At 35.9% G+C, this 144,179-nt stretch overlaps 4 protein-coding genes and 2 long non-coding RNA genes across 10 annotated transcripts in view; 4 read left to right on the forward strand and 2 right to left on the reverse strand.

Annotated features, from left to right (window-relative positions):
* The first annotated feature begins 14,782 nt into the window (after positions 1–14,782).
* On the forward strand, positions 14,783–72,189 carry LOC127854537 (clathrin heavy chain-like). Of its 2 annotated transcripts, none has more exons than XM_052389604.1 (9): positions 14,783–15,014; positions 22,753–22,869; positions 25,837–25,957; positions 26,477–26,632; positions 34,155–34,273; positions 43,318–43,482; positions 64,022–64,138; positions 64,512–64,685; positions 66,001–72,189. In XM_052389604.1, the coding sequence occupies exons 1-9, from the start codon at positions 14,970–14,972 to the stop codon at positions 66,136–66,138; spliced, it is 1,152 nt and encodes a 383-aa protein (XP_052245564.1). In that variant the 5' UTR covers positions 14,783–14,969; the 3' UTR covers positions 66,139–72,189. The 2 variants fall into 2 exon arrangements, with proteins under 2 accessions (XP_052245564.1, XP_052245570.1); XM_052389610.1 differs by having other exon boundaries at positions 14,784–15,014; positions 25,837–25,939.
* On the forward strand, positions 55,095–58,807 carry LOC127854759 (uncharacterized). The gene is made up of 5 exons (XR_008037095.1): positions 55,095–55,201; positions 55,553–55,617; positions 56,997–57,058; positions 57,393–57,434; positions 57,853–58,807. It is a non-coding gene; the product is annotated as an uncharacterized LOC127854759 (long non-coding RNA).
* Position 72,190: 1 nt separating the features above from the next.
* On the forward strand, positions 72,191–74,955 carry LOC127854774 (uncharacterized). 3 transcript variants are annotated; one of them, XR_008037099.1, is made up of 2 exons: positions 72,191–72,338; positions 72,785–74,955. It is a non-coding gene; the product is annotated as an uncharacterized LOC127854774 (long non-coding RNA). The 3 variants fall into 3 exon arrangements; XR_008037097.1 differs by having other exon boundaries at positions 72,338–72,484; XR_008037098.1 differs by lacking the exon at positions 72,191–72,338 and adding an exon at positions 72,352–72,639.
* Positions 74,956–79,400: 4,445 nt separating this feature from the next.
* On the forward strand, positions 79,401–101,959 carry LOC127854858 (lactase/phlorizin hydrolase-like). Its single transcript, XM_052389934.1, is given in 27 exon segments — positions 79,401–79,640; positions 79,821–79,870; positions 80,258–80,416; positions 80,711–80,785; positions 81,595–81,715; positions 82,704–82,916; positions 83,371–83,479; positions 84,318–84,493; positions 85,373–85,530; positions 88,034–88,199; positions 88,412–88,542; positions 89,452–89,572; positions 91,178–91,230; positions 91,232–91,315; positions 93,145–93,316; positions 93,514–93,756; positions 94,018–94,147; positions 94,914–95,098; positions 96,155–96,321; positions 96,923–97,078; positions 98,593–98,764; positions 99,042–99,118; positions 99,765–99,909; positions 100,166–100,372; positions 100,490–100,601; positions 100,727–100,866; positions 101,236–101,959. Coding segments are annotated over 27 exon segments (3,915 nt in total). The 5' UTR covers positions 79,401–79,483; the 3' UTR covers positions 101,472–101,959.
* A 195-nt stretch (positions 101,960–102,154) lies between these two features.
* Positions 102,155–106,926, reverse strand: LOC127857008 (uncharacterized). Its single transcript, XM_052393306.1, has 4 exons — positions 106,893–106,926; positions 104,085–104,561; positions 103,625–103,785; positions 102,155–103,441 (listed from the first exon to the last, which is right to left on the reverse strand). Exons 1-4 carry the CDS (start codon positions 106,924–106,926, stop codon positions 102,239–102,241), a joined length of 1,875 nt encoding a protein of 624 aa, XP_052249266.1. The 3' UTR covers positions 102,155–102,238.
* A 16,552-nt stretch (positions 106,927–123,478) lies between these two features.
* LOC127854839 (lactase/phlorizin hydrolase-like) overlaps positions 123,479–144,179 on the reverse strand; it is a 52,837-nt gene continuing 32,136 nt past the window's right edge. The window contains exons 35-54 of one of the 2 annotated variants that reach the window (XM_052389903.1): positions 144,109–144,179; positions 142,908–143,070; positions 142,377–142,519; positions 141,563–141,693; positions 140,338–140,598; positions 139,977–140,052; positions 139,640–139,747; positions 138,868–138,973; positions 138,498–138,634; positions 137,884–138,010; positions 137,193–137,377; positions 136,523–136,843; positions 135,572–135,699; positions 135,228–135,303; positions 134,894–135,075; positions 134,515–134,689; positions 130,081–130,323; positions 129,727–129,856; positions 125,636–125,820; positions 123,479–124,239 (exon numbers count right to left, since the gene is read on the reverse strand). The exon at positions 144,109–144,179 is cut by the window's right edge and continues 114 nt beyond it. In XM_052389903.1, the coding sequence (XP_052245863.1) occupies positions 123,869–124,239; positions 125,636–125,820; positions 129,727–129,856; positions 130,081–130,323; positions 134,515–134,689; positions 134,894–135,075; positions 135,228–135,303; positions 135,572–135,699; positions 136,523–136,843; positions 137,193–137,377; positions 137,884–138,010; positions 138,498–138,634; positions 138,868–138,973; positions 139,640–139,747; positions 139,977–140,052; positions 140,338–140,598; positions 141,563–141,693; positions 142,377–142,519; positions 142,908–143,070; positions 144,109–144,179 (3,319 nt within the window). In that variant the 3' untranslated portion in view covers positions 123,479–123,868. Of the gene's footprint in view, positions 124,240–125,635; positions 125,821–129,726; positions 129,857–130,080; positions 130,324–134,059; positions 134,206–134,514; positions 134,690–134,893; positions 135,076–135,227; positions 135,304–135,571; positions 135,700–136,522; positions 136,844–137,192; positions 137,378–137,883; positions 138,011–138,497; positions 138,635–138,867; positions 138,974–139,639; positions 139,748–139,976; positions 140,053–140,337; positions 140,599–141,562; positions 141,694–142,376; positions 142,520–142,907; positions 143,071–144,108 lie in introns of those variants that run through there. The other variant, XM_052389912.1, reaches the window with a different exon arrangement.

Consider the following 144,179-nt stretch of genomic DNA (forward strand, 5'->3'; position numbering starts at 1 on the left):
TGTTTTCAACCACAATTTCATTTAGTTAGTTAAATAGCAAGGCCGATTTCTATCACTACTTTTGAGACGTTTTCAATTACATTTTAATTGCATGATTTTGGCTAATATGATTTTACCAAAAATTCGATTATCGCCGTGTCTCCACGTCTAATATGCGTGGGAACAAAATGGGCTTGTTTATAAATTTGTGTTTATATTGAAGTTTTTACATGATGTTTAAAACATGTGAACTAAAGACTAATTACGAAATACATAAATAGTAAAATATTACTGCTCCCATTGGGATTCCTATCCAGGTCAACCTGAACAGAAGGCTGACGACACAACCACTAATGATGATGATGATGATGATGATGATGATGATGATGATGATGATGATGATGATGATGATGATGAAGATGATGATGATGATGATGATGATGATGATGATGATGATGATGATGTCGATGATGAACAACCAATTATTTAAAGGAAGCCCTTGTGGATAATTTCTTAGCAGCAGAACGACACATTTGCTAATTGGTAAAAGACAAACGACTTGAAGTAAGCCTTGCTGAAAAATATCTTAGCATAAAAATATATATATTTATATAAGCGACGATAATATGAGTTCGCTAATTTCGTGTCAATGTAAATGAAATTAAACAGAAGTTCTTTTTGATAACCAAATATGTAGATAAACACCAATTTATTACCAATTTAAACAGTACAATTTGAATAAATTATGGTTATTGCTTTTCGATAAGCGGACGTTTTTAAGAGGGAAAATGTATTTATGTTTGCGTTTGGTTGAGCTCAGATGTTCGCTAGCCGAGTAGGCGTCTTGTATATCATTAAATAACATGATTGGATCTTATGGCATATTGCAAATGAAATACATTTTGTTTGCAGTTTATAGCCATAATATAATATGTTAGTTGATATGTATTTTTGGTAGTTTAGGTTATTTTTGTTTCACTTTAGTGATAGGTCTAGTCTGTTGTCTGTTGACAAGAAACACTGTGGGTTAAAAAGATAGAACATGTTACTTTTGTTATGCCATTCTATAATGGACAAATGAAATTACTCATTATTATGCTCTCAATTTTCTAAATCATTTCACATGTATTGGGTTTGTGTTTATAATACTTAGAGCAAATGCCATACCCCTGTCAAATGCTGTTTCAAAACTTTTTCCACTCGGTCAAATCTTAGGAAAGAACATATAACAACTCCATAAGCCACAATAATATTTTGGAAATGGGTCACTTGTGGTTAAAATCTATATCGCAAGGTTAAGTCTTGGGCAGTTGTTGTACTTTAAACTCAGGTGTGCGCCTTAGGGTCATCATGACCTTCGTGTTTGACAGCTTTGGATTGTATGTGTCCGAGATATACTTATATTGCTAGATTTTACTGTACAATTACATGTTGTAGTGTATTGTAAATAGTAAATTTTATTGCTTGGCAAATAAATGAGATTTTCCATGTGCACATTCTGGTCTGTTTTGGATGAGAAAGACCAGACAAGGAAGCGGACGGACGGAACTTCAAGTGCATCTTGCTAGAGTTTGACCAGGATATGTTATCTGAGAACATTTTAACCCTAGCGCACCATTAATCCCTGGTGTCCATGCGTTCTCCGATTGATTTGCGATATTAAACAAGGTACACAGCGCGGAAATTATTTTTTTCATGAGTTTGCGATTTTTATGCTACAGTATTTTGATGCGCCTGAAAGCGACATATAGACGAGTTAACGCGTGACGTCACACGCACCTGCAAAGTTTAGTCTCCGCCCACTGGTTGGCAAAAGAGGTGGAATTTATATAAGCGCATATAGAGAAGATTGACGAAATCTTCGTTTTTAATGATAATCATGCACAATATCAAATATAATTTTACTAAATATGTCTGAATAAAACATTAGCATGCAAGGAAATGCATCTTTGGAACGATTACATTGTTGTTATTATTATTTGTTTTTACTGACAACGAACTCGGGAGTGGAACACAATCTAAGAGTTCGGTATGTGGTTAAACAAAAATCTCTCTATTCTTGGCACTTCCTCGCGACCATTTTTAGTTAAAAAATGCTCAGAAATTGAAATTCTTTCAGAATAAATTAAATTTAATGAACGAAAACAAATAAGGATAAAAACAAACGACGAATAGGTCAATTGTATGTACGCGACTTATAGGGTAACTGATTTGAACCTTATATGTCTGGAAAAACTTACCTTCTTACACATTCAATAAATTATATTGTTTAATGTAATTGTTTTATTTAATTGTTCACACTAATTTAGGCACTCTTTGTAGCAGCATTTATATCCCGGTGTTTAATTGCACCTTTGTTATCACTAACCGATTATCTCGTTATGATCGGATACTGTCCAGACAATTACAAAGAAAACATGGTGTCATAAACCCAGGGACCTATACTTGGGCCCCTGCATAAACCACATGTTGCAGACGAGTGTCTGGTCAGTAAACATAAGTCACGATACCTCAATGTCATCTCTTGGCATATTGAGAAATCATTTAAGCCACATTTTAAAGCTTAAAATACTGATAAGTTAATGTTAAAATGAAATATTTTAAAATTTTAACAAAAATGAAGTAATTTGTCGGAAATGTATTAACGGGAACGAGTGTATAAATTTATTAGCCAGTTAAACTTAATAATACATTGTTTAATAACTATACATTTTAAATATTGGGCAATTTTACTGCTATGCAATTAAGGTATTAAACGGGTACCGGCAAAAGTTAACTCCGCTATTACGTGTAAAGATTGTACATTACTGCAGATTCCGAAACACGATCATGAACATAAGCATTCACAAAAGGGGCCGTTAGATAAATTAAATATATGCATTTATCATAAAATGCTATATTTTCATCACTCCTTATTACTAATAGAGATTTCAATAGACATGCAAAAACAGTTCAATTTGCGTAATTAATATGCAGGGTTTTTCCGTTTGCATGCTAAATTGAATTTATATTCATTCAATGTAAACAAAACGTAAATTCATTCAATGTAAAAGAAAATTACCACAATATTTAAAAACAGTACTGTATGCCGCTTTTTAGGGCTTTGTTTTTATAATTGATTAAATGCACCTCTGACTCTATCGATCGCTGATGAAATAAAATACTATCCACACCACTATTAATTATAATACAATTAATATATGTTTTATTAGTGTTGAAATATAATTTATTCAAGTCTTATTATCAGAAAGAATACGGATAATGTATTATTTTGTTTTGCGGAATTGTCAGTATTAAATCTTCCGATCACGTTTACTATATGCTAATAACTACTTCGTATTTTTATGAAGAGGAAATTTTATTTGTGAATATACATTTATTTGGTACTAAATATGCTATACTTGCACTTTTTTAAAAAGGGTTTTAATGTTTATTTCGTTTTTATTATCAATTTATTGACTAAACAAAAGCCCTTTATACATGTTTTACGTTACTGTAACCAGTGTTTTTGCCAACCAGTCAGTGCGCATGCGCGGAAAATCCCGAATGTAAACAATAACAATTAACTCGTCTATAAGCCGGATTGCGATATTGCTTATTTTTGTTTTGAATTTAAAAATCCATATAAAAGGCACACATAGTGTACGACCTTTGGGGCTAGCTTTTGAAGGCACGAGCTCCTGTAACTCTCTTCGCTCCACTGTCCGAGGTAAAACTTTCGGAGTCAGAGTGATCCAGAGAGACTTGCCTTGCATGAATAAACCCAGTCATGAATTTGACATGGTGGACGATCCCTCTTTAACGGTAACTGAGGAAACCCAGTTTCTTATTCGGACAAAGCATCGTGTGAATTCACGAAATAGAATGTACATTCTCTACCAATAAAGCATATATCTGATAAATATTTGTTGTGTTCAATAGGAAAATAACGTTACACAACCATAATTTTTGTTTTTTCGGCCTAGCTGTCAAGACCAGATTATGTTCTATAGTAATATCAAATCAAATGAGAAAATGTCAAACGTTCTAACCAAAATTGATAAATATTGAATTCTGTGTCAAGGGATCGGAATGCGGCATTCTCTATTCAACGATGTAAACCGAGTGTTAAGCATTTAACAATTGTATACCATACGTTAAAGGGACTGTCAACCACGACGACGTAGAAAAGAAAAGTTGTAAAATACCTTATTTGTTTACAATTATTAGTTTTTATTGATTAAAATATCACCACTGGTATATTACATTACTTGAAAAAAGTTGTTAAGTTTTCATATTTTCAGTATGTTTGGTGATAAATTTTACTGGGTATGTCTACCAGGTAACTACCAGTTAACTATAAATTGTGCATGCGTTGAGAATTGTATATATCTTATATAGAAAATGATCAATCTACTAGCGTTATTTGTAGTGTGTATATCGTTATGTCACCTTTTTTCGCGATGTACTTTCGATTTCACATCGCGTAATTTTAATACCAAATATACTGAACATATGAACTTTTTTCAAATAATGTCATCTACCAGTCGTGATATTTTTATAAATATAAACTAATAATTGTAAAAAATACAGTATTTTAGAACTTTTCTTTTATCGTCATTCGTGGTTGACAGTCCCTTTAAGGTTAAACGCATACTATACTTTAACACTCAACCCTCTAGATAAAAAGTGTGTGTGTGGGGGGGGTCACATTAGCAATTTACTCATTTATCAGCACCAGAGCGTTAACACTTAAATTTCGTAAAAGGCAATAAAAATTGTTGTTATGGCATCCCAAGTCCTTATTGAACCTCATCCGATTGTTGTCAGGAAACATTAATGTTCAATGTACATTTTGTTACGCCTCTATTAACAATTCGCTCGCAGCAGAGAGGTATCGGCTAAGTCAATGCGGGGAATCACGTGGTCAGAATTGAGAAAAAATGGCCGCCGATGCCTCGCTTAGATGGAAAAATTGAGTGTTCAAACAGGTACATCTTCCTTATTACTTACTTGTTTTTATTCGGATGACGCTTATCATAGGGTCAGCCGGACGCGCTTTCATCGAGTATCAACCGTTTCCCTCTGGTTGGTCTGAGCGTGGAGATTACTCATGCAATATTTTGCGATTTCCTGAACCGCCAATAGCTGTTGTACACGGACTAACAATAATATAACTGTTTTCACACTAATTAGCACTGTTTGAGTACCAGTTGTTCATGCGGACGCATTATAACTGGCAAAAAATGGATACATCGATTTCTAATGACGTTGTTTCCAAGGTAAAGTTGAGTTTCGATTGGTTCTGACGATTGCTGTTGAGCACGCACATGGCTGTTATACACGGACAACTTCTAGAACAACTGTTGTTGAGCACGCACATGTCAAGGAATACCGTTTTCTCCACCGAATAAGTCTAAAACAACGTCGCATTGGCATGCTCTGCTCCATGTAGCGATAAATATCTAATGTATCCAACAAAACACATATTTTAGTTGAAAATTGCAATGTTTCTTTTAGTGGAAATATTATAATTTTTTTCATAAACTGCAAAACAAAACGAAACACAAAAAAACAATTTTCATGTACGCTAAGCATATAATCAAAACATAATTATGAAATAGATTTTACCTGATTCTCTTAGTACTAACACTTTTCCAATAAAATAGTTCAGTATTAAAACTATCAACATATTTTTAACTGTTTTCACAGAGTCAGAAGCTCAGGAATAGTACAATACTGCTTGCATATGCACCAGAAACAGTATTGAAAGGGCCTTCGGGGTTCGGAAGAGAACCTTTCATGTCCTTCATGGTGAGGTATGTAAGGAAATTGTTTATATTATTAATGATAAAAATTATTAAAGATTATAAAAAAATGTATTTAATCAACACAGATGGTTAAAAAAAAAAGTTATAAATAACTTAACATTATTTTTGCATGCCATAGACACACTTCAGTTCTTAAATTCAACTTAATTATAGACGGAAAAATATGCTGAATATTCTAAATATGAATAAATGCAACTCATTTTGGCATCTTGAACAAGTCAATGTAACAGCATTATACACAAATGTCTCGTATGACTGTGAAGTACTGATACATTACTGAATGCCAGCGAAAACAATTTAAACATTTTTAGATATGTTTTTGTGTATTTGTTAAAGCCCATAAGAAATACATAAGTTATTAGTTAATTGTTACACTCGGGACAAAAAGAAGTTTTTACCATTTACTCTGCATTAAACATTGGGGACAAATTTGACAACATTTTTAACAATGACTTTTGATGTAACATTATTTTTCAATGTTATTCCTCAAACTTCTTTTTATAACAGATTAGAATGAAGCCTGCCAATGTCACCCGCACCATCATTACCTGTGCTGTTCTTCGGTTGATGTGGGGGGAACCAGCAGTTGATCCGTAACCTTTAGAAGAGGTTGACAAGGGAGATATGTTTCAGGCTGTATCGGATGGGAGAAGAGTTAGAGATACCATTGTCGCAAAAAAATTAGGAAATTAACAGATTAAATATAAATGTTTTAATGATATGTGTGCTTGTATATCTCTGAGTCATACACTGATAGTTTGGTTCCTTGTTTGTTTATGTGGGTTTTCCAGCATTGGAACAACCATTCAACAAGTGAACAAAATATATCATTTAAATGCCTATATAATATTTTTGAAACAATGTTTAGGTAATAACCTCATTTGTGCTCACTCATTTTTTTATTTGTGTTATGAGAATATCAGTCAGTACTATCATTATTTCGTAGAACTTTTCTTGTTTGTCTGCCAATCTGTTCTGTTTGGCATAGTACAACATCTGCATCTCGCTCAGTGACCTGTGTATTTTTAAATATTTTTGTTTTTATTGGTTAACTCTATTTACTACTTACAAAAATGATGAGCATTGTTCTGAATGATTTTGATTATTGATAGCCATCAGCTAAGTTATTACGGTTATTGTTAAACAATGATATTATTCTATTGGTTCAGTATGTCCGTTTCATTGTTAGTAAATAATTTCAATTTAAAGAATATTACGTTGTCATTTTATAGTTTAAAGTTGAATTGTAAGCTTATATAAATGAAACTAGTTCCACGAATCGTTACATACATACACATATACATACTTAGTCTGAGACTCTTTCTTGTTATAGTGTTGCAACTTGGGTGTTCATCTGTATCAGCTGATGCACATCTTGCCTGCCTCTCTGATGAACATACATTATAGAACACTGTTATAGATCTATTATGTTAAGATCATATTATTTGTTTCATTGAGTCAATTTTGTTAAAGCAAGAGATATTTTGAGGTTTTTATTTGTTTTATACATGCTGTATAGTAGAGATATAATATTGGATACTGATTCTTACACTGTTAAAATCGTCAATAATCGAAGTTTAGTCTAAACATAAATATAACAACTTTGGCCACCGCCAGAGGGGTGGATATGCACACGGAATGAGCCCATTGTGTTCATTCAGTATGTAATCACACCTCTGGCGGGGGCTAAAGTGTTATATGGCCAAATCTTGACAAATGTATGAACAGTCAAACCAATACAATTTTCTGATTGTTACCACAATAACAGCTCGATCAGATAATGGCTTCAGACTGTATGGTAGACTTATTTAAGAACGGTAATTTCAAACATTACTTTTTAACCATTTTTTTCGTAGATAAAATAATTGTAACCCACTCTTGATTTTCCAAACGATGGCAGCTTCCAAGTCCATATTAAACCATCTTGCTATTTTGACTATAAATGTCGTGTCCAAAACATATTTGATACGTATAATACGTAATTCTATATATGATATGGCTTATTTTCAGTACTTATTCTTAATTTAATAGCTTTTTTAACAAAGTACTGAATAAAAACTTACCTGCGGGCACGCTGGCCTAAACTTTATATTGCCACTGTAATGAAGTTATAGGATCAAAGCTTATTGATGATTGTTGTTGAAAACTAGTTACCTTGTTAATTGAAATGTGTCTGAGTTGGTGTCTGTAGCTATAGGGTTGTATGCCCGCTTCGAGGTTATATGTACAGTCTGTCCTCTATCCGGCTCATGTAAAACGAGTACTGAAAAGAGACCAATTCAACACTATCATTTCAATAAAAATATTCTTGATAATACTAACCTGGGACAAAAAAACGCTTCTTATCTACACCATCAAATGTGTTAAGGTAGTGCACCTCTAATGATTTCCCGCGATTTCTTCGAAGGTTGAAGAGCCTACTATTAGGTGCCGTAGCCTAGTGGTTAAGGCGATAGACTAGAAATCTTTTGGGATATTCCCGCGCAGGTTCGAATCCTGCCGACGACGTATACTTTTTTGCGACGCGTTTTATTTATTTTCTAACGTAATTTGATTTAATATGGCATATAAGCTATATTTATTGTTAAATATGTTGCAATTTTTATGCACATTTTTCAATTATTAAAATTAAAACAACGTTATGGCGAAATTGGGTGATTTACTGTTGAAAATACGAACCATGCATGTTGCATTTTTATTTTTATTTCAAAAAGTAAACGGTAAATCTGTCTAGTTCTTGGTATTTTTGCTGTATATACTGTTTCTATAAAAACTAAGTTTAAAATATGACTTAAATGATACTATTTTGAATTTTATGACACTTTGTTTTTAACCGACCCAATTTTTACTTGGCTGAAATCACTTACATTTCATGGTGCTCTTCCATAGATAAAAATTTGTAAAAAATAAATGTCTGTAAAAGAATACTTATTTCATCTTGTTTAAACTTCAAACACCTTTACAGCATCTGTACACACCAACTGCATGCCCATATTTGGAAATTTGAATGAATTATGGAACTTTTATATACCCCAGGGGTGAAAATAAACTGGACAAAAGCCGAGCGTGGGGGTGGTTTTGAAAAAATCGGTATATTTTTTTAAAAAGCATGGAAAGCCTACCTACAAATTTGCATGTAGTTCAGTGAAATGATGCTGATTAAGAAAATAATTAATTAGATTATATTTGGATATGTGCCCATTAGAGGTGCACTACCTTAAGTATATTCACTCGAAAAACTATACTTTTTACAATTTTACAAAAATACTTGATGAATTGATCTCTGAAAGCTTAAAACACAGTACACAATATGTAGGAAATAAAATGCATTTACCAAGTTGTTTAAATACATGCCCAATCCCAAATCATATTCATCCTTTATGTTCTGGTCACAAACTGTATAGTAATCGGGTAAAATGTTATCGTGTCTATATATGTACTTGTCCCTGTAGCATGAAAAAATGCTTTGAAAACAATTGAACATGCACTTAAATGACAATATCATTATCTTCAAGCAACAAACAGGAATCCAAAACAAATATTAATAAAAACTGTCTGGAGAAAAAGCAACATTTTCAAATACTCGCAATCCATTACAAAAGGCTAGCAATAAAATTCCTATTGAAAATAAAATTTTGATGATCCATATAGCCAATGTCGTATACGAATTAACATGTTCAGTGCCTTTACATAAGATATGTATCGCTACATGCACTAGAACATGCCGATGCGACGTTGTTTTAGACTTCGGCGGAGAAAACGGTATTCCTTGACATGTGCGTGCTCAACAACAGTTGTTCTATAAGTTGTCCGTGTATAACAGCCATGTGCGTGTTAAACAGCAATCGTCAAAACCAATCGAAACTCAACTTTACCTTGAAAATAACGTCATTAGCAATCGATGTATCCATTTTTGCCAGTTACAATGCGTCCGCATGAACAACTGGTACTTAAACAGTGCTAATTAGTGTGAAAACAGTTATATTATTGTTAGTCCGTGTACAACAGCAATTGACGGTTCAGGAAATCGCTAAATATTGCATGAGTAATCTCCACACTCAGACCAACTAGAGGGAAACGGTTGATACTCGATGACACCGCGTCCGGCTGATCCTATGATAAGCGTCATCTGATTAAAAACAAGTAAATAATAAGGAAGATGTACCTGTTTAAACACTCAAATTTTCCATCTAATTAGAGCGAGGCATCGGCGGCCATTTTTCTCAATTCTGACCACGTGATTCCCCGCATTGTAGATGAGAAAGCTGTTGATGATACTTCAAGATAAAAGTGACACTTTTATTGATGACACTTAAAGGTCGAATGATAATACCATTTTAAATTGCTCATAAAACCGTGATGGGATGTTTAACGCTTGGCGTCATATAAATTAGACATAAATATCCTCTTTAAAACAGATCGCTGATAATGTATTGCGCTATAAAACGTAAGTTCTAGACTACCTTTAAACGAATATTTGCCGTGATGAGGCACTATTTAAAATAGCTACACAAAGCTGGAAAGGAAAGCAACACATTATGCCACTACAAATTGAGAATTAATCGTTTAAAATAACAATAAACCATTGTTTATGCGATTGTGCAATATGCTTCTTTTTTGCGATTATTCTCTTCGCCGAAAAGCTATTTTTCATTTTTTTAAGCCTTGAATGTCTACGATTTTCTTGGACTTTTCTTGACAATTATGTTGAACATTTTGGATCCTGATCAGACTGCTCTTTTGGAGCCAAAATGGTCGCAATCGCCCTTAGGTCCAATTTCCTGTTACGTGGCTCTTTTTCTCATGATTGATACAAATTATCATGATATAAATGAAGTCTGTTGTATATAAAAGAGTTTTTTTTAGTGTGCATATTCCACCCATAGATGAAAGTTTCAAAGTTGGTTGTTATTTAAAGCTATTAAGCAATGTAAAAGGTTTTCAAGTCTTTTTTATTTAAGTCAAATGCATGCTATATTTGTTATAAACATACATATGATATACACTCAACAAAAGTTCAACGATCACTATAATACACTACACACCTGGCGTGTTAGTCTATATTGGAGCAATATAGTATAATACATGCGAAAGGTGCTTTTACCTATAAATATATACAAGAAATATCTTTAAAAAAGATATACGGCGTTGATAGTTCAATGAATGAGATCAAGGATAGCGAATGTCTTTTTTCTGTGCAGTTCTTAGCTGCATCACACGCAGTACGGGACTTTTTGTGCAAGTTTTAAGGAAACAATTATACATGTTGTATATGAATGTAATTTTGTACAACCTCCTGGAACAAAAATTTTATTAGGGAAGCAAATTGCTTTTGAAAAAAATAAACTTCATCACAATAAAAATGGAACAATTTTACATTTACTCCTTAAAGAATATTGCCTTTATCCTTTTTTATAAGGATATTTCTCGTTTTGTTGTGTTTATTCCTATCTCCTTCCTCTTTTCTCCTTTTAAATTATTCTTATAACTGCCAAAAACAAGTGCGTACTTTACGCGCACAGAAAGTCAGTGCGTTTTTCTCTGAAGTAACATGTCTTTTGAACTTTTTTTCTTAATTATTTTTCCTCTCCTCTTTTTCATATACTTCTTTTTCTGGTACAGCGCTCCTTCTAAATAGAAGATTTTGTCCCGACGCCTATTAGTTAAGGGGTGGAAACTGTACAAAAGGTGTTTAGTCGTGTGTTAGTTTAAAATTCTTTGCATTGTAAGTGTTTACAGGTAGATACGGGGGACAATAACGGCCACATGAGTAAGGGTTTTGAATACTTATACTGTGGCTGACTCATGTATGTGGGGAGGAAGTGAATTCTATTGATCTTGGATAGAATGAGAATTTATAAGAGTCTTTTGAAGTTTGTATGTGTCTAAAACAATGGTTACTGCTGAGTCTGGATCGGCGGTCGACAGGATCAAGAAGCTTATCTGGAGGAGTGATGGAAACTATGTGTTGGATAGTTTTTTATAACATCATAAAACGAAATTGTGTTCTGTGTGTTTCAAGAATGGGCCATTTAAGGGTGCCTATCACATTAGTTAATGAGCTGGTGTTGTGGTATCTGTTTGTTACGAATCTAGATGCGCGTCTTTGTACTTTTCCCATTTGATTTCATACCCGTAGCCAAGGGGGTGCGTTGAGTGCGTTCGCACCCAATGTTTTTTGACGAGTAAAACAAATATTTGAACTATAAGATGCACCAAACTATTTTCGATGCAAAAACGATTATTTATCTTTTCCCGGAATTCAGTGACTCTTCGTATTTGCGCGTTACAATAATGCTGAATTCAATATGCTACCGACAGGAAAGAGAGAACATTTTAGATTATTATTAACGGAATGTTATGACGGAAATCAAAAGACACCCGTCGACTATTGCCCAAGACTTATGAGTCACTGGTTAATAATTTTGCATTATACCACGATTTATGACAATTAACGATTGTACACAGCATTTTCGACAAACTACGTTGTCTTTTTGTTACATCCCCGTACAATCATTTTCGGATCACAATTAAGGGTTTTCAGACAAAAAATATCAGCTATGCTGAAGACAGGATATTTTTTGTTGTTGTATGGCAAGAAAACAAATCATTTTCACAAAGCAATGTAGCTTTTTTGTAGTTTACCAACACCTTTTGGCATCTGTTCTGTTCCACATACAGAACTGTCCACTATGTTTTAATTATGTCAAACTTTACACTAGGAAATATGCCATACTCTGAAACAGTTGATAACGTATATGATCAGGTGGACGTTAACGTTAAATGTTCATTAACTGTGACGGATCTTGAACATACGGGCAAATAAGTCCATATTTTTTCTTCAACGTCCTGTTATACATTTATAAGGGCTTTGAGACAATAGGACCAGTAGTTTGTGGTTAAATCGTATTTCTGAAGCCTTAATTGTTGTATTCTGAAATTCGTTTAGAAAATGATAGCTAATTTGTTAAAAATAAGTTAAAAAAATACAAGTTACCAGTTTTAACATTTTTATTTCTGTTTAGTATTGATGCAGATTAGAGATGATACAGTTTTGTTAATCAATGTTTGTTGTGCAAAATACTATTAGCACGTTAAGAGCAATGCTAGGCCTTGGGTACTATCCATAGTACCAGACAAACAGTTGTTTTTAAAAAAGTCAAATTTTTCCTTTTAATTTGCTTGATTTAGGAATGGTAAAATTTTGGAATGGTAAAATACACCAATGTTATCAAGATTCCAATAAATAATGATATTATATACCGTTCTTATTGTTGATTTTATATTCTATCAATGTGTTGTTGCATATGTAAACAAAGTGTGTGCACGCATACTAGGTTTGGGTATAAAATAATGTATTTCCGTGATTTATCAAAAAGGTGGTTATTAAAAAACGGCAGTGGGGAATACATGTATGTTATATCATATTCATGTCGATCAGTCACTGAGTATAGTCAATGAATGTGAATTTTCAAACTTTTCTAGAGAGAGGACCTCCAAGCCCCCCATCCCCGATTGCAGGAAGGGGCCAACCTCTCCCCCACCTACCGCTTCGAAACTTCGTTGCTCAATAACAATCGTTGATAGGAAAATTCGCACCCTCACCTTTTCAAAACTCTGGCAACGGGCCTAGATTTATTTGAGCTTTTGCATGTGGGTCCCAGACACTGGATAATATTCTAGTTTAGGCCTAACTATTGCTTTGTAAACATGATCATTAACTTTTGATTAGCTAATGTTTTGGATTTGGCGAAGAAATTCTAGTTTATGGTTTGCATTATTAGTGATAGAGTTAATATTTTTATCCCATTTGAGGTTACTTTGGCGTGTGAGGCCTAGATATTTGGTATGATTTACTTTTTCAAGGATGTGATCATGTAATTCATATGAGAAGATTATGGGATTTTCTTTTTTTAGTTATACCCAGGGTGTTCCATTTTGAGGGTGGAATTTCATCAACCTTAATAATTTTAACTTATCTACTCTCATTTGTTCAATCCCTACACATATTTTATTGCATCGTCTCCAAAATTAATGTTTCTGGTGACGATATGAACCATAAAAACATGGATGTTTAATCACATAGCGATATTAATGTTGTTAGTATAACCTGAATAACTTATGCGTGCAATAATAGTGAATGTAAATAATACTCAAGTATATACGTACTGACGAAATACCGGTATGTCATATTTGTTAATATGTACAATCATGATCTTATTGAGATGCATATATGTTACAAATAAATAAAATAAAATAAACATCATCGAACAAAATATAACATAGTTCGGAGAATACGCATGTCGAACGTTTGATGACTTAGTACACACTTCGGTTTAGTCTGCGTAACATTTTACAATTTATAATTAAGGTCAAAATATACTAAATAGTTTCCCTATATAATTCAATGTAAAAGCGACAACTTTAAGCGAAAATAAATGCAACATTTTGCACATAGAGGCCCCCATAACCATAGCTTTTCTTAAAGGCCATTCTAAGCGGAATCGATGTATGCAATAAAAAAAGATATGTCTTGTTCAATGCAAAAAAGAACTTGACACTAATCAAAATCGACTGTTTTTGCAACTTTTTTACGGCCGTTTCTTAGTGGAATGTAACCTTTTTCAGTGCAAGGTTTTACTATAGTCAAGTTTATCATAATTCAAGGATTCAGGAGTGAACACCAATTCATGCCCTACCATTAACTCCGAAAGATAAAACCCGAACAATAGTTTTAAGTGTAAAACATGCCTTCCTGTCAACTTTGATATTTTTTTAGAGAGAAATATGAACACAAACGTTTCATTTCCCGTTTTATTTATTTTTAACACGTGCATAGTACAATAGTAGCACAGTATTGTAGTATATTTGTGTATAAGAATAATGTACATGACGTTAAAAAAAACATGTGGCCCGTATTGTCCGATAATCTGGGTCGTATGGTCCGCCGACCCGGGCCGTATTGTCCGCCTACCTGGACCGTATATCTGGGCCGTATATTCATGGTCCGTATTTCCATATACCCCCATGAAACGATAAAACGATTGTTTAGTATACTGTAACCTATAAGTCTGCATCTATAACTATCCGTTTCCGGTTTGCAAAACTATTTTTTTTTAGTGATCAGCATCTTCAAGTGTTCAAGGTTGCCAAAATCATGTAAGGATACATGGAAAAGCAATGGCCGAACCAGGGCCACCTGTTACAATCAACGAACTTATAAACGTAAGTTGCAACGGAAATATTATATATTGCACATTATTATTAATAACTCTCATGAATGGACTGAATTATGCACAGGTACTTGAAACAATTTTTTGGTCCTTATATATCCTCTATTCCTATAACTTCGTGCAGCCCTATAAGATCGTGTACACTTTTATGACGTAAACTTCTAAGCAACATTCGAACGTACGTGCCCGTAAACTGTTCAGTTTTTAACGCGAGAATTTCCACAGCCGATAAGTTATTAATCATGATGAAAAAACAATAAATATGATATAATGTTCGTTTTTCTGACCTCGTTCCAAAGAAATAGCCTAAAAAGATGTTTAAAATCTGCACATTTCCTTCACCAGACGGCTATGTTTGTCAATGTTTTGATCGTAAAATGTTGTAAGAGTAGTTTCCCTTGGAGGCCCGTCTTGAATTTGTGTTGTGCACTCTGAACTTTGCATTACAATACGGTTAAAGTATGCTGTTTGCTGAAAACTTTACCCCCAAATGATGACACGAGACCATACGTTAAGATCGTGACCGGCCTATTGCGATAAAGATTCTCGCTGCGTCAATTTGAGATTTTGTCACAAAACAACTGCCATTAGAAGGGGTGACAGCCTTTTATGCCCCCATTGTGAATAGAATTTTATTAAGCTATTTTCCGTTAGTAAATACACTTTATCTAGACCTCTGAATACAGTTATCACAGTTCATATTTGGTTTTTATGAAGACCAGTTTTGTTTCATCCATTATTTTCAATACAGTCTATTCACGAAATTCATCTAAAAAAACACATATTTAATACAAATAAACACATATTCACAAAAACATATGTCGGTTATTATAAACACATCCCAGGGCCTCGCTGTGACGTCAACAAAATCGGTGCACGATCTTATAGGGTAATTCTGTGTGACGCAGACTACGATATACATGAATGTTTAAAGCACAGGTGGTTAGCGTGTGGCTATGATATTAATTAGTGAAAACATCATTTTGAATGATAAATAATCATATTATAACGAAAAATTAACTTTTCTGAAAAAAAAAATTTCACTATCAAATATATATATAACAAGGTATGCAACTCAAAATCACCCCAAAACGGGGTGCATCGCTTTGAACAGCCATATCTTCATCAATTGTGCAGCGATTTTCACGATCTCGGTCTTATTCAACGCAGAAATGAATTTCCTTTCTGGAAATGTATATGTCTTGCAATATTTTTACAAATGCTGGGTCAACTTTTAAGAAATAACACGATACACAACACGCATGACCCAGTTGACAGTGATCATGTATTCTTTATGAATGAAATCTCCAGTTGTAAAGACACACCTCCGCATTGGACCAATGAAATCACTCGTATGTTTAAAATGTCAGTTAGTTGAAATGTATGTAAACAAAGGTTTCAAACGGCGCTGGACAGTTAGTCTTGATGCAGAATGTAACGACAAGAACGGTAATAATGTTTTTTCATACGTTTTATTGAATTATGGTATCGAACTACATGAACTTTGTAGGGAAGTTGCCCTTTACTCCGTGAAGATTTCAGTCTTAAAGACAGCATGATCACTGTCAACTGGGTCATGCGTGTTGTGTATTGTGTTATTTCTTAAAAGTTGACCCAGCATTTGTAAAAATATTGCAAGACATATACATTTCCAGAAAGGAAATTCATTTCTGCGTTGAATAAGACCGAGATCGTGAAAATCGCTGCAAAATTTATGAAGATATGGCTGTTCAAAGCGATGCACCCCGTTTTGGGCTGATTTTGAGTTGCATACCTTGTTATATATATATTTGATAGTGAAATATTATTTTTTTCAGAAAAGTTAATTTTTCGTTATAATATGATTATTTATCATTCAAAATGATGTTTTCACTAATTAATATCATAGCCACACGCTAACCACCTGTGGTTTAAAGGTACGTAACTCCATTATTATTGTCTGTCAACCAACATATTTCACTCGTTATTTGTTAAACAAAAGATAAATCATAAAGTATATATCAAGTTTAGTTATTGTCTAATGATTTTTCATGAAATATATGACTTTGAAGTGTAAGGTGCACGAAATTATAGGTTTAGAGGCTATATCCCGGTGTGACCCAAATTCGACGATATCACGGTTACATAAAGCAATATTTAGCAAATAATGAAAGAACTTATATAGCACAAAATAATAATTTTTAACTCGGCTGTAATACTTTGAAATGATTCCAAGACAATAATCATCCATTTAAATTTAAATCGATAAAAATAGAACATCGTCGAATTTAGGTGTCGTCGAATTTGGGTTACGGTAGGATATAATAAGAGTAAAGGTACCCAACGATTATTTCACAGGTGTATTGAATAACACAATGCAACAGCATAAAAGATCAAACAATGCACACATATGTCGTTGTGGTTGCCAGCAGGAAGCGTCCATCTATGATAAAACAAGTAAATAAAAAACATTTGTGGAGTTTATAGCAAAGTTCTTGTTTAATTGTGAACAATCGACCGAAAATCGCCTTCATTCATTACTGACAGCTGGACGTCAGGAATTACACACTTGGATTTTGGGGTACTATTTGTGAAACTTTTGGCTGTTTTGGACATACTTGGACGATTTTCATCAAATAAAAGGTGTTTTATCATAGATGGACGCTTCCTGCTGGCAACCACAACGACATATGTGTGCATTGTTTGATCTTTTATGCTGTTGCACTGTTTTATTCAATACACCTGTGAAATCATCGTTGGGTACCTTTACTCTTATTATATATATATATAAGGACCAAAAAATTGTTTTAAGTACCTGTGGAATTATGGCACAGGCAGCAGTATCATAAAGTATCCCCCGCCCGGGACCCTACCCCCCCCCCCCACCCAAGCTTACCCCAGGGGTTCCAGATTGTTAAATGTACACCTATTGCGTATGGTTTGACCACAATGACATATGTGTGCATTGTTTGATCGTTTATGCTGTTGCATTGTGTTATTCAATACACCTGTGAAATCATCGTTGGATACCTTTACTATTATTATATAAAATGTCAAATATATGACGTCTGTCCGTCCGAAAACTTTAACATTGACCATAACTTTTTCAATATTGAAGATAGCAACTTGATATTTGGCATGCATGTGTATCTCATGAAGCTGCACATTTTGAGTGGTGGAAGTTCAAGGGCAAGGTCATCCTTCAAGGTCAAAGTTTCGTTTATTCTCGCTGGATGTTAATGAGGAAATTTGCACGTGGTATTTTATTATGCCTTCCTTCAAAGAAGAGGATACCTGGTATATTGTTTTGCTCATGTCGGTCCGTATGTCTGTCCACCAGATGGTTTCCGAATGATAAGTCAAGAACGCTCAGGCCTAGGATCATGAAACTTCATAGGTACATTGATCATGACTCGCAGATGACCCCTATTGATATTGAGGTCGCTAGGTCAAAGGTCAAGGTCACGGTAACCTGAAATAGTAAAAAAAATTCCCAATGATAACTCAAGAACGCTTACGCCTAGGATCATGAAACTTCATAGGTACATTGATCATGACTCACAGATGACCCCTATTGATTTTCAGGTCACTAGGTCAAAGGTCAAGGTCACGATTACCCGAAATAGTAAAATGGTTTCTGGATGATAACTCAAGAACACTTATGCCTAGGATCATGAAACTTCATAGATACATTGATCATGACTTGCAGATGACCCCTATTGATTTTCAGGTCACTAGGTCAAAGGTCAAGGTCACGGTGACCCAAAGCAGTAAAATGATTTCAGGATGATAACTCAAGAACGCTTATGCCTAGGATCATAAAACTTCATAGATACATTGATCATGACTCGCAGATAACCCATATTGATTTTCAGGTCACTAGGTCAAAGGTCAAGGTCACGATGACTCAAAATAGTAAAATGGTTTCCGGATGATAACTCAAGAACGCTTAGGCCTAGGATCATGAAACTTCATAGGTACATTGATCATGACTCGAAGATGACCCCTATTTATTTTCAGGTCACTAGGTCAAAGGCCAAGGTCACTGTGACCCAAAATAGTAAAATGATTTCCAGATGATAACTAAAGAACGCTTATGCCTAGGATCATTAAACTTCATAGGTACATTGATCATGACTCGAAGATGACCCCTATCGATTTTCAGGTCACTAGGTCAAAGGTCACAGTGACCTGAAATAGTTAAATGGTTTCTGGATGATAAATCAAGAACGCTAATGCCTAGGATCATGAAACTTCATAGGTACATTGATCATGACTCGCAGATGAAATAATGATGAAACTTGACCAGGATGTTTGTCTGGACAATATCTAGGTCAAGTTTGACATTTGGTTAAGATTAAATGAACTGACTGCTCTCAGGTGAGCGAACTAGGGCCATCTTGGCCCTCTTGTTCTATAACACTTTCATCATCAATATTTGCTAGAATTATTTTGTCTTATTGAATTTGTGGTTGTACATGTATTGGATTATCGGATTAAAAAGGAATAATATAGGAACATGGTATGTATCCAGTTGATTTTAATGCACAGAATTAACACGATAAAAACACAACATTTGAATTTATGAGGATGTTACTTCTTATAAAACTCGGTCTGTTTATACTATATGTCTTTTTGATCAATAAACAGACGGATCTTTTGTCAATAACAAGGGTTTGTGTCAATTGTGTTATATTTGTAAACTGTATGCTTATTTTATCATGACCACAGATTTTAAATAAACCATCAAGCAGGGACTATTGTAATACAGGTTATTCAATAATAAAACAAAGAATAATTTTATGTTTACTAGTTGTATATTCATCTTTTTTATGCCCCCGAAGGAGGGCATATAGTGATCGGACTGTCCGTCTGTCTGTCCGTCTTTCCATCATACTTTGCGTTTAGGTTTCTAAAAATGCTCATAACTTCTATGTCAGTGCTCACACTGGCCATCAGAAAATAATAGCCATCTTTTTTTTCTTTTTTTAAATAAAAGCCAAAACATACAGGGACTTTTCTGCAAAATGGTACTGAAGGCAAAAAGAAAAAAACAACAATGAATCTCATCTTTGTTCTATCAAATGTACATATATTGGATTTAAGTTATAATATATACTTTAAATCAAGCATACTGTAATATCAGTGTCATTTTCTTATAAAATATTATCATGGCTTTACAATCAAGAATACAATAAAGGTTGTGGGTGTGACTTAACAAACCAGACATCAGCTACAGTTACAAACATATATACTTTAAAACAAAAAGATTACCGTAGGTTTCCACGTATAGCGCGCTCCCATGTATAGCCCGCTGGCTGTTTTTTAAATGCAAAAATGGAGAAAAACATATTTAAAGATTATAAAACCACCAAATCGGACCGAAAATGGCCGCCATTTTACTACTGCACAATCCAATAATCTGGGGCATTGGAAAGCTTAATTAAGCATTCAAAATAGGAAGCGACATTATGATTAGGAGCATGGGTTGCATAGCACTATACTTTTCTGGCAATTTTGTAATTTTCTAGCAAAAGATTAACAGTCCACATGCATTTCGTGAAAAATGTGAGAAAATAAGAATTAGTGTACATCGTGTGATTTTTCCTCAGGGAAAGCATGGGCATTACCGGTAAATTTGAATGTCGCATGGGAGACAGGGATACAATTGTTGAGGTACACCACTGTTGAACGTTCAATATTTATACACACAAAATGCAATTGCATATCTTGAAGTTCTCAAGTGTCAATTAGTGTCTCAAATGTCAATTAGCGTCTTAACAAGTCGTGGCACATATTACTCAATAACATCTGCCAATAACGAACTGCAAAATGACCCCCTTTCACACCTACTGTTACCCGCAAAAAAGACCTCGTTTGCACCTACCCTTGCCTGCTCTCCGAAATGTCGACAACATTCCCCATCGGAATTCATCAATAAAGAAGTGTAAAAACACAAACAAAGAAATGTCCGCAGGTTTATTCAAACAATTTATTTTTGACCAAAACTTCTTCTAACACATTCATATCTACCAGTTGCGACTTCTTGTTGTTTCGACAATGGCCCCTCAGTCTGTACGATTATAGGGTGGTAGTTTTCTGGAAAAAAACATGGGGGCCATTTTGATTATTTACGATTACACAACAAATTTTTTACCAATTTAGCAGCCATGATAGCGTTGTATCAATGTATAGCACGCACCAGCTTTTTAATTTGAATTTTGGAGGTAAAACACTGCGCGCTTTACGTGGAAACCTACGGTAATACTTTTATATAAGTACTATTAATGAAATAAGAAAACTGCCCTTCAAATTGTTCATTTTTTTATGTCCCCCACTATACATGTAGTAGTGGGGGACATATTGTTTTTGCCCTGTCTGTTGGTCTGTCTGTCTGTTTGCGCCAACTTTAACATTTTGCAATAACTTTCGCTATATTGAAGATAGCAACTTCATATTTGGCATGCATGTGTATCTCATGAAGCTGCACATTTTGAGTGGTGAAAGGTCAAGGTCATCCTTCAAGGTCAGAGGTCAAATATATGTGGCCAAAATCGCTCATTTTATGAATACTTTTGCAATATTGAAGATAGCAACTTGATATTTGGCATGCATGTGTATCTCATGGAGCTGCACATTTTGAGTGGTGAAAGGTCAAGGTCATCCTTCAAGGACAGAGGTCAATTATATGTGGCCAAAATCGCTCATTTTATGAATACTTTTGCAATATTGAAGATAGCAACTTGATATTTGGCATGCATGTGCATCTCATGGAGCTGCTCATTTTGAGTGGTGAAAGGTCAAGGTCATCCTTCAAGGTCAGAGGTCAAATATGTGTGGCCCAAATCGCTTATTTTATAAATACTTTTGCAATATTGAAGATAGCAACTTGATATTTGGCATGCATGTGTATCTCATGGAGCTGCACATTTTGAGTGGTGAAAGGTCAAGGTCATCCTTCACAAGGTCGAGGACATCCTACAATGTCAAACATCATATAGGGGGACATTGTGTATCACAAACACATCTTGTTAAGTCTGTCTAGGTGCAAGTTCTAGTTAGTACAATACGAAATATTGTCAACCAGACCATCCGTAACACCGCATTCTCAATTTTCAATAGTGACGCTTAAATAATAATTTGCGATAAAATAATGACAATACACAGGGTCGAGTGTGTACACAGGTAATCTCGTTATCAATTTTTCCTGCTTGATGGCCCGATTTACAGGCTTTTTGCATTAGCCGCAAAAATTGTAGAGGCAAATTTATTTTTGATGTAGGCGGATAAAATAATCGCCATTTTTTCTAGACAATTTTAAGAAATAATTGCCAGTTGGATTTAATATTCGCCATTGGCGATAATGTCTGGCAGCAGCGTGAGCACTGTATGTCCCTTGAGATGTAACCTTCATATTTGGTATGCATGTGTATATGGACAGGGCCTTTCCATACGCACACAAATTTTGACCCCTGTGATCTTGAACCTAGTGTCCGCGTTTAGGTTTCGAAATTTGCGGTTAGGTTTCGAAAAATGCTCATAACTTCTATCAAGCGTTTATAGGGGGCATATGATGACAGCTCTTGTTTCAAATATGTATCCACCTTGAAGTGTAGATGTTAATGACACTTGGGTAGACACCACTGATTGAGGTTTTTCCCTGAATGTAGTTGACAAAGTGGTGGTCTGGCATTAGTCATATTTGTGTCAAAACTATAGTTCAATTAATCAGTTGAGTGTTTCACTTTCAGTTGACCAATGTGGGAATACCAGCTGATCAGGTGACGTGGTGTAGGGTGACCTTGACCTCTGACCGATGGATTGCAGTGAGGCATGGCAAGAAAAAAGAGGAGGCTGACAAGTCTACTGTATGTTAACATGTGTGGTGTATATTTGACTGTTTGATAAATAATCACAAAATCATAGATTTTCTGTGTTTTTCAATTGTCTTGTTTCTTAAAGATTGCATTAGTGAAACATAAAAACAGTGTTGTCTGGAAAATAAGGTAAATTTGTTGTTATAAATTTGCATTTGTCTGACAGATAATATCATTTTTATTGTAGGATATGTAGTAAGAAATAATAAAGCACCACTAATCCTGTGTAGAATATTGATGTAGCACCCTCAATCCTATGTAGAATCTTGATGTAGCACCCTCAATCCTATGTAGAATCTTGATGTAGCACCCTTAATTATATACGGTAAGGGAGATCCATCAAGATTCTACATATAATAAAGGGAGCTACATCAAGTTTCTACATAGGATTAAGGGTGCTAAATCAAGACTCTACAAGGGATTAAGGGAGCTACATCAAGATGCTACATAGGATTAAGGGAGCTACATCAAGATTCTAGTTTTATTAATGCAAAAATGGAGAAAAAAATATTTAAAGACAATAAAACCACCAAATCGGACCGAAAATGGCCGCCATTTTACTATTGCGCAATCCAATAATCTGGGGCATTGGAAAGCTTAATATAGCATTCAAAATAGGAAGTGTCATTATGATTAGGAGCATGGGTTGCATAGCACTATACTTTCTGACAATTTTGTAATTTTCTAGCAAAAGATTAACAGTCCATGTGCATTTTGTGTAAAACATGAGAAAATAAGATTTCATGTACATTGTGTCATTCTTCCTCAGGGAAAGCATTGGCTTTAAATTTGAATGCTGAATAAAAACTTTGTGGCGCATGGGAGACAGGGCTACAGTTGTTGAGATATGTCAGTATTGACGTAAAACTGTTAATCTATGTTGGACAAGTTGGGTTATTGTTTGTCGCACTACACAGGCGTGAATGTGATGAACAATGAAGGCGCCAAAAACCTGGACCAAACTGGAAACGTCCCTGTTAACAGCTATGGTTACCTGCAAAAAAGACCAAATACCTTTACCAGTCCAACGAAAGCTTCCTAATCGGACCGAAAATGGCCGTACAAATGCACAAAAACAGACAAATAAATGTTCGCATACTTTATTCAAACATTTTATTTTTTGTAAATAACTAATGCTACCCTGTTCATATCTGCCGTTACCGACTTTTTGTTGTTTTGACAATGGCCCCTTCAGTCTGTAAGATTATAGGGTGTAGTTTTCTGGAATGAAAAATGGCGGCAATTATGAATATTTACAATTACGAAAAAAAAAAATTGCAATTTAGCAGCAAGGATAGCGTTGTATCAATGTATAACGCGCACAAACTTTTTAATTTGAAATTTTGAGGTAAAAAACTGCGTGCTATACAAAAGAAAATACGGTAATCCTTTGCAGAATCTTGACGTAGCACCCTTAATTATATGAACAATCTTTATGTAGCACCCTTAATCATATTTAGAATCTTGATGTAGCTCCCTAAATCCTATGTAGACTCTTGATTTAGCACCCTTAATCATGTGTAGAAACTTGGTGTAGCTCCCTTAATTATACATGTATGTAGAATCTTGATGTAGCTCCCTTAATCCTTTGCAGAATCTTTATGTAGCTCCCTTAATCATATGTATAATGTTGATGTAGCTCCCTTAATCCGATGTAGAATCTTGATGAAGCGTCCTTAATCCTATGTAGAATCTTGATGTAGCTCCCTTAATCCTATGTAGAATATTGATGAAACTTCCTTAATCCTATGTAGAATCTTGATGTAGCTCCCTTAATCCTATGTATAATCTTGATGTAGATCCCTTAATCCTATGTAGAATCTTTATTTAGCTCCCTTAATCCTATGTAGAATCTTGATGGAGCTCCCTTACTCCTATGTAGAATCTATTTAGCTCCCTTAAACCTATGTAAAATTTTTATTTAGCTCCCTTAATCCTATGTAGAATCTTGATGAAGCTCCCTTAATCCTATGTAGAATGTTTCTTTAGCTCCCTTGATCCTATGTAGAATCTTGATGTAGCTCCCTTAATCCTATGTAGAATCTTGATTTAGCACCCTTAATCCTATGTAGAATCTTGATGTAGATCCCTTAATCCTATGTAGAATCTTGATGTAGCCCCCTTAATCCTATGTAGAATCTTGATTTAGCACCCTTAATCCTATGTAGAATGTTTCTTTAGCTCCCTTGATCCTATGTAGAATGTTTCTTTAGCTCCCTTGATCCTATGTAGAATCTTGATGTAGATCCCTTAATCCTATGTAGAATCTTGATGTAGCTCCCTTAATCCTATGTAGAATCTTGATTTCGCACCCTTAATCCTATGTAGAATCTTGATGTAGCCCCCTTAATCCTATGTAGAATCTTGATTTAGCACCCTTAATCCTATGTAGAATCTTGATGTAGATCCCTTAATCCTATGTAGAATCTTGATGTAGCCCCCTTAATCCTATGTAGAATCTTTATGTAGCTCCCTAAATCCTAAGTAGAATTTTTATTTAGCTCCCTTAATCCTATGTAGAATCTTGATGTAGCTCCCTTAATCTATATATATTATTGAAGTTGCTCCCTTATTTCTTTACCACTTATAAACGTATGTTGACACATTTGTAGCCTCTTAGAAAGTTAAATTAAGAGCTTTCTAAATAGATTCAAGTTTTAAAGGCTTCATTTCCAACCTTTAGATACTGATGAGCATCAAACAGCATTAAACCTGAACAGACTGCGAGTTACTCCCAGGCTGTTCTGGTTTTATGCCATTTTTACTTTTCCTCTGAGTGGGAAAGGGTATATCCTGTTTAGAATCTTAATCCTAGCATCTTGATGAAATAAGCTATACCGTTTTGATTCATATGTTGCTTCTAAATGTTAAATTTTGTAAAGAATTTTTTTTGTACAATATTTAACAATTCAATGAACAGTTTATCAAAGCAGAGATGCTATATTCCAATATCTTCAGGTGACAGTATTCAGTCTGAAAGATGGCTCAATATCCTATGCAGGCCAAACAAGTGCCGATTCCGTCATTATGAATCCACAGGAGCCCATTATTGCCTTGAAATGTGGGTGTACATGCATGTGTAAGGCATTCGTTAATTAACACTTTAATGAAGTATGAAAAACATATAATACTTACTGTTTTTGGACCATGTAAATAAGTCAAGTGCCTAGTTCCTACCAGTATTTAGTATAGAAGTTTACTTTGTTAAATATCGTGTTTTTTTCCAATATTTTTTAAAGAAATTATTTATAAAATTTATCAAGTGATAATTATCAATCAATATTCATTTAATTAACAGCACTCAAGTTTTTTTCTTGCATTATGCTAAAATGGGTCTTCTGCACTATGCGCCCAGTGTAGATCTAGAGAAGGCTGTGCATATGCGCAGTTTGGTTAAGAGCTACCTTTGTCTGCTTAAAAGTCACCCAAGGCTTTGTGGTCTTATAAGCCAAATGTATGCACAGCCTAATTTGGATCTTTGCTGGTCACATTTGGCACAAGACACATTTTAACATGACGCCAGAATAATAATAATGATAACAGAATAAAGCAAATGCTGAATGTTTAATTCTAAATAAAGTGGTATGTTTCTTTGCAGCTGAGCAACGGTTTGAAATTTTCAACGTGGAGTCAAAGCTTCTGCTCACGAAAACCAAAATTGATGAGCCTGTGACTTACTGGACGTGGCTCAGTTCAGAGATCATCGCTATCATCACAGACACCACAGTCTATCACTGGCATCTTTTTAAAACAAGTAGGAAAGGTTCCTTTAATATACTGTAGGAAGGTTGTTATGACTGTGGGAAGGGAATCCCTAAAATAAAACAGAAGTAAATCTTATTGGACAAATTGCTTGTTACCACGAGCCAAATTGGTATGATTCTGTATAATCAAAATCAGTGTAGTAAATTTTTTTGAAGTTAACTACATATTTGTAGCAGTAGTCTCCTTTGCCACTTTGTTTTCATAAGGCCGACCAAATGGGAACTTGGGTGGGGAAAGGGGGGATGTAGGCACTGATGCCATGGAGGTAGTTGTATATTTATTATATCCCCACAAACGAAGTTTAGGGGGGTATATAGGAGTGAACTTGTCGGTCAGTCGGTTTGTCTGTCTGTCAGTCCGTATTAAGTGTCCGCTCTCTAATTATACCCCCACAAACGAAGTTTAGGGGGGTATATAGGAGTGAGCTTGTCTGTCGGTCTGTCTGTCGGTCTGTATTAAGTGTCCGCTCTCTAATTCAAGTAGTTTTTATCCGATCTTCACCAAGCTTGGTCAGAAGTTGTATCTACATGATGTCTAGGCCAAGTTTGAACATGGGCCTTGTCGGGTCAAAAGCTAGGTCACGGGGTCACTTAGTGCGTTTTAAACATTCAGCATGTTGTCCGCTCTCTTATTCAAGTAGTTTTCATCCGATCTTCACCAAACTTGGTCAAAAGTTGTATCAAGATGATCTTAAGGCAAATTTCGAACATGGGCCTTGCCGGGTCAAAAACTAGGTCACGGGGTCACTTAGTGCGTTTTTAAACATTCAGCATTTTGTCCGCTCTCTAATTCAAGTAGTTTTCATCCCATCTTCACCAAACTTGGTCAGAAGTTGTATCTAGATGATCTTATGGCAGAGTTCGAACATGGGCCTTGCCGAGTCAAGAACTAGGTCACCGGGTCACTTAGTACGTTTTACACATTGAGCATGGTGTCAGCTCTCTATTTCAAGAAGTTTAAATCCGATCTTCACCACACTTGGTCAGAAGTTGTAACTAGATGATGTGTAGGTCAAGTTCGAACATGGGCCATGCCGGGTCAAAAACTAGGTCACGGGGTCACTTAGTGTGTTTTAAACCTCACCATGTTGTCCGCTCTCTAATTTAAGTAGTTTTTATCCAATCTTCACCAAAATTGGTCAGAAGTTGTATCTTGATAATGTCTAGGGCAAGTTTGAATATGGGTCATCCCGGGTCAAAAACAAGGTCACCGGGTGGGTGTTTTAAACATCACAATGATGTCCGCCCTCTAATTCAAGTAGTTTTCATCCAATCTTCACCAAACTTGGTCAGAAGTTGTATCTAGATGATGTCTAGTTCAAGTTTGAATATGGGTAATGCCGGGTCAAAAACTAGGTCATGGGGTCACTTAGGGCGTTTTAAACATCACAATGTTGTCCGCTCTCTAATTCAAGTAGTTTTCATCCAATCTTCACCAAACTTGGTCAGAAGTTGTATCTAGATGATGTCTAGTTCAAGATTGAATATGGGTCATGCCGGGTCAAAAACTAGGTCATGGGGTATCTTAGTGCATTTTAAACCTCACCATGTTGTCTGCTCTCTAATTCAAGTAGTTTTCATCCAATCCTCCCCAAACTTGTTTACAAGTTTTATCTAAATGATCTCTAGGACAAGTTTGAACATGGGCCATTCCGGGCCTAAAACTAGATCACGGGGTAATTTAGTGCGTTTTTTAACATTCAGCATGGTGTCAGCTTTCTAATTCAAGTAGTTTATATCCGATCTTCACCAAACTTGGTCAGAAGTTTTATGGAGATGATCTTAAGGCCAAGTTAGAACATGGGCCTTTCTGGGTCAAACACTAGGTGAAGGGGTCACTTAGTGTGTTTTAAAAATTGAGCATGGTGTCCGCTGTTTTTTGTGAAGACGACATGCAAAATATTATGTGTCAATGCGGCATGTGGGGTATTCGTCACGTCTGTGACAAAGCTCTAGTTTATCTATATTGTATGTATATAGACTATATTTGGCTAATGTTATGAATAAAATACAATAAGGTAGCACAATGTTTGTGGATGTTTTCTTGGACTTGTTGGTAAGTTGAATTAAATCTTTAGTCTTGAAATACATATGGAAGTATTTTCATACATGTGTATGCTTCATTTTTAGCTCGGCTGTTTTCGGAGAAAACCCGAGGTATTGTCATCTTGCTAAAACCTTAACATTGGCTCTAAAATCAAAGTGCTTCCACCTACAACTTTGAAACTTCATGTGTAGATGCACCTTGATTAGTACTACATGCCACACCCTTTTTTGGGTCACTAGGTCAAAGGTCAAGGTCACTGTGACCTCTAAAAGAAACAAAAAAAATCTGACAAGCTTTCATTTATTAGCTCATCTATTTTTTGAAAAAAAATTATGAGCTATTGTCATCACCTTGGCGTCGGCGTTGGCGTCCGGTTAAGTTTTGCGTTTAGGTCCACTTTTCTCAGAAAGTATCAATGCTATTGCATTCAAACTTGGTACACTTACTTACTATCATGAGGGGAGTGGGCAGGCAAAGTTAGATAACTCTGGCGTGCATTTTGACAGAATTATGTGCCCTTTTTATACTTAGAAAATTGAAATTTTTGGTTAAGTTTTGTGTTTAGGTCCATTTTATTCCTTTAGTATCAAAGCTATTGCTTTCATACTTGCAACACTTACTAGCTATCATAAGGGGACTGTGCAGGCAAAGTTATGTAACTCTGACTGGCACTTTGACAGAATTATGTGCCCTTTTTATACTTAGAAAATTGAAAATTTGGTAAAGTTTTGTGTTTAGGTCCACTTTATTCCTAAAGTATCAAAGCTATTGCTTTCATACTTGCAACACTTATTAACTATCATAAGGGGACTGTGCAGGCAAAGTTATGTAACTCTGACTGGCATTTGGACGGAATTATGGGCGCTTTCTATTTAGAAAATTGAAAATTTGGTTAAGATTTGTGTTTTGGTCCACTTTACCCCTAAATTATCATAGATATTGCTTTCATACTTGGAACACTCGCAAACTATCATAAGGGTACAGTAAAAGGACAAGTTGCATAACTCCTGTTGTCATTTTTACGGAATTATGGCCCTTTTTTGACTTAGTAACTTTGAATATATGGTTAAATTTTGTGTTTCGACCCACTTTACTTCTAAAGTATCAAGGCTATTGCTTTCAAACTTCAAATACTTTCATGCTATCATGAGGTTACTGTACCTGGCAAGTTAATTTTTACCTTGACCTTTGAATGACCTTGACTCTCAAGGTTAAAGTATTAAATTTTGCTAAAATTGCCATAACTTCCCACACCCTCACACTATACCCCCCCACCCCACCCCCCCACCCCCAATTTTTTTTTTTTTGAAACTGTTAAAAAACACAAATATTTATTTTTATTATTTTATTTTTGAAATACCTTCCAACCATCGCACCCAAGAATCCCCTCCCCCCCCCCACCCCCCCCCACCCCCCAAAAAAAGTTTCTTTTTTTTTTGCATTTTTTTTTCGCATTTTTGGAAGATAATGTAATAAATGTCCACACCCCCACACTTTACACCCCTCTTCACTCCACCCCTCCCTCCTTTGTGATTGAAATTGAGAGTCTCTTCACCTTTAAAAAGAAAATAGATGAGCGGTCTGCACCCGCAAGGCGGTGCTCTTGTTCAAAACTGCACGGCAGCTGAGCATTGGCACCCGTTATGCGGTGCTCTTGTTACTTGAAGACACATTTTTATGTCCTCCATTACTATAGTGGGGGACATACTGTTTTTGCCCTGTCTGTTGGTTTGTTTGTTGTTTTGTTTGTTTGCCCCAACTTTAACATTTGCCATATCTTTTGCAATATTGAAGATAGCAACTTGATATTTGGCATGCATGTGTATCTCATGGAGCTACACATTTTGAGTGGTGAAAGGTCAAGGTCATCCTTCAAGGTCAAAGGTCAAATATATGGGTCAAAATCGCACATTTAATGTCACTTTTGCAATATTGAAGCTAGCAACTTGATATTTGACATGCATGTGTATCTCATGGAGCTGCACAGTTTGAGTGGTGAAAGGTCAAGGTCATCCTTCAAGGTCAAAGGTCATATATATGGGGACATAGTGTTTCACAAACACATCGCTTGTTAAATAATGTTGTTGAATGACTTCAACATTCCAAAATTTAATGCTCAATATTTAGCCCATTTTTATCCCCACGCATCGAATTAAAGCGGGGGGGGGGGATTATGTGGTTATCTCCCCGTCCATCTGTCCAGGCCACTATCTCCTCCTACACTATTATCACTGGAGTCTTGATACTTACACAAATGGTAGCTATGAGAATATGTGCGACAGTGCACAATTTGGAATTTTGATCTGACCCCTGGGTCAAAAGTTACGCATTGGGGATACGCTTCGGCTGCGGCCGCGCCATTTCTAGTTCATGATTGGTCTAAAAGATATGTAAATATATAAAAGTGATAAAATAATTAAGACTTACACATTTTTAGCTAGGCTGTTTTTGGAGAAAACACGAGGTATTGTCATAGCCAGCTCGTCGTGTCCGCTGTCCGTGTCAAGGTTTGTTAAGGTTTTGAACATTGGCTCTTAAATCAAAGTGCTTTAACCTACAACTATGAAACTTCATATGTAGATGTACCTTGATGAGTTCTACACGCCACACCCATTTTGGGGTCACTAGGTCAAAGGTCAAGGTCACTGTGACCTCTTTAAAAAAAAATAACTCTGTCAAGCTTTCATTTATTCAAAACTGCACCCACAGCCGAGCGTTGCACCCGTTATGCGTGCTCTTGTTAGCTCATCTATTTCTTGAAAAAAAATTATGAGCTATTGTCATCACCTTGGCGTCGGCGTCCGGTTAAGTTTTGCGTTTAGGTCCACTTTTCTCAGAAGGTATCAATGCTATTGCATTCAAACTTGGTACACTTACTCACTATCATGAGGGGACTGGGCAGGCAAAGTTAGATAACTCTGGCGTGCATTTGACAGAATTATGTGCCCTTTTTATACTTAGAAAATTGAAAATTTTGGTTAAGTTTTTTGTTTAGGTCCATTTTATTCCTTAAGTATCAAAGCTATTGCTTTCATACTTGCAACACTTACTAACTATCAAATGGGGACTGTGCAGGCAAAGTAATGTAACTCTGACTGGCATTTTTACAGAATTATGTGCCCTTTTTATACTTAGAAAATTGAAAATTTGGTTAAGTTTTGTGTTTAGGTCCACTTTATTCCTACAGTATCAAAGCTATTGCTTTCATACTTGCAACACTTATTAACTATCATAAGGGGACTATGCAGGCAAAGTTATGTAACTCTGAATGGCATTTGGACGGAATTATGGGCCCTTTATACTTAGAAAATTGAAAATTTGGTTAAGTTTTGTGTTTTGGTCCACTTTACCCCTAAAGTATCATAGATATTGCTTTCATACTTGGAACACTCGCAAACTATCATAAGGGTACAGTAAGAGGACAAGTTGCATAACTCCTGTTGTCATTTTTACGGAATTATGGCCCTTTTTTGACTTAGTAGCTTTGAATATATGGTTAAATTTTGTGTTTCGATCCACTTTACTTCTAAAGTATCAAGGCTATTGCTTTCAAACTTCAAATACTTTCATGCTATCATGAGGTTACTGTACATGGCAAGTTGAATTTTACGTTGACCTTTGAATGACCTTGACTCTCAAGGTCAAATTATTAAATTTTGCTAAAATTGCCATAACTTCTTTATTTATGATTAGATTTGATTGATACTTTGACAAAACTACTCTTACCTGACATACCACAATAGACTCCACCCAAACCATCCCCCGTGCCCTCCCCCCCCTCCCCCCCCCCCCCCCAATCTCCCCCCTAAATTTTTTTTATTTTATTTTTTTATTTTTAAGATGATCTCACGAATGACCCCCCACCCCACCCCCCAATTTTTTTTTGGAAACAGTTAAAAAACACAAATATTTATTTTTATTATTTTATGTTTGAAATACCGTCCAACCATTGCACGTAAGAATCCCTCTCCCCCCCCCCCCCTTAATTTTTTTTTTTTAAGATCATCTCACAAATGACCACCACACCCTCACACTATACACCCCCCCCCCCCCCCCCATCCAACCCCCCCAATTATTTTTTTTTTGAAACGGTTAAAACACAAATATTTATTTTTATTATTATGCCCCCCTTCGAAGAAGAGGGGGTATATTGCTTTGCTCGTGTCGGTCTGTCGGTCGGTCCGTCCACCAGGTGGTTGTCAGACGATAACTCAAGATCGCTTGGGCCTGGGATCATGAAACTTCATAGGTACATTGATCATGACTCGCAGATGACCCCTATTGATTTTGAGGTCACTAGGTCAAAGGTCAAGGTCACAGGTGAAGGTCATAGTTACTGGAAATAGGCATTTTAAGGATTTAGCATGGTTCAAACAAGGGAAACAACTACGGTTTATGCATGTCTGCACCTGCAAGGCGGTGCTCTTGTTTTGAAATAGTGCAACAAATAATTTATAATAATTTTTATATTATAAGTTATACGCAAAGTATTTAGAATAAAGATTTTCTATTGGGAATTTACTTTTTAACCAGGTTTTCCGAAGGAAAAAAATGGTTATTAGATTGGCGAATGTCTGCGAGCAGGCAGGTGGGGGGGCGAGCAGAACAAGCTTGTCTGGGCCATAACTTTTTCGTTCATTGTGAGATTTTAAAATCATATGGTACATTTGTTCACCATCATAAGACGTTGTGTCGCGCGAAAGAATTACGTCGATATCTCAAAGGTCAAGGTCACACTTTGAGTTCAAAGGTTAAAAATTGCCATAAATGAGCTTGTCCGGGCCATAACTATATCATTCATTGTGACATTTTAAAATCATTTGGCACATTTGTTCACCATCATTGGACAGTGTGTCACATGAAAGAATTACGTCAATATCTCCAAAGTCAAGGTCGCCATGACTAAAAATATATTTATTTTGAAACAAAGGGGGTTCATTATAAACAATCAGTTCAGTTTGAGTTGTCTCCCTTTATCAGACTTTTTTTTCAAATTTAAAACCTGGTTTTGTGACAATTTTTTCCATTGTTTTGATATACATTTAAGTGGTAAATCAAATGATGCAAGTTGTCATTACATGCAATTTATATTGTAACTAGTTTAAAAATTACGTAATTGAACTTTTTAAAAGGGTTATAAAGCATCACCTTGACAAGTGTTATATATGTGGACTACGTGTATTTAATATCAAAGTCTGACAGATCAGAAATTGTACCGTCTGATAACACTAATGATTCTGTAAGTTGTTTACTAACATGGCATGCTTTATTGTTCAAGTTAAAGGAAAGTTTTCAATCACTTTAGCAAAATTTAATAATGTGACAAGTCAGTAAAAGAAGGTGTTTTCAATGGTAAGGCTGAAAATATCATATTACAAATGAGTCAAATATTACTAATGGTTGTATTACATGGAAAACATATGGAATGAAGATAAAATATATTTTAATGTTTCTTTTTTTTAAAGAAGACAGTCAACCAGAAAAGATTTTCAGTCGCCACAGTCGCCTGGCCTTCAGTGAAATTATCAGCTATAAAGCAGACGCCAGCTTGAGATGGTTTGCAATCACTGGACTCACACCGGAGGTAATTGAAATGTTTTAAAATCAGAATTGTAATAATGTCCATAATACCTTATAAGTATTTTTATGCCCCCTTACGAATAAAAGGGGGTTTATAGTTTTCGCACTGTCAGTCTGTAACACTTTTTGTGTCTGCTTTCAAATTCAAATAGTTTTCATCCGATCTTTACCAAACTTGGTCAGAAGTTGTATTTAGACAATATTTAGGTCAAGTTCGAATATGGGTCATTCTGGGTCAAAAACTAGGTCAGGGGGTCACTCAGTGCATTTCAAGGATTTAGCATGTTGTCAGCTCTCTAATTGAAGTAGTTTTCATCTGATCTTTACCAAACTTGGTCAGAAGTTGTATCAAGACAATATCTAGGTTAAGTTCGAATATGGGTCATGCCGGGTCAAAAACTAGGTCACGGGGTCACTTAGTGCATTTCAAGGATTTAGCATGTTGTCCGCTCTCCAATTGAAGTAGTTTTCATCTTATCTTTACCAAACTTGGTCAGAAGTTGTATCAAGAAAATATGTAGGTCAAGTTCGAATATGGGTCATGCCAGGTCAAAAACTAGGTCACAGGGTCACTTAGTGCATTTCAAGGATTTAGCATGGTGTCCACTCTCTAATTGAAGTAGTTTTCATCTGATCTTTACCAAACTTGGTCAGAAGTTGCATCAAGACAATATCTAGGTCAAGTTCGAATATGGGTCATGCCGGGTCAAAAACTAGGTCACAGGGTCAATTAGTGCATTTCAAGGATTAAGCATGATGTTCGCTCTCTAGTTTACGTGGCTTTCTGATTTATTTTGATTTTCTAAGACATTTTTATGCCCCCAAAGGAGGGCATATAGTGATCGAATCATCTGTCTGTGTGTCCGTCCGTCTGTCCGTCACACTTTGCATTTAGATTTCGAAAAATGCTCATAACTGTTATGTCGCTTCAGAAAGCAATTTTATATTTGGCATGCATGTGTATATGGACAAGGCCTTTCCATACGCACACAAATTTTGACCCTTGTGACCTTGACCTTGAACTTAGGGTCCGCAGTTAGGTTTCAAAATCTGCGTTTTAGGTTTCGAAAAAAGCTCATAACTTCTACCAAGCGTTTATAGGGGGCATAAGTCATCCTATGGTGACAGCTCTTGTTAGAGCTAACAGTGGTAATTTAACATATTTATGAGCTGGCTGAAAGGAATGGAAAACAATAGGGGCATTAGGCATTGCTCTGTACCATACATTGGAACGTCCATCCCAAAGGTTGTATATTGAAATCTTATTTAACTATTGGGTAGATAGCACTCTATCTTTCACCGTTGAATGACCATAATGTTTAGATGATGGTACAGATAGGAATTTAGGCTGAGATTTTTTGTGAAGAATTGTGGCCACTGTGTGCGATTTTCCACATTGTAGCCTCAAGAAGCTTGTTTTTAACACCTTTTACTAAAGGTTGGGTCTCTCTAACATTTATACAAGTGAATAAAATGTATGTGTACCCGGTTGATGAATTTTAAAGGAATGTTTTCTGCGAAAATGTTCAGCAGATTTTTGTTTCATTCTCTGTTATTCTACTAAAATCATGCAATTCTGTTTTAATTTCCTCTTGAAATACCAAGTAAATCAAGCTCAAATGTTTATGATTTAATTTTCTTGTGTGTGTAGGTAATGATACAGAAAGGAATTTTAAGCTGAAGCAAGTTTTAGTATAAATATGGCTTTTTGTCTGTTTTACTCAATTAAGAATATTATATAGTCCAACAATTGTGTTTTAAAATCCTTTTTAAATGCTAGTTTAATCGTGCTCAAAGGTTCACAGTTGAATGATCTTCAAAGGGCCTTTTCACAGATTTTGGCATGTTTTGAAGTTTGTCATTAAATGCTTTATATTGATAAATTTAAACATTGGATCTAAAAAGCTCCAGTAAACAATCAAGAATAAAAATTAAAAAAGAGAAAAAAAGGTAACCCTCAGCAGGGATTGAACCACTGACCCCTGGAGTCCTGGAGTAAAAAGTCTACTACTTAGACCACTCGGCCATCCTTCCTGATACAAGGTCATTTGTATTTTATACTATATATAAGCTATTCTCGTAATTCCACAAATATAACAACAATAACAGAACTTTCCAAATTATTAATTTGTTTCGCGTTGCAATGCTTTATAATTTTCAGGTTTTTAAATCGTCAAAATATGTATCTAATGGATATTTAATAGCATGGTAAATGTTCAGTATAACTGTTTCCCCACAAATATCATAACTAAAATGAAAATGTGTGAATCTGAAACAACTTTTTAGCTCACCTGATTGCTCAGGTGAGCTTTTGTGACCGGTCTTTGTCCATCGTATGTCCGTCCGTCCGTCCGTTAACATTTGCTTGTAAACACTCTAGAGGGCACATTTCTTGTCCCATCTTCATGAAACTTGGTCTGAAGCTTTGTCCCAATATAATCTCAGCCATGTTCGAAACTGGGTTGTGCTGGGTCAAAAACTAGGTCACTAGGTCAAAAAAAAGAAAAACCTTGTTAACACTGTACAAGTCACATTTCATGCCTAATCTTCATGTAACTTAGTCAAAATGTTTGTCTTAATGATATCTTGGTTGAGTTCAACAGTGGTTCAGATCCATTGAAAAACATGGCCGCCAGTGGGCGGGGCAGTTTTCCTTATTTGGCTATAGAGAAACCTTGTAAACACTCTAGAAGTCACAATTTTTGCCCAATCATCATGAAAGTTGGTCAAAACATTGTTTCAATTGTTGTCTCGGAAGAGTTTGAAAATGGTCGAGATCGGTGAAAAAACATGGCCGCCAGTGGGCGGGGCATTTTTCTCTATATGTATATAGTGAAAACATGTGAACAGAGTAGAAGTCACCTTTTTGGCCCAATTTTCATGAAATTTAGTCAGAACAAGTGTTTTCTGGATATGACGGTTGAGTTTGAAAATGGTTCAGATCGGTAAAAAACATGGCCGCCAGGGGGGGGTCATTTTCCTTATATTTATATAGTAAAAAAACCTTGTGAACACTCTAGAAGTCACATTTTTTGCCTAATCATCATAAAAAAAATTCTAAACATCGATTTAATAGATATCTCGGACGAGTTCGAAAATGGTCTTGATGGTTGGAAAAACATGGCCGCCAGGGGGTGGGGCAGTTTTTTTTATATGTATACATGTATAGTGAAAACATGGAAACAGTAAAGTTAACAAAAATCTGATAAGCCAAAATGTTAAAGAAAGATAACCTGTACATACTTTAGATTTAACTTTCTAATAGTTAACTCCCTTGTTTAACCTGCTTCCCTAATCTATTTTTAGTTTACCTCTGGAATTTGTTAGACCCCTTGGTTTGAAAACACTTAAAGGGTAAATACTTCAAAATGCATATTTTTCTATTATAATGACATATAGGGCTAAGTTGTCATTTCTTTTGTAAATATGTACATATTGTATCGTCACATTTGTTATCAGTTTGTAGCAAATTAATTTATAATGGGAACTATTACTGATAACCCATCTTTGAGAAAACTCCTAAAGAGTTCCCCAGAGTTAAGATAACTGATAAGAAAGATGAAATGTGCTCTTCAGTGTTATAATTTTCTGAGATCATGATATTATCAATTTGCAAATAATCTGATGAGAATGAAACAAATTACATGTTAAAGGATAATCTACTTGCACAAAATGTTGAATTATTCACTATATATTCTTAAGAAAGTAATCAGGTCATAATTCTTTTTATTTTTTAAATTACAATTTAGCTACAAATGAATTAATAATCAATAACACAATACATATTTGCAGTTTTAGATTATGATAATTGTATTTATGAATAAGCATAAAATTTGAATCTGACTGAAAATAACAGTATTAATTAATTGATAACGAGACTTTTAAAGGAGCCGGGACTTTTCCAGTTTATATTTATATTTTACTGAAAACATAGATATGAGTTTATTTTACTGAAAACATAGATATGAATAGACATAGATATGAATAATCTCCTTACTCAATATTGGATTGTAATGAGTTTAAAGTACAGTAGACTCTCTGTAAACCGGACGGTCTCGGGACCGGCCTGATCGTCCGGTTTTCAGAGAGTTCCGGTTTACCAAGAGTTTTCATATTGCCGAAATATACATGGTATGCATTGTGTACAGAATCACATAAAAATAAAACAAACCATAAACATTTACATGTACCATGTGATAACTGTACGCAGGTACTGATGATGTTAATTGCATTCTTAAAAAAATGTGTTTTAGTCGATTTAAAAAAAATTCCATACCGACTTGTTTTGATTAATCCCAAAAAGAGCGTGGTGCTTATACATGTACGTACGTGGCATTTGTCATATAGGCGAGTGACGACACAAATAAGATTGTTGTAGATACACGATTTATTATTCAATACATACATGTACCACATTTCATTAAACATACACACAAGCAAAAAACAGCGTCATAATTATTTTTCAAGATATTCATAATCTCAAAACCTACTAATTCTTGAAGTTTACGATTTCACGAAAAAGTCCAAGATCACTCTCTGCTTGAAAGCACATTTCTCCTTTACGATCTGATTTTCTGAAATGTTAAGAAGGGTGTCTGCCGTTGCCCGTGATGAGCTTTATCTTATCCTCTAACGTAAGCTGTACGCGTCTGGGTCTAGCTGGAGGCTGCGACATTTTATATTCTTTCGAAATTAGTAAACGGCAATGAATGAATTTGCATACAGATTGATGGATATTTAACAGTCATAATTCTAACAGTTTATCTGACAAACAAACAAACAACCATTTCAGCGTTAAAAACATGGCTATAAGATCTTTTAAAATACCCGAGAAGATCACAAGAAAGTGATCGTCGCAACAGCATGCATTAATTTTTTTATCATAGGCGATAATAAATAATTACTAAAACGATCGAGTCAATCACTTTTTTGGTGTTACCGCACATCTATTATAGACATTTACAGTTTGTTTTACATTACTTAATCGGACTCTCATAGCGCAGTAACGAGTTGACACCTTTATGATATGTTTAATCCGATTATCGATAATTGCGCGAGCAAAATGTGTGACACCGCACTCGCTGTGCTGACTAGGTATTGTTATTTTCACGCCTCGGGCATCTTGAGAATTTAGACCGTCCGGTATACTCAATGTATTTTACGTTGAAACTGACCAAATTTACGGAGATACCCGTCCGGTTTCCGGTTTGCAGAGAGTTCGGTTTATTCAACATTTTTTAACAAAGAAATAGAAGGAGAAAATACGGGACTGGCCCGACCGTTCGGAATTGGGAAAGTTCCGGTATTAAGAGAGTCCGGTATTGGCAAAGTCTACTGTATATAATGTTACTATTCCCTTCTGTTATATGATACAATATGTACAGAAAAGGTATAAAAATGGTAAATATAACCGGTCTAATATTCATAGCAATGACGGTTTGAGAAAATACACCTTTTATATAAGAGTAAAAGTTTAAACAGGCTTCTTTTTATATTAATTAAGGTATTTGCTGTATTTGTTCATTTATAACGATGCTTAGATTCTTTAGACTTGGCTTGTACCTGTTCTTAATTTTCTGTCATTGTTCTTCATTTTTCTAGTTCTTAGAATAAAAGTTAGTTATTTTCGTTAAAGCTGCTTTGGTTTTCACTTATAGATTAATTCTTTGAGTGTATTCAGGCGTATCCAACTGGACACCTTTAGTTAATTGAATTACAACTAGTCAGTGGTGTTATCCTTACCGGATATAAGCGTTCTTTAGTTAGATTCGATAAATCTTTCCGTATTACATAAGTGCTCACAAAGTTACATAACTTGTAACCGTCCCAAGACCGGTTCACTTGCGTAAGCGAACAAGACCGCACTACCACAGCTGTTTATAGTGAAACATTGTGAATACTTTTAGTGACATTTTTAGTTCAATCTGAATGACACTTGCTGATCTTCACAAATGGTGACAATCTTTATGAGCATAATATTTTTTGCTCATGGTGAACTTTTGTGATCACTTTTTGTCAATTGTCTGTCTTCCATTTTGCATCATGAATATTTGCCTTGTTAACACTGTAGAGGCCACATTTATTGTTGGATCTTCATGAAACTTTGTCAGAAGATTCGTCCCAATATTATCTTGGACGAGTTCAAAAATGGTTCCAGTCTGTTGAAAAACATGGCTGCCAGGGGGCCATTTGTTGTTCATTCTTCATGAAACTTGGTTAGAACATTTGTTCTATTGATATCTTGGGCTGCAAAGAACAGGTCATTTCTTTTTATCTCAGGTGAGCGACTTTGGGCCTTTCAGGCCCTCTTGTTTGACAGATTGTGAACTTCTTTTTACATTCATTAAGGTATTTGCTGTATTTTGTTCATTTTTGTAACGATACTTAGATTCTTCAGACTTGGCTTGTACCTGTTCTTAATTCTCTGTCATTGTTCTTCATTTTCCAAGTTCTTGGAATAAAAGTTAATTATTTTCGTTAAAGCTGCTTTGGTTTTCACTTATAGATGAATTCTTTGAGTGTATACAGGCGTATCTGACTGTACTTCTTGAGTTAATTGAATTACAACCAGTCAGTTGTGTCATCCTGACCGGAAATAAGCATAGAATAAATATTTCGCATTACATAAGTGCTCACAAAGTTACATAACTCGTAACCGTCCCATGACCGGTTCACTTGCCAGGGCTTTATACAGGCCATTTAACGATCCCTCACCGGGGCGCTTGAATTTCGAAATCAGAGTCCCCAGGGCGCTTGAAATTTTCCGATCAATGTATTTTTCAGTAAAAGAAAGTGGAGATTGTCAAAAAAAAATCAAGGTTTCTCTATCAGTGTATCAATATTCCCTGTTTTAAAAGAGCAATCGGTACCTACTTTAACAAGTTATCGCCATAAACACCATATGGGGTAATGGATATTCCACTGATAAGAGAACAGCATGACGCGCATATTGATTATTCTAGCCACATTACAGTCATTTAAATGCTGACAAGGATGTATCAGGTAACTTTCCAGTCGTCAATCTGTGATGTTCATAGTCCAATCGGTTACGCGAATGCTTATGAGGGCGGGGTTAACTATCGACCATTATTTTTTATTGACGTCTGGCACGAAGTAAGAGTTTATCGCAGCTTGATTACAGATTAGCAAGAAGTTGTACCATTTACGCAATATCGGTATTCGAATGTTCGCAAATTCATTCAATCGAATATTCGAATATTCGCATAAAACGGCTGGATTGATTTTACCTTGTTATGTGTTAATTTCCATTGGTTTGTAAGTTATATCCGTTTGCTAAATACGAGGCTGTTTATTAACGTTGCTATCGAAAAATTGTATCGCTGTCGACTAATACTATGACCGGTACTGTGATCGGGCACAAATAGAATGTAAAACATCGTGTCATAGAATTTTAATTTTTAATGATTCCACAGATTTGTAGCAGACCGCGCATATGTAAAACTAAGTTTACACACATTACACGTTGCGGTCTTCTTATCCACAGACCGTGTAAAGTATTCCATACTGCACAAGGGGCTGGTGGCATTTTCAGATTTGAATTATGATTCCTTGATGATTGTTTAGTTTATATCATCTGTTACTTTTGAGTAATTCACATTATTTAAATGTCTGTTCAAACTGTGATAACAAAAACTAAATTATTATTCGCAAGTAATTTGAAGCCCTTAATTGGTACCTAATTGACAAACAACAGTTCGGGCCCTTTCTTATAGTAAGTATATTGCATTGCGCGATTTGAGTAATTCACACATTTAAATGGCTGTACATACTGTGATCACAATACTTAATTAATATTCGCCAGTCAATTGAAACCGTTAATTGGCACCCCATTGGCAAACAACAGTCGGGGCCTTTCTTAGAGCGTGTATATTGCATTGCGCAATCAACACTGATACGGGCCGCGTTATCAGTTTGACACGAAGAACGTCACGTCAAACATGTTACTCCCAGGTGGCTTCGGTTGCTTTTTAGTAAGCGGTTCGCAGGTCATTAAATATTGGTGAAATTACGTTTGAATAAAAATGCGAATTTGCGAATATCATTTTTATTATTCGAATGCTGACCATTCAATCGAATATTCGAATATTCGAATAATTTTGCCATCCCTAGTTGAAACGGATGTATTGGGGAATCGTTCGAGTCGTGATTTTACTATCTGTGCGGGAAAGTTTTAAACAATTAAACAATATAAAAATTATATATATATTTAAATGACTGGGGGATTTTCTTGAAGAGTCATAGCGCACCAAATGACGTCTTTTGACACTCTTTTTCTTAGAGTTATAACGCACCACAGAACGTGAATTGACACGTTAAATTAAAAAAAAAAAACACCCCTATCAGCCCTGGGGCGCCTGACAAAAATCCTGTGGACAGCACTGCTTGCGTAAGTGAACGAGACCCCACTACCACACCTGGATACGACAGTTTAGTTCGAAAATGGTTTGGATCGGTGAAAAAACATGGCCGCCAGGGGGGGGGGGGGCTTTTTCCTTATATTTATATAGTAAAAAAGCTTGTGAACACTCTAGAAGTCACATTTTTCGCCTAATCATCATGAAATATGTCAAAACGTTAGTTATGTGGATGTCTCGGACGAGTTTGAAAATGGTCGTGATCAGTGAAAAAACATGGCTGCCAGGGGGTGGGGCAGTTTTCTTTATATGTATATAGTGAAAGCATGTGAATAGTCTAGAAGACACATTTTTTGCCCAATCTTCATGAAATTTGGACATATCTTGGAAGAGTTAAAAAATGTTTCAGGTCTGTTAAAAAAACATGGCCGCCAGGGGGCCATTTGTTGTTCATTCTTCATGAAACTTTGTTTGAACATTTGTTCCATTGATATCTTAGGCTGCAAAGAACAGGTCATTTCTTATCTCAGGTGAGCGACTTTGGGCCTTTCAGGCCCACTTGTTATTTTTATCCCCAGCCAAAGGCATGAAATGCATGAAAAAAGTACAAGCCTTGGTAATGATTCAGACTGATACATTATTTACATTTATTTCTCTTCCTGAATCTTTTCAGGAGGACAAAATATCTGGTCTCACCCAGCTGTACAACGCAGATGAGGACATCACTCAGTGCATAACCTGTCATGCGGTCTGCTTTGACACCTACAAGTTTGCCGGTAACAACCAGCCCTCCACAGTTTTCTGTGTTGGGTCCAGGGATATACATAATCATGGGAAGGTTTGTTCTCATTGCTAAGCGTTTACAGCGTTTTTCCTCTATCTAAAGTTGGTACCCTAAAATAGCACCATTTAATGCAACCATTTATCCCAATAGAAATATATATATATTCACAATTCACATAAAAAATTCCCAATTCACAGAATAAACGAAAAATCCGCCATGTCGATTTTTTTGTTTTGCCTCAACAATCAAGTGAGGCTCAGATCTGTGATTGTAAAACAACAATGGAAATAACCGCAGCAAGCTTTGCTGAAATGTCTTCATTGGTTACTATTGTCAGCATAATTCTTTGTGTTTGAGAAAGTGAACCTGAAAAATATGTCAATCTTTGAAAATCACGAATCATGATTGTGAGCCACACTTTAAAGTATTATTGAAAAACAATTACACTGATTCCATAATATTTACAGTGTCAAAATCAAAGTTAAGATGAATATTAGGAAATCTGTAATAGGTCAAAAAGTCAGTCCTTGTCAGACTCAATGCTTATGAAAAAAAATTGGAAAAGTTCTAAAAAATAGCTTTGAAATTTTTACTTTATACAATCACTTTTGAGCTCATCTATTTTTTGAAAAAAAATTATGAGCTATTGTCATCACCTTGGCGTCTGCGTCGGCGTTGGCGTCGGCGTCCGGTTAAGTTTTGCGTTGAGGTCCACTTTTCTCAGAAAGTATCAATGCTATTGCATTCAAACTTGGTACACTTACTTACTATCATGAGGGGACTGGGCAGGCAAAGTAAGATAACTCTGGCATGCATTTTGACAGAATTATGTGCCCTTTTTATACTTAGAAAATGGAAAATTTTGGTTAAGTTTTGCGTTTAGGTCCACTTTTCTCAGAAAATATCAATGCTATTGCATTCAAACTTGGTACACTTACTAACTATCATGAGGGGACTGGGCAAGCAAAGTTAGATAACTCTGGCGTGCATTTTGACAGAATTATTTGCCCTTTTTATACTTAGAAAATAGAAAATTTTGTTTAAGTTTTGTGTTTAGGTCCATTTTATTCCTTAAGTATCAAAGCTATTGCTTTCATACTTGCAACACTTACTAACTATCATAAGGGGACTGTGCAGGCAAAGTAATGTAACTCTGACTGGCATTTTGACAGAATTATGTGCCCTTTTTATACTTAGAAAATTAAAAATTTGGTTAAGTTTTGTGTTTAGGTCCACTTTATTCCTACAGTATCAAAGCTATTGCTTTCATACTTGCAACACTTATTAACTATCATAAGGGACTGTGCAGGCAAAGTTATGTAACTCTGACTGGCATTTGGACGGAATTATGGGCCCTTTATACTTAGAAAATTGAAAATTTGGTCAAGTTTTGTGTTTTGGTTCACTTAACCCCTAAAGTATCATAGATATTGCTTTCATACTTTGAACACTCGCAAACTATCATAAGGGTACAGTAAAAGGACAAGTTGCATAACTCTGGTTGTCATTTTTACGGAATTATGGCCCTTTTTTGACTTAGTAACTTTGAATATATGGTTAAATTTTGTGTTTCGATCCACTTTACTTCTTAAGTATTTTTTTTCGCATTTTTGGAAGATAATGTAATAAATGTCCACACCCGCACACTATACACCCCTCTTCACTCCACCCCTCCCTCCTTTGTGATTGAAAATGAGAGTCCCTTCACCTTTAAAAAGAAAATAGATGAGCGGTCTGCACCCGCAAGGCGGTGCTCTTGTAAAAATTTCCATTAACTGTCGCCAATCAGAATAAACCCTTTTGCAAGCCAAGTAGATAATTATTACCACAATAGTTTTTTAGCACGAAGTTGCTTAGTGTGATAAGTGATGTGTAATAAATAAACTGTAGATTATAAAACGTATCAATACTTGTTTGTGAACTTATTATCTGGCCGTAACTGAACGTCGCCGTGATTGCAAATTTTGACAAAATTTCTGTTACCTCCAAATGCTGACAAATATCAGACGTGGTAAAAAACGAACTAGAGAACAATAAAACATAGTAATAAAAGGGAAAACTGTATTAACATGTATAATTGTATATTACAAATACTCTTTTAAAATGTTCGGTTAGCCAAAAATAATTTTTCTAAGACGGTGATTTTCTTAAAGTAAAGTTATTAAATTTCTGTTACTCAGTAAACATCCTTTTAGACACTTGATAAAGGAACATGCGTAATATATACTATTACATGATAAATATGAAAGCAGAGAAACATAATTAAACCAATATATATATCGCTTTTCATTGTTTCTATGATAGGAAATTTAATAAGATAAAATTTCCGATACTTGAATTTCCGTTATCGATTTTTTATTATTGCAAACATTTCACTTCAAGCTAGCGTGGAAGGTATGTCGTCAGATAAGTATGGCGTCACTCATTACTTAGTATTAGCATGATCTATTTTTAGCTCACCTGAGCGATAGCTCGAGGTGAGCTATTGTGATCACTCAGCGTCCGGCGTCCGTTTGTCCGTCCGTCCGTCCGTATGTAAACAATTTGTAAACATCTTCTTCTACTAAACCATTGAGCCAATTTCAACTAAATTTCATGTGGAGCATCCCTAGGTCATGGGACAAAAGAATTGTTAAAAAAATTTGATCGCATAACCAAGATGGCCGCCATGACCATATATGGTAAAAACCTTAAAAAATCTTCTTGTCAGAAACCGCTCATCAGATTTTCAAAAAATTTCACAGGGATGACCTTTGAGGGCTCCCCTGAAAAAGTTGTTCAAAGAAATTTGATTCGTCAAAAAACATGGCCGCAGGAGCTCGTTGAACTTTGCATGTTTATTCGTTTTTGCCTATTTTGTGAAAACTTTCAAAAATCTTCCACATTTTTTGTCCGATCCTTTCCAAATTTGCACAGTGTCTTTATATCAATGAGGACACGAACCCTACAAAAAATGAGCATTATTGGTCCATGAAGTACAGAATTACCTCCCCTTGAATTGAGAAAATGGTGTTTATGCAATGAAGTCCAAATTTTTCATCCAATTCTTTCCAAACTTGTAAGGATTTAGCATGGTTCAAACAAGGGAAACAACTACGGTTTATGCATGTTCTTTTTATTACAGATTTGCCTCCCTTTAATTCATTCAAAATCTCATTTTACAGCAGAGATTCCAAATCTGACCTGTAAATGAGCCCCATATTTACTGCCAGTGCTAGGTTACCTTTTCCCATTTGATCATTCTTAAGTATTGGTCTTGTAATGCTGCTACTGCTTCTGCTACTGCTAATGCTACTACTACTACTACTACTACTACTACTACTACTACTACTACTACTACTACTACTTCTACTACTACTACTACTACTTCTACTACTACTACTACCACTACTACTACTACTACTACTACTACTACTACTACTACTACTACTACTACTACTACTAGTACTACTACTACTAGTACTACTACTACCACCACCACCACCACCACCACCAAGTCTACTATTACTACTTCTACTACTACTGCCACTACTACTACTACTTTTACCACTACTACTACTACTACTACTACTACCACTACTACTACTACTACTACTACTACTACTACTACTTCTACTACTACCACTACTACTACTACTACTTCTACTACTACTACTTCTACTACTACTACTACTACTACTACTACAACTACTATTACTACTACTACTACTACTACTACTACTACTACTACTACTACTACTACTACTACTACTACTACTACTACTACACCACCACCACCACCACCACCATTCACAGTGACAAAAAACGTATTCACACAATGGCTGCTACTACAACTTATAGCCCATATAGGGGGGCATGCATGTTTTACAAACAGCCCTTGTTTCTATGGGATTTTAACCACAACTGTTCATGTTTATCTCCGACACATATTTTTAGGTCACCTGTCATGAAGTGACACGGTGAGCTTATGTGATCGTGTGATGTCCGGCGTCCGTTGTGCGTGCCTGCGTTTGTCCGTGCTTCCGTCCGTCAACACTTTGTTTGTGTAGACAGTAGAGGTCACAGTTTGCATCCAATCTTGATGAAATTTGGTCAAAATGTTTATCTTGATGAAATGCGGTTTGGGATTGTATTTGGGTCATCTGGGGTCAAAAACAAGGTCACTAGGTCGAATAATAGAACAACCTTCTGTAGACAATAGAGGTCACAGTTTTCATCCAATCTTTATGAAATTTGGTCAGAATGTTTATCTTGATGAAATCTGGGTTGGGATTTTATTTGGGTCATCTGGGGTCAAAAACTAGGTCACTAGGTCAAATAATAGAAAAACCTTGTGTAGACATTAGAGATCACAGTTTTCATCCAACCTTTATGAAATTTGGTCAGAATTCTTGATGAAATCTGGGTGGGATTGTATTTGGGTCATCTGGGGTAAAAATCTAGGTCAAATAAATAGAAAAACCTTGTGTTGACAATAGAGGTCACAGTTTTCATCCAATATTTATGAACTGTGGTCAGAATTTTTATAGTCAGGAACTAGGTCACTAGGTCAAATCATAGAAAAACATTGTGTAGACAATAGAGGTCATAGTTTTCATCTGATCTTAATGAGTCAGGTGAGCGATTCAGGGCCATCATGGCCCTCTTGTTTGGAAGGAATTGTCGCCATTTTGTGGTAAATACGATTCGATTTGTTTTGGATTCTAAAAGAAAAAGGTAAGGGCTACTTTATTCAATGTTTATGAATTTATATATTCACGATCTTTTTTTTAAAAACAAATGTCAATAGCTTGTATGTTTTACTAGATATATCGTTATATTCGACACTTGTAGTGTTTTATAAATGAATCCTTGACAATGTGATAAAATTTCCGTTACTGTATGGTAACGAAAATTTAAAGAAAAGTGTACATGTTTTTATGGTATTTTCACAAAAGAGGACTTATCTTTCTTTGTAAAAAAATAACTTTTAACTGCATGTATATCCTTTGGATGGAACATAGACATTAAAACACTAATATTGAAATATATGAATACACAATCAACATATGATATGTATATATCTTTTTTTGCATGTGAATGTGAAAACAATTCCAAAATGTCATTGAATATATTTTAACAAATGGATATATCTTTAGTTATGCACATTTGTGTTGTATTTTAAGACTTATTTTAACAGTTTCAGTAAATAAATAGTGACCAGAGTTAAAAAAACAAATGGAAATAACTAAGTAACGGAAATTTAAAATAAGTAACGGAAATTTAATTCACTTAATTCTATTTCTAGGTACAAAGATGGCAAAAAGTAGGGCAGAAATTCAACGTGCCTATAGGGAGAGGCAAAAACAAAAGAACAAGGATGAGTATTTACGGAGAGAAAGGGACAGAAAGAATAGAAGTTATGTGCCAACAGCAGAGCTTTATGAAAATGACAAAAAGAGGCGTAATCAACAAAATAGACGGAACCTAAGTAAATTCTTTGAAAGAAAACACGAACAAAGGTCAAGACAAAGCATTGCAAACGATGCTAGCGGCTTTGAAAGTGCAAGTGATCATAATACGCCTGGATCATCGTCTGAAAGAGATAGATTAAGGGTGTGTCTGGATTTCCGCAAAGTCAGTGAAGGTGAAAGAAAAGGCGCAGTGAAAAGATGGAAACGAGACATATCGGACGCTTTTTCTAGAATAAGATTGCTAGAACAAGAAAGAAAAAAGTTTATCACAAAGGTCAAGACAACTCAAAAAAGTATGCAACAAATAAAGAAGAAACTGAACCAGAGCAAAGAGACTGAACTAACGCCAAGTAAAAAAACTGAAAACCTTATGAACCAAGCAAATCTAAGTGAAGAACAGAAAACGATTCTTACTGGAAAAGCACTAATGAGAGAAATTGCCGAAACAAGAAAACAAACACTGAAGGGATAGATGGCAGCATTAATCGTATTGCATCAGGTCGAATAATTAAGAAGTACAGGTGTATAAAATCGCTTGCTGATAACACTTGACTATGCAGACATAAGCTGGGTAAAAGTGAGAACAAGAAACACCAAGTTGAGATCAAAAGTAAACCGCAAAAGAAGCAAAGTCGTAGAGTTTTTAAAACGGGAAGACAACAGCCGTACATTGCCAGGAAAAAATGATGCCAAACGACTTAAGAAAGGTGTAAGAGTGCAGAGTCATGTTTTAACTGACTATTTGAGTAATCTCTATATGAAGTTCAAAGCTGAGAATCCAGGGACCTGCTTATCACTTTCATCATTTTTGCAGATGTCAACCTGAATGTATACTGAAGACGGCATTTACCAGCAGACTTTCGTGTTTGTGTACAAAGCACCAAAATGCCGCACTCACCTTAAAGGTATTGAGAAAAGCAGGAATTGATGTTCCAACAAATCCCGAGAAAGCTGTTCTGAATAAACCGAGTGTAGACACCATTATGGAAAATTTTGATGCGATGGTGTCAGTCAGTGGAAAAGAGTAGAGGTTGATGATAGAGGGAAGAAAAAGTCTGTAACCAGGATAGTAGAAGTCAATATGGAGAAAGAAAAGTATGTCGACCATTTTGAAGAACAGATGTCAGATTTTGAGACACACATAGGAGGAATGAAAAATCAATATGAACAGACGAGGAATCTGAAATCAGACTTGCCCGACCATCATACGATTAATCCAGCTTGATTTCGCAGAAAATTTCTCGTGTCGTTCCCTAGAAGAGGTACAGAGCGCTTATTTTAATCAAACCTCTGTAACATTACATCCAATGGTAGCATATTTCAAGACAGAAGCTGGAGAATTAACTCATAAGAGCTTTGTAACAATATCAGATGAAGTATCCCACAAGACTGCAACGGTTGTAGCATTTATTGAAGATATAATGCCAGAGTTGTTGAAGATTGACAATGATCTCCACACCATACATTATTGGAGTGATTCGCCGTCGAGCCAGTATAGGAACAGGCATATCTTCAACTTTATTTTTATACAAAATCACAAGGAAAAGTTCGGAGTAATGGCAAGATGGAACTACTGGGAAAGTGGTCATGGTAAGGGCCCTTGCGATGGGCTGGGGGGAAGCTGCAAAAGACTTGCCGATGAGTGCATTAGATGTGGAAAAGCAGTCATTCAGGACGCAAACGATTTTTATGAATGGGCTCGTTCTTCAAACATGAAAAATGTCACATCTGTTATTTAATATCTGAAGTCTGTCAGCATAAAGACCAGGAATTCAGCAATACCAAAATTAAACCTGTCAAAGGAACTATGAAAATCCATGCCGTGGTGACCGAAGACAAAAGCATACTTACTAGAGAAACTAGCTATTACTGTGTCAAGTGCCTAGAAGGTGTATATTGTAACAGTTGGACATCTACTTCAGCATCTGCCACAATTGTGCCAGAATTGAAGAAAATAGATACCAACACGATAAACAAAAAGGGTAAACAACACTCAACAGAGGCAAAAGCAATTGTGCCAGAATTGCAGAAAATAGATACCGACACAATAAACGAAAAGGGTAAAGAACACCCAACAGAGGCAAAGCAGAATGAACCCGGAAAAGAAAATACTGAAGTGACAATAATGACACTAACGATCGAAACCAAACTCCAGTTTCAACTGAAAATGAACACCTGAGCTGCACAGAAACTGAATCAAACTTTAAGAAAGGAGACTTTGTTGCTGCCATTTATGAAGAGAAATGTTTCATCGGTAAGATAATTGATGGGGACGAATCAGAATTTAAAATAGACTTTATGGAAGAAAGAAAGAGCCTATACCAGTGGCCTAGAAACAAAGATATACTTTGGATAAATAAATCAGATGTTCTTTTTAAAGTAGATCCGCCAAATCCCACCAAAAAAAAGTGCTCGGATGTTCAAATTCGCAGATGATACAATCCCTAAATTGAGGTCTTTCAAACAGTAAAAGAAAGTGACTATGATCGATTTTGTGAGTGTTGCATAACATTTGTAGTTGAAAGTAGTGTCTTGTTACGAGTTTCTGACTTAAATTTGTTTTCAATTCGAATGAAATCAAAAGAAGTACTATCAATTTGATAGTTTTGTTATTTTCTGTTACTATAAAATTTCCGTCACCAACTATTTATTTTAGCAATATATCGTTAAATATTTACCTTCATATTACAAGTTATTTATATTGCAATAAGTAATGAACTTTTAATGTGGTATATTATAAAATTTTGCGAAAAGAAAGTCTTCGCAATAGTATTTGTACGGTTTTGTGTATAATCAATATAAAACATAACTGATTGCAAATATCCAGTATACTATTATGTCTGTTCACGTTTGTATTGCTAGTTTTATCTGTTCGTACAATAAATCAGTTCATTCAAGTAGCTATTGTTCATAATTGTGTTTGGTCGTGCATTTTAAAAACAATTATCATGTAATGTTAATCTCAAAATTTCCGTTACATTTCTACTAGATCCATTCTTGACATCAAAACTGGTGATTTATCACGAATTGTCAAAATGAATTGTGTTGGGTTGATTTAAGATATGATACACGAGATATTGCACTCTCAATATAATGTCCATTATGACATATCTTCAAGCTATGGAAAACAAGGACTTCGTATACTGCAAAGAAACTGAAGACAATCTGATACTTGCTGATACTGGTTTTGCATCTAATTTATAGGTATATATACAATCAAATAGACAAAATACTCATTTTTTTTCGAAACATGTGTCTCTTTAATAACACGTTTTTTTTTAAATCAAGTGCTTAAATGTTTATTAAGAGTATTTTATGATGTCATTTCAATAAACGAAAAATGAACGACATAAAAACTAAACTTTTATTAATTTATTACCCATTTCAAATACAGAATTGTAAAAAATAAACTAATAAAGATATGCATTCAAAACTTTTTTTTGACATTTCACATATATCAACAAACCAAAAAAACTATGTTTTTAAGCAGTGTTATACATTTCAATTTTTAGCATTTCACGGATCAGCATGGATTTACTTAATGAGAATCAGTGATAGCAGAACTAGCTATGGTTTAATAGCACAGAAACACATCCTTTGATGTCACTGGTAGATACTTTTTATGCCACTTCTATGAAACACGAGGTGAAGAATCCTGATTTAGACATTAAAAGCAGTTGAAAGAGTGTTCCGTTTGATGAACTCATTGTGAATGTGAAAAACAAACAGGCTTTTGCAGGAATAACTCGCTAATTTGGTGTAGCTCTAGACATAAATCATTGGGTAGTGAACAGATTGACAAGATTATTGACATTTTCAAGATCATGTAAATTGTAGCCTAGGGAAATCATTCAAGATCATGTTAATTGTAACCTAGGGAAATCATTCAAGATCATGTTAATTGTACTCTAGCGAAATCATTCAAGATCATTTAAATTGTACTCTAGCGAAATCATTCAAGATCATGTAAATTGTAACCTAGGGAAATAATTCAAGATCATGTAAATTGTGACCTATGGAAATCATTCAAGATCATGTAAATTGTAACCTAGGAAAATCATTCAAGATCATGTAAATTGTAACCTAGGAAAATCATACAAGATCATGTAAATTGTAACCTAAGGAAATCATTCAAGATCATGTAAATTGTAACATAGGGAAATCATTCAAGATCATGTAAATTGTAACATAGGGAAATCATTCAAGATCATGTAAATTGTAACATAGGGAAATCATTCAAGATCATGTAAGTTGTAACCTAGGGAAACCATTCAAGATCATGTAAGTTGTTACCTAGGGAAACCATACAAGAACGTGTAATTTGTAACCTAGGGAAACCATTCAAGATCATATAAGTTGTAACCTTAAGGAAATTCAACCTTTACAAATATTGCATAGTGCTAGTACAGGAATTATAAAATTATAAAAAGTGTTTTTTAAAGTTTATTAAATATAACTTATGATTTGTAAATGCATTATAAACTTTTTAGCATAATTATAAATTTCTATTTTAGATGAAAACTATGCTAATTTTCCCAATTTGATGGGTAGCGGTACCATTCCCAAAGTGGTGAGGGGAAAGCTGGTTTAGCTTAAACCTTGATTAAGGTTGTTATACTAAAAAGGTGTTAAGACTTAAAACATACATAAACTTATGTTAATTTTCACTTAATAAAATAAGCACACTTAAAAATATAGATTAATCATTAGAAGATTATCAAAAACAGCACCATAATTCTTTATTATGCCCCCCTTTGAAGAAGAGGGGGTATATTGCTTTGCACATGTCAGTCTGTCGGTCGGTCCGTCCACCAGGTGGTTTCCGGATGATAACTCAAGAACGCTTGGGCTTAGGTACATTGATCATGACTCGCAGATGACCCCTATTGATTTTGAGGTCACTAGGTCAAAGGTCAAGGTCACGGTGACCCGAAATAGTAAAATGGTTTCCGGATGATAACTCAAGAACGCTTAGGCCTAGGATCATGAAACTTCATAGGTAGATTGATCATGACTTGCAGATGACCCCTATTGATTTTGAGGTCACTTGGTCAAAGGTCAAGGTCACGGTGACCCGAAATAGTAAAATGGTTTCCGGATGATAACTCAAGAACGCATACGCCTAGGATCATGAAACTTCATAGGTAGATAGATCATGACTCGCAGATGACCCCTATTGATTTTGAGGTCAGTAGGTCAAAGGTCAAGGTCACGGTGACCCAAAATAGTAAAATGGTTTCCGGATGATGACTCAAGAACACATATGCCCAGGATCATGAAACTTCCTGGATAGATTAATCATGACTCGCAGATGACCCCTATTGATTTTCAGGTCACTAGGTCAAGGTCACGGTGACCCGAAATAGTTAAATGGTTTCCGGATGATAACTCAAGAACGCTTACGCCTAGGATCATGAAACTTCATAGGTACATTGATCATGACTCGCAGATGACCCCTATTGATTTTCAGGTCACTAGGTCAAAGGTCAAGGTCACAGTGACAAAAAACGTATTTACACAATGGCTGCCACTACAACGGACAGCCCATATGGGGGGCATGAATGTTTTATACACAGCCCTTGTATTTCAGTTACGATCGAAGAACAAATTGAGGATATTTGTTGGATTTGATTATTTGATATTGATTTTAATTCTCAATTGATCATATATTTGTCCTATGACCAGGAGCCGTATTCATCAATAATAAACTCAAACTTGAACTCAAACTCAGACTTTGACTCAGACTTAGACTTACTAAAGACAGACTCAGGATTGGTATTCACGAACGCGTTTGGAAATAGACTTCAATAAGATCGTGTTTTTTTATGACGTCACGACTAAGCGAACTCTCTAGTAGGGAAAACGCGCCAAATAGTGTCAAAAATAGTAGCAGACATTTTTGATATAACATATTGAATGGAGTGTTTGGCAGTTGAAGACAGCGAAACAAAGCGCCAGAAGGTCCAGATTGGTCCGAGCCAGAGATTGTTTTTAATGCGCTGGTTCGGAACCGCTGGAACCTTCTATCGGCGAGTATAAGGGGATCGGTGCCGAAAAGATTTTGGTTATTCGAAGAAAAAAATGGGACGAGGTGGCGAGCAGAATATCAGTGTAAGTTATATGTTATTATCGTATCTGCCTTATAGTTGAAATATTTTATTTAATAGCTTACTGTTGGATTTGCTACCGATGTCGTTTTTACTAGCGCCGAATAATGCACTATGTAAACAAGGGGCATAACCACTCAGCAAATTGTACTTACGGATTTCGGATGTGATTGTGGAATGTGTTTTAGTTTCAAACATTTGTTATGATTTATGGTACAGTTGCATGTTCTTTGTTTCCAAAATTTGCACACGTGAATTGTTATTTAAGTATTAATAATGAATATTTGTGATATCACGGATAAGTTTACCTTTTAAGGAGGTCTATTGTTTTAGTTTTCATCTCGTACCCTGTTAGATTCGTACCCAAGTGTGTTTTATTCGTATCTGATTACAATCTGCACATTTCCAAACGAACTTTTCAATTACTAAAAGTTTACATTGATAACTATTACCCTGTATGTCGTTTATATTAAACTAATCGACAGTCATTATGGCAAACATGAAATGTAATGTGTTTCATAAATACTGCTATACATCATTCAATTGTTTTTATTAAACTTTCAGAAAATTTGGGGTCGCAAAAACTGGTGAACAGTGCCAGAAGAAGTACCAAAATTCCAAGGCTCGGTGTAAGTTGTCATAAATTACTTTTTTTCGTTATGCTTTCATTTAATTAAATTTGTTGAAAGCTATAATCAATTGCAATTAGTTTGTTTCAATATTACTACATGTCGAACCTAATATGTGTTTTCTACGTGTTATAATCACAATGAATACTTACTTATGTTGTTAAAATTTGTAAAAAAGCTTATGAGCATTTTCATTGGTTAATGTATGTTTTATGATACTGTATTATTTTGCTGAAATGGTGCTAGAATATATACAGCTATGTCACGCATTGAAAACAATTTTCTTTTTTTTTCGTTAAATTTAACTTAATAATAATTGTCTTTGCGTAATTGAATTAGTGTTATAAAAAAGATCTGACACTTGTCAATTCATATGATTATTGATTAAACCCATCAAGGAAATATGTAGGTAAGCTCACCAAAGGTACACTAAATAACAATATTCATGAACTCGTTCACAGAAATATGTTATGAAATGGCAACTTGTATCAGAATCTTTGTTTGTTGTAAATATAGCAGGGTTCCGTATAAGGACAATTAAAATAAAACATTAAGATCATTAATTTTAGATCGGCTAATGAAGTTTGTGCATTTAAGGAAGTATTTCTATTCCTTTTTGTTAGATACTTTAAATCTCTTGACTATTTCAATTTTGTTGTTGAGTTCATTTATTCAAGGAATGAGTGCAAATACAAACATTGTATTTCTTGGTAATCAAACAGTATGATTTGTTATTCTTCCAATGTAGAAATTAAAAAGGTCGGAGAAATGCGGCACCCAATCTGAGATATGTTTTGGAAGAGTCTTTGTGTCTGTTCATATTAAATTATTATTAATATATATTTTTTAAATTAACAAAGCCTTCAACAAGTAGATTATTATTTTATTTTATATACTAGTAATAAAATACCTGTGTGTATGACTGTATTGAAATGACATTTCTTTGGCTATCATAATTTAGCATTTATTATGTAGCATTTTATAGCTTCTGAGTTTGTAATATATATATAGTCAGTATAATGTAACATGTTCACTGAACTGACTTATATTTATAGCGACTCTTTAATAATAATAATTAATCCACTTTTTTGTAACAAAATACATTAAATGCCAAACCTAAAGTAACATCCTTCAAGGTCAACGGTAAACAAATAAATATGTTCAAAGCGGCGCAGTAGGGAGCATTGTTTCTAACAAACACATCTCTTGTTCCATACTAAATTAACTTTGAATTAACTGTTTTTGTTTTTTTTGTTACAGATACATCAAATCTAGGCATAATTGCAACATGTTATTATTATTAATAAGCATAAGCGTATGTGCCTAAGTGTTTTACAAAGTTATATGTTTGAATTAATTTTTGCGGTTTATTTTTGCAGCTTCTTCATATGCGTTACAAAGCAGTGAGAGTGCCACAACAGCCAGCAGAGAAGAACATATGGTAAATAAATAGATAATACTATATATGCAAACCATTAACCATATGTATAGAACATTGAAAATGCAAACCATATGACTTATATTGTATACATCACATTCAACACAGTATACAATATAATAGAGATTCACCCTTATATAAAACAAAATAAAAGAAAAAAAAACATGCATTAAATTAACATTAAACATTGTGTTTGAAAGTTAACACTGGGATTATTATACATTAACTTAAGTATAGTATATTAACATTAGTTGTCCATTTTATTGCATTAAAACATCACTGGATTAAATTAATTTAGATTTTTAAAGTGACACTATATTTTTTTATGTGATTTCAGAGTGTACCAGTCATGAAAGTAGAGGCATGAAGTGGAAAGAATGTAAGCTTTGGATATCTTTAAATTAAGATTTCAAATTCTCTGGAACAAATCTTGAAAATTTAAATATTGGTAAACTTATCACTTAGGTAGCTCTAATTGGAGGGTAGTGCAGTGCATACAATTAATTTAGAGTTAATAATTAACTTGCATGGATGGAATTCCAGTTCTTAAAACTATACTGACAATACCATCTGACAAAGCGAGTACTGTATAATATGTTGTTATGTAATATGCAACAAAAGTCATGCATTGGTTGAAACATAATTAGCATCAAATATGTTAAAACTAAGTACCAATGCATAGTACCAATGCATACATAGATTATGTGATATATATGTATTAATTTTTTAACCTTTGAAGATCATAATATGAGAACAAGTCCATTTATACAAATCACACTTTTTATCCATTTTTGCAGCGCTCACAAAGAAGACCGACAAGAGATCACAAGGAGATACCTTAACAAAACTTACAGAGAAACCGATGGAAAAAGACTAAGAAAAAATAGAATAAAAAAAAAAAAAAGTTGACTGTAGAAATTGAAATAATACATTTGGAGAAAAAGATGTGTTTAGTGTCAATACGTGACCAAGTGCTATAACTCTGACATGTTATATACTAGTAGTAGATTTATTCCCCTTTTTGTAATTAAAAGGATCTTATTATTTTTTTGTGCAACTACTTCAAAACTCTATTATTTCTTAAATAGAAAGTCTATATTAGAAATAATAGAGTTATGGAGCAGTTGCACACAAAATAATAAGTTTTTTTTTTAATCAAAAAGGGGCATTCTCATATTTCTATGATAAAAATATGATTATGTCCCTTTTTGTACTTATAAAATTCCAGTCAATATTTGTGTGCTTGAAGAAATGTAGGTCAAATATTACATTGGTCATTGTATTATGTTACTGACAGATAAAATACATTCTACATTCAAAGAGGAATATTAGTTGAATGCGGTGTCTTGGGACACTTCTTGGTATTATTTGCTTACAAGATATACATCATTAATAATAATAAAATTCTTCATTCAATGAACTGAATGAAATTCCAGAATAATGATAGATACAGTTATGTGAATTTGAAATTAGACATCAACAAATCCTGGCATCATACTTTCGCCCTGGCCAACTGGCAGTGAACTTGAGTGAAGCTCGTTATTCTGTAGCTGGCGTCATACACAGCCTGTTAACATAAAACATGTTATATTACACTAACAAAATAAGACATATTTTTGTACATTTTTTCTTAGGTATTTGATAAAATGCTGATGATATGTTTCTTATATTGCTAATGGCAAACTGTTAAAATTAACATACAGTTGTTTCATTAAATATTTGTGTTTAAAATAAAGTATCAAAGAAAAGCGATTGCATTTAGACTTGCACATAACTGACTGTAACGCCATACCTGATCGTTGATGGTGGGAATGCCCTTTCGCCCTATGTAGTCTTCTACATGGTTCACTGGCTTCTTGATATGCACATGCGTGCAATCAATGCACCCCAAAGTACTTGGAAAACTTGAAAGTTAATCTTTTAAAATTGACCCATTTTTTGGAAAACTTACGATATTAATAAGTAAATAGATATTGATATAAATGGATTGTGATCGGTGCATTTATGTGAATTATATTGAATGAAAGTTCTGCCTTATGTCAGAAGTGATGCAATATGCTGATGTGTCTCAACTTGATAATCAAATTTAATGTCATCGTTCTACAGCATTTGTCGCAAAAATACATTTTGTATTGGAACTCAATTACAACATAGATAGACACAAGGACAGATGCACATATGGATTCAGGTGTACCCTATATCTTCTTAACAGGGCGTATAATATACGCATTATTTATAGCACCTTTTTTTTAAATTAATAAACATTAATTCACATAACATTAAAGACCAAGAATAAAAAAAATAATTGTCATAATTTTTATTGAAAATGTTGCGAGAAAAAAAAAGTACCCGATGTAATTTCGAACCACCGACTAGTCGGTGATATATAATCTGGAGCACCGATGCGCTACCAACTGCGTCATGGCAGTGTAACTTTTGAAGGCATATACATATCTATAAGTAAATTCCTACATCTATAAATAGATTTGTAATAGTAATGAAATCAAAATTTATGCGAAGTAAATGTCTTGTAAACGTTTTCAAATAGGTTTCCATATTTAGAGAATATCCATTATTATAGTTTATGATACATGCAAGTTATATGTTATTACTTTTTCATTCAAACAACAAGTATTATCCATAAAATTAGTGCATGTTCACGTTCATTCAGTTTGGAGATTATTTTCACGAAAAAAAAACAAACAAACGCGGAGAATTATGAATTTGACAGTTGTTTACAATAAATAAGAACAATTGCAAAATGCACACATCGCAAATGACTCACGTATCAGCGATCGCACCAAGTTCTTGTTTCGAACGAACGGCGTCGTACCAGCTGGAAATTTGACAAATTCAACACTCTAGCTGTCAAAATATTATTGACCTGTGCACAGGTCTACAAGTACAAAGTTCTGGCTACCATAACTTTAAATGTCGCTTTTTTATGATTTTTGACTGTCGCCACTTGCCACGTTGCTCGGGAAAGTATACACACTGCCAGGGCGACCGGAACTGGCAGACTCCGCATCGTATTGCAAACTATTCCTTGCAAATATTGCAAATAAATACGATTCCTGGTCTGGTAAAACGATGCCGTCTGTAATGTTCAATATCCCTATAAATCTCCAAATGGTTGGTACGATCTAGATACACTATTTCAATAATATTATTATTATTACGCGAGAAGCTCGTGCGGCGGCCATTTTGTAAAGTAAACGCTCAAACGACGTTACGTCATGATTGTATGGCGTAAGTCTAAACACTGTAGACTTAGCATTTGAGACTTATCTTACTGAGTCTGAGTCTAAAACTAACCATTTTATGTTTCGTGAATTAAGTTTTGTAAGGCTGAGTCTGAGTGTGAGTGAGAAACTGGAGCTGAGTCTAAGATTTGAGACTTACGTACATTGGTGAATACGGCTCCAGGAGTTAATTAAAATTTATATTCTACCAAATCCAACACATATTATTTAAATGTACACTTACAAATGATATTTATTTTTTATTTTTTTTTTTCTGAAATAATGATGTCATAAGGTCATGAAAATAATCAATAAATTTCACTGATAGAAACAGCGATTATCAGTTTTATTAACCAGGTTTTCCGAAGGAAAAAACTGGTTATTAGATTGGCGAATGCGGGCGGGCTGGCTGGCTGGCTGGCGGGCTGGCGGAATAAGCTTGTCGGGGCCATAACTATGTCGTTCATTGTCAGATTTTAAAATCATTTGGCACATTTGTTCACCATCATTGGACGGTGTGTCGCGCGAAATAATTACGTCGATATCTCCAAGGTCAAGGTCACACTTTGAGTTCAAAGGTCAAAAATGGCCATAAATGAGCTTGTCCGAGCCATAACTATGTCGTTCATCGTCAGATTTTAAAATCATTTGGCACATTTGTTCACCATCATTGGACGGTGTGTCGCGCGAAATAATTACGTCGATATCTCCAAGGTCAAGGTCACACTTAGAGTTCAAAGGTCAAAAATGGCCATAAATGAGCTTGTCCTGGCCATAACTATGTCATTCATTGTGAGATTTTAAAATCATTTGGCACATTTGTTCACCATCATGGGACGGTGTGTCCCACGAAAGAATCACGTCAATATCTCCAATGTCAAGGTCGCCACGACTAAAAATAGATTTAAAAAAAAAAAAAACTTACAAAGGGGGTTAATTTTTTTTGGTCATTTCAAAAGTTCAGTTTGAGTTTTCTCCCTTTATCAGATTTTTTTTTCACAATGAAAACCTGGTTTTGTGACAATTTTGTCCCTTGTTTCACTTATATTGCCTCTATAAACCACCTGAATGAATAAAATAAAACACTTTCATTTTTATGTAATGCCTCCAAGTACTATGGCCAGCTTGCTGGAGGCACTGTACTACCTCATTATAGTTATTATCATTACCTATTGCAAGGGCTTGACACTAACTTTATTTATCCCACAGCTAAATGATTTTATAGAACAAATATGACTCATAAAGAAAAGATAAGGTTTTCTCCACGGTTATTTTTAGATAAGGTTTATTCCACAGTTATTTTTAGAACATAGGGACTACTTTTTTGGCCTTTCACCCCTGATTGCTTCATTCAGGTCATTGGGTACGCAGTCGTTGGACGAGTTAACGAGTGTGTGTGTTTGCGATGGATTATTAAGAGGATAAAACACGGCTGAGCCGGGCCGAGCAGTGATAATCGGCCCGCAGGAAGCATAACGGCCCGAGGGCTTTAGCGACCTGGGGCAGATTATCACTGCCCGGCCCGGCTCAGCCGGGTATTTAACGTCTATAATATATATCTTACTTTTATACTATATAATAGATGGGCGCAGGTTTTGAGTCATACAATCATACTATTTTGGTCCTTTACTAAAATTTATGAAGAACCAGCTTTCCGTACTTATATTTTCATTGAATTGATTACGCAATTTATGACGTATCTTATGTGACGTAATTTAAATCACGAAACAAGCTAGACGCTTTGGATTTAAGGACAACAACAATTCGGACTTGGATGGTTTTTATTTAACAGTTAAATATTTTTTAAGCATCGAACGATTAGTGTGTGTGTTTACGATGGATTATGAATGCGAATAACAGTGTTGGGATATAAAACTGGAATGAAACTGGTGAGACTGCATTTTCGATTTTGTTAAAATGTGGAATGTACTCGAATAACGCGATGTTTTGTTGAACAATTGATGGATTAAATTTAAGAAGAGTATCAGTGAATTGTTCTTTAACTGTTCGAAGGAAATCAATGTTAAGTTTAAAGGGCAATTTCTTTGATGAATAACTTTGTCAGTCGATCAAAGAATGTCTATTCACAAAGAATTGCCTGCTTGCATCCAGTGCGTTAAAATGGAAAAGATGGATGGCGATGAAGAAATGTGTCCAGAATTTTAACTCGTCATGGAAGCAAATTAAACTTTACGAAAATAAACATGGTTAGAAGATCTACACAACTTTACGTAGGTGTCTACACATTTTGTAAATTTCAAAATGGCAGCCATTTTTGTTTTCGGTATTTTACTGTGATGAAACCAGAATTGTAGTTTGAACACAACCGTCTGTGTTCTATTTGAATGTGTAACATTTGAAACGCTGATTAAATTAGAATCGAGGCGTATAGCGATATTTTGTCTCGTTACTCTTCTTTTGCGTGGAATTCTTAAGGACTATTTCGAGTTCCGTAAACGGGAAAGATCACAATTAATATTACTACGCAATGTTAGATTCAGCTATTTTAATTTGTTTTTGCTTATATTTTATTAATTAAAGACTACTATTTTTATTGCATCAGAAATAAATTAAATAAAAAAAAATATTGTAGGATAAATAGAATACTTTGTTAGTGTGATTGTGTACTTAAATTTATCCCACTCGTCTCAGAAAGGCTTACAAGGCTCGGCAAGCCTCGCCATGTAAACCTTTCTTCACTCGTGGGATAAATTTAAGTACACAATCACACTAACATAGTATTACTATTTACCTACTGACCCAAAGGACAAGCAGCATTCAGAAATTACTGGTCCTCCAAGGTTTCATTTCTATGTTATTTTACCTAAATTTCAACTCACTTTCCGGACTATCTACAATGTATTGTGCATTTATAAAAAAAAGACTATACTAATTAACTATCTCTTATCCTTTTAATATTTTCGCTGTACTTCAAGCTTCTCTTCATTATATATAGTTTTAGGTTTTTAGGCGGAGATTCTTTTAGGTTTTTAGGCGGAGGTTCAATCACCCCCGGAATAAAATTCTATATCGCGAAAACATGAATCTTGCAAATATGCGCGTTTACTCTCCGGCAATATCAAAACATTATGCGACGCCATCCAGTGTAAATTCGCCTGGTAAACAATGTATATTCTGATGGTACTAAGATCGATAAAATGCTGATTATTGCTGCTTTTTTCAAAATAATAAATACCATTGGTTCATTTCATCCGAACGCTTTGAATTTTATGTTAATTTGTGTATCGATCACGGCGAAGTCTGGAGACTTTTGTGGATAGCAAATCAATGTTTTGATCCGACAACAGGTTTTTATCATCCAGGCATCTAGAAAAATTAGAATTTCCAATATGTTGCTACTTTCATCCCAGTTTCGAGTCAGTCCATAAAATAATGATGAAATTATCAGTTTATTATGAACATATAAAGTTGTTTAATTGATGAAAACGGCTTTCCACTAGTATTTCACAATAAGCTGGCCAGGACTTTTCACTGCTCCAACGGATCAACCAAATTTCTAGTTTCACTGGTCCTCGCTATTTTTTACTGACCCCAGGTCAACGGACCACAGTTAGTATCAAGCCCTGATTGCTTCTCATTTATATTATTATGAAGGTTATAAAACACATGAACCTGTAAATGACTATAAACTAATTGTCCATCCTTTAAGATATATATGATTAGTGCTGTAATATAGATGATGGTAGAGTGCTGTTTGTTGCAGATCCATGTGATAGAGCTGGGTCCGTACAAGCAAGGCAACTTTGCGCCACGGAACACCTACGATCACATTCACTTTGAAGAGGACATGGAGCACTATGACTTCCCTGTGGCCCTGCATGTAGGTGCATGCATAACACATCAAATGTGCCATACATGTTAGTGGTAACAGATGAAAAATGAGTGTCGCTCTTGCCTAGTTTCTGGTGCTGCATTTAGGAAACTGATGCCTTGAATTTCATTACATACAGAAGTGGCAAACATCAATTAATTTTGCCTAAAGTGGTATTTTTCCAGAGTAAAAGAATCCAAAATATCATGATTTATGTTGCTTAGCAATTTACTTATTTTTCTGCTTTACAAAGGATTATTTTTACTGAACAAATCTGCTGGTTTTAAATACTACATGTTTATGCCTGTATTTTTTTTTTATCTTACCCTTAAAACAATAACATTACTTGCACTATTTTATCTGTTTCCTTGCATTCTTTAAGGTGTCGATTGAATATGGCTTGCTCTTTTTGTTGACCAAATACGGCTACCTCTACCTGTGTGATATGGAAACATCGACCTGTGTTTGCTCCACGAAGGTCTCCAAAGATATCATCTTTACGTCCGCTCTCAACTCTGACACCCACGGCATTATAGGGGTCACCAGGAATGGACAGGTATATAAGTAGGCCAAACACGAAAACAAGTTTTTTGTTTTAAATACTCTAAACTCAATCTAGCATTTTATCTCCAATCTGTAACAAATAATTAAGCACCTTTTTATACAGGGGAAATAAGTGAGTTGTACATACATGTATAATAATTGTATACATCTGCCCTGATGCTTTTGTTTTTTAGTCCCCTTTAACTACGCTCTGTATCTCTGATAAACTTTCACATTTGAATGATGTTGTTTGGAGATGATTTTAAATAAATTATTTCTGATTTTTGGCAGAATTATGGCCTTTTGCCTGTTTATCCATCATAGAAATTATAGTCACCTGAAACTATTTTCAACTCCTCTTTAATAATTGGGAAGATGTCATGTAAATTGATACAGTTGAATTTCTTTAAGTGTAAATTATCGTTAAAAAATGAATTTTGGCTCTTACATATTTCCTGAATTTTGAGCTTTTAAGTCCTTTGTTACTGGGTGAATCTCGCTGAAACTTCCACTGTTAGATCACTTAAATGTTTAGATGGTATAGATTGTATGGAAAGGAATTTTGGCAGTTTTGACAGAATTATGGCCATTAATTTTTCCACTATTGAATATATAGTTCCAAACTTGTGTTTGTTCAACTCCTCTTACTGCCTGACGTATTTTGCTAAAATATTCACAGTTGAATGTGTAAATATATGATGCTTACAAAAGAAATTGGGGAGGCGGAAAACGACAACGGGCGAGGCATGGCATGGTATTGCGCATGGGGGGGTTAGAGGGTTAGGGTTTGGGTTAGTGTTAGGGGTCGGGTTAGGGTTTGGGTTAGCCTAAACCCAACCCTAACCCTAACCCGACCCCTAACCCTAACCCTTACCCTAACCCTTTTTTGGGGTTATCACCCCTGACCATGCCTCGCCTGTTGTAGTTTTCCGCCTCCCAAGAAATTGTGACTTCCACCAGTTTTAACACTTTGTGTTCACTGTTCAAAAATGCATTTGTGTGGCATCAGTGCTTGTGACACATTTCACTTTGTCTTGGAGATTTCGAATATAATAATTTATATGTTCAACTCAAGCCTTAATGGTAAGTTAAATGATATTATTATTGAGGAATATATTTTGCTATGGTAATCAAGGTAAAAGTTGGGCAATGTGTTAATTTAATATGTATCAAGCTTAAGGAAAAATTACAAGCATTCTTTTTTGAAGAACATTGTCAAAAGCCCAATTTTTGATTACACAATTTAAGAAGTTTCCAAACTGTGTCTAAATTTCTATGAGTGTTTCCAGATAAAAATAAGTCAGAAATAATCACCCCTCTTGTTACAGGTGCTAACAGTAGATATCAAGAAGGAGACATTGATTAACTATGTGCGGGACACAGCCAAGAAGGGGAACCAGGCAGACCGACTTGAAAGGGCTATAATCACCATCAATGAGCCAGGAGGCAGCAGGGAAATGCCTTAGAGTGCTTACAAAGTTGTTGACCTTTACACACCAGGTTTTATATATGGATTTGTTTGAAGACTTTGCAGACTGCAGGGGACTAAACAGTGATTTTAAATGATAAAGCTTTTATTCTTCATTTAACAACTGTGGAGGCCTTACATTTGCTTCAGAGGGGGCATTTAATAGTATTTAAAAATTGCATTCTTTAACATTTTGCACTCAAAGAAAAACAATAATTTGACTGTGGTGTTATTTATAATTTAATATTTTCAGTCAGGGGGAAGGTGCAATTGTTAGGGTGTTTTTTTTAAGGGAATTTAATTTGGATATATGCTGGTAGATTGAGTCGATATTGTTATATTTTTATTTTCAATTACAAAAAAAGTTGGAAAAAACCTTCAATATCAAAAGTTTAACATCAAGAATGTTATGGCAAAATTCATTGGGTTTTTTGCAGTTTATGTCTTTTGAAGGATTACTCCAACAAGATATAAGCAGTGTAAGAAGATGTCTTTCATATTTATGCATGTATTTATAACTACGTAGGCATGTACTATTTTCTTGTAATCCTTAGAGGAATTTACCTGTTTTGTAGAATGTATTTTTCTATGTAACACATTGTATTAAGACCTATAACTTTTTATGTATACTGTGAAACCATTTATTTTCGTCGGCACAAAATTTCGCCCTTTTCATAAAAATGACTATTTCGTCCGCTCTTAAATTCGTCCATTTCTGGTTTTGAAAAAACAAAACAAAAACGTCCGATTTGTTTGTAATACATGTAATACGCGGTTGCGAAAACATTGTGCTGGGGAAAGAGAGATGCAGCACTTGGTAGTCACTTGCAGGAGGTGGGCCTTGTTTGGCATATGCCAATTAGCAAGTCTGTTATTTTAGGTGATAGTAACTGTCCCTTATCATTTTATGTCATTGACACGTTCTTTGTTATGCTTAGCGGATAAGTTGGACTGAATAATCGTTAACAAGTGTTTTAAACAACGAAGCCAATTGCCAATTAGTCTTTTTCCATTACTATCACGGTCAAACTGATTACAATCTTACCTTTATCGGCGCCAATTAGAGAAGGTGCGAACATTATGGGTTATAATTAGCGTTAGCAAATTATTTTGGTCAAATTTCATTAAAGTTTCAAGGGTTTTGCATCGTAAATATTTGAAACCAAGCAACCAAACACAAATCAAAATGTTCTTTATTAATTTGTAACAAATCGCATAATATATTTCACACATCGTCATATTTTAATTGCGTTTAATAGTATTGTCTTTAATCCGGATTCGCCGCGTGTAGGCTGTATAATCTGCATCACCCCTGAAAAACACAATACACACAATGGGTAATAAAGTTGTTAACAATTAGCGCTAATCAACACTATTATACCTAAACGAAGTCGACGCATTCATTACAGCCTTATTGCATTCGCGTTTTACAGGAAATGTCAGTTGTCAGTACACTGTACACTGTATAATGAACACCCCTTTGTGTCAAAACCGGATTTAACTTGAGTGTGAATAGTCGACTGTTTCATGTTCTTTGTATCAATACCATCTGTGTATCTGTATTATAAGTATACCAGTCAACAAACAAGTTGCGCGCTTCGGCATATGGGTATTCGGACGTTCAAAAAATTGACCTACGGTTTAGCGTTCACGCCGTCGAACGCATTAAAGCAATATAACTCGGTTTTTTTTCACTATTTCTTTATATGTAAAAAATACTAGTGGCTTATAACTTACCTTGCAATCTTTTTTTCTCGCATTTTGCGAGTGTGCGAGTGTTAATTTCGAGCCGTGTGTATATGCGTGGATTACGCTGGATTTAAATGCCTCATGCCTACGGTAATTCAGTCTTATTTGTTTCAAATATGGGACATGATTGTTCGTTAGGATCTTGAATTCGTCCATCGGTCGAAGGACAAAAAACGCAAAAAATAATGTCGGAAGAATAATAATGGTTTCACAGTATTTGTTTGCCAGAATGTTGTAAAATTCTGTTGATTACTATAAATGTCCCTTATAATAATTCAGTTTTAACCAGAGCTTCAAATACGAGGGGTATTATGTAAATATCCATAAACAATGCAAATATTGAGATACTACAACCCTTTAGAAAAGTATGTAGTGGGCACTGGTAAGATTGAATCATTCCAAAAGGTTATTTTGAGAGAGAAAAAAATCTGAAAACAACTTTTTAATGTATTTATATAAACTCTAATAATTGTTCATGATGATAACATCAACTTTTATATGCTTCGCACTTTTCATCAGCGGATAAAAATAAATTTAAAAGCCCACTTTAAGATTTAGTTCAGAAATACCCTTTGCAGATTTCCATCAGTTTTTAAGCTGATGCATGGTCTTGGAAAAATTACCATTTGACAAAAAGTTTAAGTGTAAACAAACCGTTAGTACATGTATAATACCTTATTTGATGTTCGGATTTTAACTTGTATGCACAAAAAGTTACGTGTCCATTATTGGCACAATATTTTTTTTATAAGTTACCTTTTAGTTGCCTTTTTATTGTCAAAAAGATTTGTTATGGCTAAGATATTGATTATAAGTGTCTTGTATGTGAAGTATTAGTTTGAGAATGAAGTTAATTTTAAACCAGGTACATACAATTCTGACTTATAGTTGCAATATCACACTTAAATTAAGACGATTTATAGTAAAAGTTTATTTTGAAAGTTGATTAAAATTATAAAACCAGTTATAATATATGAAAGCAACCTATCTTTCAAATAACAGTTCATTTAACGCAATACTTTAAGTTCTAGTCAATCATATTCAAATTCCTTATTTCAGTGTGTTACATGTTGGCCATTTTTTGCATTTCGTTTCATTTGCCAAACACAGTTAACAGTATTGAGAGTTTACCTTAAACTGACGGCAAGGTAAACGTATTTTGTAATCGTTTGTTAGTATTATTATTTTATATAAAAAAATGGACAGTATTTTGACATAATGTTTCATTTTTGAAAAGAGGAACATTTAAATAAAAGGCATATTTGGGTATATTAAACATTGCCGCCTATTCCTCATTATTTGATTCCTATTAGGAATTGTAAAGATAAAAGACCTATATATTGCTATTTTATATCATTTGGCAGGTACAGATCATTTTCACAAGGGAAGTAATCTTTTTTAAAGGGATGTAATAAAAATATAAAAAAAGCGGTGCAGTAGGGGACATTGTGTTTCTGACAAACACATCCTTTGTGATTTTTAAAATCTACATAATCAAATTATTCCCATTGTGGGAAATCCAGTCCATTTATGTTGTGAAAAAAAATCTCTTCTTTTGCAAATGTTGACTAGAAAAGTGATGTTTTTGTTTGTCCATACAATATCTCTGAATCTTTCGTAAATGTAATAATGTTAATATGAGCTAAACTCCTCTTGGATTGTTTCTTTAGTGATTGAACCCCCTCCCTTTTTATGCCCCCGGATCAAATGAGCGGGGGTATATTGGTTTTGGCCTCTCTGTCTGTCTGTCTGTCTGTCATTGTATGTGTGTGTCTGTCCCAAAACTTTAACCTTGCTCATAAAACGAAATCTCTTGGGTCTATGTTCTTTAAACTTCTTATGTGCATGCATCTCATTGAGATCTACAATCAAACATGGTTTGGGGTCACTAGGTCATATGTCTAGGTCACTAGGTCATATGTCTAGGTCACTGTGACCTTTACATTCAAAATACAACTTTGTTTCTAAAAAAGCTGCAGTGCGGCTTCAAAGCGCAGTAGGGGGCATTGTGTTTCACAAACACAGCTCTTGTTGTTGTTGAAAATGTTTAGGTCCTTGAGGTGTCTAGCTTGTGTTTTCCGGATTTTTTTAGCATATTACATTGCATACCTGTGACAGATGTTTACATGCATTTCATGTGTATACACTATACTGTTGAAAAATATTATTTAATTACATACATAAAATGCCATCAGAGTGACTAGCTATAACTGATCTGCGACTCGTGCTTTCTTTTATAATAAAATAATTGAATTATTTGCATTAAATGTTCAACTAATAGTTAGCACACATTCATATTTGGCATTTTTGTTTAAAAAAAAGTAAGAGATTATTAAATTCATGTTTTCATGAAGTTTTGCGAGAAAGGAAAATCTGTATAACATAAGTTGCAGCACAGACAGTGTTAAGCATTACTAATTTGATGCAGGTGAAAGAAACAAAACACCAACTCAATCGTCTATTGTTCAATGTATGTATACTTTTTGGGATTAAATTTACCAATTTGATATTATAATATATTTCAAAGATACTTTGGTCTGATTGTTATGGAATACAGTTTCTTTTTTCAAACTGTTTACATATTTTATATTCAGTACAGTTTGCTCTACATTTTAAAATATATTTGTTTTGTTATGTTTTATACATGTATAGTTTTGTAGTGTTAAATCGTTTATTAAATTTTACCCATTTTGTTTATATTCATTGAAAAACGTGTTCATGGTCTCATATTTATTGTTTGTGTTTTGTGTGTTCTTTTAAATGACACAATATAGATCTAGAATTATGATGATAATATGAAGCATTTACTCTAGCGCGTTATACTAACATTTTATATACATTTATGTTCTGTGTACATGCATATTACATGTATACCCTGACACCCTGGTGGAGATGAGGTCATGTTTTTAGCTCACCTTGTGCTCATGGTGAGCTTTTGTGATCGCCTTTTGTCCGTAGTCCGTTGTGCGTCATCCGTCGTCCACATTTGCATGGAACACTCCAGAGGCGACATTTATTGTCCGATCTTCATGAAAGTTGGTCAGAACATTTGTCCCATTGATACCTCGACTGAGTTCAAAACTGGGTCATGCTGGGTCAAAAACTAGGTCACTAGGTTAAAAAAAAGAAAAACCTTGTGAACACTGTAGAAGTCATATTTGATGCCCAATCTTCATGTAACTTTGTCAAAATGTTTGTCTAAATAATATTTTGGTTGAGTTCAAAAATGGCCGCCAGGGGCCGGGGCAGTTTTCTCTATATGTAGATAGTGAAAACATGTGAACACTCTAGAAGTCACTTTTTTGGTCCAATCTTCATGATATTTGGTCAGAACATGTGTTTTCTGGATATGTCGGTTAAGTTCGAAAAAAGCATGGCCACCAGGGGGGGGGGGTCATTTTCCTTATATTTATATAGTAAAAAAAGCTTGTGAACACTCTAGAAGTCACATGTTTTGCCTAATCATCATAAAAAAAATTCTAAACATCGATTTTATAGATATCTCGGACGAGTTCGAAAATTGTCATGATTGGTGGAAAAACATGGCCACCAGGGGGGGTGGCAGTTTTCTCTATATGTATATAGTGAAAACATGTCTAGTTGTGATAAGCCATAATGTTAAAGAAAGATAGCCTGTACATACTTTCTGTACATACTTTCTAATTGTTAACTCCCTTGTTTAACCTGCTGACTCATTTAGTTCACCTCTGGAATTTGTTAAACCCCTTGGTTTCAAAACACTTAAAGGGTAAATACTTCAAATTGCATATTTTTGTAGTATAATGACATTTTTGGCTATTTTGTTATTTCTTGTGTAAATCTGTACTTATTGTTTTGTCACATTTGTTATCAGTTTGTAGCAAATTAATCTATAATGGGACCTATTACTGATAAGCCATCTTTGAGAAAACCCCTTCAGAGTTCCACAGAGTTATAGGACAAAGGCAGCATTTTCACGAAACACCTTATCATGAAGGGAGAAATCCATAATTAATTGCTTGGCAATACAACTCTGGGGAGCAGAGTAATTTGATATCTGCGTGTGACCAGACTGTGTGTTATGATTATAACTGATAAAGAAGATGAAATGTGCTGTTCAGTGTTTTAATTTTCTGACATCATTATATTATTCATTTGCAAATAATCTGATGAGAATGAAACAAATTACATGTTAAAGGATAATCTACTTGCACAAAATGTTGAATTATTCACTATATATTCTTAAGAAAGAAATAGGGTCATAATTCTTTTTATTAGCCGGATTTTTTTCGAAAAAATCTCGGCTTATAGATTGATGTTGTCGGGCGGGCGGGCGGGCGGGGTGGCGGCGTGCTCGAAAATGTTAAAGTTCTTATTTCATGGTATAACTTTGGTATGCTTGGACCTAGAGTCTTCAAACTTGACATGAAGGTTGGCCAGGATTAACAGATGACCACTGGTCATTTCAAGGTCATTCATTTGAAGGTCAAGGTCACTGTGACCTTCAATATAAAAAATGTTAAAGTTGTTATAACTTTGGTATGCTTGGACCTAGAGTCTTGAAACTTGACATGAAGGTTGGCCATAACTAGTTAGTAACCACTGGTCATTTCAAGGTCATTCATTTGAAGGTCAAGGTCACTGTGACCTTGAATGTAAAAATGTTAAAGTTCTTATTTCATGGTATAACTTTGGTATGCTTGGACCTAGAGTCTTCAAACTTGACATGAAGGTTGGCCAGGATTAACAGATGACCACTGGTCATTTCAAGGTCATTCATTTGAAGGTGAAGGTCACTGTGACCTTCAATATAAAAATGTTAAAGTTGTTATAACTTTGGTATGCTTGGACCTAGAGTCTTGAAACTTGACATGAAGGTTGGCCAGAACTAGTAAGTAACCACTGGACATTTCAAGGTCATTCATTTGAAGGTCAAGGTCACTGTGACCTTGAATGTAAAAATGTTAAAGTTGTTATAACTTTGGTATGCTTGGACCTAGAGTCTTGAAACTTGACATGAAGGTTGGCCAGAACTAGTAAGTAACCACTGGACATTTCAAGGTCATTCATTTGAAGGTCAAGGTCACTGTGACCTTGAATGTAAAAATGTTAAAGTTCTTATTTCATGTTATAACTTTGGTATGCTTGTACCTAGAGTCTTCAAACTTGAAATAAAGATTGGCCAGTACTAGAAGATGACCACTGGTCATTTCAATGTCATTCATTTGAAGGTCAAGGTCACTGTGACCTTAAATGTTAAAATGTTAAAATTGTTATAACTTTGGTATGCTTGGACATAGAGTCTTCAAACTTGACATGAAGGTTTGCAAGCACACTTAGATGACCACTGGTCATTTCAAGGTCATTCATTCTAAGGTCAAGGTCACTGTGACCTTGAATGTAAAAATGTTAAAGTTCTTATAACTTTGGTAGGTAAAAATGTTAAATGTCAATTCAAGTTCATATTTGTGACCTTAAATGTTATTGTTGTTCATGTATATGCATGCATTCAAAACATAACACAAGGTTTGCTCATGCCTTGAAAAGTACTTACATTTCATTTTGACCTTTGAACAATATTTCAGTAATTTAAGTATTGCATTGACAAAAACACGAAAGGTACTTTCCTGTCATTTAAATCAAAAATCCGGCTTCAATGCGGTCATCTCCGACCGCGGAACTCTTGTTTTGTAATAAATTATTAATCAATTACAGAATACATATTTGCAGTTTTAGATTATGATAATTGTATGCAAATGTATTTATGAATAAGCATAAAATTTGAATCTGACTGAAAAATAACAGTATTAATTAATTGATAAAGAGACTTTAAAAGGAATCACTTTTCCAGTTTATATTTATATTTTACTGAAAACATAGATATGGCTTTATTTTACTGAAAACATAGATATGAATAGACATGGATATGAAAAATCTCCTTACTCAATATTGGATTGTAATGAGTTCACAGTATATAATGTTACTATTTCCTTCTGTTATATGATACAATATGTACAGAAAAGGTATAAAAATGGTAAATATAACCTGTCTAATATTCATAACAATGACGGTTTGAGAAAATACACCTTTTATATAAGAGTAATAGTTTAAACAGGCTTCTTTTTACATTCATTAAGGTATTTGCTGTATTTTTTCATTTTTAACGATGCTTAGATTCTTTAGATTTCTTTTGTACCTGTCCTTAATTCTCTGTCATTGTTCTTCATTTTTCTAGTTCTTAGTATGAAAGTTAGTTATTTTCGTTAAAGCTGCTTTGGTTTTCACTTATAGACTTATTCTTTGAGTGTATTCAGGCGTATCTGACTGGATGCCTTTAGTTAATTGAATTACAACCTGTCAGTGGTGTCATCCTGACCGGACATAAGCGTTCTTTAATTAGACTCGATAAATATTTCCGTATTACATAAGTGCTCACAAAGTGACATAACTCGTAACCGTCCCGTGACCGGTTCACTTGCGTAAGCGAACGAGACCGCACTACCACAGTTGTTTATAATGAAACATTGTGAATACTTTTAGTCACATTTTTAGTACAATCTGAATGACACTTGCTGATCTTCACACATGGTGACAATCTTTATGAGCATAATATTTTTTGCTCATGGTGAACTTTTGTGATACCTGTTGTCAATTGTCTGTCTTCTGTTGTGCGTCATGAATATTTGCCTTGTTAACACTGTAGAGGCAACATTTATTGTTGGATCTTCATGAAACTTTTTCAGAAGATTTGTCCCAATAATATCTTGGACGAGTTCAAAAATGGTTCCAGTCTGTTGAAAAACATGGTCGCCAGGGGGCCATTTGTTGTTCATTTTTCATGAAACTTGGTTAGAACATTTGTTCTATTGATATCTAGGGCTCCAAAGAACAGGTCATTTCTTTTTATCTCAGGTGAGCGACCTTGGGCCTTTCAGGCCTTCTTGTTTATGATTCAACCTCTTTATTAAGTAGAAATAGTGCTGATTTGTTACTGTAGATTGCGACCTAGAGTTTGCTGTCTCTTAGACTAATGCAATTATTTTGTTATATGTAAATTAGCTGATAGAAATATATAATCTTGTTACTTGTTGAGTATTTGTATTTTATTAATTTTTCTACGTATGGTTGTAACCGGGGACGGTAGGTTTACCCCCGTAGACTGTCCGTCTGTTGGGCCTGCCAGTCCGCCCGAATCTGGATCTTGCTATAACTCAAAAAGAATTAAAGCTAAGTTGATGAAACATATGGACACAGTGCAATATGGAGAATGCGTATGTTTTTCCAATTTTTTATTTCTAACAACCTAAATTTGGATTCTGTGCTAATTAAACAAATGGAAATATCTAGTATGTGAATAGAGGGTCTTACGGGAAACAGGAGTGTTATTTCAGTATTGTTCATGTGTCCATCCAAAAATCTAGAGCATGCGATAATTCAACAGTACTTCAGCTACATTGATGAAACTCAGTCGTGGATAGAGAGCCATATGTAAAATGTGCAATCTGAAACTCTGGTGTGGATAGAGGGCTGTATGTAAAATGTGCACTCTGAAACTCAGTTTGTGTATAGAGGACCATATGTAAAATGTGCTTTCTGAAATTCAGTTGATAAAACTTGGTATGTGGACACAGTGGGATATGGAGAATGCGTACGTTATTCCAATTTTTTATTGCCAACAACTTAAATTTTGATTTTGCGATAATTAAACAAATGTAAATATCCAGTATGTGAATAGAGGGTCTTACGGGAAACAGGAGTGTTATTTCAGTATTGTTCATGTGTCCATCCAAAAATCTAGAGCATGCGATAATTCAACAGTACTTCAGCTACGTTGAGAAACTCATTATTGGATAGAAAGCCATATGTAAAATGTGCAATCTGAAACTCAGTTTGTGGATAGAGGGCCATATGTAAAATGTGCACTCTGAAACTCTGTTTGTGGATAGAGGGCCATGTGTAAAATGTGCACTCTGTAACTCAGTATATGGATAGAGGGCCATATGTTAAATGTGCACTCTGAAACTCTGTTTGTGGATAGAGGGCCATATGTAAAATGCGCACTCTGACACTCAGTCGTGGATAGAGGACCATATGTAAAATGTGCACTCTGAATCTCAGTTTGTGGATAGAGGGCAATATGTAAAATGTGCACTCTGAAACTCAGTTTGCGGATAGAGGGCCATATGCAAAATGTGCACTCTGAAACTCAGTTTGTGGATAGAGGGCCATATGTAAAATGTGCACTCTGATACTCAGTTTGTGGAAATAGGGCCTTATGTAAAATGTGCACTCTGAAACTCAGTTTGTGGATAGAGGCCCATATGTAAAATGTGCACTCTGAAACCCAGTCATGGATATAGAGCCATATGTAAAATGTGCACTCTGAAACTCAGTTTGTGGATAGAGGGCCATGTGTAAAATGTGCACTCTGAAACACAGTCGTGGATATAGAGCCATATGTAAAATGTGCACTCTGAAACTCAGTCGTGGATAGAGGACCATATGTAAAATGTGCACTTTGAAACTCAGTTTGTGGATAGAGGACCATATGTAAAATGTGCACTCTGAAACTCAGTTTGTGGATAGAGAGCCATATGTAAAATGTGCACTCTGAAACTCAGTCGTGGATAGAGGGCCATATGTAAAATGTGCACTCTGAAACTCAGTATGTGGATAGAGAGCCATATGTAAAATGTGCACTCTGAAACTCAGTCATGGATAGAGGACCATAAAATTATGTAAAATGTGCACTCTGAAACTCCGTATGTGGATAGAGAGCCATATGTAAAATGTGCACTCTGAAACACAGTCGTGGATATAGAGCCATATGTAAAATATGCACTCTGAAACTCAGTCGTGGATAGAGGACCATATGTAAAATGTGCACTCTGAAACTCAGTTTGTGGATAGAGGACCATATGTAAAATGTGCACTCTGAAACTCAGTTTGTGGATAGAGAGCCATATGTAAAATGTGCACTCTGAAACTCATTTTGTGGATAGAGAGCCATATGTAAAATGTGCACTCTGAAACTCAGTCGTGGATAGAGGGCCATATGTAAAATGTGCACTCTGAAACTCAGTATGTGGATAGAGAGCCATATGTTAAATGTGCACTCTGAAACTCAGTCATGGATAGAGGACCATAAAATTATGTAAAATGTGCACTCTGAAACTCCGTATGTGGATAGAGAGCCATATGTAAAATGTGCACTCTGAAACTCAGTTTGTGGATATATAGCCATATGTAAAATGTGCACTCTGAAACTCAGTTTGTGGATAGAGGGCCATATGTAAAATGTGCACTATGAAACTCATAATGTGGATAGAGAGCCATATGTAAAATGTGCACTCTGAAACTCAGTTTGTGGATAGAGGGCCATATGTAAAATGTGCTCTCTGAAACACAGTCTTGGATATAGAGCCATATGTAAAATATGCATTCTGAAACTCAGTCATGCATAGAGGACCATATGTAAAATGTGCACTCTGAAACTCAGTTTGTGGATAGAGGGCCATATGTAAAATGTGCACTCTGAAACTCAGTCGTGGATAGATGGCCATACTAGTATGTAAAATGTGCACTTTGAAACTCAGTTTGTGGATAGAGGACCATATGTAAAATGTGCACTCTGAAACACAGTCGTGGATATAGAGCCATATGTAAAATGTGCACTCTGAAACTCAGTTTGTGGATAGAGGGCCATATGTAAAATGTGCACTCTGAAACGCAGTTTGTGGATAGAGGGCCATATGTAAAATGTGCACTCTGAAACTCAGTTTGTGGATAGAGGGCCATATGTAAAATGTGCACTCTGAAACTCAGTTTGTGGATAGAGGGCCATATGTAAAATGTGCACTCTGAAACGCAGTTTGTGGATAGAGGGCCATATGTAAAATGTGCACTCTGAAACTCAGTTTGTGGATAGAGGGCCATATGTAAAATGTGCACTCTGAAACACAGTCGTGGATATAGAGCCATATGTAAAATGTCCACTCTGAAACTCAGTCGTGGATAAGGAGCCATTATAAATTGTGCATTCTGAAACTCAGTAGTGGATAGAGAGCCATACGTAAAATGTGCACTCTGAAACTCAGTTGTGGATAGATGGCCATACTAGTATGTAAAATGTGCAATCTAAAACTCAGTTTGTGGATAGAGGGCCATATGTACAATCTGAAACTCAGTCGTGGATAGAGAGCCATATGGAAAATGTGCACTCTGAAACTCTGTTTGTGGATAGAGGGCCAAATGTAAAATGTGCACTCTGTAACTCAGTATGTGGATAGAAGGCATTATAGGTAATACGTTCGTTATTTACGTTTTTCTCGTCAGACAAAACTGCGCTTGTTATGGTTACAGAAAAAGGTGGACTCTAAAATCTGGACGGTGCGGTAACGTAGGCTAGGATGATGAAACTCTTTGTGTTATATGGCCATACGGGAAATGCGAGCGTTGTGTCAGTGTTCTGTCTTCCGTCCGTCTGCGTCTCTATAAAAATCAGCTGGATCCTGCGATAATTAAAAAAGTACTCGTGCTAAGCTTTTGTCACACAAATGGTTATGATTACATAAATAAACTAGTATCTTGATCATGGTCTATCTCAAAATGTATTTCAGCTAGGATGATGAAACCCTGTATATGGCTAGAGGTGAATATTCGGACAAAATTGTGGTTGCTATGGTTTCATAATTAATTGGAAACTAAACTCGTCGACCTGCCATTACTAATAAGTACTAAGCTACTAGGGTAATGACCTGCAACTGGATCAAGTTCTTTCTTCGGCAACGTTAAACTAATTCGGGACTGCCTAGGGCCGACACTTTTGGCTCCCATGACATTTTTCGTTGGAAAAAAAGTTTAAACGAAAAAGTAATATACGCGGAAAGCGTCGCCCCTGTTATGCTGGTTCATCATGTGCTTTAAGCTGAAGACGCATTTTAAAACTTTATAAAACACAAATGAGTATCAACAATGGCCAACGTTATGCGTTAAATATTTCGCATCACCAAAGGTTCTTAATGTTTTGAAATTGTGTCATGTCCGTCCGCGCCCGAGGCTGCATGGTGGGAAGACTTGCCCTTATTAAATAGAAGTTTCAGACTAAGACATAATTAAGCAAAAATATCACTGTATATTGACTTGTGAGACGTAGGAAATTTATCCTTTTTGAAAATGATATTTTAATGGGCAAGACAACTGTAGTTATGTTGCGTAGTTACCGTTCTCCTGTCCTACCTTGTTGACGATAAGAGACCAAAGCGAACCAGCTTCTAGACCGGATTCACCATAGGTCTTGCATGATTTCGACTACAAAAAGAATTATTAATATACAAAAAAATACCAGTATTTTCTCTGCGTAACATAGAATACAACATTCGATTTTGAGGTCCGGTATGCAATACGAAGAACCGCATTATAGATCCTGTGTTTGCTTTTGGGATCTGTATAAATATTATGCCCATATATTATTTACAATTGTGATATCTTAATCGGCCATAATGACGACTGTTTATGTTATCTGCATAACCACCGCGGAATTATTTATAGCGTTTGAGCTGAAATTTGACATGCTATGCTCGCACAACTGAAAAACTAAAAATATTTATACATGTATGTGCTTCAGAAATAGGGGTAATTGCATAATTATGAGTGTAAGAGTGGAAATAATCGTGGCTTTTGTGTGCCTTGTGCATTTAGGTGTTTGTGATTTTGAATTCGGACGGTTTCCGAATACCTTTCGATGGGGAATCGCAGACAGTTTGGGGTCGAGTAAGTTTCGAAGCTCCTAAATGTCATGCAATTTCATATACTACTGTATTGTAACTGAATAGTATTTTTTTTTCATATATGATGCCACAAAAGTGCAAAGTATGATGTTTACATGTATTTGGATTGCAGAAGTTCGTGCAGCATGTTTACGCATGGAAATTCTTTTTTTATGAATTGCAGTAGATCTAGACGCTATTGATGGACGTTTGCAGTTATTGAAAGAGATTGGGGTAGGTAAATCAATATATTTGTTACATGAGCATAGACAGACCTCCTATAGCTTTCTTAAATTTAGAATCAGTAATAAAAACGTGTTTTACATCTTACCGATCTCAATCATAAACTGCGTATAAAACCCATATTTTGATCGCACTTACATTTACACATGTAACAGTAGAAACAATTTTAACACCGCTGCAATACATAGCTCACAGCGCCTTCGGTAACATTTTTATGAAAATAGTTACATCTATAAGGCAGACGGATGTATTCATACTTTTTAATCAACAGTGCACACACATAATTAGTTCTTTTAGATTCATAATTAACTCAAACGGTGTGGCTCTAGGAATTTATTTGCATACTAGTATTGCAAATCTCATCCTACCCGATCGCAGGTTGACGTGTACAAGTTCGGTCTGAAGTGGGACGCGGACGCTAGCGGGCAACTTAAGGGCGTTTCAAATGAGTCGCTTGCCGCGTATGATGTAATCCTAGACCGCCTGCAGGGACTGGATGTCGAGCCCCACATCTCTGTCTTCAGAGAGGACGCGCTGGTACGATCACACTATGGTTCAAACCAATAATTGACACATGCGGTAAAATAGATGTGAACGTGAAATATCGTAGCTTAAAAATTAGAAATAGTGCAATATATCATTACAACAGTCAACAGTTGCAGTTCTAATTTTTGACCGATAATGTAAATTGTCTGAACTAATGTTGTTTTACAGTATAACTATCAGAAATGGTTCCTTCTTCTGTATTAAAAACTATTCGAGCGTCGTTTCAATTTTTTAAGTGCATAACTGAGCTAGACCATATGCCATGACTGGCATTTCTTGTTTTAGGAGTCGGCTTTATTATCAAATACAAGTCAAATATGCCAGACTGCGACGAAAGTGTTCCGGCATTTTGGTAATAAGGTAACAACAGTGTGATATAAAACTGTAAGAACACTTATCTAGCACAAAATAAATCTTTTGACGTTTCATTTACAAGTTGGTGTTGATTGAAATCGAAGTTAAACATATACAATTGAGAGTTTTCAAAATGTATGACGCTGATTTTTTTTAGTTGTAAGTTTAACAAATCGATACTTTATGTTAACGAAAATCTGTTTTCGAAATAAAGTGCACACATTTTTTTTAAATTGATTAACCAAAATGATATTTTTGAAACGTCCTTTCTCGGACTAAGGTTTTTCCATGTAACTAACGAATGTCAATTTTTGGACAGTTGCATTATATCAGAATTCTACATATCAATTGACGACATGACGCTAGTGTTTTTACAACAGCATGCGTTAAGACAACCTAACAAAGGTTCATACTAAAGGATATCAACAAATATATTTGTTTACTCAAAGGTCAAAGTTTAACCTCGGAGTACCTGTGTCTGTAAACCAAAATCAATCATATGAAATAATTTTAAATTCATTGCAAAAGTATAATTAACTTATTTGCAAATAATGATCGATACTATTCGGCGCGTTACGTTATACACAGAACTGCACCAACGTCCATGCAAAAGATATTGTCAATACAAGTTGTATTTACGGACATCGTCTTTTGGATTAATTTTATGTACCTAAAACTTTCTAAAACGTAAAAAATTAATTATTGTAATGGTGTCAAATTAAGAGTAAATACGGAATGGAAATGAACGTTTGATATAATAGATCGTTCATAATACCCGTCTGTCCGTGCAGTCTGGTACTGGTTTCCGTCTGCAGGTACGATACTGGAGTACTTCCGCTGGTACCCGGTGGGGCTGCGAGGTACTGGGTGACGTACAGAGAATCCTCAGTCTGCACACGTGTCTCTATCACGGATACAAAACAGCGGGCTTTACGGGTAGGGGCGGTGTGTTCTTTCGTGTTAAACTTTGGCCATCAATGTGCCTATATGGTTAGCAACGAAAACAAAGTGCGAATTGTACAGATTGCTTGCGTTTTATGATCTTTTTTATGTGTAATATTACTGTCCATCTTAACACCTCGGAGCAACTAAAATTGAACTGTATAAAAAATACAGTAGACTCTGCCAATACCGGACTCTCTGAATACCGGAACTCTCCCGATTCCGGACGGTCGGGCCAGTCCCGTATTTTCTCCTTCTATTTCTTTGTTAAAAAATGTTGAATAAACCGAACTCTCTGAAAACCGGAAACCGGACGGGTATCTCCGTATATTTGGTCATCTTCAACGTAAAATACATTGAGTATACCGGACGGTCTAAATTCTCAAGATGCTCGAGGCGTGAAAATAACAATACCTAGTCAGCACAGCGAGTGCGGTGTCACACATTTTGCTCGCGCAATTTTCGATAATCGGATTAAACATACCATAAAGGTGTCAAGTCGTTACCGCGCTATGGGAATCCGATTAAGTAATGTAAAACAAACTGTGAATGTCTATAATAGACGTGCGGTAACACCAAAAAGTGATTGACTCGATCGTTTTATTAATTATTTATTATCGCCTATAATAAACATGTATATGAACAACAGACAAATGACAACGGGACCATTTTTGCCATTGTAGTTTCTTTTCAACAGATTTTGATGATAGTATACATAAAATCTAAATAAAAATAGATTCGTAAGTGAAATTTCGATAGTAATAAAATCACTCTGCCGTTTTGATGCTTCAGATAACATGGTTACCTATAGTTATTTACCGTGCATTGTTAATAACTTTTATTTTCCTGCTTAAACTGTGTACATCTTATAAAAAAATAGAAGTTAATGTCGGGTGTATAATAATATATTTTTTATTACATGTTATCTTTAAACACATGTGAAATACAATGAACACAGGTAAGCATATATATTTCTTGTTAGGTCATTTCGGACTAGAACTTCCGGTGCGCTGGTTGATGGCTATGGATCCTAGTGAGCCCAATATCGAGGACACAGTTGAACTGGCTCGAGCCTGCGACGCGCCGTTATGGCTCGAGCCACTTCTTGGCTCAGGAAAGTTTCCAGAAGCAGTTCGGGTTGCGCTCGGAGGAAGGTTATCGGACATTGGCGTGGAGAACACTGCCCGTATGAATGGTGAGATAACATGTATAAATATAGGTAAAGCAGCAAGTAAAGGGCAGCGAAAAAATATATAAAAAAATCAAGAAAAAATACATAGGGACAGTCAGGAAAATAGACTTTGCTTTCTATGCGTGCACCATCGTGGTTAAGTTATTATAAGTAAACAATGAATTAAAGGCAGCTATTTTGAATGGTCATCACACCCGCTTATGAAATAAACATTTCCTCAAGTATGATTAGCTTAATATATTTAAATAAATATATTTATCAAGCGTGATATTACTGCTCTTCAAAGCACCATGGTCTACGAGCCCCACAGAGAGTTTTTGAATTTAGTTGGCATCTGACAGTCGATAAAACCCGTTTAATTGGAAATGTAACAATTGTTTAAATGTTAAGTTATCAAGTGTCAAAATAACTTGTCCACATGTCAACGATGCGTCTGTCTAAAGTTTACCCTTATAAGGTTCTGCTGATTACGTGGAGCTGGATTACCATGGTGGCTATCACGTGACACGGACAGGGAGCACCGGACATATAGGGTTCAGGGCAGAGGCCGGCCAAGCGTGGGTCAGGTGAGACGATATACCTTAGTACAGGATTAAGTAGCACGACGCTTGAATATGACGACACGTTATGGAGTATTCTGAAATAAAATAGTTGTGTGCTGTTTGGTTTAATATATTATTTGAACGAACAAGTATGAAACAAAAACAATGGCAACAAAACGCACAACAAAACGCAACAACTCATGTATCCTGATGTACTAGTATTTTATCAGGATCTTATAGTACCATGACGTATCGTAATACTGAAGACATTTAAATATGAAGATCTTTACTATGTTTAATAAGTTGACCAATTCACTCAAATGTGACGTAGTAATCGGGAGTTTAACTGATTATCATTTCAACTGTCATAAATCGGACTGAAAGGCAGGGACCTTTTCACAGATTTTGGCGTGTATTGAACTTTGTCCTTAAATGCTTTAATTTGATATATGTAAAAATTGCAACTAAATATTTACAGTAAAGAGAACACGAATAAAATTAAAGAGAGAAAAAAGTAGACCTCAACTGGGCTCGAACCACTATAACCCTTGGAGTAAAAGTCAAAAGCCTTAACCACTCGGCAACCGTGCAAATTTTGTGATTGGGGTATTTTATACTTTAAATAAGCAATCTTTGTAGTGTCACAAAATATAACGATAACATTAGAACTCTCCACATTATTTCATCGTTTTGCGTTTGTAACGCTTTATAATTTTTAGGTTTTTAAATCGTCAAAAGATGCATGCGAGACATTTTAGAGCATGGTAAATGTTCAATATTACTATTTTCACGTAAGAACTCCAAGAAAAAAATTCGAATCTGAAACACTCCATTGTTTGAATTTGTGACATTGGTCATTCAGGAACTCCACAAATTTCTATCCGACTGGCCTTCGAGAGTTACTACTCCACGTCACGACGAGGTTCCCGAATGTTGATTTGCACGTGACTGGAAGGGGCGTGGTCTCGCGAGATCCAAGCGTCTCTGACAGACTGCGCGTGGAGTGGATCAGAGAACACGTCAACGAAATTCTGAAATGTAATGAAAAACATAACACATGTTATGTTATGTTATGTTTAGCGGATTTTTTTTTCTGAAAAAAGTACGATGACGACAATGCGACAATGCGACAGTGCGACAATACGATTGCGACAGTGCGATGGCGACAATCCGATAGTCATATCGTACTGTCGCCATCGTAGCATCGCATTGTCGCAATCGAACTATCGCGTTATCGTACTGTCGTCATCGTATTGTCGCATTGTCGCCATCGTACTATCGCACTGTCGCCATCGTATTGTCGCACTGTCGTAATCGTATTATCGCATTGTCGCCATCGTACTATCGCACAATCGCATTGTCGCATTATTGCAATCGAACTATCGCACTGTCGCTATCGTATTGTCGCACTGTCAGCATCGTATTATCGCATTGTCGCCATCGTACTATCGCACTGTCGCTATCGTATTGTCTCACTGTCGTCATCGTATCATCGCATTTTCGCCATCGTACTATCGCGTTATCGTACTGTCGTCATCGTATTATCGCATTGTCGCCATCGTACTATCACACTGTTGCCATCGTATTGTCGCACTGTCGTCATCGTACTATCGCATTGTTGCCATCGTACTATCGCACTATAACATTGTCGTCCTCTGGATTTTAATGTGTAATCACGATGGCCCTAACGGTATTCCGTAGTACAGGTTCTATAACGTGCGTATTTGTATTGTTTTGTCCTCGAAATATTTTCATTTCCTTCTGTATGGTTAAAGTTTTATAAAATATGTTGCATTGATTATGTAGCCCACATACTTTCAAATATTACTACTCATAATTTACAGTATACAGTATATTTGTAATAAACAAATACAAATACGTATGTTTTAATCCTTAAACACGTTTTCACGGGCCCAGCCATAGCACGTGACAACATCCGGTCAGTGAAGCGGTTCACCGTGCCAGGGTTTGTGGACCCCAGCAACTGCACCACATGCATGGGAATATACCAGACAAACCCAGGGCAACCATCGGCTAAATTCAACAAGAAGGCGTCTGCAGTGCTTTTGACACACGTAAGATATAATAACAAGTGGGCCTGAAAGGCCCAAAGTCGCTCACCTAAGATACAATGGAACTGACCTGTTCTGTGAAGCTCAAGATATCATTAGAACAAATCTTTTGACCGAGTTTCATGAAGAGTAAACTATAAGTGTTACTTTTAACTTGCTAACAAGGTTATACTATAGCCACAAAAGGATAAATTCCCCGCCCCTTGGTGGCCATGTTTTTCAACGGACCGGAAGTATTTTCGAACTTAACCAAGATGTCATTAAAACAAATATTCTTACCAAGTGTCATGATGATTGGACAATAAATGTGACTTTTAATGTGTTAACAAGTTTTTACTATATAGCCATATAAGGAAAATGCCCCATAATAAATGTGGACTATGTAGTGTTTACAATAGCTATGCATAGTCATATAAGGAAAAATGCCCCGCCCCTTGACGGTCAGGTTTTTCAAGCAACTGAAACTGTTCTCGAACTCATCCAAGAAATCATTGGGAAAAATCTCCTGACCAAGTTTCATGATGATCGGACAATATATGTGGCCTCTAGAGGGGTAACAAGGATTTATTATAGCCATATAAGGAAAAATTCCTTGTCCCCTGGTGGTCATGTTTTTCAACAGAGCAGAACCATTTTCGAACTCATTCAAGATGTATTTGATATTATTTGAATACGTGTTCTGACCAAGTTTCATGAAGATTAGATATATATGTGACTTAAAGAGTTTTAACAGCGGCTGTGTTTTTCAAGCAACCGAAACCATATTCGGGCCAGTATTCACCAAACAATTCTTAGACTTAAGTCTAAGAATAAAGAAAATTCTTTAAATTAGAATATTCAAGAATTTCTTTAATTTTGAGTCCAATTCTGCAGTAAACATCTATATCTATATTATTCTTCATATAGAACATTTTGTTAATGACATAATCACCAGTGGAGGCCTGTATATATTCAAACACTGAACACATTTTTCTTGGTTCTAAGTCTATCTTTATTCTTAAGTCTTAGAATCAGTTGGTGAATACGGGCCCAGAACTGGTCCAAGATACTACTGGGAAAACCTAATGACCAAGTTTAATGATGATCGGACAACAAATGTGGCCTTTAGAGTGTTAACAAGGTTTTACAATAGCCGTGTAGCGAAAAAATGCCCCGGCCCCTGGCGGCTATGTTTTTCAACCAATTGGAACCATTTCCGAAACTCGTCCAAGATATCATTGTCACAAATCTTCTGACCGAATTTCAGGAAGATCGGACAATAATTGTGGCCTCAAAAGTGTTAACAAGGCAAATGTTGACGCCGAACAACGCACGACGGACGACCTACAACAGGCGGTCACAAAAGCTCACGATGATCACATTGTGCTCATGTGAGCTAGGAATACAGCATGAAAGATATGACCTGTACTTAGACATTTTGTTCGGCAATGTAGGGATAATACGACTTATCGATTGAACGTTCATTAAATGATAGATTGATGTATAAACCACTTCATGGTTTATAAGTCTGCTTATGTATGCCCAGTATTTCAAATAACTAAAGGGTCTGTGCCATTGAAACGAGCAATTTCAATATCAAACACAATTATAAATAATAAAATTAAGATTAATATGATGTATCAAATAAAAACATTTAGCCTTTGTATAGAGAATTTTAGAAGAAAGTTAGTTTGACCGTTTCCATGTTTCCATGTTGATGTCACACTTATGACGAGATTAGATTGGAAGTGAATTCAGCTATTCAGAGGGCCATTCCCTTTGTAAATACGTAACGGAATTAATTAGTAGACCTACGTATGTTAAAGTAGACAAACACCGCGACTAGTGTTAAGACTGATTTTTGCTAGACACCCCAGTCAACAGTTACGTTCAATTAAGCCGTCCTGAATAAATACACACAACTTTAAAGGGATTGTCAACCACGAATGACGAAAAAAGAAAAGTTGTAAAATATCGTATTCTTTTACAATTATTTGTTTATAATGATTAAAATATCACGACTGGTATATTAAATTACTTGAAAAAAAGTTCATATTTTCAGTATATTTGGTAATAAAATTTTGCGATATGAAATCGAAATTACGTCGCGAAAATAGGTGACATAACGATATACTGACTATAAATAACGCAAGTAGATTGATCATTTTCTGTATTAAATATATACAATTAACTACGCATGCATAATTTGCATTCCTGGGTTTACCACGTAACGATGATGATCAATCTACAGGCGTTATGTATAGTTAACTAATAAGTTACCTGGTAGACATACCCAGTAAAATTTATTACCAAATTTACTAAAAATATCAAAACTTTACAACTATTTTCAAGTAATGTTATATACCAGTCGTATTATTTTAATCAATGTAAACTAATAATTGTAAAAAAAAAGGTATTTTACAACTTTTCTTTTGTACGTCGTCGTGGTTGACCGTCCCTTTAAACATACTCGCATCTTTATGTCGATTTGTTTGCCGATATAATGTTAGAGGAAAACTTGTTACAGATAGTCCGTATGAACGGGTTCGAACGCGGTTACTGTGGGCTCGGTGGATTTCCGAGTGGCCGCATTCTACACGAGAACGGAATCTACTTCGATGATTTTCCGGAAGATTTCGGCTGGAGCTCGGCAACTTCCGCCTACCAGGTCGAGGGCGGATGGAACGAAGACGGTAGCATGATACCCCATCATATGTCTGTTATCTTAAATTGTGAAACAAAAAATGATCAAGTTTAAGGGGGAAGCCATGTCACTAACTAAAAAGTTAGCCGCGTAATATATGGAGATCCACGAAAATTCCATGTCATGTCACTCGGTGATAAGATGAGATATCCATACGCCAAATATACCAGTAGAACAAAACGATATTAATGTGTGTTTTAGGAAAAGGGCTTAGTATATGGGATGTGCGCGCGCATACGCCGAATATCATACACGAGAACGAGACTGGTGACATAGCATGCAACAGCTACCACAATTACTTAGATGACGTCAGAATACTAAAACAGCTCGGGGTAACACTGTTGTTCTATCAGTAAAAAGTTTTTTTGTCATTTATGAAGAAGTATAAAAATATGATATGGTAATTCACTTAAGTTTTGTTTAATACAATGTCAGAAAATGAAAAGCATTTATTCAGTAAATACTGGTGAGAGTTTATGATAAATCAAAGTTGCATATCTTATTTATGTAAATTATATTTATTTAAAGATGATAACGATTTTTAAGGGCCTTTTCACGCTTAGGTAAATTGACAAAATTGAAAAGAATTGTTTGAGATTCACAAATTTTTCTTGAAGTTATGATATTTGTGAGGAAACAGTAATACTGACCATTTACCATTCTCTAAAATATCCATTATGTGCATCTTTTGACGATTTAAAAACCTAACAATTATAAAGCGTTGCAACGCGAAACGATTGAATAATTTGGAGAATTCTGTTGTTGTATTTTTTTATACTACGAGGATAACATATATCCGGTAAAAAATACATTGGCAATGGTATAAGAGCGGATGGTCTAGTGGAGAGAGCGGTAGACTTTTGGTCCATGACTCCAGGGCTCAGTGGTTCGAGCCCCGTTGAGGGCGACATTTTTTCAAATTTTTAATGGTATTCTTGTTTCTTTTACTGGAGATTTTTAGACACAATGTTTACATTTATTAATATAAAGCACTTAATGAAAAACTTCAAAACATGCTAAATCTGTGAAAAGGTCCCTTTAACCAAAACAACGACCGACATCTTTTTGAGTTGTTTGAATGAAAATAAAAATACGAAAATGATTGGCGACCATGATTTGAGAAGATTAGAAAACCATAATGCCGGTATCAGTACATTATGGCCACTAATTGACAGCCTTTTTAACTCAGTTTCTGTATCTTACATAATGCAAAAGCTATCAGACAGCTCTACCAATTGCAGGTGAAGTTCTACAGGTTCTCGATCGCCTGGACCCGGCTCATGCCCAACGGGACAAAGGACTACATCAACCAGCCGGGCATCGACTACTACAATAGGCTGATAAACGCTCTCCGCAAGGAAGGTGAACTGTTGTTTGCTGCTGGCGACTTGGTCATACATTGAGAGATGAGTTTTCAGTTTTGACATCATTTATTGCAGCTAAACATAAAGACATTTAAAACAGTAGACTATATCAATGAAAATAGGTCAAACATTTGAATGTGTTATTGACATTTAAAACACGCGGTGATGTTTGTCTGGGGCCGATCCAGGATTTCTGGTTAGGGGGCGTGGCGGGATATTGAAAGATTTGTTGGGGGTCCAGGGCAAAGCCCTGCTAGGGGGTCCAGGGCAGCGAAGCCCCCCGTAAGCTCCACGATTTTAGTGATTTTGAAGGCTTTTACAACCACTTCTCGAGCATGTCACGCCTTATATACTTTCATCAAAGTACCTTCTTATAATGCCCAAAAAGTGCATAGTTAATTGTTAATGGGGTCCAGGGGGGCGAAGCCCCCCCCCCCGGAAGCTTCACGATTTTAATGATTTTTGAAGGTTTTGACAAGCCCTTCTCGAGCATGTCACTCCTTATATATTTTCATCAAAGTACCTTCTTATAATGTCAAACAAGTGCATAGTTTATAGTTAAGGGGGCCTAGGGGGGGGGGGGGGGGCAAAGCCCCCACCCCCCGAAGCTCCACGATTTTTAGTGATTTTGAAGGCTTTGACAACCACTTCTCGAGCATGCCACGCCTTATATACTTTCATCAAAGTACCTTCTTATAATGCCAAAACAGTGCATAGTTTATCGTTTATGGGGTCCAGGGCCCCCCCGGAAGCTTCACGATTTTAATGATTTTTGAAGGCTTTGACAACCACTTCTCGAGCATGTCACTCCTTATATATTTTCATCACAGTACCTTTTCATAATGTCAAACAAGTGCATAGTTTATAGTTAAGGGGGTCTAGGGGGGGGGGGGGGGGGAGGGCGAAGCTCCCACCCCCCGGAAGCTCCACGATTTTTAGTGATGTTGAAAGCTTTGACAACCACTTCTCGAACATGTCACGCCTTATATACTTTCATCAAAGTACCTTCTTATAATGCCAAAACAGTGCATAGTTTATCGTTTATGGGGTCCAGGGGGGCGAAGCCCCCCCCCCCCCGGAAGCTTCACGATTTTAATGATTTTTGAAGGCTTTGACAACCACTTCTCGAGCATGTCACTCCTTATATATTTTCATCAAAGTACCTTCTTATAATGTCAAACAAGTGCATAGTTTATAGTTAAGGGGGTCTAGGGTGGGGGGTGGGGGCTTCGGTGGGGGGGGGGGGGCGAATCCCCCCCCCCCCGGAAGCTCCACGATTTTTAGTGGTGTTGAATGCTTTGACAACCACTTCTCGAGCATGTCACGCCTTATATACTTTCATCAAAGTACCTTCTTATAATGCCTAAAAAATGCATAGTTTATAGTGTTGGGGGTCCAGGGGGGCTTTGCCCCCCCCCCCCCCCCGGAAGCTCCACGATTTTAGTGATTTTGAAGGCTTTGACAAGTTTAAATATGTGATTTAGATCTAGTTAAGTGTGAAACATCAAATGAATTGACTTTACTTTGGCGATTTTAGGGGGGGGGGGGCGTACGCCGCGTCCGCCCCCCCCCCCCCCCCTGGAGCCGCCTATGTTTGTGTCAGGTATTGAGCCGATGGTGACCCTGTTCCACTGGGACCTTCCGCAGGCACTTCAAGGAAGTAGGGGGCTGGCTTAACGAGACCATCACGGAACGCTTCCGGGACTATGCGAAACTCTGCTTCGACAGTTTCGGCGATAGGGTATATATTTAAGTAACATTCTTTGTATATCAGTTGTAAACTTTTCGTACAAATATAAATATTTTGTCAAAATGTAATTGTAATATTGAGCTTAACTTATTTTCAGTTTGGAACAAAGTTATTTAAAACAAACAAGAAATATCTTTAAAAAAGATATACGGCGTAAATAGTTTAATGAATGAGATCAAGGATAGCGAATGTCTTTTTCTGTGCAGTTCTTAGCTGCATCACACGCAGTACGGGATGTTACGGGGAGTTTTCGCGGCTTATTTTACATTATAACATATTGCTGGTCATAAACCTATAGATACAAAACAGAAAACCACAAGAAGATTGGAAGTGAAATTTAAACATATGAGTCAACCGGCCACACGAGAAGTATCCGTATTTATAGGCGCGTTCTTCGAACAAACCTGTTTTAGTGGTTTGTCGGGCATTGCTATTTGATTCGATTATTAACAGTATCAATTATCATCGTGCTAATGCTTAAAGTGATATTATGGGCATTTTGCACTGTTGAATTGAGCTGAAAAGAATTAACAGGCCAAAATAGTTAGTTAAAATGTGGTTACTGATTAATTATCTGCAACTCACCTTGCTACCAGTTGTTTATAAAAATATATTTTATATTCGATATTCTTACGTGACCCACCCAGTCCTGTAAGCTGAAATGATCCGTAAAACAATTTCGTGTCTTTGTGTCGTATGAACAAATCTGCACTAAAACTAAATTTAGGTTCAACTCGTAAACGCATGATCAGTTGTCAAACGAAAGTACGGTTGATATTCAAATGCATTATTTTTCTCTTTCTGGTATATTGTTTTAGTATGATGATGCTGCATTAATTAATATAAGTGTATATGAAGTAGAAACATCAAAAATAATCAACGGTTGCGATAGACACCTATAAACTGTTACATGCTCATAATATCACTTTAGTACATTAGGCAATATGGACGAATAATTATTGTTAAATTTATCAACAATAATATTTATCATTGTATTGTTGAAAACACATTAAGAATCTATTATTTACATACCATAATTATATTGCTGAATATCTTCATTTAACATATTTCTGGTCTAAAGAAAATTCCAGGTCACCTAGTTCACGGATAGCGTCTTTATTATATAACGATTATTTTACTGGCCGCCAACTCCGGTGATGACCTGTATATAAACTCTGAATGTCCGCGAAATGACCCGATATACCTCGCGGGTTGAAATGCAATGCTTTAAAGTGAGGCCTCGCTTCCATTGCTCTTTATACTTTAACATGTTAACATGTTGACAGGAATAAGGAAGTAAGAACTAAATATGAGAACATAGCCTTTTAAGTATAAACGCTCTTGCGCTGGTAATACTCTGAAAATAAAAGGTGTACGCACAAACTGTATTGATGTCGAGAATTGAGTGTAAAACTGTTCTATCTATTAAGCCTTTTCATTCGAGATAAAATTGTTTCATACAGTAAAACAGTGTTACAAAGACGCGGATATGTTTCCAATGTTCTGGTGGTAAACTCAAATCAGCCAATGGAATAAATGAAGTGTATTCATTCGTACCTAGCCGCGGGAAATTTTATTGGAATTTTATTGGACACTTACAAAGGTCAGGCTAAGGTGAAAAGCTGGCTTATGCAGCTTACGCCGAAAAAACAACAACAACTAGGCATGATTTTTACAAATGCATAATAAAGATTATGACAAATTGTACGTGCTTGTTAAATTGCCTAAGTGCTTAATTGTATTCAGTATGCTAACATATTCGCAATTGATCAAATGTATAAACGAGTCTAACTTTTTTATTGCATTACAATGACTTTAAGGTGAAATACTGGATAACATTCAACGAGCCGAAAATAATAACCGTTTCCGGTTATGACGATGGTTGGTTCCCACCTGGACACAAGTCCCACGGCGTGGAGGGGTACCAGGCTGCACACAATCTCATCAAAGCGCACGCGGAAGCCTACCGCGTGTACAATCGGTCACAAAACGGTGAGTTTTTTTGTAGATTTTTTGTCAACTGTTCGATACCCAGGATCTTTGCGTACATACGTTTAAGGCGCAGTCATGCTTTCATTTGCCGCACGGAGTTAATATAAAACACTTGTTGATTTTGCTTTTTTGTATCGGGAAAACCAGCCTATTATGTAATTAATGCACTATTGCACACATTTATTATGCTTTTGTAGGTAAAATCGGCATTACGATCAGTATCGGCTGGGCTGAGCCGCTTGACCCGTACAACCCAGGGGACCTGGAGGCGTCCGAGCGCGCCACGCAGTTCAGCGGCGGCTGGTTCGCGCACCCCATCTATGTCAACGGAGACTACCCGGAAGTGATGAAGGTTATCATAGCGGAGAAGAGCCGTTCACAGGGGTTCAATGCGTCGAGACTTCCGGAATTTTCGGACGCCGAAAAGCGGTTCATTAATGGTAACATGACAGCTTTTGTACAGTCTGTACATGATCTATAAGAGTAATTACAATATGTCTTATTGTTGACAAATTACAAATAAGTGTATGTTGATTGTATATTTAATTATTTATACATTTTACAAATATTTTATAATTTCGAGGAATCGCAGAATTCAATGGAAGTGCATTAATTGAATAAGTTTACTTATTCCTTTCCTTTTTGTTATTCATTTTCATGAAAATAAATCAACGCATTTCTTAGCTATGTTTTCTTTTCAGGTACATTTGATTTTTTTGGACTGAATTTCTATTCTGCCGAACTGGTGACCTCTGACTTTTATGACTCAGTGATTCCTAGCTATTATAATGACAAAAGCACGAAGGGGGTAGAGAACACCAATTACCTTGGGTGAGTATATGTCGTATTTAGCGATTGACATAGATGCATATCCGATCGAGTCGACCAATCGTCCAGCATATACATGTACCAGAGATTTATTCGCATTAACATATTTTATATTTGAATAACGGGCTAATTTACAGAAACAGCCACGAGGCGGAATTAGAGGTATTGTTTAATTCTTTAAACTTCAAGATGACTTCCAACCCAACTTTCCCGGTATAATGACCACAAACCAAGCATTCATTCGACAGGAAGTAGATTGAGCTAGTGTCAGTCTAACGGACTGAGCGTTTCATGCTAGAAAACTCAGTGGGCGAACGATATCTTATCCGACGACTGGTCAAATGGAGTTTGTAGCAACACCTCATTAGAATAAAGTACACGAAATACTGTTGATACATTTTTACTTCCAGGTCCGCAAAGCAATTAAGTTTTGTTTTTCTGAGTGAATAACCTATTTATGCCTAGTGGACTCTCCCATTCTGCAAAATTGGATCAATTTATTTTCAAATCTAGGAATGTCTAGTATATTTATTTCTATATTTAGAATATTTCAAACAGAAATTCCTTTAAGCAAACAGCGCAGACCCTGATGAGACGCCGCATCATCTCATCTGGGTCAACGCTGTTTGCCAAGGCATTTTTTCTAGACGCTAGGCATAAATGGGTTAATTAAGTTGTCAGGAAAATTATTATGTACGATTAAAGGAGACAAAAAGTCCTCTGCATAAGTTTCAACGTGATAGTGACTGCAGTACTGATGTGCTTGTAGTTCCGGTTCCAGCTGGCTCAAGGTGACTCCATTCGGGATGCGTAAGATCCTTAACTGGGTCAAAAAGGAATACAACAACGTGCCCGTGTACGTCACGGAGAACGGCGTGTCCGATCGTAACGGAACGCTGAGGGACTATCACCGCATCCACTTCTATAGGACCTATATAAATGAATTGTTGAAAGGTAAAACCGTTTGACTGCCGTGCTTGTTTATGATGAACATGATAACATTTTTGTATGCCACTGTGTTTTTAGGTCAAGCTTGAGTCTATTCAAGATCAATTTTGACCAACATGTTTGCATCATTGCGTTTAATGTTATTTGTTCTGATTTGCATAGGTAGTGATAACTCCACTGTCGATTTAATTCTCCGTCCAGCGGCTCAATTTACTTATTAACTTGTTTTGATCCGAAACTTATGTTAGAAGCAGTATAACTTAGGTTTTACAAAGCAAAGTATAAAAAACAAAGTCGCTATTAATTTATTATGCCTCCCCACACTTCGAAGGAGAGGGGGTATATTGTTTTGCTGGATGTCGGTCTGTCAGTCTGTCTGTCGGTAGACCAGTTCGTTCCCGATCAATTACTCTCCAACGGAATTACCAATTGGCTTGATATTTCACATGTACATTGGCCTTGGACAGTAGATGACCCCTATCTACATTGTAGTCACTAAAGGTCAAGGTCACTATCACAATAAGTGTAAGAATCGTTCCCGATCAATAACTGGTCTACGATTGGGTTGATTAGCTTGATACGTCACATGTGCATATGCCTTGGAGAGTAGATGGCATCTAAGGAAATTGGGGTCACTAGGCAAAAGCTTAAGGGCACTGTGTAAAAATCGTTTCAGATTAATAACTCCTCAAGGTATTGACCCATTGGCTTAATACTTCACATGTGCATTGGCTTGGGCAGTGGATGAACCGTATTAACATTGGGTCACTAGTGCAAAGGTCAAGATCACTGCCACAATAAGTGTGAAATCGTTTCCGATCAATGACTATTCAACTAATTGACTGATTGGCTTGATATTTCACATGTGCATTGGCCTTGGACAGTAGATGACCCCTATTGGAATTGGGGTCACTAGTTCAAAGGTCAATGTCACTGCGACATTAAGTTTAATTGGTTTCCGTTCGATATGTCATCAAAGTATTAAGTGATGGCCCTGTTTGAGAGGGCATCTGTCTCTGACCGCGGAGCTCTTGTTACTATAGCATTCTTTATTCATTCAAGCCATTCGCCTAGATGGCTGCAACGTGCGAGGCTTTACAGCGTGGTCGTTAATGGACAACTTTGAGTGGAACACGGGATACAGCGAGAGGTTCGGCATTCACTACGTCAACTTTTCCGATCCGCAACGGCCTCGTATTCCCAAAGGCTCTGCATACTGGTTCAGACAGGTATTTACTCTGCATACCGTTTCGGCCAGGAATTGGTTCTGCAAACTGGTTCAGACAGGTATTTGCTCTACATACTGTTTCGGACAGGTATTTGCTCTACATACTGTTTCAGACAGGTATTTGCTCTTCATACTGTTTCAGACAGGTATTTGCCCTTACATACTGTTTCAGACTGGTATTTGCTCTATATACTGGTGCAGTCAGGTATTTGCCCTTCATACTGTTTCAGACAGGTATTTGCTCTACATACTGTTTCAGACAGGTATTTGCTCTACGTACTGTTTCAGACAGGTATTTGTTCTACATACTGTTTCAGACATGCATTGATTAAGCTGTTACAATTGTTGTGACAAAGCTTGGGGAACGTTGCTATTGCTGTAGTTTATTTACCGAAACGTTAAGTGCCATTGCAGTCATAAGCACTTTATTTATACCAATCCAAAAATGTAAAGCGATTTTATTAATGGACAATCACATTTTGGATACTGTTTGAATGTGGATGTTATGTCATATAATAATTGACGTGTTTCGTGTGCATTATCCAGAAGTGAGGACAATGTGACCGTCAGTATAAATTACATGATGTATTATGCTATTTTAGCTGATAGAGGAAAACGGCTTCAAAAAAGGTTACCCCGGCATTGGGGGTAGGGGTACAGCTCCGGCGGAAGAAGGAAAGTTCTACTTTGGAACATTCCCAGTGAACTTTCTATGGGGTGTTGACAACGTAGATAACACAAAGACTGCTCACTTAAAGGTATTTTACAGTCGGAGGGGACACAACTCGCGATCAATTTCACGAGTCGTAATGCAATTGGAGACATTAAAATGGGCCCTGTACGGAATACCGTTAGGGCCATCGTGGTTACACATTAAAATCCAGAGGGCGACAATGCGGTAGTGCGAAAGTACGATGGCGACAATGCGATAGTACGATGACGACAGTGCGACAATACGATGGCGACAGTGCGATAGTACGATGGCGACAATGCGATAATACGATGACGACACAACGATAACACGATAGTACGATGGCGACAATGACTATGACTATCGCATTGTCGCAATCGCACTGTCGCCATCGTATTGTCGCATTGTCGTCATCGTACTATCGCGTTGTCACATTGTCGCCATCGTACTATCACATTGTCGCCATCGTACTATCGCATTGTCGCCATCGTACTATCGCATTGTCGTCATCGTACTATCGCACTGTCGTCATCGTATTGTCGCATTGTCGCCATCGTACTATCGCGTTGTCGCATTGTCGCCATCGTACTATCACATTGTCGCCATCGTACTATCGCACTTGTCGCCATCGTACTATCACATTGTCGCCATCGTACTATCGCATTGTCGCCATCGTACTATCGCATTGTCGCCACCGTACTATCGCATTGTCGCCATCGTACTATCGCGTTGTCGCATTGTGGCCATCGTACTATCGCATTGTCGCCATCGTACTATCGCATTGTCGCCATCGTACTATCGCATTGTCGTCATCGTACTATCGCATTGTCGCCATCGTACTATCGCATTGTCGCCATCGTACTATCGCATTGTCGCCATCGTACTATCGCATTGTCGCCATCGTACTATCGCAGAGTCGCCCTGCCCTCTGCATGTTAATGTGTAACCACGATGGCACTAACGGTATTCCGTAGTCCTGCGGACCGAACATCGAATCTTACAGCAGTTATTTTATAGTCATAAGGACTGAATTCAAGACAATAATCAAACATGCTTTATCCATAAAATAGTTACATCCATCACATATATGAGAAGAACGACACATTATTCGTTAATTGTAAACAATATCGCAAGTGCTCGTGTGTGACAGTCTTGATATTGGCGACAACTATTTTATACTGCGGGATACCGTGCAATTTTCTTTTTCTTTAAAATACATTTATCTCGGTTGCCTTTTAGAGACTTATTTGAAGTTTAATATTTATCCTCATATGAAATTATTATACTCACAAGAGAAAAAACTGTAATTGTCTAAGAAACTTCCGAATGGGCTAATGCAAACAGTTTATTGGCGTATTTAAAGCTGCCAATAATAAGTTGAGCTACATAATTCGAAAAAGAATGTAATAGATCGTGTATATATTATATTTATCGTATGGTTTTGATCGTCGTTTTGATATCGTATAACCTTATGGGGTCTTGAGTTCGATATACAATAAACATATTAATTATCTCCCCTTTAGGAGACAATCTAACGCTGTATTACAATTACTGGTTGTTTTGCACGATATTGTTTTACAGGTGAACGAGAAGCTCGCTCATATTTCGTGGAAATCCGTGATTCCCAACAGCAATGGTGATGTGGACAATACAGTGATTCAGGCGTATATGAAATACTTCAATGAACTTGCGGACAGCAACGTTCAACAGGTTGGAGTTTTGGGGTACGCGGATATACCTGCCTACATACAAGGTGAATTAATTAAACATGATTCTTTGACTGACAAATCAATCTTTTAATGCTTACTATCTTTATATGCATCTGGCGTCATGATTACATTATCCTCTTTTCCCCAAGTGACTGCCTTTTATTGAAGAATATTATTTAATACAGACATTTAAACTGTAAGAGGAAATTGTTTTAACCAATATATTTAGCGTATAAATGTTGCATGTCATATTTCAAAGGTATGCTTAGGATGCCTCATACTTACCTTTCTCTAACCCAACACTGTTTGTTGATAACGCAGGCGGTTGGAATAATGTGTCAGCTGTGGACCAGTTCGTGGCTTTTGCGCAGCGGTGCATTACCCACTTCGGAGGCAAAGTATGTACCATTAAAAAAAGTCAAAACTGTTTTAAGCAAACCTGAGCTCAATATGCCTATCATTAACTTGTATGTGACCGCATGATGTCCTTCGTGCATTGTTAATTGTGAATCGTTACTCTATATGCAATGTTCACATAATAAAACACAACATTAAACATGTTCACATACTACACCAAAATGAACATTGTGTGTCTCTTTTTCTAAATTGTTTAAACTGTTTCTGTCCGTTATAAAAGTAGGTTACCCATGCTCAAATATGTTACAAGTATATAACAATCTCATGTGAATATCGATAGGCGGAGCACTTTTATTGTATATTAATACCTCAAATATATGCCCGTGGGGCTCAAGCTGGTCGAGTTGCAGCGCGTATGCTTTTGTTCTTGACGGACTTTTTTGGAATCTTAATTATTAAGGTCTTATTGAACTTTTCGTTTTTAATTATTTTAAAATATACCGAATATTGTACTTTACTCAGTTAAATATTAAAAGTCATAAATTATTATACGGGAACATCTTTGAAAATGACTATCTAAAATGCGTTATGATTAACTTATTTTTACATGACGCCAACGTGCTAAAATGTTTGATAAGTGTTGTGTAACATCGTAAGGTAGTCCAGTGATTAGTTGTTCGCCCACAGGTGACAAAATGGGTTATTCTTGAGAATCCAGTACGGTACATAGACGAGCAAGAGACCTCACACAGACAAGTGGTCGCCAACAATTTGTTTCGTGCTTACGCAAGGACGTTCCAGATGATTGGAAAGTTAGCTACAACACACAAAAGTTAGGGTTATAACGTACTTTATAATTTATTTTAAATATAAATTCACAAATATTTAACATGTTTTAAAACAGTTTTTAAGCTGCAAGGGTTTTTTAAGTGGTTATGCGTATAACATCTTGGGTAAAACAAATTAACCGTACTAAAGAATATGACACATGTCTATTCTACTTTAGTTTTTTTTTCTGAAATTAAAACAATACCAATATATTAATTCTTAAGAGATGATGTTACCAATCACATATGTATGGCTTACAGCGGGTATATCAGTCTCTGTTACCTGGATGGAGCCCGGCGATGAATTTGCTCCATCAGACTGTGAAGCTTCCAGTAACGCCATGGCAGCAACGCTGGGCTGGTTCCTAGACCCGTTGTTTGGAATTGAAAGTTCGCCAATAAACCTTGCAATTAATGGGGCCGATGTCAATAGATCACAACTTGTGACGGATTTAGGATTACCGATCCGTATGTAATCAGTTATGGTTCTTAAAGGTGTTGATTTGTATTCAATATTGAAAAGATATCTCCAATAAACATGCACACGGAATTGCGAAGTAAAACTATTTGTGCGTGATGTTTCAGGGATGGTAGATTTCGCGGTCGTCTCGGTTGGTACCATTTCGTGGTGTACAAACAATTCTGCTGAGCTTTCCTCGCCTTCATCCATCCAGTGTATGACCAGAGACAGCGAACGGTTCGTGTGATTTCATCTTTCTTGTAATATTGTTGAACTTAACTTCTTTATGTTGGCAAAGTGAACAAGCAGAACATCCACTTAGTTTAATGCGTTTCAACATTAAATTCTAAATACATTTTCAGTCAACCACAATGGGGTATAAGGAAAACTCTCAACTGGATTAAATACAGATATTCAAATATCCCTACGTATGTCAAAGCAAACGTTGTAACTGACAAGGAAGCAGACCAGATGCTGGCGTATTTTGTCGAAACCTTGAAAGGTATACAGATATACCATTCTAAAACTGATAAATAGGCAACTTACAACATGAAAATATAGTCAGACAAATAAATATAAATTTCTCTTACTGTATCATGCTGCACAAATATAGTTTAGCTCAACTGCGATAATCGTTCCATAAGTTTTGGCAATTAGTCACATGCTCCAAACATCCTCAGGATGCCAACACTGTTTGTTGTATTCGCAGCCAGAGTTTCATTTTTGCTGATATTAAGAAACATGTCAAGGCATCATGCAAATTCATTAAGCTACATTTAGTGGCATATACATGCTCTTTCCTGTCTTCTGATCGGACAGTTGTATAGACGTTTTGGTCGTTCTTAATTTGGTCGTGTTCGTATTTACCTAGCATCAAAGCTGGACGATGTCGAGGTGGTCGGCTTTATAATTCCATTGAGCACGCTTCGAGGTCGACTCGAAACAATGATCCAAGCCATTATTGACGCTAACGGTATAACTCGAGATTTACTGGAAACTGAACGCATGCAGTCTACTACAGTATCCATTACTTCAGGGGAACCTTCAAGAAAACAAATCTTCGGGTTTTATATTTTTCAAGTTTTGATAATGTTTATGCTTTGTTGAAGCTTAGGCATTTTGGTTATAGCAATATTAACCATTTATGGTGTATTTCATACCACTATTTCATACATGAGAACATCATTTCTCAAATCGATGATATGACGTTCTTTAAGTTAGAATATAGTTATTTTATTGACTGTTATAAATAAATTTGTTTGAAAAGACACATAAAAAATAACAACATATTACTAAACAATCACCATGCTGACACATCGGAGATCGCAAGTGAAGTGTATTCCGTTTCGGAAAGAAGACTTGTCTTTACCTTCATAATTGTTGCATGAATAAAATTTGCTTGCAAACGATGGCAGTGATGAAATTAATGAACAATCATATAACTTAAAACTAGAAGATATTATGTTCACTCAATGACTTCATGTGTGAATGTTTTAGTTCAAAGACGCTCCAAATTATTCAATCGCTTCTCATTTTGTAATGTCTTTAAATGTTATCAGTTTTAGATGTTAATTATTAAAAAACAGCAACACGTTTTTCATCGTGAGCTTATTTCATAAGTGTTATTACTCTCCCTCATATACAGTGTTATATAATTAATTCAAATATGTGACAAAATTCCAGTTCAATAAATGTTTGTTGTCTTTCAAACGCGTGTGCCAGAATGTTCGTACACGTGCTTTTCTATTGTTATTTTTTTAATTGAACGTGCAAAATTTTCGACCAACGTCCAGATGCGGAACATGCCATGTTGCCTGTCTTTAACATTAATTATCTCGATAGAAAAGCACAGAGAAATATTAACATTAATCATGTTAACATATACTTGCCTTTCTGCTAAAGCGACAAGCGGTAATATCATTTTCAAGTTCATTTAAACTTTCATCTACACGTTCAGAGATGCGTGAAAGCAATCGTTTATTGCTGTGGTGCCTCTTTATTTCACTTAGCAAGTCCACAAGCTTTGTATCAACACGATCAAAATCCATTCCTTTTTCATCCTCAATATAACTTAAACCATCTCGGTTTGGTTGTTGACCTAAGTCATGGGAGTCTACAAAATCAAAGCAATTAAGTCTGTTTGACTGAATTATGTTCCTATTTCGTCGTTGGCGTCGAGATTTACCTCGGGTTTCATTTTCAAAGAGAAGCTCGTTGTTATTTAATGTAGCCTTATATTCCAGAGAGTCATCAAGGGTTAATTGTCTTCGTTTATTTGACCGTTTTGCTATCGTTGAGCAATCCAAGAAATCTTTTAAATCAAATGGGTTTTCGTATTGCAGATCGCTTGTCTCCAAAAAAAGATGTTTGGCAGAAAATATGTGTTTTTTCATTGTACAAAATGGCAAAGGATAACCAACGTTCGGTATTTTTGTTCCCATTGGGCCTATATTTATTCTGTACTGATCTTTATCAATGGTACTATCGTCGCCTAATCGTTCACCTCTGTAACTTGACTCCCAAATATGTGTTGATCTTAAATTCGTGCCTTCGTCTTTTGAGTGCATATATAATTCCGACGACAAAATGTATGGACGTGCTACCTTAGATAATTTCCATAGCTCATCGTTATCTTCGATGTCGCACGATTCATCAAACTGATGACCTTCGTTGTCCGTACTCTGACACGACGCAGCTTTTGATTCTGTAATACTACACCCTGCGTCATCTGATTTCCAATGTAATTCATTATTCTCGTTTGCCGCTTCGCTACTGTCATGTGATAAAGTATTTTGAAACTTGCATGTAGGTACATTGAAAGGTTCACTGACATTAATTCGTTTATCAAGGTCTCTCTTAAGTGATGCAATATTCTCCGTATTTTTCCATAGGACGTTCTCGTTTTCGTTTTTATTAGATTTTGAATAATCGTTTGTTGCCGTTCTAGATCTTGTAGATGCAGCGATTGATAAGTTTCGGAAGTGAGCGTACAAGCGTCGTGACCGCTCGTTGCAGATCGTGTTATCATTCAATCTTCGCTTTTTTGCTGATGGTTTATATGTTTCACCACACATTTCCTTGAAATAATAAAAGCAACGATAACTAACGTGTGTTTTGAATCATAAGACTTAACCAATCCAAAAAAAGTAGTTTTTTTTAAACAAGACTCAAATGTTAGCTATGTATAGAAACGTTGTGTAGGTCATACCCATATGTAAACTTTGTGAAAAATTGAATAAAAGAGTCAAATTTTTACTCACATAAATCTCAAGTGGTACTCTGAGTGCTTTCTCTTTGTCGTATTTGTAAGAAGGGCGACACTTGCTCTCGGGGATAATGACTGCGAGAATGAACGCAACCAAAATGAATGCAGCACACATGTATGCGGCGGTTTCCATGGTTATCACAGGAGCTTCCGGAGCTAAACAATAAACAATACAATACAATGTGTTACCTGAAACATTTACATATGTTATATTTGAGTTAAAATATGTTTATAATTATTATCATACACATCTTTACGTATGATCATTGAAGGTTGAAATAACCTTGATCATACAAAGTGCGATGAGCATGTACTTGTACAAAATATTGTTTGTACCCATAAATAATCTGTAGAACATTACACATAATAAAGTTGACTTGTTCAGAGGTCCGAATATAAAACAGATCTATACACATTTGTTGAATTGTAGATTTCTTCAAAGGTTCACTTATTACCTGCGATAGCACGTTCAGTGATGACAGTTTCGGCGAAGAATGTCTTGGAGCACCATACTCCATTCCCATCAAGTGACTGGAACTCGAGACACTGATGCCGTAGACTTAGTTCGCCACAGGTCTTTGACAACAAATCATCGGCATATTGCAAATTCAAACAAGCAAGTGCAAGCACCGTTTGCTTAGCGCAGTCGACAAAAATCCAGTTAATGTTATGGGACGCTGTACAGCACGCCCATGTTGCATTTTCTAACCGGTATGACACGAGGTCTATCGCTTCACACCTCCCTACTGCGGCATCGACTCTGTTCTGCTCGTGAAACGCGGGTCTTGACAGAGTTACTTTATGTTGCCTGATGGGGTCGGATTTCTCTTTCGATGAGTTTCCGCCATCACTTGATGCAACACACGAGTTGTTAATGCCGATCATGTCAATAAGGTCTGAGTAGATCTCGAGACGCAAGTCAGCAGTGTTTCCTGTGAATTAATATGGAATGTACGTATAGTGTTACGAAGTTTTTAATGGGAAAGGTCTGTCCCAAGTACATAACGCTCCGTTGTCTATTTTACTGGTCCGTTGTCTATTTTACTGGTTATAATATCGCACATTGGCATCTGCATAAGAAGGGAACATCGTTGATAAAGTACCGATGATTAAAAAAGGTGTTCAAAACAAAAATGCCGTTGTGATATCGACCTATAAACATATGATCTGAGAGTGAAAAGGGGTCATCCTTCGCCAAGACTAATCAGCATACTAATTTATAGGATTTGAATAATTCTCGTGATATTGGGTGCTAGCACTTTTCATATTGCAAGCGCAAGTTATCTTCATCTTTGACCTGTTGTCCTACAAATTAATAGGCATCGCTATGTTCTGTCAACTAACCAGCAGACACTCACAAACATTGATAACTCCCGGAATGCGGCCCCTGAAAATGTACACGCGCCGTCATTACGGCACTGAAGATACAAGGTTTATCTGCATTCTTTTAAGAGTAATAAAACTCGGCATGAATTAGGTCTTGATACCTTATCATAATAACGGTATACACATGTACACATGTGCAGACATGTGGTGTCACTGTCATACGCATAAACGCTTTTAATCCACACTTGGGACGGACATTTTTAAGACAATTATCTTACTTAAATTGATTATCCGTACTTATTTAAACAAATACGTGATGTGTTTACATCACGTATTTGTTTTTGTGTTGTATTATAAATTATTATTTTTTTACAAAAATTCAATTACGGCATGCTTGGGAAATGTAGAGAACATCATTGGAGCTGTTGAAATTTCTTTAAGGCTCAAGTATTTTTTTTTTATAACATTTGTATCGCAAATTTATATTTAATTAAAAAATCAGTTTAGTAAATTTTTAAATTTCAAATCAATTTTATTTCAGGCTACGGACTCTGATATTACCTTAAAAACGGTATTTTAAGGATTATGTAAATATAGAGTTATAGGCAAAAGCTTATATTACTTTTCAATAAAAAAAAGTCTGACATCTTACAGTTTTTCTAATGAATAGCTCCGGTACATGTTCATTTTAAATCACACAATTCATTTCCGGCTCGAGATTGGTGTACAAGCGATAAATAAAAAATATTTAAAAAAAAACAATCACATTTTAGACAAAACTATACAGATTCTTTTGATAGAAAAAATTGCCTTTACCGGAAATCATACAGAGTTTCGCTTATAAATATTTCCGGACCAGTTTTAGTTAAAATCAAATCTATAGATTTGTGTACTACCTTGAAAATGACACTAAAAAAAGAAATGTACTATTAAAAAAGTATTGAATCTAACAATAATTCTTATTGAGTATATCCGGAAACATATAGGTGCAGCATTTATAAAGAAATAATACAGATTTAAAGACAGGCAGATATCTGTTTTTCAATCAAATTGTCTACATCGGATATTTCAAAGTTTCAAATTAATATCTCCAAGGTCAAGGTCACACTTGGAGTTGCCCATAAATGAGTTTGTCCGGGCCATACCTTTGTCATTTATCATGAGACTTTAAAATCATTTGGCACATTTGTTCACCATCATCGGACGGTGTGTCATGCGAAAGAAGTACGACAATATCTCCAAGGTCAAGGTCACATTTGGAGTTCAAAGGTCAAAACTTGCCAAAAATGAGCTTGTCCGGGCCATAACTATGTCGTTCATAGTGAGATTTTAAAATCATTTGGCACATTTGTCCACAATCATTGGACGGTGTGTCACGCGTAAGAATTACGTCGATATCTCCAAGGTCAAGGTCACACCTTGAGTTCAAGTTCAAAAATGGCCATAAATGAGCTCGTCCGGGCCATAACTATGTCCCTTATTGTGAGATTTTTAAATGAGTTGGAACATTTGTTCACCATCATCGGACGGTATTCATGCGAAAGAATTACGTCGATATCTGCAACGTCAAGGTCACACTTTGAGTTCAAAGGTCAAAAATGGCCACAAAAGATTTTGTCCGGGCCATAACTATGTCATTCATTGTGCGATTTTTAAATTACTCGGTACATTTGTTCACAATCATTGGACGATGTGTAATGCGAAACAATAACGTCGATATCTCCAAAGTCATGGTCACACTTTGAGTCCAAAGGTAAAAAAATGGCCATAAATGATCTTGTCCGGGCCATAACTATGCAATTCATTGTGAGATTTTAAAATTACTCGGTAGATTTGTTCACAATCATTGGACGGTGTGTAATGTGAACGAATTACGTCAATGTCTCCAAGGTCAAGGTGTTCAAACTTGGCGTTCAAACGTCACAAAATGGGCATACTTGAGCTTGTCCGGGCCATATCTATGTCATTCATTTTGAGATTTTAGAATGACTCTGTACATAAATTTTGTTCACAGCCATTGGACGGCCTATCATGAGTTCACGAATTCAAGAGTTCAAAGGTCAAAATGGCCATTAATGATAATGTCATAATAATTATTAAAAATCGCCATAAATTAGTTCTTTTGTTTTGTGAAGACAGCATGCAAAATATTATGTGTCAATGCAGTATGTGGAGGTTTACGTCACGTCTGTGACAAAGCTCTAGTTGTTAAAATCGCAAAGTTATTGATCTTAAAAAATGTTTTGATTATATATATCGAAATGCACTTTTGTATAAATTATACATAATGATATACGTGGTAAAGTTTTGCTTATTTTTTATTATATACTTGCATGTCAAATCACGTGTTTAACATTGTTACAGTCTTTCCGAATTCTTTGAATATTCTGTAGGCTTAAGACAGGGGAAGGTTGTCTCCCCTTCGCAATTGTCTCTGTTATCAGAGGACTTAACATGTTCTTACAAAATTGATGCAAATGCTGGCAATGAGCTGTATGACATTGTTTTGATGGTTTTACTATTTGCAGAGGATATGGCGTTTGTAGGCAGTACGCCCCAAGAATTACAAGAAGAAGAAGTCAGTAGTTCGAAAACTAGTATTATGGTTTTCAGAAAACGTGGTGCACTACCTGATGACGAGCGATGGTTGAATAAAAATGGGTTTTCGGGGGTATTTTTCAATCCAGAAAATATATAAAGTTCTTTTCATTTCAGCGAGTAATAAAGAAACTTTATTGAAAAATGTCAAGGTTGATTATTGCGTGGTTCAGCGTTAACATATAACGCTCATTATAAAACTAACTTTGTCCATGGAAACTATTGATATTCATGTATTGCCTGTTAACCTGATGAATTTGCTACACGCATAAGGATTTGTGTTCTCTCATTAAGAATTATACAGGCTGTTATGGTTCTAGTAATATACCAAGAAACCTTAAATACTGTTTGTTGTGTGGGAGTTGCGATCTTGAAGACGCGCACCATTTTTTATGCATTTGTCCACGTTACACTACTATAGGGAGATGATTTCTCGATAAGTGATTTTACGTTACGCTAGACGTTCTGTAATTCAATTATTTTATGGGATCTGTTAACGCATATGTTCTTAAAAATGTTGCAAACTATATAAAATATGCACTAGATATATGACAATCTGTTAACATACTCTCCAAGTGTATGTTACGTAGTCTGTACACTGTATTTGATTCAATGTTTGCTTTTTTCTGTTAAAAATAACTGTACTTTGTACTGATCTCGAATGAAACGCTCGTCTTGTCTTGTCTTAAAATATCTAAAATGAAAACGTCATCACTCAGCTTTTCGCTTCATATAAATGAAGTTTCGGAAATATTAATTATTCGTATACCGCGAACGACTTACTTGAGACATTTCTAAAACATTAAGGAAAATATGTACATTTTGGCAAAATCAATATCACACCACAGACAAAACAGTCCTGTTATTATATTGAAATTGAAATTTCACAGTTTTACAGTTTCCATTTTTACCGTTTACAGTTTACGCCGAGGCAGAAAGTCCCGAAGAGTACACATACAAAAGCACATATCATTTATAGAATGTATATAACATTGCAAGCCCCAATTAACACATCAGTGCAAAAAACATCTTTAATCACAAATTTAATTTGACACATGAAACGTTCGATGATTTTTTCGCTTAACACTACGATGATATTGAATACAAGGTTAGCTTGATTTATCTTTAAATACATGTATAAACAATAGAAAATGCAAAACATTTTAATTGTTTCACACTTAAATAAAAATACTAGAAAATTCAAGTACATGTAGAAATGTATAAATACACTCATACATAGTCACGTGATACCCGTGTATGGTATGGACATATTGCAAAAATGATACTTATCTCTCAAATTGAAAGCTTTCTTACAAAACTCGCCAAATTTACATTGATTTAAAAATAAATACAATGAAGAGGTTCAATCAATTAGGAAGCATTTGAAATTGCTTTCTATCATTTGTTAAAGTATTAATATCTTAATACACAGAACAGTTTACATTTGAACACATCAAAATTTAAACTCTTCTAACTTGTAAATGCACGACATACTTTGTTTTTGAGTGGACTGGGTTTTGTGTTATTACCATCTACCAGCTTCTATTTCCAAACTATGTGATGTTTTTAACCTAGAAAAGGCAGTTCTGGAACTGTAATATTAACATGTTAAGGACATGGTTGTAATTTTAAGTTGTCATATGCTTTAGCTCTGTCTGAATTATTGTTTACATTTGTTCAATTTTATATTTACAAACCTTCTATATTCTTTCCTCAATTGTTATTAAAACATATCGATATTCGCAGGTACAGCCACACAATTTACAAACAAAGAGATAGTGAAATACATTTTATCTTATATGCCCATGAATATGTATCATGTTTGTATTATACATTTTCAAACATTTTTAACGTAGACTTGTTTTGCATAACGGTTCCATACGCAGCATTATATATCAATATATTGAAACATTGAAGTAAAACGTCATTTTCATGTGTCCTTTCATAGATTCATAATTCCTCGTGTTTGTGCCTTTAAAACAAGCAATTCTTTATACACATTTTATTTATTATTTTCAGCTGTTGAACATTATTATTGAAACTTATAACCTCCATGTTACAAGGTAATATTGATTGCTTGACTGATTGAGACAATAAAAGCTCTTTTAAAGATCCACCTGTTGTAAAACCAACAACAACACGGTATAAAAAATTTCCAGAAGATTTATATAGCTTATTTTCTATTTTAGACGGATTCGCTGAAAACATTGGTATTCGTCACCTTAAAGGCTTAATTATTATGCTCATCTTGGGTTTATATTATATCTACAGGTACTTTCATAACAAAAAATACCAAGCGGATACATATGTATCGTACTTCTGTGAGCATACATTTGGAAAACCTAGTGTATTTATTCACAACATTAAAGAATAATGGCTAATAGTCTTGCATAATTTTGATTCTTACCTGATATCAAATGTACAATAAATATTTCCACATAAAGTATCATGCATCCGACACTGTTGAACATTTTCAATCCGGTAAAATATCTAGCTCTACCTGTCAACACGGCTGAACTAATGTAACTACGTCGCACGGCATGCGGTAGGCAGTCAAACTGGAGGTAACAAATACTTTTTTGGTTGCAAAACGTAACAGTAACCACGAGTTTACTAATTTCTCATCTATAATGAATGGAATATGACACCGGTATCGGAAAACGGACAGAACTTGTGAATATATTGAAAATGCAACAACTTTCGAAAGAGCAATATCGATTTGCATTCCAGATGCAAGCAGACACTTTAAAGATGAATTGACCGATGTGATCATTGTGTTTATAAGCGACCAGACTAATTTTAAATCTAGCATTATAATACCATTTTTTTTAAATAATTATACCGTGGCATATTTTATTTTATAACATGCTATACCCTGTTTCCCATGAAATACCACCATTGCATAAATTATTTGTTTATATTACACATGTGTAATACAACATTTTTAAGCGTTTTCATTGGCTTAGTTTTCGTTTATTGACCAATCGCATTTTGTTATTTTGCTGAAATGATGTTGCAACGTCAAATGACGTCACGAAATGTAAACAACATTCGGGATTTATCATTATGTTTGCGTAAATATTTATTTAATTTGCTCATTTAAAAGCATGTGATAAAATAGATCTGACACTCGTTGTCATATCATACCATATTTTATTAAACTCGTCAAAGAAATTCGTTAGTAAGCTCGCCAAAGGCTCGTTTACTAACAAAATTCCTGAACTCGTTTAATTAAATATGGTATGATATGACAACGCGTGCCAGATCCTATATATATGCTTAATAACAATCATAAAAAAAACATATCTGCACGTTACGAAAAGGGGATTAAAAATGTAAAGCATGTTGATTTTCTGCGATATATCGGGGATAAGTTTGAATAAGATTTATTGAACCTAAATATTCCTGTTCAAATAATCTTGCTTTTTAGCCGGATTTTTTTCGAAAAAATCTCGGCTTATAGATTGATGTTGTCGGGCGGGCGGGCGGGCGGGCGGGCGGGCGGCGTGCTCGAAAATGTTAAAGTTCTTATTTCATGGTATAACTTTGGTATGCTTGGACCTAGAGTCTTCAAACTTGACATGAAGGTTGGCCAGGATTAACAGATGACCACTGGTCATTTCAAGGTCATTCATTTGAAGGTCAAGGTCACTGTGACCTTCAATATAAAAAATGTTAAAGTTGTTATAACTTTGGTATGCTTGGACCTAGAGTCTTGAAACTTGACATGAAGGTTGGCCATAACTAGTTAGTAACCACTGGTCATTTCAAGGTCATTCATTTGAAGGTCAAGGTCACTGTGACCTTGAATGTAAAAATGTTAAAGTTCTTATTTCATGGTATAACTTTGGTATGCTTGGACCTAGAGTCTTCAAACTTGACATGAAGGTTGGCCAGGATTAACAGATGACCACTGGTCATTTCAAGGTCATTCATTTGAAGGTGAAGGTCACTGTGACCTTCAATATAAAAATGTTAAAGTTGTTATAACTTTGGTATGCTTGGACCTAGAGTCTTGAAACTTGACATGAAGGTTGGCCAGAACTAGTAAGTAACCACTGGACATTTCAAGGTCATTCATTTGAAGGTCAAGGTCACTGTGACCTTGAATGTAAAAATGTTAAAGTTCTTATTTCATGTTATAACTTTGGTATGCTTGTACCTAGAGTCTTCAAACTTGAAATAAAGATTGGCCAGTACTAGAAGATGACCACTGGTCATTTCAATGTCATTCATTTGAAGGTCAAGGTCACTGTGACCTTAAATGTTAAAATGTTAAAATTGTTATAACTTTGGTATGCTTGGACATAGAGTCTTCAAACTTGACATGAAGGTTTGCAAGCACACTTAGATGACCACTGGTCATTTCAAGGTCATTCATTCTAAGGTCAATTTCACTGTGACCTTGAATGTAAAAATGTTAAAGTTCTTATAACTTTGGTAGGTAAAAATGTTAAAGTTCTTATTCCATGTTATAACTTTGGTATGCTTGTACCTAGAGTCTTCAAACTTGACATAAAGGTTGGCCAGTACTAGAAGATCACCACTGCTCATTTCAATGTCATTCATTTGAAGGTCAAGGTCACTGTGACCTTCAATGTTAAAATGTTAAAATTTTTATATGCATTCAAAACATAACACAAGGTTTGCTCATGCCTTGAAAAGTACTTACATTTCATTTTGACCTTTGAACAATATTTCAGTAATTTAAGTATTGCATTGACAAAAACACAAAAGGTACTTTCCTGTCATTTAAATCAAAAATCCGGCTTCAATGCGGTCATCTCCGACCGCGGAACTCTTGTATATAATATAGATTATAACATCATCCTTTAAACATGCATCGCGTTTTATTAGGTGAATTGCGTTCTCTTAATCTTAATATAAAATATCGTTTTGTTTTTTTAAGTTTTTAAAATTTAAACTTACAGTATCCTTTTTTATCTCATACTTAATATACTTTACTGACCAAAGCTCCCGTGAGTATTATCCTCCATCAAACAAAGTGCAGAAGCACTCATGTTAGTTGAAAAGCAACACCTGGGAACACACTTAGTTTAATTAAAAAGTACATATTACCATTTTTGCTAAAGACCTTGACATCTTTTTTCGTGAATTTGCGGTCGTTTTGCAATTGAATACTTGGCAGATTGAACAGTCATAAAGACTTATGTAAAAAAAGTTGTTTATACGATTTTTATTGTACTAACGAATGTTATATTTTTCATCAAGCTTAACAAAAACAAAAAAATTTCGGTGACTTATCAAAAGATTTTCTATAAATAGTTGTAGAACAAATAATAAGAAATAATCATTTGGCAATACCGTAATTACTCTATGTTTTCGGACACTTAAAAATATTTTTTTTTGTTCGTGTCCGAAAACTTAGATACTAAAAATATCCAAAAAATACAGGTGTCCGAAAACTTAGAGTCAAAAATTTAAGTGTCCGAAAATAGCGTCAATTGTATAAACGACTCCCGGTTATAGCACACGCTTGTAAAATACCATGCCGTATAGTATAAATTACAGTTATATATGTTTGCACTGCGTTGTAAATAATTTTAAATGCTTAATTAATTTGACAGAAAGTTACTACAAGGTTGTTCGTTGACCAACGAGTTCAAAGATGAGCATGTGATGTACCGATACTCGCTAGTATGAACCTGTAATTTACGCAACAAAAAAAGCAATGAATTCTTTGTTTGTTTATTTCCGATAGTTGTTGTCTAACACCTTCCGTTTTTCGTAAAACTTGCAATAGGTTGTATCACACGGTGAAGCGTTTGTTATTTGTCACAGTTATTTTACTGAGAAGGGGTAGTACCATTGCGGTAGATAATTGAACTTTTAATTGGCGCTACCCCTGGTCATAACGCTGAAGCTATCGGGTGAAACCATTGTTTTATACCGGTTTACACGGTTATTTATCCAATAACGCAAATGTAATGGTCCGTTGCCCTTAGGCATGCACCTGCCATGTTTTATGATTTGAATGTGGTTGTAAAACCCCATGATCGAAGTGTCATTAGATATCGAAAAAAGGACCGAAATTTGATAAAATAGCGCTGTAAAATGTACTGTCCGAATACTTAGAGACATTAATTATGGACGAAAACTCGTGTGTCCGAAATTTAAGAGTCACGAAAAATAATTATTTTTGCTAAAAAAGTGGGTGTCCTAAAACTTAGAGTGTCCGAAAACATTGAGTAATTACGGTATTCTGTGTCAAAATAATAGTTTTTGCATGAAAACAAAAAATACTTTTTCAACAGTCTCTATATGTCATTTAAAAAGGGACATTTTCGCAGACTTTGGCATGTTGAAGTTTTTCATTATATGCTTTATATTGAAAAGTGTAAACATTGGATCTATAAGGCTCCAGTACCAAAAAAAAACAAGAATTAAATTGAAGAAAGAAAAAAGTAACCCTCAACTTGGCTATACGCACTGACCCCTGGAGTAAAAGTCTATCGCTTAGACCACTCGGTCATCCGTTCTCTTACAATGAGAGTGGTATTTTATACTTTATAAAAGCAATTATCGAAGTATCACAAAATATAACAACAACAACAACAAAACTCGCCAAATTATTCAATCCTTTCGCGTTAGAACGCTTTATAATTTTCAGGATTTTAAATCGTAAAAATATGCATGTAATGGGTCTTTTAAAGTATGGTAAATGTTTATTATTACTGTTTGCTCACAAATATCACAACGAAAATTTGCGAATCTGAAACATTTTTTTTTTAATTTTGTCAATTTACCAAAACGTGTAAAGGCCCCTTAAAGCTTAACATGTGCAAAACTGAAATTCATGTGTAACGATTCCTGTATCGAGAAAATAAAGACCCGATATCATACTGAGGCGTAAAAACGTCGTTTATTTTATGTGTAACCCGACCCACTCTTTGTGACGACCTTAAACTTTTTAATGGTATTTCAAGATGAGTGTTCGTGTTTTTATTTGCTAAACTCAATAAAATATATAGAGAATACATGGTTGGTGCCGAGATGGAGAAAGTTTATCCGTTGAAGCTTAGAAAAAGAAAATTGACATAACAATATTTATTCTTGTCGGGCCTCCTACATTCCTGACGTCCGAATAACTACCGATTGTGTCACGTAAAATATAGTTCCACATTAAACTGTTCCTTTTAATACTTTCCTATTTAAAATATGAGAAGAAATAAAAAACGAATCGAGAATGTGATATTTTTCTTGGTAAAAAATGATAACAAAATGCAGCAGCAAAACAAAAACAAAATTTTATTTACCTTAATGAAAACTTGAATCCATTGCTTATAACAATAAATTTACAACGATATACACATCCATTTTCTGTTCTTCCATCCCTTTGTCGAAATCCATTTTCTGTTTTTCCATCGCTATTATCGAAATATATTTTAAACCACACTATTTTTTGATAGCGTTTTCATCGAATGCTAACCATTCTGACCCAAAACCCGATTTACGAAATCGTAATCCTGTCGTAGCGAATTATTTTATTCCTATCGAAGTTAACACTTATGAATGACAAACACACAATCCGAAATACTTGTATGATTCGTTCGATGCTTTAAGATATTTAAAAAAAAAACTGTTAAAACCACCACGTCAAAATTGTTTTCCCTATTAGGCTAGTCAATCTACAACTATACCTCGAATTAATTGCAAAAGAATTAATATTGGCCTCTAACGATATGTATTATGAACTATGAAAAAGCTGCAATTTGAAAACGTTGGGCTAAATGAGATATTAGCGATTATATTTGGTGAATATCGGGAAAAAAATACCCAACAATTTATGGCACTTATTTTACATCGTAGAGAGAACTCTTCAACCTCCGTTATAGTTTGCATGCGCCACAAATGTAAACTGAAGATTCGAGCAAATACTTCGATATTTAATTTCGATAATATCTAAGAAAGATGTCAGAAAAACCAACAAGTTAGTAATATTTGCACATTTTCCATTGATTACCGTAAACACTTTAATTCGTGCTTTATCAACATTATTTGCTCTAAAATCGCAAATATACGTTCAATGACATTGACCTTTTTCGCCGATATTGATTTAAGAACAAAGAGCAAATATACATATAAAACCATATTTAAAATGAATATTGCTTGCATATAGTATAAACGGAAACATTTGTAGTATTTAAAAAAAATAAAATGCGAGGTAAACTGAGTTTTATTAAAGAAATATGCTTGCTTAAATCAATGACGTCGCACGGATTTTTTTGCAGCAAAAACGTACATAAAATAACAATTATTTGGTATAAAGATGTTTTTTAATTTTTTTAGCCTTATTTTTATTCATTCTGTGTTAATTTATCCTTTACAGGTAGATGGCATTTCTGGTCTGTGTGTGTTTTCATTGCTCTTCAAGTCATGGATTTCTAAATCAAATGAAATACAAGTGAGTTTTAAAAAAAACAGTTTTGGTGATTTCATTAGTTTTTACCCTGCAGAAAATTGTATTCGCCAAGTACCATACACCATTTGAAAACATTATGTCAATAGGGGGCACTTAAGAATTTAATGTCATATGAGAATTTGGTGATTATCACAAATTTCTTCATTATTGAGCAAACAATATTGCTGCAACTGAAAGAATTTCATTGACAATTGAAACACATTTAAATATGTGGATATGTGTACAAACTGCTTTTAGATGAATCTGTTATTACACAAATACATATTTTACATTTCAGATGGAGATTCCCAATTGCGCTATTTGTGACCTGCCTTTGGATGGAGCATCAACTGTAAAACTTGGAGAAAAGGAGCTACAAGTGTAAACCAAGAAGAAAAGAATGTAATGTTAATGTTAGTGAAGGGTGTGTAGTACATACGGAGTGCCGTTGACAATACATTCATACACGAAATGTAGAACAACAAGATCCAACTAATAATAAGACTTCTGCATCAACAAGGTCCTCCTATTCGTTTGATTTTAAGAAGAAATGTCTGTTTTGTGGGAAAGATGCAAAAATCACAAACAAAAAAAGAAGCATTGATGTTTATGCTGTTCGCACTTTTGACTTTCAAAATAAAATTTAAAAAAAAATGTGCTGAAAGAGATGATGAGTGGTCACAGGAAATACTCCATAAAATTGCGTCAGTGATTGACCTACCAGCAGCAGATGGATTGTATCATCAAAACTGTAATGTAAATTTCAGAACTAATCGCGCTATTCCTAAACGGTTTGCAGATTGTTAGGCAAGTCCAAGTAAAAAGTTTGCAGGTAGACCAGACTGTATAGATACGGATGAGGGTTTTTAAAACAGTTGTTTCCTTTGTAGAGGAAAATGTTGGATGTGTATTATCCCTTGGTGATCTTGTTAGCGTTATGGAAGAGCAATGTTGAGAAAGAACCTATTCAAGTAAACATTTAAAGAAGAAATTAATTGACCATTTTGGGAAAAGGCTATCAATAAATACTATAACTGGAAAAGAGGATACTTTAACGCTTAAACAAACTGCAGCTGAAATTTTATATGAAACAGCAAATTCAGGATTCCAAGTTTCAGAGCAGGCGAAAAGACAAAAGGTGCTTATGGCTGCAGCTAAAATTATCAAAGATGACATTGATCTCGTACAACCAATCAAGACATTTTAATGATTTTATCCAACATTTTCAGCTATAGCTTCTTCTGAAGAAAACAAGAATTTTGTCCCGGAAAGTCTCCGCCTTTTACTGAGTACAATGTTATGTGGAAAAGAAGTTGAGATGAAGTTATCGTCAATAGGACAAACTGTAATGCAGGCATATAGACCACGGACTATTATTGCTCCTTTACAATTAGGATTAGCAGTTCAACTGCACCATCATTTCGCTTCACGGTACTTGGTCGACCTATTGCATAATCTAGGATTTTGTGCATCATATTCTGAAGTAAAAAAAATGGAATCCTCTGCGGCAGCCTCTATTAATACGAGCATACCAACGTACTTTCCTGGGAAATTCCTCCAAATTGTTGCAGATAATGTGGACCATAACACAGCAACATTAGATGGCAGTGGTACTTTTCACGGGATGGGTATCATAGCCTGCACCACGCCAGGCTCAAAGCTGTGTATGCCGATTCCAAGATCAAATATATCTTTAGAAGAATTAAAGAGGCTAGGACAAATTAACATAAAATATTTCAAATTTCCAAAAAAATAATGAACTTGAAAAAATGCAATTTCAGGACTTAGAAACTCTCGAATTAAAAAGTGCCAGTCATGATCATCATGGACAGTTTAATGCATTTTCAAGAGTTATTTGGACATTGAAACCATCAAGACCTAGTTGGTCTGGTTTTATGCACTTGTTTGACCGACTTGGAAATTGCACATTCCCCGGGAAAGCAAGTATCACTTTCCTGCCTATGATTGACATGGATGCAAGTGATGTATGTTGCATACATTCTACTTTACATTTCGTCACAGATCAAGCTCATAGGTACAATGTTACTCCAGTACTCACTTTTGACCAACCATTATTTCAAAAAGCAACCCACATAATTGAATGCGTTGATAGCAAAAGTAGATTGAAGCACGTAGTTCTAAGGTTGGGAGCGTTTCACACCCAGATGAGTTTTCTCGGCTGTATCGGTCATTTAATGTCCGGCTCAGGGCTACACGAAGAATTACGAACTGTTTATGCTGGAAATGCTGTCACCCACATGATGACGGGAAAGGCTGTTAGTAGAGCAACCAGGGGACACTTTCTTGTCGACAATGCACTTCGTGCGCTACTAATTTCAAAATCATTTGGACTTTGGAGTAGACTTACCTTTAGAGAGAAAATCATCTGATGAAATTTCAATTTTCCCAAATCAACTGAAGATTAATAAAAAAGAGATGTGATGAGGAACAATCAATGCATTTGGATACAGATCTTATCGTTTCTGAGTTACCAGGCGTGTCTCACAAAGCCGCAATACTAGACCATCTGGATGATCTGTATGATAAACTTCAAAATCATCAAATATCTAAAGACGATGTGTGCAAAAGTAATAGTTTCAAAGAGATTCAGGAGAACTTGATGGCTGTCAGGATGAAATTGAAGCACAACAAGACATCAGCATTGTGGTTCCAATACATGGATATGGATTCTATCATGCAACAATTCATAAGAGCTGAAAGGACAGGGGATTAGATATGTCATCTCAAAACACTGAAGTAAATGTTTCCATATTTTGCAGCCTCGGGCCATAATTTGTATTTAAAATCGGCACATATTTACCTACAGAAAATGATGAAACTGGAAGAGGTGAATCCTGATGTTTATCAGCAATTTCTCAATGGATTCCATTGCATTAAACGTAGTGACAGATATTGGGCTGGTTTGTCAACGGATCTAACAAGTAACAAGTAATGAGATTGTTGAAAACCTCAGGAGGCTTAACAAGAGGACGGGGTATGACAGAAGAACAAAGAGCGTTGTTGGTTATGTCAATGCCAGCAAACGCCGAAGTGAACAATGCAATTCAGCAATTCTCGGAGACTGACTATGAGACTAGTGATCAACATAAAGAAGAGGGAAAGTCAAGGTCCACCAGAGATGAAAGGGATTCTAAAGAAATAGTACGCTTTCTGAATGATCATTAACCGTTTGATGAATCGGACTCAAACTTAAGAAACATTGAAACTGGTGTTACGGCTGACGGAAGAGTGAACGTTGAAACTGCAAATAGGATAGGGCAATAAATCGTAAGCAATATGACAGGAAAAACAGTGCTGACTTATTCCTTCAAAAGATCGAAACAAGCAATAACGATGCGTGATAAAATGTCTCTGAAGGTCAGCGATGGCACAATACAAATAGATCATCAGCTTCTTTTTCAAAGAATAACTGCAGTGGCTGATAAATATGTGGAAGATCTGTCATTAATATTTAAACACGAACTATGCAGTATCCCTTCTTCATTGTGTGACAATGATGGATTACCTCGTGTCCCTCAGAAGTCCATGCTGGCTGATGCCATTTGGAAATTGGGCGATTGTTCCAAAACAACAGAACCATCAGGAACAACAGATGATTCCAACGTGTCGTATGTTTTAGATGGCGGGTCTCTTCTGCAGAAGATCCCATGGTCTAAAAATAGTACGTTCACGTCGATTTGCGAAAAATAATTCAACCATATTTCACAGAGATATCCACATCAATTCACTACTGTGGTGTTCGATGGGTATTCTAACGGACCATCAACAAAGGATATACACACCATCGTCGAAGTAGATTGACACCAATGTGAACTTTACATTCAATACTCCATTTAGATCGAAAAAGGAATCCTTTCTAAAAAAATGTGGCTAATAAGCAAGCTTTCATTACATTACTTGGCAAGTATTTGTTAGAAAAGAACGTTAATGTCAGATATGCACCAGCGGATGCTGACAGGCTTATCGTTGAAACCGCTGTAGAGGTAGCTGATGAAAGGGACGTTTTTGTGATCGGTGAGGATACAGACCTTCTTTTGCTGTTGTGTTATCATGTCAGTGATAAATCAAAACATGTTTATTTCAGATCAGACAAACATAGTACTTAAATGAAATCTCCAAAAGTGTGGGACATGCATTAAACCCAAACTATATTGACAAGGCAAATACTAGTATGCAGTTTGCTACCCTATTTACACGCGTTAACAGGGTGCAACACTACCTCACAGAAATTCGGCGTAGGGAAGACATCAGCACTCTTTCTTTTTTTCGAAAGAATAAAACCTTTCAGGAAATTGCATCACGTTTCGTCGTCAGCCAAACGAAGGAGGAAATAATAGAACTTGGAGAAAAGGCAGTATTATCAGTTCTTGAGGGTGATTTAAATAGCACTCTTAACGCTGAACGTTTCAAACGTTTTTCTTCGCAAGTATTGCGAAGTACCACTGTTGTTCAAGTTCAAAGCTTACCTCCAACATCTTCTGCAGCAATTTTCCACTCGCTTCGCGTGTACTTCCAGGTACAAAACTGGATATCAACTACTATTCTCCAACCGGAAGAATGGGGCTGGGAGGTTTCTGATGGAGTTTTAGTGCCAATCAAAACACAACTTTCCGCTACCCCGGAATATTTGTGAGATGTTGTCAGATGCAATTGCAAATCTAATTGCGATTCAAAAAGATGTTGTTGTAGAAAACATGGGCTAGATTGTTCATTGGGATGTGGAGAATGTCGGGGAACGAGCTGTTCAAATTCCCGTATCATAGAAGAACACGAAATGGACGATATGTCTTCTGACACTGAAAACGTGTATTAACTTTCCCTGAACGCTTAGCCAAACTACACCATGAGACGATTCTAGTAAGCACCAACACCATAGGATTAAACGAACAATAAGAGTGCAATTGCCTCGTATAGACCTGAAATAGATGTTAATATGAAAAATGTCCAATGCTAAAAGTAGTGGGTGGGGTATTTTGACTCGATCCTTATAAAGCATATTATTTTATATTTAAATATTGATCCTTTATAATATAAACTGTTTTAAAAAAGCATTTTGCATAACATCATATGTTCAAAACTGTTTTTGAATATTGTGATTGTGGTGTATGCTTGTAATATGAACAGATGTATTTTTTTAGTTACCAATAAAATTGTGACGGTGGGTCTACTAAAACACGATTTTACGACATTTCCCACCATATTTCAGACTGCAACTTTTTTTCTGTGGTTATTTAGATATTATCCTTAATCAAAATGCAAAAAAAAAAAAAACATTTCGTTTGCACTTAGTTCGAGGTTTGATGCTATTTACGGCTAGATTGACTAGCCTATATTTAATCCTGAGAGAAACTAGGTAGTATGTTTTGTCTGAGAAATGACGTCACACTAGTTACGTCATAAATTGCGTAATCAAGTAAATGAAAGTGATAAATACGGAAAGCTGGTTCGGTAATATCATAGGCGGATCCAGGGGGGCGGACGCGGCGTACGCCCCCCCCCCCCCCCCGCCCCTAAAATCTCCAAAGTTTCAGTAAATTCATTTGACGTTTTACACTTAACTAGATCCAAATTACCTATTTGAACTTGTAAAGCCTTCAAAATCACTAAAATCTTGGAGCTTCCGGGGGGCTTTGCCCCCCCCCCCCCTGGACCTCCAAAACTATAAACTATGCACTTTTTTGGCATTATAAGAAGGTACTTTGATGAAAGTATATAAGGCGTGACATGCTCGAGAAGTGGTTGTCAAAGCCTTCAAAATAACTAAAATCGTGAAGCTTCCGGGGGGCTTCGCCCCTTAAAACCCCCTTAACGATAAACTATTCATTTTTTTGGCATTATACGAATGTACTTTAATGAAAGTATATAAGGCGTGACAAGCTCGAGAAGTGGTTGTCAAAGCCTTCAAAATCACTAAAATCGTGGAGCTTCCGGGGGGATACGCCCCCTGGACCCCCAAAACTATCAACTATGCACTTTTTGGGCATTATAAGAAAGTAATTTGCTGAAAGTATATAAGGCGTGACATGCTCGAGAAGTGGTTGTCAAAGCCTTCAAAATCATTAAAATCGTGAAGCTTCCGGGGGGGGGGGGGGGCTTCGCCTCCCTGGACCCCCTAAATGACAAACTATGCACTTTTTTGGCATTAAAAGAAGGTACTTTGATGAAAGTATACGGCGTGACATGCTCGAGAAGTGGTTGTCAAAGCCTTCGAAATCACTTAAATCGTGAAGCTTACGGTGGGCATCGCCCCCCTGGACCCCCTAGCAGAGCTTTGCCATGCACCCGCCAGGGGCCCTAGCGGCCCCCTTGATCACCAGCAAACCTTTCAATATCCCGCCCCCCCCCCCACCAGAAATCCTGAAACCGCCCCTGAATATATTTTAAAGAAGAAAAAAAGGATGATATATGATATAAGGATAACATTCATGATGCGTGTCAATAAATTTCAAAGGTCAAATATTAGAACATGTTAATCGACGCGTACGGTCACGTGATGTACTGCCGGATATAAACTAGTTTATCCGACCCTGCTTTATTTTGTCAATGTTTGCAACAGAGGCAGGATAAATAGGAGTTTGCGGTCATTATTGCTTGTCACCCTTGCTTAGCATATCTTTAACTAACTAAAAATAACTTTAATGCAAAAAAAAGATGTTTAACGCTGCATGCCACCGCGTTTTCTTATTGAATCCGGAACTTTAACAAAGATTAGAGAACATTGTTCAGCTGACCCTATTTTTGCGAATCTGATGAAACTTTCGCCTACTTGATGTGTCTTGTTCTGAGAAAACTGGGCATAATGCATGTGCGTAAAGTGTCGTCCCAGATTAGTCTGTGCAGTCCACACAGGCTAATCGGGGACGACACTTTCCGCCTAAACTGGATTTTCGCTAAGAAGAGACATCATTTAAACGAAAAATTCCATAAAAGCGGAAATTTTTGTCTCTGATTAGCCTGTGGGGACTGCACAGGCTAATCTGGGATGACAGTTTACGCACAAGCATTATGCCCAGTTTTCTCATAACGCGACACATATCGTGTCGATATGAAGAACATGAGGAACACTTAACAGAGCTCCAATTTCTGTCAAATGGATGTGTCCTACCTTTCTTTACTTGTTGCACAACTGACATCAGATCTGACTGCCATAGTATTTTCCGTTTGCAAATGTATACAGAGTGAACAGAGATTATCGAATGACTATTGGCACACGAATAACATTTAACCCAGTTATGCCTAGCGTCTAAAAAAAGGCCTTGGCAAACAGCGTAGACCCAGATGAGGCGCCGTATGATGCGGCGTCTCATCTGGGTCTGCGCTGTGTGCTTAAAGGAATTTCTATAAGAAATATTCTAAATATAGAAATACTAATACTAAAAATCCCTAACTTTGGAAATAAATTGACCCGATTTAGAAGAATGGGAGATTCCACTAGGCATAAATGGGTTAACAGCGGTGAAAAGACGAATGCTAACAATGGTGTGGAGGATATTCCTCTTAATAACAGTTTAATATATTGCAATCATTTATAACAATGTTACACTAAATGCAATACAAGCAAAATGAGCCATACAATGATAAAACGCATTAGCCTTTATAAACATTTCTTTAGTTCTAACGTTTTGTTATAGGGGTGACATTAACTGCTTACACGTTTTGTGCCACAAGCGTTTCATCATATAGATTTGTACATGGTGTAATTTACAGCATATTAGGTTAAGCGCACATTAGGAACATAGTACGCGCGTTAAGAAAACTATTGTATCTCAATCATCAATCGAAATACATATACATTATACATTCATGTAATCTACAAGTAAGCTATATAGTATCCCAAAAGAAATCAGGACCTGTAAAGCCAAAGAACACATTTTATAATAAAGCACGCATCATCCTACAGACATTAAAAACTAAGAGAAGAGCAAAGATGTCCCAAGTAGTTGAAGTAGCAGCGCTAGTTTTTGCTTCAGGACCATTAAAGACAACAACTTCTGGTGTACCAGTGGACTCAGGGCCCGCGGTGGTCGAGGTTCTTTCGTCGTTCCCTGGTTTCACGAAGCCGTTGTTCTCGATAATAGACGTATAATACGCCGCCGATGCTTTGGGCGTGCGATGACGGCTCGGATCGGAGAAGTTGACCGCGTGAAGTCCGAAGTGTTCGGAGTATCCCATCATCCATTCGAAGTTATCCATGAATGACCAGGCCGTGTATCCGCGGACATCACAGCCGTCGAGTCGTATTGCTTAAACAATATATACATGAGTTAACGTATTGGCTAGAGTCAGTTGTTTGAAAAAAAAAGTCTGCAATTGCATTATGTACTTCTTTGTAATATTAGGTAAAGCATTTTGCAAAAGGTATACTTTATCAGGAATAAATGAACGTGGCGCGCTGTTGAATGGCACTATTGTGTTTTTCTACATAAAGTGCGTAAAGCATTATTGTGTTGAACACCAGCTTTGGTAAAGGACACCAAAGTTCGTTCGATGTTTTTTGTTAGAAATTATAACTCCAAGGGATGTTGCAGAAGGTGCATCATTATGATCGGCAACTTTAAGTAACTGTGACGTCCATCCGATTAAACCCATAGGGTTTCCCAAGCGAGGTTTTCATACGATACCTAAATGACACCCTTTCTTAACTTATTAGGAAGGAAAAAAAGTAATAAGATGTAAACCCTTTTATGTTAAGTTTGACCTTAAATGGTGATTTTCAATTTGGAGCGAGTTATCTTCAATGTCATACACTTTTCAATTTGCTTTACATATATGTTAAATTATCATTAACTGCTTGTTATTTTGTCTGGAAATTAATTGTAACACAAGTCCATACATAAATATCCACAATTTGTTTGCTGAATGAATACATATTATACGGTGGATGTATTTTTATGAAGTGTTGGTGTATACGGTGATGATAGAGTGAGCAATGGCGATAAAATACATTTTTTGTGAAAATAGTGTGTCTATGATCAATCCATACTGATCGTAAAATAATCATAAACAAAAAACGATACTCTGAGTGTGAGAATGATGAGGTTGGAGATGACGACGATGATAAAGATGGTGATTATTATTATTAACCCATTTATGCCTAGTGGAGTCTCCCATCCTTTTAAATTGGATCAATTTATTTCCAAAATAAGGGATGTCTAGTATATTTATTTCTATATTTAGAATATTTCTTACAGAAATTTCGTTAAGCAAACAGCGAAGACCAAACGCTGTTTGCCAATGCCTTTTTTCTAGACGCTAGACATAAATGGGTTAATAATGGTGGTGGTGGTGTTAATATATTGATCATAATAACGAATTTGGTATGGTTAGAAATCGTCGACAAGCGACAACACAAACACCACCCAAATGAGTTACGTGCCACACGTCATATGTATCTTATATAGAAATCCGTATTTACAAGTTATATCGACGTGTCTTTGTTACTTTATTTGGACGTTCAAGTATCAAGGACGTTATTATTTGTGTTTTAGATTTCATATTTAACGTCAGTTTTATTAATTCTCTTCCCATAACGCTATGCATTGTTTATGCGATAGTAATGTAGAACAATAGAAAGCTTTTTGCCGTGTAGTATCATAAAATATTAAATGGGTTTGTAACAGTTATTAAAAAAAACAGTACCTTTAAGTACTTCATTGATGTACATCTTGTAGTAGTTTATCCTCATCGGGTCGTCCGTCTGTCCGGTATTGTCGGACACGCCGTTCTCGGTGACGTAGACAGGCACGTTGTTGTAGTGGGACCGTATCCAGTTGAGGCCGGCGCGCATGCCCCATGGCGTCACTTTGAGCCACGACGAGCCAGAACTGTTAAAAAGCACAACATGACTAGGTACAATTACGGCATATTATAACTCAATATCGTATTAATCACACACACACAATAAAAAGCACTGCATGTCGTTTATTGGGTACTTTCTCTTAAGTAAATATTTACATTGAAGCCACGGTTTCTCGCTTAATTGACATACATGGAACCAAAACAAACGTGTTCTTCACTACCACCAAATATTCCACCGACTTAGAATTCCATTTTATAACTCAATGTATAACAGACGTGTATTCGTAGGAAGCTTGAAAGTTTTGTACCGCAGTTACTGTCGAGCCGCAAACTCATGTACCCGTAAAACATTCAGAATAATTACAAAATCATTTATATCGAATACGATTCAATGACTTTGTCTTAAATTGCTTCCCATGCGAATATGCTCCTAACTGCGAACAATTAAAAACTAATGTCAAGAGTACCCGCCGGCGCTCTAACTGACAATTATCATCTACCAAACATACGGGAACAAGCGGAGTTAACCCAAATATAATCAAAGCGCTGAAGGCACTGAAGATGTTCGCTATTGCATAATTTAACACGCAATTCATTTTTCAAAATCAATCGCAAGTTTGAAATGAACACACGCCATTCAACTTAAAAAAGTGTGTGTCATAGCGCACGGGTCGAGTTTTGTGTGCACTTTTTATCATCCTTATTATTTCATAGAAATAACTAAGACAAAATAAAAACAGCATGCTTTTTTGGAAGTTCTGAAAGCAAAGAAAGTATGATGAAAATGGTAATGAGAACTTAATATAAAGAAAATTTGCAGTCACCATCATATTAAAGGAATATTTTTTCTAATATCAAATGACTATCTCACCAAGAATATAAATTCATAATGAAAGTTCCGTGTACAAAACTTTTGATTTTTGACACCATATACAAATTCAAAATATACAATAATCTTCGTATCTTGTATATGGAGGAATAAAAGTATATAAACATTGCTGTTTATGCTTTACTTGTTACCCGAGCAGTTCACACGGTGTCAACAACGCTAACATAAACATAGGTATAGAGCACTAATGCGCTTTTAGGCGAAGCTGTTTCAGTTTTCATCTTAGTGACTTTAACATAACGCCAACAGACACGCATGAATATTTTCGAATATTTAATAAGCTGATTCGAGATACAACCTCTGAATTTTTGCTACATCACTGCGTATGTGCTCAATTCAAAGGATGTAGCACTGTTCAGTGTAAGAAATTCCGGACTACTCTCTGTATGCTCAAACGACACAAATTGTGGCCCTGTTACAATTACGCGTTACAATCCATCTCGCAGAATTTCAATTTCGCCTCCAAGATGAGAAAACAATCATTAGCGAAATAGTATAGTGTCACGATAAGAGAAAATCGTTTAATTATCATACCACAATGTTTGCCGTACTTGGTCAGCACGTCTGGAAATCATTCCTTAATGCGTCGATAGGCTGCCATTATTAACAAGTTTGCTATTTTGAATTCAATTTTGTATCAAAAAGCATTGTTTTTAAATGTGGGATTTTCAATTCGCAATGAGATTTGTAATGACCCTCGTCATGCGAAAATGGGTCTTATTCCATATGCGCCCTTCATATAAATAGCCCACTCAGCTATCCCTCCTTCTGGTAAGGAGAAACATAACATATTGAGTGATTTTAAAGCGAACAGCGTCGCCTATGGCCTGACTGCGCAAGAGCACATGTTGGGTTTAACAAACGCTTGCCGAAACGCATAAGACCCATTTTCGCATGACGGCGCTATTGACGTGTGATTTAAATGTGACGAAAGAAAACTGCGTTTAAATCAAATATAAACATACGATATATTTCGATAATGAAGAAAGATACTCATAACAAGGCATATGAGGACACATATGAAGTGCTCTCCCGTAGTATATTTTTTATTTACTCACACTAATGTGTGGTTTGACAATGCTAACACACATTTCATGCGGTGAATATGCAGCTTACAAGTGAAAAACACAACACAATAGTTTAACTTTTGTTTAATTGTATTCAATTATTTAGAAAAGTAAATTGCTAACTTTATTTCAAAGTCGGCGTATACGCCGACTACATTTTTAAAAGACATGTATTGTTATAAATATATTTAATATAATATATTTAGTTGTTTTCGGTTTTAGCGATTATAAAGCATTTTCGAGGTTGCCTATAGTATGCCTGAGTAATTGATGAACTCATATCCAACTGTCAATGTATTGAGAACTGTGAATATAAACAAGCTAACCCTTCTACTAAGCTTCTACTATTGCGTTGCTAGCACCCGTAAATACAAAAGATCGCCGCTATGTGTTGAGAACCAAGAACGCTTTCCAGAAATACCCGATGTAGTAGCTTCAACGAGGTTATGAAACAGGTCATTCGTATTATTATTATAAATTATTTGTTATATTCTGGTTAAGCGATTATGATTTTTTTTAGTCTATCGTATCGCTGAAGTTATTGTTGAACTTATGTTCAACGTTTTATAAATTGAGAATATAAATAAGCGTCAACTTTTCCCCAAATCTCTCAATTTACGACCTGTACTACGTCATTGAGTTGTATGTGAGAGCGTAACCTATTGCGTTGTTATCGCCCGTAAACTTTCCTTTGTTTATCGACAGGCGCATCTATTAATAGCCTCATATCATGAATGCCAAAACACCCGCGAAAAAGAACCACGTGACCAAATAGGACGCTAAACGCAAATACCATGCGACTACGACTTTAATTATGTAAGAACGCTCCGCAATTCCTCTGAAGCCGGGGCCTTGTGATTGCTTTTACGTAAAGAATTGACCTCTAACTGAAGTAAGCAAAGGAAACGCAGCACCTAATTGACCCATTCCTTCTATGTGCGAAGGCAGATTGAATTTTACTAATGTATGGTTTGCCTATTATAACACACATTATAATGCGGTAAATATGCGACTAAAAGTAAAAAACACTATAATTAAACTTTTGTTTTTAATTAAGTTATTTAGAAACCAAAATTCCAAACCTTATTTCAAAACAGCAAGACTACATTTTTTAGAGAATATTCTTGTTATATTTAAATGTTTTTTAACAGTTTCAGCGATAATGAATCATTTTTATGTTGTCTATCGTATCCCGGTAATAATTGTTGAACTCGTGGTCAACGTGTTATTAATTGAGACCTGTGAATATAAACAAGCGTAACCTTATACTAGTGCGTAATTCTCACCCGGACTCCCCTTTGTTTATCGCCAGCCTCAGATTTATGAATGAGATGAGCGAAAATACTACGTCACGCAGACGCAGCAGAAAGTGGACTATTTTAATCATTCATAAACAATCTCCTCCGCGACACGTGCAATACGATCATTGTTTTTTTTATTCTTTTCTATAAAACACCATTCGAAACTATTGCATTTAACACGATATTAATATAATGTTTCCATTTGTGAATAAACATAATTGGAGAACTCAAACCTCTTGCATAAATTATACAACTCTTTCTTCGCGCGTAGTGTAAGCGGGAATTGGGCTAATCATACCCAGGCCGTATCGACCGGAATTTTACATCAAGCACATTAGACGGTCGCTAAAGCGACCATTTAAAATTTAAAATGAATCCATGTTTGTTCGATTCGTGATGTATTTGGACTTGGGAGATTCACACGCAATACAATTATTCTAACGCAAAACTGATTTGTGTAATACACATGTACATGAAAACGTTTTTAAATGTAAATGTTTATCAAATTATGTTTATCAAAATTGGTAAATTATTCTTTTCCGAAATGAAGACCGGTTTATCATAACTAATGAATTATACTATTCCGAAATGGAGCCCGTTATCTACTTAAGCAGACTAACTTTCCACAAAACGTTGCTGCAAGACATTGTCGTAATAGAGAGAAGACATGTATACCCCTCCCAGCTAGGATCCTGCATATCAATGAGGTCGGCGTCCCCGGCGTGGTTCTGCATGCTCAGGGGCCGGACACTGGCCTTCACTCTTGTGGACGTGTACATATTGTAGCCGAGGAAATCCGCGCTGCCTGTTAATATAATTTGGGCCATGCTTTGACCATTTGTATTCACCATTATAGCGCAAATGTCTGAAAAGCACATAGAAAATTAAGACATCAACACTACCTTAAAAAGACCAATTTACGGTAAATTACTATTTTCAAAATAATTTATTGATAACTAGTAAATATATCGAAATACTGAGTAATAATAAATATACATATTTAAAATAAACATGTCTCATCATTTATACCTAGTATCATTCTCTTCTCCTCATCAGTGAATGCAGGAAGCCTGGATTGCGCAAAACCCTGCTCCAGACTCTTATTACCGACTTGCCATTTTAGCACATCCGGGTAGTCTCCGTTGCCGAAGATTGGGTTAGCGAACCAGCCCAAGTTGAACTGGTTGAACCTCTCGGCGGCCTCGATGTCTGCAAGGCTGTCCCTGTCCATGGGCTCGCCGTTCATGTGGCTAAGAACGATGCCCAGTTTACCTGTAATACCCAAAGAACGTGGATCGTGTACATGTTGATTATTCTAATAAAGCATTAAACCGCATGTATAGTGTATACACCTATGTTTGTTATGCACCCTTAATGGCAATGGCTGAAAGACGGACAGTGTTACCCCGCGAGGAACATTTGTGTGTTTCTGTGCGTGTTAAATTGTAAACTATTCAATTTTAAATTAAGCAAACAATAGTTTTTAAGTTTTGCTCCGGACAAAATCAAACACAAAAAGGTAATATAATTATAAATATTGAAGCAAGAGTTACATTTTTTGCAATACACATCTTCTCAATGAAATCAACATATTTACTTAAGTCTAAAGTTAAAACTTCTTTAATTTTTTACGATACACTTTGGACGAAATTGAAGTATATGAACATGACAAAGAATACTATTCTGCAAATTAGACCAAGACTCTGTTCTTTTAAAACTAAACAATGGACGAAGAAAATATAATGGGCAGCAATCAAGTGCGCAAGCAAGTGAAATTTTCGTTGAATATATCTGTTGTCTTTCGCGCCAATAAATGCTTTTTAAATTGAAACAGCAGTCTAGAAATATTAACTAAGTATTTCATTTCTAAGAACTCGTCTCTATAAACATCTTGCAAACAAAGCGCAAGTAAAAGAAACGCATAAGGCATTGATTGCATTTTCCGTTTATATTGTCATCACAAACGTGCGCGTCGACATAATCCTTAAATATTAAATCGTACCATTTCTTGTTTAACATTATTATAGTTGAACAGAATAATCATTTTTGCCAAGCAGTTTGAATAGAATAGATAGAACAACTCATAACGAATAAGTTGCGAATGGACATCGATTATTTGGAAAATGTATTAACAAGTTTAGCAAGTTAACAAGTTTATTGGACAATACATCCAAAAGGACCAAAGTCCATATAGACATAGTCATTCAGTGTTTATAAAGTAAATAGTTTATGATTAAACAAAGTAATAATACATTTCATTGCAACAATACATACACGTATTAGTATATACTAGGTTCTTATATTAACAAATATCGATAGTATATATGTAATTAGATAGATATTGTTAACGTCGCGTTTTAAATATACACGTTTATTTCTAAAACCTCAATGGCGCATTATATTTTACTTATAATCCCGGTGAAGGCAAAACCATTTTTTTTTATTATTGAAAAATAGTGATAACAATAGATTTGTAAGTATTGACAATTAAAGACTTTCTAACAAATTACGAAAATCTGATAAAAAGTCAGTTTAAATTACATGCATTTGAAGTAAATATGGGTTTGTTTAAAAGTACATTTCACTTAAAATAGAATGGGAACCAAGTGTCTTTATTCGCTTACAATAGGATTGGTTTAAACTTTTTTATGCATACCGTTTATCACATAAGGGATTGCATGTTCTATTTATGCAAAACGTTTATCCCACAAGGGTTTGCATGTTCTATTTATGCATGCAGTCTATCCCGTTAGGGCTTGCATAATCTTTTTATGCATGCAGTTATCCCGTTAGGGCTTGCATGTTCTATTTATGCATACCGTTTATCCCAAAAGGGGCGTTCATGTTCTATTTATGCATACCGTTTATCCCACAAAGGCTTGCATGTTCTATTCATGCATGCCGTTTATCCCACATGGGCTTGCATGTTCTATGTATGCATACCGTTTACCCTACAAGGTCTTGCATGTTCTATGTATGCATACCGTTTATCCTACAAGGGTTTGCATGTTCTATGTATGCATGCCGTTTATCCCACAAGGGCTTGCATGTTCTATTTATGCATACCGTAATCCAAAATCCGTACATTTTCTATTTAAGGGACAGTTCACTGTTTCATTATTACTAAATATGAATATTTTAATTCATTTTTACACACAATAACGTACTATTGACCTTGTGCTAATTACGTTTAAATATTTGATGCTTTTAAAATGCTGCTTAGATTTTGGATGAAATTTTTTTTCATACAGACTTTGAATTAATTAATATCTAATTAATTTGTACAAACACCACCTTTTCTGCAGTTAATTTCCGTGTTACTTCTATAATGCTTCTGGACATGAATTTTGTTTAGTATTGCCAATATCACATAATGCGAGTACGTTTTCATCTACCGGTATATTATTACAATAATAAGTTAATATCTAAGGCAGCTCACGGATAGAGTATATAGTGCAACCCGAGGAGAGTGATGTCTAACTATAAAAAGAGAGTAAGGTCAAAACAGCATAAGATATATCATTTCAATAACCAGCGTTTTTGAAACACGACTTTGAATATGATCTTCATATAGTTGTTAAACTTCTATGTTAATACGATAGATTGACTGATTGGAATGTGCCGATAAGGGATACCGGTTGACATGACAACGCACAGTTTCTGTATCATTGCCATACAGTTGAAAGATTACAAATAATTTGTTCCAGCGGTAACACTTTCAGAGCTCACAACATCTTCTACTATACGTGTTGTTCTTATTTGTTTTGTAATGTGTTTGCTGTTAAAGCCTTTTTTATTTTTGTCACCAAATTGTCACCGTAAAAGCAGCATGTTGTCTAAAATCTTGACAAACAATATTCTACCAGATTGGTATGCGAACATCCCATTTTTTTCCAAACATATTTGAATTGAAATAAAAACGGCGGTCGAAAAACAAAAACTTATCCTCACAAAAAACGTCATGCGCGTAAGGTCGATATCATTTACGATTTCTGTTTTAGCCTAGCGTCAACAAGATTGAGGCATTAATGTGGCTTCGGTGTGGAATATGGTTTTTTAGGATTTGACCCGAAGACCTGAAATTTTAAACACACGTTAGACCACAGGTGGTTAGCGTGTGACTATGATATTAATTAGTGAAAACATCATTATGAATGATAAATAATCATATTATAACGAAAAATCAACTTATCTGACAAATAATATTTTTCACTATCAAATATGTTATATATATATATATATATATATATATATATATATATATATATATATATATATATATATATATATATATATATATATATATATATATATATATATATATATATATATATATATATATATATATATATATATATATATATTTGATAGTGATTTTTTTCAGAAAAGTTGATTGTTCGTTATAATATGATTATTTATCATTCAAAATGATGCTTTCACTAATTAATATCATAGCCACACGCTAATCACGTGTGCGTTAGACTTGGCATTGATTTTGTCAAGATAAACATTCTTACCAAGTCATATCAAAGTATGCAAATAAATGCGGCTTCTTTCGAGGTTACAAGGTTTTTCTAAGATGTGACGTGGTGGCCTTTTTAAATCACACATTACATATTAAAAATCTAGATATTATCAAGAAACAATTGTTGACACATTTGCATCAAGATTGGGTCATAAATGTTCCTCGATAGTGGCCTGTCGACTTGGTTTTTAAACGTTCGAACTCGGCTTGGATATATTGAAGAGAAGGATTCTTAAAATTTTAAATAACGATTGGATCAAAAATGTTAAAAATGAAAACGAGCTGAAAGTGAACAATGAACACATCAAATCGCACCCGCACATCAGATGACGACGGGCGGCGGACATTGTGTGAGCTCAATAACTCCTCTTGAGCACTTCCTGCTCAGGTTTGAAAAAAAAATCAAGACTTATATTGCGACTGATTTCCTTAAACTTGTTTGAACTCATTTAAGTGCATGTACCTTTATTGTGCCGGTATTTAGTTCTGTGCAAGTGCGACACCCTAGCGTGTGACCTAAGAAGGTTGTGGGCGGCTCGGTAGACGTTAATACCACCGTTTGACGGGTCTGATCCGTATATGTTGACGCTCACTGCCCACGGCTCATTGTGAGTGATCCAAAACTCAACCTTGAAGTTTAAACTGCTCATAACAAATCGGTTAATTTCAAAGGTAATTGATAAGTCGTCTTTAAGAGCATCGTTGAATGACTTGAATCAATGGGAAAACGAAAATAAGCCGTGGGTTTCAGCATCATGCTAGACTTACTTTCTTTTTATCTTCTGTAATTTGGTCAGGCATTGTTTTCTGTTGGTTAAATAAAACGTTTGCCAGAACTTCATATGAACTTAGTTTTTTTTTATAAATCGCTTATCCCTTGTTCTAATGTCAGAACCTCAAAGAATCTCATCCCTGTTCTAAACTGTATCCGAGTGTACCTTGCTGCTTTTGGCTATATTTCTCTTTGTAGAGCCTACTAGTTCTAGCATGGGACCTGAGCAGGTTGTGGCCGGCCATGTAGCCTTGGTTCAGGCGGCCCGGGGCGTGCTCCCCGCTATCGTAACCATGGTGAGCCGCCACCCACGGCTCGTTGTGCGTCACCCAGAACTTCACCTGAGCGTTTATTAGTATACATTATCTAAAAATATTACATTTTGTTGTGTGTGTGTTCTTTTTTTCTACTTTACTTAAAATACAAAGCAGATGGAAAACAAATTCAAAAGATACGCATTAAAATCCAACCTTTTTTAATGTTTATACATCGAAATATTTGCATCTGTTTTTAGAAAAAAACATACCGGTACACAAGAAACTTACGCGGTCACCAAAATTCTCATAGAGAACATCGGCGTAGTCAGTGAAAAGGTCCACAATGGAGTTATTTGTCCAGCCACCTACGTCCTCCAGGACTTGCGGAAGGTCCCAGTGGTACATGGTCACCATGGGAACAATGTCTGCGTCCAAGAGCGCGTTTATGAGGTTGTTATAATACGCAATACCTGAAGAAAATTTTCATACTCGTGCTTAACAAACGGGCATCCCCATGGCATTCCATTTGCAGCCATTGACTGCATTTGTAAGTACTTTTCAAATATATGGCATAATAATAAACGTATACAATATTATAAATAAATCTGTTTTAATTATATACCTCTTTCATTTATAGATCGCCTCGTCCCATCAGGAAATATCCTAGGCCAGGCTATTGAAAACCTGTAATGGGTTACCTGAAACAGACGGATTTCATCTGTGCTGTAACCTTTATGATGATACAAAACTGTTACAGGATATATCGACAGTTCAAGTAAATAACGTAACATCACATTTACACTTTAATCTTGTTTTACGCCTGGCAAAAGCATACTTTCAACCAGTCAATCATTATTAAAGCTGTTCATTTCTTTGTGATCAAACAAAAATACAATATCAAAATATTTTCCTTGTATTTAATGGATAAATAATAATGCCACACAAAACGGTGTTTTGTAAATCTACCTTTAAATTCTTTAACAGTTGTATATCTTCGAGATATTTGTGGTATGTATCACAGGCAATATCGCCAGTATCGCCATTTACAATCCTCTTGGTGTGTGAAAACCTATCCCAGATGCTTTCTCCCCTACCTAAAATGAATTGAGAATTCGATTGTCGTAGTCCTTCATTCAATGATCTGTTTTTATAACACACGTAAAAATAATAATTATAATGGGGCCGTGCTCTGTGAGAAGGGGTTTAAATGCATGTGCGTAAAGTGTCGTCCCTGATTGGCCTGTGCGAAAAGTGCCGTCCCTGATTGGCCTGTGCGTAAAGTGTCGTCCCTGATTTGCCTGTGCGGACTGCGCGTGTCGTCCCTGATTGGCCTGTGCGGACTGCGCGTGTCGTCCCTGATTGGCCTATGTCGTCCCTGATTGGCTGTGTCGTCCCTGATTGGCCTGTTTCGTCCCTGATTGGCCTGTGCGGACTGCGCTAATCATGGACGACACTTTCCGCCTAAACTGGATTTTTAGCAAAGAAGATACTTTCTTGAAACGAAAAATATTTTACTAGTGAAAAATGCCTTCCCTGATTAGCCTGTGCTGACTGCACAGACTAATCTGGAACGACATTTTACGCAAAAGCCTTAAACCCCATTTTCACAGAGCAATGCCCAATTATTAAATCATCTCAAATGCAGCAATCGTCCTCTCAAAGGAACACTGACAACACTGCAAACGTACCTGACCATCCAATAACATATGGATAACGAGGAATAGAATGCTTATATGTCTATTAATATTAAATTAAATGTCGTGATATCTTGAACTAGAATTATAAATTACAATTACATGACTTAAAGTAAGTGCGTAAAAGAATCAAATTCGGCACCTGACCATTCTTCGGATATCTGGATAACCAGATGCCATCGTATACGCATAATACACAAGCATGGTTATACCGAAAACGTACCATCTTCATCCCATGCTCCCTCCACCTGGTATGAAGCGGTCGCCACGCTCCACGCAAACCTCTCCGGGAACGTCCCGTACAAGAACTCCGTCTCAAACGGTATGCTCGGCCTGGGGACCGGATCTCGAGGGAACCCGTTCCGAAGAATCGTTTCTCGATAGAAGACCGCGGACTTCTTCGGCGTCCGGGGCCGCGCTATAGGGTCACTGAAATTAACGTAGTGCATACCGAACCTCTCTGTGTAGCCACGTGACCATTCGAAGTTATCAAGCAGCGACCAGGCCGTGTAGCCTTTTACGTTCACGTGATCCACGTTGATCGCTAAAATTGAGATAACCTTGAGAAGTATACTATTAATGTGAATAAGGAAAATGCAAATAATCGTAGCAATATATATTTTAAAAAAGAACCATAAATTGCAATAAAATCAACGATATCCGATAATAATACCTTTACGTCTTTATTAACAGAAATAGTCATTGAACAAGGTTGTCGGTTGTCAATGACATAAGGGTCGTGGTCGATCGCAAGACAATATGACGATATTAAGTTTATTAAAGGCACAATGTTCGTAATGGGGTAAATCATTTTAACGATAAATATTTTAAACAAAAATATATCTACGTATCGCCTAGCCAAAAATACTAAAATTATTATCAGGTGTACATACCTTTCATGAGTTCATTAATGTAGCCCCTATAGAAGTTCACGCGATGGTCGTCCTCCAAGGTGCCCGTGGTGTCGGACACACCATTTTCCGTGATGTAAATGGGTACGTCACCGTACTGGCGTCTGATCCAGTTCACCATGCCGCGATGAGCGAACGGAGTAACGAACAGCCAGCTCGAGCCGGAACTGAAGGCGGTGTGGGGATATAGCGATCACGGTCCGCAATTACAAGTATTTAAACTCGATCTAACTCTTGGTCTTAACATTAAACCAAAAACAATGAACACAACCCATGGTAGTTAGTCAACATTAAAATTTTGAAATTTGATATTTAGTTAAAAATATACAGTTGTGTAGGCGTTGGGAGGCTGTTAGTTATGAGAAGCATTATTATAAATGCATAAGATGCGCCAATTTGTGCTGTACTACACTTAATTGGCAAATATTTAACCAATCGAGACGCATTTATATGTATGATATATTGGATCATTTGAAATAATATGCATTACACTGAACAAGTGTTATAACAAGTACGCAAACAGTATGCGTAACTACCAATGTGGGTAAAACAAAACGAAGTATCTGCACTAAAAAGTATATTGTGTGAACTGTGCTTCTCTCAAATTGAATTTAAAATGTCTGTGTACATATTGACTATCATTTACTCTCATACTTCACTACCAAGTCCATACCCTTGCCAGCTCGGGTCGCTGTCAGCGGCGACGTCCATGTCGTTGTAGTACGTGCCGTCTGCAGGAGCAGTCGTGTCCGCTACACGTGCGCACGTGTACTGGTTGAGGCCGAAGAAATCGTAGGAGCCTGAAAAACACAGAGATGTATTGTATACCAAATACAAATACAATATATCCATGCTAACAATGGCATTGTGCTAGGAAGCGATTGGGCGTGGTTTACGAGTCGATAATCTTAACGACAAAGCGTTTTTAATGTCCTAAAACATGATGGGGTAGAAATTATTCGCTTCTTGCATGATCTGACTAAACATTTGCAACTGGAATTAGAACTAGAATTATGCTTTACAAGTACATATATATATGTCTCTCTTCACGGGATAAAAGGTGTAAACGACAGCATTATGTAAGGTACGCATGTTTTCTACGTATAGTCCTTGTTTCAAGAAAGTAAAAAGAATCCAAAATATAAATAAAACATATTGTCAATAGTATCGTTATTATTGTTGTGATGCTTTGACTGTGAGCTTTTAACTATGGTACGGCAAACAGTGTCAAATCTATAAAATCGTCAACTTGGTTGGTATACCGCCCGAACCCACCCTATTACACACCCTTGATTAGCCTCTTTTCTTCGTCTGTAAATACCGGAAGTCGCGACTGGTGAAGCCCCTGTTCTTTGCTCTTTTGTGCAACCTGGAGTTTCATCACCGGCGGGTAGTCTCCGTCCACGTATATCGGGTGGGCAAACCTTAAGCAGGTACACAACATGCAAATTGCAAACTATGGGCGCGTATTGCTAAGGACCGCTTTTGCGAAAACAAGCTCAAATAAGTGAAGTACATACAACAGAGTGTACGTCAGTACGTCACATAATAATTATATAATTAATACAACCGTCGTCTTACGTCATGCATGAACAAGCAGTGCAGTTGACTCACACAGTTTAAAGTGTAAGCGTTCAGCATATTTTTGTTCCCATACCATCCAAGATGGAACTCCAGACGTCTGTCCACGGCCTCCAGATCCAGGATGTTGGTTGGATCCTTGGGTACTGCGAAATCGCAATTCAGTGTTATGCTCACCTGACCTATAATGTAGAAAGAACATTTGTATGAACAACTGGTGCAACATATACTTAAGAGTCATCATATTGAAAATTTAGAGGAGTTCCGTTTGTCTCGATATGATTAGCGTCTTGCAAACATGGCCTTTATGCGATATACATGAGCAGTCGAGTCGTCTGGTCAGGAGTAACGCTTTAACGCTGGGTTCCGAAGTCTCATTTGTGGACATGTTAGGTTCTAACCAGACTTGGCGGATGCGCAGGCTGGTCTCTAGTTAAGCTTTGCGCAAATGCGATAAGAGTCATTTTCGCATGACGCGGGTCATAAAATATTGATTTTAAATTTAAGCATTTACTAAACTAGCATTTACGAGTTTCATATCGACGAGAGGAAAAATAACACTTATATCGACTGAACATCATGGGCGATCATTTACATTTTTTGTTTTTATTCTGAGGGACATGGAAAATGTTCTGTAACAACAGCAAAAAAACACACTGTAAAACATGTAATGTTCTCACTATTTGAAGCAGATACTTCCCTTTTTTAAGATAGTGATACATGTATATAAATAACTGGAAAGGATAAATAATGTCTTTTTATTGTAAACATGACACTTATGCGCGTTTGTTTCAATCTTCATTTTTTAAAAGGATAAAAATCCATAGGAATGCTTCGCCTCTGAATACCTTTCTGCGCGGCTTTATATTTGCGTTCGTACAATCTGTAGGCCTTGGCGTGTGCTAGAATCAATGTGTGAGCGGCCAAATAGTCCATCGTCCCACTCTCGCTTATACCTGAGAGCATAGACGATATGTCAACATAAGAATAACTGCCTACATTTATTTAATCACTATGACATTAAATTGATCAAATCTTAATCAGTGCATGTTATTTTGACATCTTAGGGATTTTCATGAAATGCGTTCCAAAGTTGGAAAACAAAATACATAATGGTGTATTATATCTCAAAACGCCATAACGTAGCATGTACAAATACAATGATTGACAATGCGTTTACTATACCTGGTGCATTCTGGCCATTACCATATCCTAAAAAGGCCACAACCCAAGGCTCGTTGATAGTGATCCAGAATTTCACCTTAAGAAACGTAGTTTTATAGTTTCTTGAAACAATCAGTGCAAACAAAAATGCAACTTACAGCGACTTAATTTACAAATCTTTAATTCAGTTTGTTAAATGTACGCAGCATAGGAAAATGGCTTCAAACAAATTTCAAGCATTTATAAACAAAACAGTATGTTTTTCGACGTAATAGCATACATCAAGGTCAGAGAGTATATTATTTGGCATATATCAATCTATAAATAGCCATCTATACCTTATAAGAGGTATTTCATTCATTAAAATACTTATTCTACTAACCCGATCACCGAATTCCCTGAAGCAAAAGTCAGCGTACTGTTCGAACAGAATTGCGGTAGTTTTGTTAGGCCACCCTCCGTTCTCAACTTGGATCGCTTGCGGAAGGTCCCAGTGAAACAGGGTTATCATTGGAACAATGTGCGACTGGAGCAACATGTTGATCAGGCTATTGTAGTACTGCACACCCTCATGGTTTATGTACGTGGCGTGACCGTTCGGCATGATTCTTGACCAGGAGATGGAGAATCGGTAATGGGTAACCTGCAGTAGACAGGTAATCGTTAACCCTTTGCATGCTGGGAAATTTGTCGTCTGCTAAAATGTTGTTTGCTGAATTTCATAAATTAGCATTATCTTTGATTTTTTTTCAAACAATACTAACAGAAAAGCAAACAGTTTGGATCCAGATGAGACGCCACGTTCTGTGGCGTCTCATCTGGATCCACACTGTTTGCAAAGGCCTTCAAAATTCGGTTCCAGCACTGAAAGAGTTAAGCATTGACGGTAAGATTCATTTGTGAAAACCGACCCCTGTTTGGGCGTGATTTCAAAATAATACTTTCATTATACATATGCATTTTAATACTTCTCAAGGATTAAAAGAAATGTGAATTTTTTAGGATCTGCTTTTTTGCCGATATACAACGTATTATAAATTATTGCGGAGAATGTATTAGCCCTGATAGGAGCATTTTGCAATAATCAAACTAAAATGCACGTATATGAATGTATGTTCATTCAGTTAATTATAATTACCAACAATAATCATTGCAGATTGCATTACATTGACCGACAAGTGTAACCTATGCAAACGTAAACAACAAAGGGCAACTACCATTAAAACTGAAGAAAGAATGTACTCGCCTACCTTAAGTGCTCGCAACACGCTAATTTCCACTTGGTAGCGAGTCTGCCTGTTGCCAAACTACGATAGCAAAAGCAAAACAAAAAGGGAAACAACCCTTAAACACTTCGACATAAGGTTATCTCCCCTACCTTGAGTGCTCGTAGCAGGTTGATGTCCTCTGGGTAGAGGTGATTACTTTATGTTGCTAAACCATCTGCACTAAAGTGAAAAACGACATCCAACAACTCTATAAATATTGCGGCGAAAGTTATCAACCCTTCCCTAAGTGTTCCTAGCAGATTGATGTCCTCTGGGTAAAGGTGGTAGCTGTCTGTAGCCAAATCACGATATAACTTATGCGAGATATATCTCCCCTACCTTGAGTGATCGTAACAGGTTGATGTCTTCTGGGTACATGTGGTAGCTGTCCGTGGCCACGTCCCCCGTGTCGCTGTTCACGATCTTGCCTGGTATGTGCGTGAAATTGTCCCAGATACTTGGACCACGTCCTGTTATTGACGTCATACCGGTACTTATAACCGCACCAATTAAAATCGTTTAATACCAGATGGGTTAATCACGTGATAGTCAATATGGCGACGTCCATGCCGAGGCAGGTATTTTTCGCCGTTTTATTCCCCTTTTACTTGTAGTTTAACTAGCGTTTATTTCGAATAACTATTCGCTAGATCCTTCGACTTAACTCGATACGAAATTTTAAGTGGGATGACCTAATTACGCTCCACTAAGAAAATTTGCGGGGAGTAAAGTCGACATATAAATCGAATTTTATTACGAAATAAACGCTAATCACATGTTTACTGATATGGCTGGACAGGGAGCGTCATTCAAAAATAAAACAAAAGTTATAATGTATATAAATATAATGTATATAAAACGGCGAAAAAACTGTCTCGGCATGGACATCGCCATCTTGACTATCACATGATTACCCCCTCTGTATACGAACGCAGTTGTTCAGATTTTTAATAGCGGGTGAATATGGTACGATATAAATTTACAAAATTGAAATAGATTGCCATAAAATCGGTGAATTAAGATTTTACAAACGAAATAAAATATAACTCGATTTGCTAAATTATATGTTCGTTTATAATTAATATAAATGGAGACTTAACAATCATATTGTCGCACGTCAGGTTAGCTGAATGCAATGCAAAGTAATCATTACCTCCCTGGTTCCAAGCGCCCTCCACCTGGTACGCCGCTGTGGCCGCAGACCAAATGAAGTCGTTCGGAAACCGGCCGTATAGGAAGTCGTCGCTCTCGGGGGAGGGAGGTAATCGGACAAACCCGTTGTTCTCGATCAGCTTTCTGGAAATAAAATAATTCTAAAGTCAGCATTGTTTATGTTTGTTTTGAATATTTATTAATAAATAGGCTATATGCATATTATTGCACAAAAAAACGCCAAAAAAACAGCAACAACAACTCAAAGCTTTCTACCGTGGTAGTTGTGCCTAGAAGTATATCGGTCGAGCACATTGCATCACATCATTCCTCATCAGAGGAATGGATTTATGCATACGACGTTTCGTCAAAAGCCTTATGTGTGTTACAAAAAAAGAATGGTCATGACATACTTCTCCTCGTATAGGATTACAACCTTCAGATAAATTATAGTCTTAGCATAGAAATACAAATGAAATGACCTCAATTTCAGAGCTTGTGTCAAAACGTGCAACAAACGCGCGTTCCTTACCTATACCAAAAGGCCGATTCTTTTGGTGTTCGTTTTCTAGCCGGGTCGGAGAAGTTCACATGGAGGAGGCCAAACTTTTCCGTGTACCCGGAACTCCATTCAAAGTTGTCCATCAGCGACCATATGGCGTATCCATTAACGTTACAACCGTCCAATTGGATTGCTGAAGTAAATACGACAATGCATACTATCTACTAAATTTAAGTACGAATGTGTCCTTTAAGCAGAAAACATCATCTATCTATTACAAGAAAGAAGTGTCCTCGGTTTTTAAACTTACAAATTCAAAATTCAACTGAAGTTTGTTAAACACGCGATATTTGTACTGTTCAAATATCGCTGTAATAATATCGCCTGTCGACTCTCGCGTTTTCAACAAATCAGGGGAGACAAAAGGGGGATATTTTTACGTCATCAAGCATGTGCATCAAGTATATTGATAATAAATGGTTAAAAATTACTGTAACAGCGTTTAAAAACGAGAGAGTCGTCAGGCGATATTATAACAGCGATATTTGAACATAACAAATATCGCGCGTCGCTTCGTGTATCGCGAAAAATATCGAGTATCGTTTCATGTGTCGTGTGTCGCGGTCTGAATTAGACCGCGATACACGAGATTTGGATAATATGGGCGATATTTGAATAAGAAAATATCGTGTATCGCTTCGTGTGTCGCGAATAATATCGTGTGTCGCTTCGTGTTTCGTGTGAACGCGAGACACGATATTTTGCGCGATGCTCAAAGCGACACACGATATTTTGCGCGATACACGCAGCGACACACGATATTTTGCGCGATACACGAAGCGACACGTGATATTTACCACGGTATATCACCTTTTGGGCTACCAATACAAGGGCGATATTTTGTGGTACATTCTCGCGCGTCACTTCGTGTATCGCGCAAAATATCGTGTGTCGCTTCGTGTGTCGCGCAAAATATCGTGTATCGCTTCATGTGTCGTGTGTCGCCCTTGATGAAAGAAGGGCGAGATCAAAGATGGCACTATCCAGATTCCGTAATTTATACTTGACAACAAAGAGCATTACAACACTGACTTCTATTGCATATGTTAATCATTTTGAAGCTTTATTGCGAAATCCCATTCATAGCTAAAAGCTTTGGCAACCAGTATTTTTTTAATTTAAATATCAATCACGTATTGATAATCATGTGACGCCGCGTTTCTATAGCAACCTTTGAGCAGTTCGTTGGCGTAGCTGCGGAGGTAGTCGATGCGGTGTTGGTCGTGTATGGTGCCGTTGCTG

The sequence above is a fragment of the Dreissena polymorpha genome, chromosome 1, assembly GCF_020536995.1.
Source record: "Dreissena polymorpha isolate Duluth1 chromosome 1, UMN_Dpol_1.0, whole genome shotgun sequence".
Classification (NCBI taxonomy): Eukaryota; Metazoa; Mollusca; class Bivalvia; order Myida; family Dreissenidae; genus Dreissena; species Dreissena polymorpha.

Excerpts from the sequence above, each read along its gene's own strand:
- LOC127854537 (XM_052389604.1), top strand. The coding sequence starts at position 14,970 with ATGGCCGAACCAGGGCCACCTGTTACAATCAACGAACTTATAAAC. Across the intron at positions 25,958-26,476 it reads ATGTGGGTGTACATGCATGT|CTGAGCAACGGTTTGAAATT; the intron begins GTAAGGCATTCG and ends GTTTCTTTGCAG. Across the intron at positions 43,483-64,021 it reads ATATACATAATCATGGGAAG|ATCCATGTGATAGAGCTGGG; the intron begins GTTTGTTCTCAT and ends TGTTTGTTGCAG.
- LOC127857008 (XM_052393306.1), bottom strand. The coding sequence starts at position 106,926 with ATGAATGACATAGATATGGCCCGGACAAGCTCAA. Across the intron at positions 103,786-104,084 it reads CACTGAACGTGCTATCGCAG|CTCCGGAAGCTCCTGTGATA; the intron begins GTAATAAGTGAA and ends TTTATTGTTTAG. Across the intron at positions 103,442-103,624 it reads GAGTACCACTTGAGATTTAT|GAAATGTGTGGTGAAACATA; the intron begins GTGAGTAAAAAT and ends TATTATTTCAAG.